We start from the raw sequence: 128,734 nt of genomic DNA on the forward strand, positions 1-128,734 counted from the left end.
ATAAGAAGAATTTCTTCGACGTCGTATTCTGGAATTTTCTTCTTCGACTTTTTTTTAATTGCATTATTAAAATGAGAGGCAGCACAATTAAACTGGGATTAAAATTAATCACGATGGAGAGAAATTGTTTCTCTCTCTCTCGAGAGAGAGAGAGGGACAATTGAGCTACACCGTTAAAGTTAAACGACGTTGCCGGAATTGCTCCTCAGATTGATCGGTAATCTAACCCTAATCACCGTCAAAGTCCATCAAGATTCGTCATCGATATAGGCCCTTCCCTCTTCGTCTCCCGGGGGGGAAAATCGGCCAGCGTATATATTCTCGCACAGCGAGATATCGATCGTACGATGTTCGAGTATCGCTTCTATCGCGGTTTAAGGTACTCCTACGCGCGGACGGTATAATTTCCTCCGTATGCACTATATATACAATATATTTTCATACCCATACCGGGGTTAACCAAGGTGCGTGGGGAACCTGACACGCGCCGCTGCAACCTGGGTTGTTGAAGAAACGAGAGAAAGAGGCAGGCGATTGTGCGCCAGGAAGCCCGCTCGTTCGCAATTAACTTGCTTGGGAAATGCTAATTCTGACCTATATAGCCACGTAAAAATGTCCGCGTGCAAGAGCATATGTGCAGTACAATAGTCATTCGAGAAACTCGTCCGCGCGCGTTTCTTTTAACCTGTTGGCCCCGCGAATCCGCCAGCCAGCTGCTCGGCGAATTTCGTTATCGGTCCCGGACATCCCCCGTTACGTCCCGATCGCGATGCAATCCGGAAGAATAATCCGCGGTTTCGGCGATTGCGTATAAAGAGCACACGTCGCCGACCGACACGGTGCGTGTTTCGATGGAAGGAAGTTGTATTTTAGGTATTTAACGATCCACCGCTATCTTCGAGTAACTTTTCAACACACAAAGCTGGAAGGACGTATGAAATCATTTTTTCCCTCGTCGCTTTTATAATTATGGATCGTCATTTTCGTATCTAATCGGAAAACGTGTCTGCATATCGAGTTTATTATTTCAGGAAAAAATTCTACACTTTAAAGATATCGTTAATAATAATAGAAGTATGTAAAAAATTGAAATATATTTATTATCGTTCGATCTGTTAATCGAAATGTAATTAACTTGTTGAGGCTTATAAATTTATGATGATTTATATACTGAGAGAATTTCTCTTAGAATTTACCCTGAAAATCATGGTAATCGTTGGGACAATATTGTATGGAAAGAATTTTATGAAAATTTCTCTGATTAATATTTATCACAATAAAAAATAATATCTATCACAATAAAATGTTTGATTAATTTTTATATAGTAATCATAAAAAATCAATACATTCCTAAATTATCTAAATGCATCTTCCAATACATTTACTTTGTTACGACTTTTCCTATACAAATTTTGATTAATAAGAATGACGAGCAATTTGTACATAATTTAAATAAAATTCAACATAAATTTATATAAATTTACATCTAAATTCACTTTAAAATAAATCTTTAATTAAAATTTTTATTTACCAAAACTTTTTCTTATTGTAACTCATTAAACCTTAATAATTCTACATTTTGATTTGAATTAAAATTAAATTATTTAATTTTCAAATTATTTATCTCTTAATATAAATTTACAACAACAATATATAAAACATATTTATTAAGTATTTCTACTTGTGGATTATCAAATTAATTAACAAATTCCTCTAATATTATAAATTACCGCCAAATTTTTTATTTTTAATGTTTTACATTTAATATTTAATTTTACATATCCTTTAATTTAAATAATAAGGTATCTAATCCTAATTTTTCCTTAACTTAATTAAAATTATTTAAAATTATCTTAAAATTTTTTAATCCAATCTATATTAATATTTCACCATAAATATAAACTCTTAATAATTTTATATTTTTTTTCTATAAAACTTAATAAATTAAATATAATTTATTTTTATTATCAGTCTAACCGCAATTGCTGGTACCTAAATTTATTAATAAATATCATATAATTTTCTATTATAATTTTCATTAAAATAATTATTCTAAATTCTATATAGTAAAATTAATCAAACATATTTTATATTTTATTGTGATATAATTTTTTAAATATTATTTTTTATTGTGATAAATATTAATCAGAGAAATTCTCATAAAATTCTTTCCATATACCATATTGTCCCACGATTACCATGATTTTCAGGGTAAATTCTCTCTGTGTATTTTTTTCTATCTGTAATATCTTTCATATGCAAAGAACGTGATTTACAATCACACACACTTAACATGAAACATGTAATAAATTTGAAAATAAATTACTTTTAACTATTGCTTAGGTTTCCAATATTTTGCTTCTAGAAGAAGATAGATAAATTAATTAAACGTCAAATAAAATTAAGAAACGTTTGTGTGAATAGCTGATTAATAGCTATATATATTATCGTATGTATAATTAAAGCTGATCTTTCCTATAAACACACACTTTTTCATAAAAATATATATTTCACATATATATGAAATATATATCTTTAATTATCTATTAATTATCTATTAATCTTCAATTATATATATCTCTAATTATCTATTTCGTATGAAGAAAAAAGGAGAGAACAGCGATATTCTAATTGATTCATATCCATGCATCTTTCCGCTCTTACGTCACTCTTGCTTTATGCAACGCGCTCTCAAGAGTTGCCTCGTGAGTTGCATTGAGTTTCGCTAAAGAGGGCAATCGTAACAGACGCACCTTGCGCAATGCAATGCAATGCAATGCAACGCGATGCAGTGCAAGAGAGGGACACGATAGTATCCATCAAGGTGTCAGGTCGGCCTAGATGTACGTATGTGTGTGTGGGTGTGGGTGGGTGGGTGGGTGATCGGGCTCAGCTGTTAGTATACACCTGCTCGGAATGCGCGAGAGCCGAGCACCTTTGTAAGACGCTGTCTACGGCGATCCCGTACTGCATTTGCATACGCGATTCGCGCCAGCACAATGTAATTGTTACCTCATAATACGTATTCCATCGTGCGCGTTTTTGCGGCGTCGCTTATATTTTGACGTCTTCCTCAAACGGGACGAGAGATGTTCTGATGTTGAGCTGTTCTGATGTTGACATAAGAAATCAAGAATTTGATAAAGTTTTCATTTGTATGAAGCTTGTAATTTTTTTTTATTTGCTTCAATATATAAAGAATCAATTATCATGTACATAAAATTATATAAATATTTTTTATAGCATAGAAAGTGCTCCAGAATGTTTGATTTTAATTTCAATGACTTATCTTCGATCAAACTTGAAGTTGATTTTTCTATCGGAAAAATTATATTTATATGTTATTTTGTAAATATATATTTTATTATTTTTTTTTTAATATTACTATGAAATACCCAAAGATGAAATAGTTTCTTATTTTACAACATTGTTTTGTTTACATTTGTAAATATTATAATCTTGTAAATTGTAAATGATATAAGGTACATTCAGTTTCACGCATGATGCGCAGGAAACAGCAGAAGATCTATAATATGCGTGACGTGAACTATAGATTTTCTGTCACTTCATGTGCATCATGCGTGAGAGAGAAACGGAATGTACTTATAATCGTACAAAAATCCGTGACCTTAATTAGAATTTTATTCGAAAGAAAAATATTAGATAAGAATTAGAGTTACAACTCTTACAATTACATTGCATTACAAGCCATTTCGTGTCACTCCGGCGCGTCTAATAAAATGTTATCAATACTTATCACTTATTATTTATTATAACGCAACCTTTAATATAATCTTCACTATAGTTAGATAATTCTTTCGTATAGTCAACAAAATAAAAAATTAAATTTTTTTAACATTTGTTATACATATATATATGTATAAAAATAAAATGCGTGTGTCAATAATAAGCAACGATTTGAACGATTGAAAATATTGTGTATTCGTCGACTATTTCTCATTAATTCGCAGCTCTTTTTCTTGCGACAAGATATTCCTGCTTCGTTAGCACCGAGTGAAAATATCGCGTGAGATTACAATTTGTCAGGTCGTTATTGGCCATAGCAGCGTTATTTTGGCACTGATATTGATATGTCATAAAAAACGTCTTGCAATGAACGCGAGAAAATGAGTTATCGTATTACCACTAGATTCATAAATCATCGCTATAAATTGCTCGCAATGGTGCAATTCAATAAACGTACTCCCGACTCAACTTTTCTTCATCAATTCTTCCTGAATCTGTTGCAAGGATTTGCCCTTGGTCTCGGGCATGCAGAAGAGTGTAAATGGTACGGCAATTATCATTATCAAAGAATATATGTACAACAGGTACTTCTCCGTAAGTAGATCAACTAGAGGCTGATAGGTCGACGTGGATATGAAAGCGCAGAGTCCAGCCATGCTACTGCTGAAACAGCCGGCCATGCACTTAACGTGTGACGGAAATATCTCGCCTAGTACTGCAATGGGTATTGACAGGATACCGATAAAAACAGCCATTTGGAAAAGAAACACCGAAAAGATAGGTAGCGCTTGCAAATCAGCGGAATCATAATCCGCATCGAGAAGCTGGAATTCCGTACCCAGGCAGATTAGAGAGATCGAGACAAACACGCTGGAAGTGATCATCAGGATTCGTCTGCCAAACTTGTCGATCAACAGCATGGAGAGCAGAGAACTAACAATCCCGACTGCGGTAACCATAATCACGACCGTCGCCGGTTCTATGATAGTTACGTTGGCGCTTCGCAGGATGGTTTCCATGTAGAACATCACATTATTCATACCACACATTTGACTGTACATAAAGAGCACAAGCACGAGCACTAACGCTTTGCAGATATGCGGAATTTTAAATTCTTTTAAAACGTCTATAAAGCTTAAGCTATTGTCCGCCTCGATAAATTTCTTTAGCCTCTGCAAATCTGATTCCACGGTGATACCAGAGTATCGACGCTCGGGCTTTCTCCTCTGCTTCAATCTTGACGAAATAATGCGGCGATTCCGGCAACCAGACGAAGATGATCATCAGTATGAAGCAAAGGCCGAGACATATGCTAGCAGAGATATCCATCGTTAAATTTGCACCCATGATGCATATTATTAGATTACCTATCGATAAGCCAGACATTGCTGCAAGAAAAAGTTTAAAAGTTTGTTAGTTTTTCACAATTGTCTGTTATTAATGCTAATATATATATTTTAATTCTTTAGATTTCTTTGCTTTTCCTTTTTATATGTAAATCTTGTTTGGCTTTATAAACCAGGAAGCAATATTATCAGTATTCGCTATTAAACATTGAAACGTATTATCTTGTATTGTGACATAATTGGAAAAGATTTTTTCATGCTAAAACTTTTACACAGATAGAATCGTCAGTTGTTCAATGAGATATCTCAATTTCTAGCATTTTTCGCACTTTTGCTAAGATATATATTATAATTATACATACATACATATATATATTATAATATGTAATTATATATGTAATTATATGTATATATAATTTTATATATATAATTACATAAAGCACGTTAAGCACGTACCGAGAACTATGAGGGCTCCGCGAATGCTAGGATCCGCGATCTCGCTTAAGTAAAGCGAAAAACAGCCGTATGTTTTTCCGAAACCAATGCCACCTAGAAACCTAGCTGCATTCCGCTCGATCAGCCACAATTATAAAGAGCCAGGAGAAAGCCATCGGTAAACTAGTCACGAGAATCGTTGTTTTAGTGCCAAGGTAATTGACGGCGACAGCACCGGAAATGGCGCCAATTAGTCTGCCTAGGTTCAACAATGAAATTATCCAGGAAGCTTCGGTCGTTGTTATGGGAATGTGGGATTTAAATGAAGTCAGATACGCGATATACGGCGAGCTCCAAGCCACCATTATTCCTACTTGCATCAGTAAAAGAGTGACTAAAAGTTGAAAAATTATTAGTCGCTGTTTATATTTTTTTTAGTTTTAAGTTTTAATACTAGGGCCTACTTTAATATATAAAGCACACATACCTCCGATACTAGCGATCCATTGAGGCCAAACCGTTTTCTTTATTACTTTTTTCTCTACCTCATGATCCATGATGATCTTTCCGCAGAATGTTTATGACTGACATGAGCCTTCGAACATCAGAATATCTGTTCTACTCGACAATCGCTATTTAGAAATCATTAATGCGTCACTTAGATAAGTGACGTATGTCTTTCTTAATGAGCTATTAATGTGTGATACGTGAAACATTTACGAAATTTGTGTAATTAATATCTTTTGTGTAATTATTATATAATTATTATTTTAATTAAACTAATTACTTATTTTAATTGTATATATATTTGTTATATTTAAATTGATAATATTTAATGAACTATTATTGCTTTTTAAAGAATTACGTGCTGTTTCAAATATGTAGAACAATTCTTGATAAAAATAATATTGCATTTACATACAGATTCTTGATAAAATCTATAAAATTGAAATTCAGCATTAGATTTTATTCTTATCGCTTTTTTTCTGCGATTTAGGTTGTTCAATTATGCGCTATACTTTATATTGTTATCATGAGAATCGTGCATTTTAATAATTCACATGAAGCGGATTAGTAATAGTGTGAAGAATTTTATTTGTTTATTACAGAAAATTTGTCTTTTAAGCAAATTAACATTTAATTAATAATTAAAAATGAAGAAATTCTAAAAATGTCTCAAATCTGTGTCAATATTGTGTCAATATTATTTCATTAAGAAATTACCATCGCGGAAGTTGTATATTTTGATAAGTTTGACAGACGCTACTGATAATAAATGTTATCTGTGTAATTTTTTATTACAGACAAATTTGATATTCATTGTGTGATTTACTAATATAACAATACATCTATTATATTTATTTTGTCTTACACAAATATTCTGCTGTTATGCACTACATATTTTAAATTTCAAAATTTTTAATATTTTTTATACAAAATAATGAAAATGGTCTTTATTATTTTAAAAGGGATAAAAATAGAGCTTAAAAGATTCATGTACGTTGTGATAAATGCACATATATATATTCCATGAATTAACGAGGTAATATAGAAGAGAGATAATAATGACTTTATTGATATCGAAATCAATTACGTACCAGTTGAATTAAAAATCATTACTACAGACGAAGGCGCGATCGACGTGACCGTCCCCTTTCTCACAATAATCTCCATATAAAATATGACGGTATTTAGTCCACCGAGCTGCATAAACATGAACAGTAGTATTATGATCGTAAAAGTACGGCGATTTTTCTTGCTCCAATCGTTCCCTTGTAGTCACTGCATGCGTTGACTTTACAAAATACTCTACAGCTTCCAACTCGCTTCTTATGTCAGATTTTCGACAATACCATTGAAGTGCTTTCTCCGCTCTGGAATTGCGATAGTAAGAAATTAAAAAAGTGATATTTTAATTTTTACATAGCTATTACAAAAATATTTATATCTAGAATATATCGAATATCCCAGTTAAACCATGACTATCTTTTAATAAATCCATTCTTTATATAGATACACCTATGTAAAGTAGGTAGCAGTATATATGTATTTTCTTTTTCGTACTCTATTTCTCGGGATATCTCTATTCTTTTTTTTTTTACTTTTTCAAAGCATGAGCTACGTCTGAGTATTTAACCAATATTGAGTAACTGCTGAACAGCTTACTTTTTTAAAAAATTCTCTGACTTCTTGATCGCTTCTTTTTCACTTTGGTTCATTATTTAAATTAACTGCTAATTTAAAGTAACTTTTAATGACCGATGAAAGATTAAAACAAGGCTATATTTTTTACATGAATAAATTTGTTCTATTGTTATATGTATAAAAAGAAAGATAATTGAAATGCGGATATTAATTGGAATACAAATATGTATACATATATTATATACCCGGAAATACCTAAATAATAGGAAATAATTATCTCTCGAAATAAATTATAATTGAGATAAAATAAAGCGGATTATATAAATCGCACGAATACATTTTTTTTAAATAACTTTTTTTTATGACATAGAAAATGCTCCAGATATTGGATTTTAATTTTAATGAGATATTTTCGTGCAAACTCAAAATCGATTTTTCTGTCAGGAAAATTAAGCTTAATATATACATATATATTTTTTCTGTTAATATTAAATAATCTGAAGTCAAAATAACATGAAATTTCTCGAAATAAATTAGAATTGAAATAAAACAAAGCGAAATGTATCAATCGCACGAATGCATTTTTTTAGAATACTAGAACAACACGTTTTATGTTAAAAAAAATGATATTTAAAAAAAAAATAATATAAAGTTTGTTTAAACTCGATTAATTTTTTTCACAGAAATTAGCTGGTTAAAGCGTTAATGTGCTAATTAAATTTTAAAATAATAATATGTTAAAAAATTAAAATAGTAATATGTTGTAAATAATATGTTATAATATCTTATTCTCGATTAATATTTTTTGACAGAAATCAGCTGATAACTGTCAAAAATATTAATCGAGTTTAAAGTATTATATATATATATATAACCTATTATTTAATACATATTATATTATTTTAATTTTTATAACATTATTTTAAAAATTAATTAGTAAATTAACGCTTTAATCAGCTGACGCTTTAATCATATATGTCATGTAGAGCTTCAATTAATTTTTTTTCAGTAGTAATATAAGACATTAATCAGACGTTGTGATTGCTCGGTAGATACACTGACAAATTATCCAAATTAATTATATAACAAATTAATTATTTTTTACAATAATCAAGCTTCAAATACACAAGACATCTCGAAAACATTTCTATGAATACGAGAGAGAAAATATTATTGCGGAGAAAGAGACATTCTCTCTCTCTCCCTCTCTCTCTCTCTCTCAATGTCTCTTAATCAGCTGATTTTTCTGTCAAAAAATATTAATAAAATTTGCTAATTAAATATTCTAGCTTACCTATTTATATTTATAATGTGTATGTTATAATTTGCTAATTAAATTTTAAAATAATAATATAGTAAAAGTTATAAAATAGTAATATGTTGTAAATAATATGTTACAATACCTTATTCTCGATTAATATTTTTTCTTTCTAAAGCTATATATCTTTTCAAACGAATCTCCTTCGAGTTTTAATTAATTATTAATATTAAGTCATGTACATAGTATCGCGCGCGCGTTATTAGAGTGAAGTTGCCGATGTTTGTAGCTTCGGCCATTACCGAAACGCCGCGAGTATCAGGCAGTTGGAGCTGCGTCCCGCTGTGATTAATTAGTAAGCATAATCGTTAGAAACAATTTCCAACCTTTGTATTGTAATATTTATCAATCGCATATCATAATTTCAACGTTAATATGTAGTCGTAATTGTCCGAAACGCATATTTCGCGAAAAATTCGATGCAAAATCTCTTGCCAAAACATAACCCAACTTAATCTGTTTTCGCGCGCGCGAATGTGTTGCGATCCGTGGATATATCTATCGTTAATTCTAGCTTACATATTTATATTGTGTATGTTATAATGCGAAATAATAAGATTATTCTAATATATGTATGTATTTTATTTGTTACAGGTAGCATTGCGATACACAGTGCGATTCACGCGTCGTGTCGGGAGTGCCGTGTAAAGTTTCGCGCGTCGGGAGTGCCGTGTAAAGTTTCGCGCGTCGGGAGTGCCGTGTAAAGTGTCGGGCAATCGTAATTATTCGTGTTTTCGCGAGTGTCGTGAGTGCTACCATAGACCAAGAGAGGAGGAGGAGGCCCGGGGAGGCATCGGGCGACATCGGGGCAACTGTGAGGTATGCAAAATAAAACATTTTTTCTAAACTGCATTGTTTATGAGATATTCGACACACACTATTCGACACAATTATGTATATACATAATTTGAATATTTTGTTTTCAGATCAATGTGCTGTGTACTACAACTCCGCTATTGCACGTATCGGTGAGTGAGAAATTGTTTATTTTATAATATTTCTGTAGCGGTAATGGGGGTATATATAATATGTTGAAAATATTAAAATAATAACATGTGTTTTAAATAATATGTTATAATATCTTATCTGCGATTAATATTTTTTGACAAAAATCAGCTCTGATAATTGTCAAAAATATTAATCGAATTAAAAATATTATAACATCCTTTTCTAAAAAAGGCACGTTAAGTCGATTCCTGCAAGTATATATACTGTATATTGTTGCATCTTTTCCGATGCTGATTAACTGTTTCGATTCGCATTATGCGTTATATTCGTAGCATCGAGAGACTGTCATCGCGAGGGTTAGTAGTTTAACAGTTTGTTCAAAATAAAATAAAATAAAATAATATGTTTTAAATAATATGTTATAATATACTTTAAACTCAATTAATATTTTTGATAGTTATCAGCTGATTTCTGTCAAAAATATTAATAAAGCGTTAATTTGCTTATTAAATTTTAAAATAATAATATGGTAAAAAATTAAAATAGTAATATGTTGTAAATATATTGTATGCGCGATTAATATTTTTTGACAGAAATCAGCTGATAACTGTCAAAAATATTAATCGAGTTTAAAGTTTTATAAAATATTATTTAAAACATTATATTATTGTATTTAATTTAATTTTGAACAAATTGTCAAACTGCTAACCGATGACAGTCTCTCGATGCTACGAATATAACGCACAACGCGAATCGAGGCAACCAATCAGCATCGCGGAGAAGAGGCAACAATACTTGTGAGATTTGACTTAACATGCCTTTTTTAGAAAGGGAAATAAAATAATAAAATAAATAAATTTATTTTTAAATATAAAAGCGACATTTTTGTTATTCGAACAACGGGGAATTGAATTCTCGGTGACGAGATTCACTGCGTTTATCGTTCTCTGCTTTTAACCATTCATATTTTATGTTTCAATTGCTGCGTACAAGGCTTATTTGTATTCACGCTAAGCGACGTCCACTTAATGCCCTCGTTTAACGTATTCGGCATTCAATTATTGAGTTTAAGCTTGTCCGGGCCAACATTTTTGTTTAATCTTCGGAAATGTTGAAAGTCGCCCTTTTTCGGAGTTACTTTACGATTATGACAGCGCGTATAAGACACGCGGCGCGCAGAGCCCGTAAGACTGTAACAACGCCGGGGATAAAAAACGATCGGGCATAAAGTAGGCAGAGAGAGACCGGGAGACAAGGAACGATTTCCAACTTCTTCCCGGGGCCTGCCTTGGCTCGCGTACGTGGAAACCCAGGCGATTAAAAAAATATGACGAGCATTCATTTCCACGATCATAAAATCATTAGCATAAGAATTCCTCTACCTGATATGCTCTCTCGGGACGGGACGAAACGGGCTCCGTTCGACGATGGTGCAGTGAGGAGGCGCCTCCGGACACTCGATTTTCGTCGTGTTTTTAGTCGCCGTTCCGGGGCTGATTTATAAACATATAATGTGACGAGGGTGTGGTCCCGCTACTACATAATGATAGGCCGTCGTTAATTACGTTTGGTTAAGTCATTTATGAGCGCCTCTCGAGGGGCCCTTCGAAGGGGGGAAGGGGGGATGCGCGAAAATTTCTGGGGCCCCGCGCCTGTCTATGTTGCAATAAATTAGCGAAAGGTTAGAATGTGTTCACTGTTTATCGAATTCTCCGGATAAAGGACGACCTTGCTTTTATTGTCCCCCTAATAAGTATATGATAATTCTTGCACGTCATTAGCCGCTCCCTAACTCGATCCCTTAATAATGCGGTATCAATCTTTTTTACAGTTTAGAGGTACCTTGTCCTTGGGACTTATATGTCGCGAAATTAGTTTGTCGAACCTTAGACCTCGAAGATCTAGGTGAGAATTTTTTTCTAGATATATCTTCAACAGTTAATTGATCAAATTATTATATCATTATCTAAGAAGGAATATGTGAGTTAAAAAATGACAATCTAGTCAAATTACACGAATGAGAAAAATTGCTCGAAATTTTATTTTAATCGATTCAATATCGCAAAAAAGCGAGGAACGTTTGATGACATTTCGCTGTATGAAAAAAGAAAAAGAAACTCGATTAATTACTAAACATTTCAACGCGACAGAGCGATTGTTCTCCCTCTCCCCTTGGCGTCCGTAGGAATTCCTTAGCGTCTCGTAGGTGCCTTTTTGTAACGAGAGAAATGATAAAATATCCTTGGCCCGCGCCTTTCTTTCGAGTCGTGTGGAGATCAAATACCGTGGCTAGACTCCCACAGTCTAAATGGTGAGGCGAGTTGAAATATCGCACCGGGCCTCCCTATATGTTAATCTCCGCATTAGCATAATACCGTGATTCTTCAAGGATCATTTGGAAATGCAAATAAATAATTTATAATAATAAGAGCGGACGTCCTGTTGTGGCAGCCACACATTGATACGTCAGTATGGTTTTTGTGCGTAGTTGTGTCGGACAGGTCGATCGAGACATCTAAAAGCTAGTCACTTGCTTTTCACTATCAATAAAGGTCACGGTTTTTTCTTTCTTCTTCGTTTCTCTACGCGTTGCAGTGATATATTAATAATATATATCGAAAAATTTAAAGCGTATCCTATAGCACATATATTTTTAACTGAATAATTTCATTCAACATTCTCCCCGCTTAAGAAATATATAAATTTTTATCGAATCACAAAATGATGTGATGAAAATTGAGGAAATAATGAAACCTAATTAAATAAATTAACAGTATACGATAATGTATTTTGCATCAGGAAAAATTAAGATTGAATATTTTGCCTCTTCTCTTCTCTCTAAAATTGAAATATATTTATAAAAATTATAAAATTGTAAAATATAATATTTTTTCGATATCATATAAAATTTTATTGACGTAAAGAAAAAAATATGGAGTACGAAAAATCAATTTGATATCGTTCCTCAAGGGAATTTCCTTACAATATATTTAAAATATATTAATATATTGCTAAAACACAAATTGTACCTAAGTATCGTGCGAATAAGTGACATAAAATGACATTGTAAGAAGCCTTGTGGAGTGATGTGTAGACGAGCAAAGACGAATAAACACGGAAAGTCGACAGACGAGCAATCGGTTCGATAGGCAGGGCCTCCTCGTCCGGATCGGCTTTACGATTCTGTATATGCCATGCCGTACACCGGCCCGTATCGTATCGCACCACTTTACGATCTCTAACCAGCCTCGAATTTACGCGGACGTTTATAACCGGGGCCATGTGAGAACGGGTCGTCCGTTTCTGTTTCCACTGGGACTCGCGCGCGAGTCGAAAAGCACGGCTCTTTACGGGATATAAATAAGGTACACACGCGCGCCCTGCCTTCTACACCCCCTCCTCCACCCTTCCCCTTTACCGTGCAGGTGTGTGACAGTGCTGTTGATATGTTACGTGTTAATATACCCAAAATGCGCCGAATTCAGCCAACTCTCCTGATTCTAGTTTCTTGAGAAAGGTACAGTGAGAGAATTTTCTTTTAGAATTTACCCTGAAAATCATGGTAATCGTGGGACAATATGGAAAGAATTTTATGAGAATTTCTCTGATTAATATTTATCACAAGAAAATATAAAACGTGTTTGATTAATATTTTACTAAACTGCATAATAAAATTAATCAAACATATTTTATATTTTATTGTAATATTATAGATATTATTTTTATTCTGATAAATATTAATTATATTACTGTAATATTGTGATAAAAAATATAATCAGAGAAATTCTCATAAAATTCTTTCCATACCATATTGTCCCACGATTACCATGATTTTCAGGGTAAATTCTAAGAGAAAATTCTCTCTGTGTATGATTTTCGATCAAGACTGAATAGCGTTTTTTTAAAAATATTTTATTAAAATTATTTTTATCATTATTCTGTTTATCATCATCGAACTGGCAGATCAGAGTCATTTATATTTGATTTATTCTACTTGTTTTTATCTTTTTATTATTTCTTGAATCGAAAAGATGATGAATTAAATTTGGAGCGTGAATCATAAGTTTTCTTTATTTACATAACGTGTTTCGTGAAGTTTTATGACAATTGGTTCAAAATTTATGTTGTGATTGCTAAAACTTAATACAGGCAAAATTTATGTTTTGTATTTTTAATTCTGGCCGAATTCAACCAACTCTCTTAATTTTAGTTCTTTGAGAAAGATATATGATTCTTGATCAAGACTGAACCTTTTCTTTTTAATTTTTTATTGAAATTATTGCGACTATTCATTCTGTTTATCATCATCGAACGGCCAGATCAGAATCGTTTATGTTTGATTTATTCCACTAGTTTTTATATTTTTATTTTTTTTGTATAGACCGAAAAGATGATAAAGTTTTGCAACATAAATTATAAGTTTCCTTTATGTTAAAGTTTGGTGACAATTGGTCCCAATTTTTGTCGTTGTGATTATTAAAACTTAACACAGGCAAAAGCACCCTTGAAAAATAAATTTCGTGCTTTACATAGGCATGATTTATGTTTTGCATTCTTAACTCTTACACCATATATATATATATATATGCTTAGCAAAGCATCTGCGTTTCTTGATGATGGATCTTTATATTCTTTATCCGTCTGTTATCTGGCGAGAATTATGCGATGAAAATCCGAGATACGAATCGAGGGCGAGAGAAACGATGGTAGGAGCTTGCAAGCGACACACTGAGATATAGAGAGAGAGAAAGAGGGAAGATGGAGAAGGTAAAACCGAAGGGACGAGGGAGTTACCTACCTACCTAGCGGTCGTAACAGTGGATGTAGTGTACGTGTGTAGATATACAATGTGTGTGTAAGGTGGAGATGGAGTAGAATCGAAGAGGAGCCGAGCAAGATGGTAGGTAACTGAGGGCGAGGGAGTGATACAGAGGGGGACGCGGTGACAAATGAGAGCGACTACAAATTGCGCTCTCCGGCTCTCGTTCTCATTCGATTCTCGTTTTGCCCTCTCTCCTCCTTCTCCTTCTTCTTCTTCTCCTTCTCTGCCCTTTCTCATTCACCAGATCGGAGCGGACGGTAAACGTTTGCTTGGTCCTCCTCTTCTTTCGCACCTTTCTCTATCTCTCTCTCTCTCGCGGAAACTTCTCTCCATTTATCCTCTTTCGCGATAATACTTCACGCTCGCGGATAACGAAAAGCATTCTCAGCGGGTTTTGCGCAACTTCAATTATCGGTGATGACGAGCGCGCGATATACGATGCGTATAGTAATATAAATTTCGCGTTTTATCGCCGAACGTCTCGTCAATATTTTTGTTCGATTCGTCAACTATCTTTTTAATTAGAATTTCTTTATGATATTAATTTTATTTCTATTTAAAAAATTTTATTTCAAAAATATTTTATTTCTTGAAGGGGATGAAAAGGGTACAGAATATCCTATACAGATACATAGAGAGAATTTTCTCTTAGAATTTACTCTGAAAATCATGGTAATCGTGGAACAATATGGTATGGAAAGAATTTTATGAGAATTTCTCTGATTAATATTTATCAATAAAAATAATAATATCCATCACAATAAAATATAAAATATAAGATTATTTTTGTGTCGCCAGTGAAGAATAAAATTAAGCAATTATTGTAAACGACCCAACTGGCTTAATTGATCTTTATTAATTCGATATCATAAGATCGACTGCATTGACTGTGACGCCACATACATTGGACAGACTAAAAGACATCTAAATACTCGAATAAAAGAACATATGATTATAAAATAAAATAACATAAAATTGCATATTAGTAACCAAAGCGTTATAAGCAAACATAGAAATGAATATTTACATGACTTTAAATGGACAACCTTTAATATTTTACACCGTGAAACACATACTAGGAAAAGAGAGATAGCTGAAATGTTTTATATAAAAAAATTTAACAACACGATTAACCTACATAAAGACACAGAGAATTTAAACCCTATTTATGATAGAATAATAAAGGATGTCTAACTTAGTTCGTTTTTTACCATCTATACGAAACGTTTAGTACAGAGAGAATTGTAACATGTTGAAAAAAGAAAAAATTTTAAGTAAGGTATGTTTGAATCATTTACTTTATAATAATTGTTGTTTTTAACTTGGTTTGCGCTTTTATAAAATGCTTTTATAAAATGATTCCTTCTATATAGTATTATCCTTTAATTTTAGACTTGATAAGGACCTGAACCAAAGGTCGAAACGTAGTCTGTATATTTATATATGATATCGAATTAATAAAGATCAATTAAGCCAGTTGGGTCGTTTACAATAATTGCTTAATAAAAATATAAAATGTTTAATTAATTTTACTATGCAGTTTGGTAAAATTAATCAAACTTGTTTTATATTACTATGCAGTTTAGTAAAATTAATCAAACACATTTTATATTTTATTGTGATAGATATTATTATTTTTATAGTGATAAACATTAATCAGAGAAATTCTCATAAAATTCTTTCCATACCATGTCCCACGATTACCATGATTTTCAGGATAAATTCTAAGAGAAAATTCTCTCCGTATACTATCGTATTCCTTGTCAAAGAATAAGCATCTTCTTTCTTTGGCAATATTTACAAGATATGTTATTTTTTAATATGTTAAACAGGTATCCTATATATAGGACAATTTTAATTCTTCGCAATATTTATCTCCCGAACGATTGACCTCCATTTTTGAAACACCCTGTATATTGCATTATTATCATATCATTCTATTCACACGTTCTCACTCATCGTTCAAACTTTTATTGCCGCATTAATCTGAACTCCTATCGACCTTTCGCGCTTCAATGTCTCCGAGATATATCGATCGTTTCTCTCACCCTCTTCTACCTTTCCTCTTTCTCTCGGTTAGAAGAAGAGCAAAAAGAGACATGAACCCGCGACGCCCCGTTACGGTCGGAATGCAGCAGTCGGCCGCGACCTATGTATTTACTCGGTAAGGACTTTGGTACGACGACGACGACGACGATGAGACTGGGATGTTATATCGTTGCAGGGGCCAAAGAGTAGAGAGAGGAGCGCTCGATGTGGTATTGCCGGTGAACATCTCGCGTCGTGCCTCGTTGCCGTTGTAATAACCCCCGTAGATCATACCGGCACACGTACACGCCTACGTAGGTATAGCTTATCCTGGATACACCGAGCCTCGTTATACGCCTCAACATTCGCTCGGATAAACGCTTCTCTCGAATCGACACGCGTCTAGGTACCGATAGGATTTTCGTAATAATGTTTGTAGAGGAATAGGTGACGTTATTATTATGGATGTATTTATTTTGTCCTTTTTTATGTTGTTTTCCACTTTCTTAATCAGTGAAATTAGGCTACATTTGGTCTAGCAAAGAGAAAAAAGTGGACGATAATGATAAGGTCTCGTATTATATTATGATCAACATAATGATGTCTTTCTTCGATCATTTTCTCAAATTATTCGCCTGCTATAGGAAAGATAAATTATTATAAATTATATAAATAATAAATAGAAATTTACTTAATAATTAATATCTATCTATAAATGATACATAAATATCCATTTGTTTTTTTCAAAAATTTCTATGAAACGCGTCAACATTTATGACGTTCAATGTACCCGACTTAACTGAGCATTGCTCATTATATGGATGAGCTAACTCCAGCAAATGCACGACATACATACTTCCACTACTTCATAAAGAAGTAGCCTTTAACCTCTTGACAGCGTCCGTCTCGCAAATATTTTCGCGCGAAATATCGAGGTTACTTGATTGCTATCAATTCTTTTCGCAAAAATATTTTTATCACGAGCACGTACGATAAAATAAATAAATCATACTCTCAGCAAAATATTAAGATATGCGAATATTAAGTGTCCTTCTACACGTTATTATCTCATTAAATATTATACATTTGACGGGAGGTTGATTAAGTAAGTAAAATCTAATATTACTATAATGAATAAATTATTACTATGACAGAAAACACCATTAAAACCAATTTTTTTTTTTTTTTCTAAAAATGATCTTAGAATCTATTTTTCATGTTTGACACCAGAGACGCCTGATTCTTCTCTATACGAATACCATTATTAATAATTAACAACAAGTCCATATATGTATAATCCCACTACTTCATAAAGAAGTAGCCTTTAACCTCTTGACAGCGTCCGTCTCGCAAATATTTTCGCGCGAAATATCGAGGTTACTTGATTGCTATCAATTCTTTTCGCAAAAATATTTTTATCACGAGCACGTACGATAAAATTAAATCATACTCTCAGCAAAATATTAAGATATGCGAATATTAAGTGTCCTTCTACACGTTATTATCTCATTAAATATTATACATTTGACGGGAGGTTGATTAAGTAAGTAAAATCTAATATTACTATAATGAATAAATTATTACTATGACAGAAAACACCATTAAAAACAATTTTTTTTTTTTTTTTCTAAAAAAGATCTTAGAGTCTATTTTTCATGTTTGACACCAGAGACACCTGATTCTTCTCTATACGAATACCATTATTAATAATTAACAAGAAGTCCATATATGTATACACGTACGATGTTTGAGAGATTATTAATAGAGACGACGCGTTAATAAATCATTATGCGTCGGTCGGACCGGATGACGCGATGAAAACTTGAGATTAATAACGAACTACTGTTAATTAATGATTATCAGATGTTGGTAATTATCCTTCTGGTCTTTGTACTAATTACTAGCGTCTAATTTACGTAAGAATCGTACAACTACAGATAATGCAGCTCTTTGTCTATTAAATGTCACAAGAATCAAATTAAACTCTATAAATTGTCGATATATAAACTCGATTTGAAATCTGTATACAATATATAAATTATCAAACTATTTATCTTTTAGATTTACAGTTTTTTAAAAATGTTTAGCAATACCTACATATACGATATATAATAATGGAAAGAAATTTTTATTCTATCGATCTACGGATTAGACTTTAACAAATTAAAGAATTAATCATCTTGTAAAATAAAATTTTTAATCTATCTGTTTATAAAATGATTTAAAACGCTTTGCACAAGATATTAATACAGTGATTTATCTTACGTAAAATTTATATTTTATGAAACCAGTCGGATACACAAGTATTCGAATTCCCCATAGAAATTCTTTTTTGACGAAAAATTGATCGTATACGTAATCGCTATCGGTATCGATCGATGGGATTCGTCATTAGAAATTCTAATTAATCGCCCGATTGAATCGTATTTATTCGATTGAATTATTCGTCGCTCGATGGTTTGGATTTAAATTTCGATTCGTCGTTAAACTTACCGTAAGCTCTCGCGGACTCGCGGAACGATCGTTAACGCGATGTTGAGCGTGATTTATCAACGGATTTGCGGAGGATTTACAACCCCCGGACAGGACCGGTAATAGGGAGCCAATCGGCTGAGCCTGTTAATCCTCTTACATCGTTTTACGCCGCTTCCGCGGAAGTGCGTCGGTGCGAGATGGTGTCCACGAGCTGCGCGATTCATTCCCGTTTAATCGATTTTCACGCTTTTAACTTAAGCGAGAGACGTATAACCGATAAAGATTTAATTTATAACACCAGAGTCGGCGCATCGTGAGTTTTTTGAGAACCTGAAAGCGACTCATAACACGATTACTGGGAAACGGTTTCGCATGTTTGCATAATAACGTATTCCTCGGATATAAAGTCGTTGGATTTGATTTATAATAAAAGATATTCGTATTTTTGTATACAATATATTCTTTCTTATTATTTAACAACTTGTAGAATCTATTATTTAATAATCGAAATTAATCAATTATTATATATGTAATCGGGATAAATTTTTTTTATTATTATATTAATACTTATTATATTAACATATATTAATATTTTCATAATTATATTATATTAATATTAATATTTATTATATTAAATTCTATTGCTATAAAATATGTATGAAAAAATTTTTAGAAGAAAGAATTGTATATTATTTTGTAGGCTCGCGAGAAGAAAGAAGCACAGGTTATTATTCGGCCATTAATTGATGGATATTAATCGATTAAAATTTTAGTTGACTAAAATAATCCTTTAATCAATAATAATCGAAATTCTATTGCTATAAAATATGTATGAAAAAATTTTTAGAAGAAAGAATTGTATATTATTTTGTAGGCTCGCGAGAAGAAAGAAGCACAGGTTATTATTCGGCCATTAATTGATGGATATTAATCGATTAAAATTTTAGTTGACTAAAATAATCCTTTAATCAATAATAATCGAAATTCTATTGCTATAAAATATGTATGAAACAATTTTTAGAAGAAAGAATTGTATATTATTTTGTAGGCTCGCGAGAAGAAAGAAGCACATCAGGTTATTATTCGACCATTAATTGATGGATATTAATTGAAATCAATAATCAAAATTCTATTGCTATAAATTATGCATGAAAAAATGTATAGAAGAAAGAATTATATATTATTTAGTGAACTCGCGAGAAGAAGGAGTACAGGTTATTATTCGGTCCTTAATTGATGAATATTAATCGATTAAAATTTTAGTTGACTAAAATAATCCTTTAATCAATAATAAAAATTTTAATGCTATAAAATATGCATGAAAACATTTTTAGAAGAAAGAATTATATATTATTTTGTGGGCTCGCGAGAAGAAAGGAGCACGGGTAATTATTCGGCCATTAATTCATAAATTTAATTGAAGCGCTTTCCGCGGTCGCATGCCCTGATACGCACGTGTGTCGCGGCACGCGACGCGCCTTTACATACGCACTCACGTGACACGCGTATATATGCGCATATATGTCGCAGGAATGCGTGTTTCTTTGTAAATCGGAATATATATATATATATATATATATATATATATGTATACATGGTGTCCCGAACATCGGCTCCGCGTCCTTTCGTGACCGTCGGACATTAATTACACGCGCCGTGCCTTTTTAATACGAATCTCGCCTTTGTGAAGGAGGGAAGGGGGAGAAGAAGGTGGTGGACGTCGGCGACTCGCGAGACAAAAGCGTGTGTTGTACCTGACGATGGAATTATTATTTTTCGCATTCATCCCTCCTGCTCTTCGTCGCCTCTTTTTTGACAGCGATATTTTTTATCCGCCACCATCGCGCTCGTCAATTGCCTTCGGAGAAAATGAGTCTTTCCTACCTCCACCCTCCCCCCGCTCAATCTTCCCTTACATCGGCATATCCGAAAATCATCGATCATATACGTAAATTCACGCGGATACACCTGGCCTCGACCTCCATCGGTATCATCTTATCTCTGGTGATCTTTCCCTGGTGTCCCCGTGTCATCTCAATTCTCGATCCGAAGAATTCCGGGGTCTCTCATCTCTCTCGGGTCTACCCCGTTCGGCTAATAAAATCATCCGCATCGAGACTGGAAATTATCTGACGAATTCATCTGCTTATCGAGCATTAAAACGCCGCGGTTGTCCCGATGCCGATGCTATCTCTTCTCTCCACTTCTTTTTTTTTATCCCTCTCTCTTTCTCTCTCTCTCTTTTTCTCTTTCTCGTGTAGGTAGATAGGTGCCTAGACATACCGTGGCGCCATGCGAACCGAACTCTTTCCCTTCCTTGCTCATCTTTTTTTTTTTTTTAATCCATTCAATACGCCCCACGAGATATTCCTTAAGTTCGGGGAGGCCAGTTTAATAAGAGCCTTGTATATATATCTACTATATAATGTATCTATAATTCACTGAAGAAACGATTGTTATAATCTTACCTAGGAATCTTGGAGCCGAGATTTCCGTCCGCCATTATTCGTATCGTATGGAGAGGGGTGGGAAGGGAGGAAGGCTGTTTGTATTAAAATATATCATATGAATGTACAAACTTTTATATTTATTATTGAAGGAATTTATTATACTTATATCGACTCTACATTTGTTTGATAATTTGGTAAAATCTCTGATGAATCGATATGCGAATAATTTTGACACATGAATGCTAATTATCAATTGTTATTTCTCAAAAAAGCTATCATAGAATTATCTAAAATATTTATTGTTACATTAGAAAAAAAGTAAAATGTAAAAAGTGTATAGGATTGTAGGATTTATTACATTCGAAATAAGTATAAGACTGCACACATTTGAACGTACTTGTTTGTGATGTATAATATATATTTCGGAGATCTTCTGCAAAACAAATATAATATAATATAATACAACCATTCGCGATAAAAGATATTTATTATTTTCTGCTATCGACATAATTAAGCATTTATACACGATGAAAATAATAATTATTATAATAATGTTACACACTGTCACTTATCTAGCCTTCTGAATATACAGACCTTTCTGAATATCACATATATAATAAAACTTATAAATATCTTATATGGAACGATACTCCATCAGTCCGCGCGTGTTCATTTATTTAATTTTATATATGTACAAGGTTTCATTGCATGCTCTCTCCCTTTCTCTCTCTCTCTCTCTCTCTCACATACATACACACACTTTTTTCTCCCTCTCTCTCTCTCTTTCTCTCTCTCTCACTCTCTCTTTTATAGCATGATATACATTTGATGTTTTGCATCTGAAAATAAAGCATGATTAATCAGTTTCTCTCTTTTACGAGCGTATTCTATCGCTAGATTCGAGTAATATGAGAAGCGCGTGAATGAAGAATCGTTGATTTATAAATGAACAAATGAGACTAATGACTTGCGCTATTACTTGGCGATTAATAAAATTGAGGCACGAGCGTGACGCGTATATTTCTATATATATTTCTATATTTGATCAATTATTTTGTTATCAGAAGGTTAAATTTTCAAAATGCCTTGCGTTTCTGTGAGTAATGCAAAACTGGTTTCCAAATAGCCTCTTCACGTGGTACATATTGGGTCACGTTAATGCCGACAGTATCTTAAATTCGATGGTTTATAACTCAAGAAATTCGTAATGAAGTTTAATTATACCATTCTGAAAATATATCTCGATATTAAATAAAATATGTAATAAATATAACAATATATATGCATTATATTTTAAAAAATTTAAGATAATTGCTACATGGTTTTCATAAAGTGACCCAAGATGAAAATAATATCACTATTTGATGCATCACTTGAAGCCTTACAATTTTTGTTGAAGCATTATTGTTGTTTCATATGTCTTTAAGAACGTATATACGTATAATATAAAAAATCTCCGAATCAAAAATAAATTTAAATTTTATCATATAAGATAACTATCCAAACTATGTTAAGAAGAATCAAATTTAACTTTTTTTTTTTTTTATTAAGAAAGAAAGCAACATGTGAATTTTATTTAAAAAATAAAATCGTCTTAAATCTCTCTGAAAAGCAATTTCATGTAGAACATAATTATATTGATTATAATATTATCTGTTTATTTGTTGTAAGTTGTATAGATCTGTTTATTTTGTTAGTTGTTTTTACAGTTTCCATATCCAGGTTTTTGTTCTATTCTATTTCTCTTTCTTTCTTTTTCTCTCTCTTCAAATTTAATTTTTTTTTTTTTTATTAAGAAAGAAAGCAACATGTGAATTTTATTTAAAAAATAAAATCGTCTTAAATCTCTGTCAAAAGCGATTTCATTATTATATTGATTATAATATTATCTGTTTATTTGTTGTAAGTTGTATAGATCTATTTATTTTGTTAGTTGTTTTTACAGTTTCCATATCCAGGTTTTTGTTCTATTCTATTTCTCTTTCTTTCTCTTCAATTTTAAATATAGAGAATTCTAAAAAAATGTCAACAAAAACGAATAGATTTATTTTATATATATATATATATATATATTTATGTATACATATATATATATTTATATCTTAAAGTAATATTTGAACAAAATTTTTTGAAGGTTTTTGGTCCCTTATCGACCTTATTGAATTATGACGTCAAAAGCGAAAAATCATGAGTTTCCTCGCGAAATATGTTGAAACAAATAAATTTGTTTTAATGTAACTATTCATGTTTGTGTAACATAGATTAAAATATAAATCACTAAAATTGTCTTTTTAATAATAATAATTAATAATAGTAATTAAAATTAATTTTAATGGTAATTAATACTAATAATTATTAGAATTGGTTTTTGGATTTGAAACCGCGTAGATTTCTTGTTTTATTTTAACATTTCGTAAACATTTCAGCTCACTTCATGAGGGAGGAACAACCGGATACTAGTATCAGGCTGAGCCTCTCTGATGAAGTGAGCTGAAATGTTCAAACTCGAAAACCAATTCTATATTCTAATATTCATTCTAATATTCACATCGCGAAAGGTCAAAAATTAAATACTAATAATTAATAAATAGCTGTAAATCTTTGATTGAACACACATGTACAGAGATGCTTCAAATATGTTTTATTTTGCATACTATTACATTGTGCACATTATATGCACATTATATTATTTTATTAAACATATACTTTTTAAATTTTTTTATAAGGCTGTATTGATGCATCATATATGACAAGCTCGAAGGAAGTGTATTCATTTTTGGGCTCAATTTAATAAAAAACGAAATATAGCTCAAATTAAAGTTTTTTGAATGGACAAAATTGCTTCAGGTTATTTTCTTACAACTTTGTTTAAAAGCTGCTACAAATTAAAATGCGTTTGTTAAAAATAAGTTTTATTCTTCCAATTTCATTACAAGAAATACTAGATGATTTTCTGAATCATATTCTGATAATATATCTTTTTTGATTCAAAATTATTTTTTATTTATAATTATTTTTAAATCAAAATAATGATTGTAATCGTAAAAAGTAGTGATAATAGCAAGAGACTAAGAATCCCTTATGAAAAAAATTAGAATGGTCTATAATGCAATATTTGTCTATTTACAACGTTTCTTAAATATTTTTCACAAATCTATAGTTTTAAACATTTTGTTATACTTATCATAAGCTTAAAATTGAATCGCGTTCAATTAACATAAAATTGAGCTCATTTTGAATCTTCCCTTCTTTTCTTTGTCGAATATTTGATCTTTTTCTCGAAAGACCATTCGACTTTGATGCTTCGATGATTGTCATTTAAATTTCGTTTCGTGAGATCGTACTCTTTTTGCAGCAAGGCATTTTGCTTCATATCATCGTCTCGCAGTGTGACAGATATGAGAGGAGAGGAGGAGCGAACTTTATAGAAAGACGCACAGAAAAAACAGTATAGTAGGTTCACACATAAATCTGATTGTGCCAATCAGATTTACTATTAAATCTGGTTGGCACAATCAGATTTATGTGTGATCTGGTGTGAACCTACCATACTGTTTTTTCAGTACATTATCGATCTTTACGAGTGAGGAAAAGATATCGAGTTTAAACCCTCTCGATTATCAGGCAAGCCCTCTTTCTCAAAACCGAGCTCACACCTGATATTCCTCCATTCGTCTAGAGATAAATTTTCTTTACTACTTTCTTGGAACGAACTCTCGACTCACCCTCGCATTCGCGCCTTATTCGCGAGCGCGATTCATCGTCACATAAACGCGGAATCATACATGCCACACAATACACACACACACACACATCGCACATGCACATCTCCCAACACTCACCAAGATCCATCTGGAATCTAAAATCTGTAAGCCTTCAGGGGCGAACAAAAATTTCGGCGCGCGTGGCCGAGCTCGTAGAGGGGGAAGAGACTAAAATCTAGGATCTCTTCCGATTATTGAATCTCTCAACAGTCCCAAAAGAACCACCTGAGCGCTTCACCGTCCTCTACCTCCTGATCAGCCTCCATCATTCTACATCTATTTTTTCACTATTTTATCATTGACTATTTTGACATTCGTCCACCTAGTTAATAGGCAGCCGCTTGAGGATGTATTAGCTGATTGAAATGATGAGGTCCAAGATGGTGCGGGGGTGGTGGGCCCGGTAAGGGTTGTGACCCGACCGTCGGTGGTTGACATACGTACCATTCCGCTATTTCGGGTACCCGACTCGACGGGCTCGACATGTGACTCACGGGCGGTGGTAGGTTGATCGCCGACGTCGTTGGAACAATAGGAAGTGGTTGAGGCGACTCCGTGTTCTCCGTCACGGAAACGCTACCGCTGCTGTTGCTCTCCTCGCCCTCGCTCTCATACAACCCCGCCTTGCTCTCGTTGATCGCACCGTGTATCTACGAGGAGAAAAACGATTAAAATCAGATAGAAATGAATCTTTCTTTATCAGCTGGACAAAGATTTTGAGTCATCAATCATTATCCAGCTGATAAAGATTTATTTTGCATTTATATATAATATATATAATTAATATATTATAATAATTTTACTATAATTATATTATATATATTATCTTGTAATTTTATTATATTAATTATATAACTATAATATATATAAATATAATTATATTATTATGATTATTTAATTAATATAATATAGTATATTATATTACTATAATTATATAGTTATAATAAAATTATCCAGCTGATAAAGATTTATTTTGCACATTTATATATAATATATATAATTAATATAATATATTATAATAATTTTACTATAATTATATTATATATATTATCTTATAATTTTATTATATTAATTATATAACTATAATATATATAAATATAATTATATTGTTATGGTTATCTCTAATTAATATAATATAGTATATTATATTATATTACTATAATTATATAGTAATATATTATATGTATATATAATATAATATAAAAAAATATATATATATTATAAATTATATAGTTATAATAAAATTATGATATACATATTATATAACTACATAGTATAACTATATAACTATACAGTATATAATGTGTGTGTATTTATTTATTTACTCATATACAATGCATTTCGCGAAAGTATGTATTTTGTAACTCTGAAGTCGATCGTCGAGATATCGAGCCAGAGAGATCACGAGATCAGCGAGGAGAGCAGCATCTCGGCTTGGCCGTAAAAGCCAAGACGAAAGCAACGGGGATCAAGGATACGCTTCCATCTCTCTTTTGGTCCTTCCTTCATAATTCAGTGAGCAAATCTCAACGACCGTCTTCCCCGAATCACGTCTGCGAAAACGTGGAGTAGCAAGAGCGCCCTCCGTCAGAGGCAACATATATCACGCATATATATCTCGAAAATTGGCCTATTTGCATGGATCTCTGCCTCTTTCTCTGTGTCTTTCCGCGCGTGCCCAGATAATTTCTTATTAACATTCCACGATTATTCGCGCGAGAAAAGATCATCGTTGCAATCTTAGGGACAGTTCACGATTTTGTTACCGCGTTATTTTTTATCCCATGACAGTCTTCAGCTTTTAAATCGTATATAAAAGAAAGCTCATCTCGATATATGCATATGGAATGTGATTAAAATCATCGCGATAAATCAATTTTCTGGAAAAGAATTTTATAACCAAAGCAATATTATGACACGGTATTTATTTGTATCAAATTATACAAAAGTAAATGCATTGCTATATTTATTTATTTACATCTGATTATGTACATATTTCTTCTTATCAATGTTAAATTTTGATATAGTATAATCTCAAAAGTATATATCTAAAGAAAAGAGATGTCATTACACAATCGTTACGTATCATAAAACGAGGCGTAAAAATCGAGGAAGCGTGAAGTGGAAATAAATATATGCATCATTATACACTTATTCCGACTGCGTTTCTTACGATCGCTATACTGATGAGAGTTGTATTAAATGAAGCGATAGACGGTCTCGGAAAAACGCTCACTAACCGGAAGGACGCATATTTTGGATCGCTGAGGACCCTTTTTGTTCGCAGTTGATTCGCACAAATAATGTAAATTTATCTTTGCAGAATGTTTTGTATAAAGTAGTGTTAAATTATTTATCTATTTTAAAATAATTTAATCTAATTATAGAGATTTATAATACAATTTTGAAGCTTATACTACAATCGATCTTAAATAGAAAACTCGTCTTAATAAAATATCTTGAATAAATTATTATAATAAATTATTATAATTATAATAAATTAGTGTAATTATATTATAATATATTATAATATAAATTATAATATTATATATAATTTTATAATAATATATATTATAATATATTATAATATAAATCATAATATAAATTATATTATAATAAAATTTTGAAGATATATTATGACGTTTTAAATTCGAATAAAATTTTAAAATATTATTTGCAAAATACAAGTAATTAAAATACGTAAATATCGAATTTTAAATAGCACATTCTCGTCGACCATGTGATTAAACATTTATATGTACATATATATGATTATATATCTATTAATGATTATGTACCTTCATATGTTTACGGAGCGAACTTGGATGAGTGTAGGACTTGTCGCAATTCTGTTGTCGACAAGTATAAGGTTTATCCGATGTGTGAACGTGACTATGTTTCTTCCGATCACTGCTGTTCGCAAACCTCCTATCACAGCCCTGGAATTCGCACTTAAAGGGCTTCTCGCCTAAAAAAAAGAACGCAACAATACAGATTCAAATAACGTTTCAATTAAATACATATATAGTATTTAAAGGGACGAGAGAGATCGCCGTCATAAATATAAAATATTAAAATCGAGACGAATAAATTATATTAAATTAATTTCCATGCATTATACATATATATCATTGATTTTATTTTTAATTAGAAATAGAAATTAATAAAAAAGTAATAAATTAATTCTCTAATATGCTCTTTTATAATCGGAATATTTTTAAGTAGCAATATTTTATTCTCCACTTCAAAGTCTGAGATATATGTACAGATGATAAATATATATACTCGATAAAATAATGAAAAATAATATCAAAGCTAATCAGCTGTATTACAAATGCGATGGATTGGAATAGAGAGGAGTCAATTCGCATCATGATTACGTATAGGTGTCGGTAATTAAAAGACAGTAATTGCGCAAGCGCGCGCGTTACAGAGAGCCCCATCTTGATTATAGTGTATCTTGATGAGTGGCTCGGCGCAACTCCTTTCGATGGCTTCTCTTGGCTTTGCTTAGGGCACGCGAAGAAGAGAAGAGAAGAGAGAGAGAGAGAGAGAATGAGAGAGATATCGAGAGATAAGGTCCCCTGCACACGAATGGCCGCCGTAGTCGGGGAGACCGCGCGCGCGGTGGCGTGACTCTTATTTATTTCCAACGGAAGTTGACTGGAATATATTTTACCGTGTCGGTCCGCACCCCCGCATTCTACTCCCTCTTCCGGAGCTTCCTCCTCCTGGCGCTCTCGAGAAGAGCGGAGACGCGCGAACAGGAAGCGCGAACTTGGCGGATTTTTTATGAGAAAAATGGCGACCGGACTCCTCTCCCTTCCTTTTTCTCTCTTGCGTTCTCGCCCTTGAAGGAGTCGCGACTAGAATTGGGAATATGTGTTACCGAAACGCATAAAACCGAGACATTATAAGGGGGATGATTCTGCGAGAATCGCATCTTTCTATATATCTCGGAGAGTTTGAGGTAGAGAATAAAATATATTCCTGCTTAAAAATATTCCGATTACAAAGAAACATTATTAGTATTGGAAGTTAATTAATTTATTAATTATTATTATTTTATTATTATTTATTATTAATTTCCAATACTAAAAATGATAAAAAATTAATTTATTAACTTTTTATAATTTTTTATTTCTATTTTTAATTTATTAGATTTTTTTTAATAGACAATGACTTATTACTAATAAAAATTCATTAACTTTTACGAAATTTGCGAACATAATTTATTGTCTGACAATCTTGTGTTCCCATAGAAGCTTATTAATTTTACACGCATAACGATATCGCGGGTTTCGTCTCATACGCGTGAAAAACATGCGATAAGATTACGATGGCAGGCGTGACACGTACATATCGTGTGATACAGATTATATTCAAATCGTTCGGCAGGCATCTGCGGCACACGGGCATTATAAGTATAGGTGTGTCTTAAATATTTATGAAGCCGTGCGGAGAGAGATGGCGGTTTTCACGCACGGTGTCACCTGTTATCTCAAACGACTCATTGTCAGCTGTAACTCTCGGTTTCTCACTCTTATTCGCTAAGGAAGGGAAACATCTCAATTCTTGAATTTTACGACATCTTGCTTATCTCGATTGCAAAATGCATTCGCACCACGAAACGCATCGAGATATATTTAACGATTTAACGCAAGATTTGCGACCATGTGAATATTTATAAGCTCTCATTTATATTTAACAAAAAAAAAAACATGAGAATATTTTTTGTAATATTTTTTAACGTTGAAAATTATTTCAAACTGCTCCATTAATTTTTACAACTCTATGATATAAAATAAACTATTTTAATGTATTGTATTACGTTATACGGTATATGTGTGTGATGTATTAAAAAATTTATTATACTCAAAGTTAAGTATATCGTTAGGACTTTTAATAATTTATCCAGAATAAACTCCATATTTAATTATGAATATTTTATTAATCATAATTTGCACACAATAAATTTCCTTTTAGGGCTAAAATTCCTAATGATATATTTACCTTTAATTATAACAAAACTTTAATCGAACATTGTGACATGACGAGACAATTTGACGGCGAGAATCGTATGTGTCAAAAAGAAACCAAGGAAAATAATCACCGTCCTTTTTTTGTATTTGAACATAAAAAAAATAATTTTTTATCAAACTCCATAATTTAATCGAATAATTTGCATACGCGACAATTTTACGATTCGCGGCGCGAATGACAGCGGGGTCGGGATATATTCGCGTGTCTCAATCTAGATCCCTGCATCACAAAAGAGAATTGGCTCGACTTTTTGTGGCCGGTCTCCACCCATCGATTCACACCTCCTCGAGGAGAGGAACCCTCTCTCGTGCCGATCGAAAAAGGGGGCACGTTCGCATCGTCGCGGCCAAATGCGTCTGGTTAGCCAACAGCTCGCGTGAAAAGGAGCCATCTCTAGGGAAGGGAGGCACGGAGGGCGAAAGAGGCACTCCTTTCCAAAACAGGACGATTAATAACTTTTCAAATCTGTCCCCGGCAGGGCCAGGGGTAGAGGGAGAGAGAGAGAGACCTTCGGTAGCGCGCGCGTTGGCAAATAAATAGCGGATAAATAAAAGCGCGCGCGTCTCTCTTACGTCGTTGCATTCTGTCGTGCGCGGGGTTGCGTGTGCAGATGGCAACAATATGCCGTGAAATATTGCCGGCGGTCAATGTGTGCTACCGCCGCGATACAGCAACGCACACAGCGTCGACGCGAGACCACGATCGGTTGAATATAGGGTGTCCCAGAAATCTTCCCAAAATCGGCTTCAATTTCAATTTTGACAGATGTCAAAATTAAAATCAAATTGAATTTAAAATTTAAAATTAATTTTAATATTTATTAATTAGGTTTAATATTTTATTTTATATTTTATATGTTATCTTATATTATATTTATATTTTATTCTATATGTTTTTATTTTTTCATTTATTAATTTTAATTTTTTCTAATTAAAAATTAAATTTTGATTAAGATGTCGAAGCATTAATACTTTACAAATTAATAAGCAGTTGAAAACAAAGGAAATCATTAAATCAAGTGAGTAAAACTCGAGTAAAATTTAAATAAATTTTGCACGTACATAATTTCAATTTGAGATTTTAATTTACACGTCTGTATTCTTCATAATTCTCTACGAAAAAGAGAGTCGGTCATAAAAATTCAGTTTTTTTAAGATAACTTGTATACAGAATACAACAAAAATGTGGGCTGGAATAGAATAATTCTATTTATCAAATGAACAAAAAAATTTATGTAAACATGTCCAAAAATGTGAAAAATCGTTTTCAATCATGTCTTAATATAATTAATAATTACAAAGCATACTATTTGTTTTCAACAATACAAAACAGCATAGAAAATAATTCCCACATCTCAAAATAATTTATTCTCGCGCAAAATGGGCAAGTTGTTTTCCAAAAATTGTTCGTAAGAGCCAATTAAAAAATAATTAAAAGGACATACGTTTAGATGAATTTTTTCGCTCATTTCGATGAATAAAAATAGAAGAACAGAGCTTCTGAAGTATCTGTAGTAAGGCCTACATTTTTGTTACACCCTGTACAAGCCTGTTGTACCCTGTACACGTATACTTGGAAGATAATCATCCCTATATGTGTGTCGCATCTACGTGCATAGTCACAATACGAACTTGCGAATAGCTCGAGACATGCACGTATATACATACGCGTGTGTAGGTACATACAGAGAGAGGTCCGATTGTGCGTCGGGTTCGCATCCCCGGACACGCATACCTGCGCCAGACTTGAAATTCATGGTGCACCAGGTTACACGCCGTGATATAGCACGGCCAAAGGGGAACTCTATCGAGGCAGTTCCCGAGGAGCGCAGTGTAGGCACAGACTGTGTTATGACTTTCAGAATGGGGAGGCACAATGGCCCAGATCCGCGCCGGATAAAATAGTTATTATAATCGTTTTGGCTACGCGCGGGGCTGAAATCGACGAGCGGATATACACGCGCGAGCCCGCGCGTGTAGGTACACTCGACATCCGCGGAAACGTGGATAGGATGTGCTAGATTTAGATGCTATATCTCTGACCGTATTTTATATCGAAATATTGGTAGTCGCACATAGAGAGAATTTTCTCTTAGAATTTACCCTGAAAGTCGTGGTAATCATGAGACAATATTTATATTTAATATTTATCATTTATCACAATAAAAAATAATAATATCTATTACAATAAAATATAAAATATGTTTGATTAATTTTACTATGCAGTTTATTAGTAAAATATTAATCAAACATGTTTTATATTTTATTGTGATAAATATTAATCAGCGAAATTCTCATAAAATTCTTTTTATACCATATTGTCCCATTATTAGGTAGGATTTTCAGAGTAAATTCTAAGAGAAAATTCTCTCATGTGTATAAAAGATACTTATGACTGAATCGTAAAACAACTGAAAGTTGAACGATATCTTTTGCATATCTAATTCTTCAAATATAATTTCTAACGATTTGATCGAGATTATTTCCATCTTATTATCATCACTATTTTTTTTACAACAGGATGTTTTGTTTCAAATTAGAAACCTTTGTGTGTGATGCAAGATTTCATAATTATTATAGCTAAAAATTAAAAAAATTACGGAATTATTTTATATATGTGAATGAAATCTGAATTGCATAATTTGAAATAATTTTATAAATCAGGTAAAATTTTTTAACATATATCATATATTAAATATCGTAATATTTTATTATCTAATATTTTTTTCTTTTTTTCTTTTTTAAGAAACATTTTTAAAAACATTTTCTTGCCTTTCCTAATTTTAAAATTATCAGATATTTTTCAAACATAGAGATTTCATAATTATAGCTAAAAATAAAAAAGTGAAATTATTTTAAAATCCAATAAGTTGAATTTATTGCATAATTTGGGATTATTAATTTTATAAATCAGACATTTTGTACATATATTATATTAAATATCTTTACTTTAATATATTTCTTTACGCGTCTCTTCTGTTAAGAAACATTTTTATAAAAGTTTTGCATTTTTCGAATTTTAAAATTGTCAGATATTTTTAAACCTAGGTGGTCTCCGGAAACTTCATAAATTTCGTGCGCCAAGAAACCTAAAATAGCAGAATATTTTTTTGCAGAAAAATTTTTTGACAAACGAGAACGAGGCGAGGCCAAATTTCCTTAAAAGTCAAACTCGTCCTCCGATCGGAAGTGGTTCATCAGCTCGAGAAAGGCAAAAAAGAGCGTCGCATGACCGAAGTATAGAATTTCGTCCTTTCTTCTCCGCATCTTCCAGGAAAACTCATAGAAAACCATCGGTTTTTCGGAAAAATCGGTCGAGTGATATATGGGCGTACGCCATTGTCCATGGGGCCCGAAACTCGCAGCCTCATCCTCTCTTTTTTCCCTGGTCGTCGTCTCTCTCTCTCTCTGTCCCTCTCTCTTCTCTGTATAGTGCAGTCTCTTCCCTATATATAATGAATGATTTTCGCGGCCATTGTATTCGTGGAGGGCAGTCTTGGGGCCCGCCGGACATTGTTGCGAGGCTCGGCGAATCGAGAAAACCGAATCCTTCTCACCTTTACCAAGCGACCTTTCGACCTTCCTTCTTCCATCCGCGTCCTATTTTTGGGAGCCCCTCAAGTGGATAATTTTCTTGTTATACGTTCGGCATTAGCGCAGAGAGATCCCCGGAGATCCTCTCCCTCTCTTTCCTGTCAAATATATGTATATATCGATTTCAACCATCGCGATCGAGCGACCAGATACGAAAGAGTCGCGACTATCGCGTCGACTCGATCTGTACCAGGATCAGGATCACCGGATAGGATATCTCTTCATGTTTCACAAGTTTCTCATTCGCGAAACGTTCCTTTCTCACTTCGGGATTCGAGATTGGTGATTTTTCCACGTCGAAGTGGAGGACAGAGTGATAAATGTCGCGATATGACATGGGGGCTAAATGTATATTCGAGAGGAATTGAAATCTCTTCTCCCGCACTATACATATATACATATACGAGAAGATGGTGATTTCATTTGCGGCGTGATATCGCGGGAGAATGAAAACAATCGCTGCGCTTTAATTATCGTTCGCGATGCCAGATGGGATGAGATATCGTCTCTCTCTCTCTTCCTCATATGTATAGCTCCGAGATATAAATTGCGAAGGCCAACGCGCGTTCGATATATCCTCCAATCGCTTGTCATTCCTCCGGGTCACTCGACAGCTCTCCCGACAGCGGGGAGATGTTTACGTAGCACCTGCATTTTGTGTACCCACAGATTCGTTCACGATACTACAATCACGACGGGACAGGATCCCGGATCTGTATTAGCGGGAACGTTTTCTCTTTCCGCACGAGCGCCTGTCCGCGAAAAGAGAAGACGAGGGAGAGGAAGAGAGAGAAAAGACGGAAGCTCTCTCGAGAAGATGACCTGCGAGCGTAACCGGAGTTTTTGCCAAGATGGTCGCGCGCGAGGAGCAAATAACCGGGGGAGGAGAGAGGGAGGGAGAGAGTAAGTCGGCCGAGGGAAAAAGAGCACGGACGAGGAAAAAAAGAACCGCAGATCCGTGGGTAAGCGTAACTACCGGTTGATGCGCCGATCATTCCGCCATGTTGGCTCTGAAAGGGAGAGCGCCATCGGCAGATGTTTCTTTGCTAAGGTAATTCGAGTGTTTGCTCCTTCCCTCTCTCTCTATTTTCTGTTTCGCTCGCACCAACCTCGGGGAAGCCCCACGGGCCTCCATGATATACCCACCTTTTGATGTCTATTGGAAAGCACGAGGCTGCTCTCTGCTGCCTCCAAAGATCGCGTCAGGATAAGATAACGGTTAACCCAAATAACGCCGTGATGGAACTAGAGGCGGATCTCGTTTTTTTTTTTCATCTCTCCGACAGAGAACTGTAAGAAATTACTGTATCATTCCGGATTTAATTAACGTATCGAATTCCGGGATCGGAATTGGGAACGATAATACCGCGGTGAAAATTGCATTATCCGCTTCCCTTCACCGCGTAGAGAGAAAAAAGAGAAGACACATTCAGCGAAACGTATCTTGACTATACCAAGAAAACGCAGTCATCCCTGATCCTGATCCACCCGAGCGTCTCTTTAACCGCCTCTCCTCTATCTCGACTTGTTGAAAATTCGGTAGCCCAGTGTCCCCGCACGTAGGCGCAGTTTAGGACCTGTATATATCCCTGCGCGTTATCTGAGTCCTCGGGACGCTACCGTTGCGGACCCTCTCTCACGGACAGGAAGACGCGTGTGCGCACGCGCATCCAGAAGGAGCGGGAGGCTGGTGTCGCGTCGGTTTTACACGACGTTTATACGTGTTTATGTAAACGCCGCCGCGCGCACGTGTTGCTGCTGTCGCTGACAACAGAGATTCCTTTCTCTCTTTCTTTCTCTGTCCACCAGCTTCATCTCCAGATTCTCTCTCTCTCTCTCTCTCTCTCGCCCGGCCTTCACGATCTGATCACCATCTCCGTCCCCCTTGTAGGCAGATCAAACTCGAAGATTTTTCAGAAACTGCCGGCATAAAAGATAGGGCGCCACGAGACCCGGTATGCCGTTGTGTCCGTCTAGAGTTACCAGGGTCGACCTGTCACTTCTACGGAATGAGGATTTCGGTCCCAATTCTCACAGCATCTCCTCTCTCTCGCGGCATTTTTTATAGGGCCGAGAGCTTCTGACGAGTTGTCGTTGCGATAGATTACGATTAGATAACGCGATACGGCTAATTATCTCGATACTCATATCAGAAGTCTCATTATGTCTTTGAAGTAATTAAAAAAAATAATAAAATGATAAGGTGACGATCTTTTTTTTTATTAGACACTATTCGTTGGATCGACATCAATTGGAATGTTCGATATCTACAGAGGGAGAATTTTCTCTTAGAATTTACCCTGAAAATCATGGTAATCGTGGGACAATGTGGAAAGAATTTTAAAAATATGTTTGTACCATACTTTTAGTAAAATTAATCAAACATATTTTATTGTGATAGATATTATTATTTTTTATTGTGATAAATATTAATCAGAGAAATCCTCATACCATATTGTCCCCCGATTATCATGATTTTCAGGGTAAATTCTAGAAGAAAATTCTCTCCATGTATAACGTGTCGCTTTCTGAAGCGAGATTTTTTTTCCCGCGGTCCTCACGGCCCTGAACGCGGAGAGATATTCGCATGCAAAGCAAGCGAGTGGTACTTATTCGCGGAAGGTGGCATTTTTTCGGAATGACTCACGTATGTGTGCGTGTGTGTATATAGTTGTCACGGTGCGGAGTATCTCTTTGCGCCCATCTCTAACCCGTAATTGTATATCTTGGCTATATACCGTAGGAAACGTGTTTCTGTGTTTTACGCGTCTCTGAAAATCGTTCAGTCGCCCGTGAAACTTCTACGAGCGGTTTAGAGATCTTGCGAAATATTTAGACTATTGTGTGTGTGTGTGTTTCTTTTCTCTCGAGTTATTTGCACTAATTAAATTACAAAAATATCGAATCAACCCTTATGTTAATTCATAATTTTTTATCGCAGTTACCGGACACATCAAATATTTTTTCTTGTTATTTATTGAGAGATTTCCAAATACAAAAGCCCTTTGTATTTTGTTTCCGGCGGAGAAAAGTTTCGACACATTTTTAACATCTGAAGTTGCTTCGGGAACCAAGAGAAATTTTACTCCACGAGCGTTTAATCTTTTTCTAGAAATGTTCTTCATAAAATTGATCGAATTGTAGTTTAATAATTGAAAAAAATTTGGCGAACATATGGATCTCTATACACGTGTTTTTTGTCAACTGAAAATGGCGGATGTCGGCTAGATTTGTGAGAGTCTATCTCTCTGAACAAGCCGGAACGGCAAACGTCGCCGTTCGAGGGTCCTTAAGAGGGATCAAAGATTCTCATCGAGGCGAAAGGTGTACACACGCGCGTATAGCCCTTATTCCTCTGCTCAAGGGCCACTGAGACTCTCGTCAACTTTTGCGCAGTGGCACTCTTCATGAAAAAAACAGCGTGCAAACAGACGTCGACCGCATGTTCCGGCACGGTTGCGAGATTTTCCTTGGAAAGGAAGACGAAAAGTAAAGCCCCGCGCCTCCTAGGCTTATAGAAACGGAATTCAGCAATGTATTGTTGCAGCTTTGTGCGCTGGTGCTAAACGACACTGGCAGAAGGCAAAAGAGAGAGAGAGAGAGAGTGATAGAAAGAGGGGGAAAGAGAAGGAGGAATATCGGAATATGGATGCGACAGAGGGCTGGCTTGTTAGAGGCCTATTGTGTCTGGAGCTTTTCCGCGTCGAATCCGCCGATGAACCTGAAGGCGCTTTTCCGCGGCCTTCTCGAACTGCCGAGAGATCGCTGGTTCATTTTTAGGAGGAAGCGAGAGAAGGAGAGAGAGAGAGAAAGAGATAGAGAGTGATCGGTCAAAGGGAAACATGGGATTAGCAGTTTTGGGTTTTGAGAGGCGGAACGAATTGTGTTTCGAGTAGCAGAACATATATATAGGGTGTATAAAATACTTGACTATAAACTTCTAGGACGTATTTTTCACATCAAAATACAGAAAAAGATTTATATAGTAAAAAAATGAGTTGTAGTAAAACAAAGTTTATGTTAATCTTATTATTAAATAATCATAGTAAGCACTAAACTCATAAGAAATGCCAAAATCTGGCTGTCTTCAATCAAATGTGCCATTTTGAATATTCCTTACTTATTATACAATATAATAACGTGAAGATAAATCTTGCTTTACTATAACTTAGCAATCATTCATTTTTTACTGTATTTTTTTTCCTCTATTTTGACATGAGAAATACGTCTTATAAAAGTTTATCCAAGTATTTCATAAACACCCTGTATGTATACGCGCTTCTTCTATATGTATATGTATATCTTCTTCTCGTTTCTTTCTCGTTTTCGATAGTATTTCGGCTAGACGTTTCCCCGGGCTATTATTCGCGATATTCGGTGGCCCTTTTGTCCTGCGCGTCTCTAATATATACCGCCTTTTCTTCTTTCGGGCACCTCTCTCTCGCCGCCCTCGAGGATCAATTTTTGCGTGCGGGAAAGATCTCGTGCCGTGTTACGTTGTCGTTTTGTATAACTTTCACTGTATCCGTTCATAGAGCGAGAAACAGCGAGTTTCGGGAGGAAGCAGCTTTCCACAGAAAAGTTTCAATTCGCTCTCCTCTCTCTCTTTCTTTCTCTTTTTCTTTCCACGCGTCTCATCCCCCTCTTTCGTCTTCTGGAGAAGAGTCCTGCCAAGTGTACCCTCTCGCAAACGTCGAGAAGGAAGTTCAGTGATTTACGTACAGACAGGGATTAAGTGGGGAAACCTCTCGCGCGACGGATACTTGAGAGAGAATATAAGGACGAGGGGGAAAAATGACGAGGAAACGGGGGAATATATACTAAGAATGAAAAAATACACACACACACACACACATTAACTGGTAACGGCGAGTAATCTCGGAGAAGTTTCATTAAACGTCGTGGAAATAAACTTCCTTCGATCGCGCGCGCGAAAGAATTCTTTTCCCATTTATCAAAACTATTTTTAATTGCTATTAATTGAATATAGAATGCGATAATATCGAGACGAAAGAACAAATAACTCTTGATATAAAAATAATTGTGAGTGCAAATATTATTCGAAATTATATAATATTATATATTATTATTTTTCAATGAATTAGATGTTTAGACTGAAACTTTTATTTTTGTTTTTTGCAGCGTTTTTTTTACATTAGAACAACACAAACGCGCGCGCCATTCTTCGGTTTTATGTTAAAAAAATGATATTTTTTCAAAAATAATATAAAGTTTGTTTAAATTCAATTAATATTTTTTCACAGAAATTAGCTGATTAAAGCATTCATTTGATAATTAAATTTAAAAATAATAATATGTTAAACAATTAAAGTAGTAATATGTGATAAATAATATGTTATAATATCTTATTCTCGATTAATATTTTTTGACAGAAATCAGCTGATAACTATCAGAAATATTAATCGAATTTAAAGTATTATAACATATTATTTAAAACTTATTATTTTAATTTCTATAACATATTATTATTTTAATAATTAATTAGCAAATTAACGCTTTAATCAGCTGATTTCTGTCAAAAAATATTAATAAAATGAAAATTTGCTAATTAAATACTCTAGCTTACATATTTATATTGTGTATGTTATAATGCAAGATAATAAGATTATTCTAATATATGTATGTATTTTATTTGTTACAGGTAGCATGCGATACACAGTGCGATTCACGCGTCGTGTCGGGAGTGCCGTGTAAAGTTTCGCGCGTCGGGAGTGCCGTGTAAAGTGTCGAACAATCGTAATTATTCGTGTTTTCGCGAATGTCGTGAGTGCTACGAAGGACCAAGAGAGGAGGAGGAGGCCAGGAGAGGCATCGGGCAACAGCGGGGCAACTGTAAGGTATGCAAAATAAAAACATTTTTTATAAACTGTATTGTTTGTGAGATATTCGACACACACATATGCATATGTATATACATAATTTGAATATTTTGTTTTCAGATCAATGTGCTGTGTACTACAACTCCGCTGTGCGCGTATCGGTGAGTGAGAAATTGTTTAATGTATATGTATAACATTTCTATAATCGGTAATGGGGATGTATATGTAGAAAATATTAAAATAGAGTAATGTTTTAAATAATATAATATTTTATCCGCGATTAATATTTTTTGACAAAAATCAGCTGATGATTGTCAAAAATATTACTCGAATTTAAAATATTATAACATCCCTTTCTAAAAAAGGCATGTTAATTGTAAGTCGGTTCTCGCAAAAGTATTGTTGCATCTTTTCCGCGATGCTGATTGACTGTTTCGATTTGTATTGTGCGTTAAATTTGTAGCATATCGAGAGGCTGTCATCGCGAGGGTTAATAGTTTCAGTTTGTTCAAAATAAAATAAAATAAAATAATATGTTTTAAATAATATGTTATAATACTTTAAACGCGATTAATATTTTTGATAGTTATCAGCTGATTTCTGTCAAAAAATATTAATCGCGGATAAGGTATATTATAACATATTATTTAAAACTAATATTATTATTTTATTTTATTTTATTTTGAACAAACTGTCAAACTGCTAATTCTCGCGATGACAGTCTCTCGATGCTACGAATATAACGCACAACACGAATCTTGACAGCTAATGAGCATCGCGAAAAAGCGACAACAATAAACTTCGATATATGCGAGTATCGACTTTATATATCTTTTTTAGAAAAGGAAAGTTACACGAGTCTTCAAATATTGTAGGTATCGAATAAAATATTTGTTTCATATTTTGATGTGAAACTGCGTTGCAAACTGAATGCAAATTACAGATATTTAAATTAGGCACTCGATATATCGTGCTGAATCTTGATCTAGCGTGAATTTTTTTTATTAGCACAAAAAGAGGTTCGCATTAAAGAATTCTTTTCCCACTTATCAAAATTTATTTTTAATTGCTACTAATTGAATGTAGAATGTAATATCCAGACAAGAGAACATATAACTCTGGATAGAAAAATAATTATAAGCGGATATATTGTTCGAATATTATTTTTCAATGAATTAATATTGTATGTATTGAATATAAAATATTCGTTTCATATTTTGATATTTAAATTAGACACTCGATTGATCGCGTTGAAGATTGATCTAGTGAATTTTTGTTTTATTAGCTCAAAAAGGAGTTCGCGTTAAAGAATATTATTAGTTTGTCTTTGTAGAATCACTGGCGAATCACGATCACGATTTATCGCGTGATAATCGGGGCATAAAGCCCGAGGGGGCGGCTTACGGCAGAAACAATGTTACACGAGTATACGAGGAATGCCGAGTTAAACGCACTTTAGTCACGGTTAATTTGGTTAGCCGACGTTTAGTCATTAATAGACGCTGGCGCGGGATCGATCGGTATTTATTGACGGTGGATGATTCGACGGTTTCTCGCGTCGATACATACTGTGTATCATCGATGGATCTTTCATCTCCGGCTCGGAAGATCTCTCTCGGCGGGGCACTCACTCCAGGCTGTTTTCGTGTGTGGGCCAGTTTTAGGCTTATTAATGAACAACTCTCTCTCTCTCTCTTTCTTTTTCATTTAGCGATTAGACGCGAGGCGTGGCGAGAAGATCGCTAAATCAGATCGCGGGCGAGTCGCAGGTACATTATGCTTTTTGGCCATCGGACAAACCCACGAGAACACGTTATCGTTCTCATGGATGTGACATTTCGACACAGAGGTGTCTCGTGTACTTTATTTGGTGACGAGTTTAGCCCGCCTTGGACGATTTACAATTTAATAGAATTTGATTTCTAATTTTGTGCTCTCTATATGAAAAAAGTATAATATGCTAAAATGAATATTTAAAAAAATCAGAATACACAGTTTATAAAATAATAAACAAAATTATAAATTCTTTTGCAAATTATATAGATCGTCTAAAAGAATAATAATTATATAACAGTTATATAATTATGTAATAATTAATATAACGGGCAAGGGGGTAAATTTTATATTGAATTATAAATAAAATTCTAAATTCTATTGTGAATTATAGACCATCTAAAAAAAACAGACTTAGAGGGTACATTTGTATGTAAATTTCTCAAAATGATGTAGAATGCATCGATGAAATCGTGCCTTTTTTTAAAACCATATCTATATTACTGATGGTTATCACGAAATAGACCGAGTTTTCGATTTCGCAAACCGCCTCCTTTTCTGCCAAATTATTTTATCGAGATACGATCGCGTAACGACACAACAGTTATATCGCGCCCGAGAGAAAAATGGATTTTGGGAGGCCGCGTTCGAAGCGTGTTTCGACGTTAATACGATTGCGGTGCGCCGCGCGAATTTATTTGCGAATCGTGACGCTCCGGGGGTGAGAAACGCGCACGAGGAACAGGATAGAGTGCGGGGGTGGGGAAGGCCCGTGCGAGAGGGTGGTCAAGCGGTCGGGGGACACGCGGGTAGTTGAAGGTGGAACGACCGGGGCAGCAAAAAAGAGAGAGAGAGGAGGAAAAGAGAGAGGGAAGGGGAGGAAGGGACCGAGAACATAATGTTTCCCACAGCGCGCGGAGTTGTATATTTTACGATATGGCGAGCAATTTGACATCTCGCGCGAGGCATAATTCACGCCCGTGCGTCCTCCGCGCGCCCCACTTGCGTCCCCCGCACCCTCCTCGACCCCTTTTCCCATCGCTGTCGCGAAGATCGTGTGTGCGGGCGTGCGCACGCATGAGGAATCGCCCCATGCGCGCGTGTGCACACGCACGCACTGCGCGGGACAGGTACGCGTGCGTCCGAGCGCATCGAAACCATTAGAGTGGTAGAGGACTCTTCGTAAATATAACGCGGACAGCGAGAGACAGAGAGAGAAAGAGAGACTTGGCTCTTTTCGTATAGAGATGAAAAGCAGAAAAAGAAATGAGAAGAGAGGAGAGAAACCCTTTTTTTTTAATGGCATTTAATATTTGATTTTTTCCCTTATTTTATGAGTATTTTATTCCGCCCCCTTTCCCCCGAAAAAAGAAAAGAGAAAACAAAGTTTAGCTTATTTTATTATTTTACTTTTATTTTTTTATTTTTTATTTTTCTTATTTTCTTATTATTTTATTTCACTTCCCTCCCTCTTTCCCGCAAAAAAGAGCAAACAAAGTTTAGGCAAATTTATTATTTTATTATCTTATATTTTATTATTTTTTTATTATTTTATTTTTTATTTTACTATTTTATTTATTTTATGCAATTAGATCTTTATGCATTTACGCGCATGTGAAAATATTGGACATTTTTTATTTTTCTTATTTTCTTATTATTTTATTTCACTTCTCTCCCTCTTTCCCTCAAAAAAGAGCAAACAATTTATTATTTTATTATCTTATATTTTATTATTTTATTTTATTATGTTTTATTTTACTATTTTATTTATTTTATGCAATTAGATCTTTATGCATTTACGCGCATGTGAAAATATTGGACAAACTATAATAATAAATATTTGACAAGTAATAATAAAAATTCAAAGTAATTAGAGAAAAATTTAAAAACAAGTTTGTGGCACCTCATGTACATATAATAATGATTGATTTTATATTTGACAACCTTCGTATCTCTCTCTCTTTCTATCTATCTCTCGCGTATAGGTGTTTCGTAAGTTTTTTCCATCTTTCTCTAATTATATTGCACTTATATATACTTTTCTTTCGCACGATTTTCTCGCACAAATTTCTGTGTGTATTTTATACATATAATTCTTATTGACATGCCGTACGTCGTCGTAGGCCTCTTTTTATACCGTTGATACGCCGTTAGCGTGCGTATACGTCGTTTCACGGTGCAATTTTATTTATCGAGACTTTTCACACTCGCGAGATAATTTTGCTATATTCGCGTAAGAACTTGGATAACACTTTTTTCGCGCGATAGCAATGATTAATAGAGACCGCGTGGAATCTTTTATGCACTGTAGATACGAGTGTTTTTCTACATGTGTGTATTCTCTATTGTCGTCTGTATAAAAATCGTAATATACATAATAGAAAAATGTCGCAATATTCAATATTAACGTCCATTTCTTTAACATCCGAATGCAAAACGCAGAAATAAATGATCTTTCCTTCTTCTGTTGATGAGACTTACTTATTCGAAGGAACATTATCGTAAATTGTGCCTCTTTTTTATATCTATCTACGCAAACGTCTCATTATATTTAACATTGTCACTTTGACATACATTTTATTTATTTTGATTAATTAAAATAGCTTCGTTCCAGACAAGATTATAATTCTACGAGCATATATGTGGGATCAGGCATTATCAAAAACTTATTACCTTCATTTAATTACAATATAACGTTCTTCTTGCGTACGAAACTCTATACGTTTATTAAGTGGCAATTGAATACGCTGCGTAGAATTAAACAATTTTCGTATCCGCTTGTGTGGATAATTATCGCGATTCTCAAACAAAATATGACTTGTTATCTACATATTTATTATTCAACGGGACACTGTCGTTGAGATGATTTTTGTACAGCAAATCGCTGAGCGATTTATGGTGATTAAGCAATTGTGCGTTCAATCAAATATTATACGTATATATGCCTGCGACAAATGTATGATTATAGCACGATTGTGGAACGTAAATTTCATTACGTCGGATTTATCTACGTCGTAAAAATTTTTCACCATTTTCTTGTACTGGTATTTTCGCGCTCACGATGTTAATTTCATCTTTTCGCCAAAGAGAGATTAAACCTTATGCACGGAGACAACTTTTGATAGGGATAATTTTACGCTCGTCGAAGCTCGAGACACTCGAGCTTCTTATGAGAAAATTATAGCGTTTTTTATGGACCCTCTCGTAATAATTTCCCGGGCAGGGCATTTCACACATATACACACGCGAGGTATACGAAATTAAATTACAATACAGAATGTGGCCGGTGTGTCCCGACGTCAAAATGGCCCGAGACACGTATCCGTATGATTTTTGACATAGCCCTGTAGGTCAATTTCTGACGTGAGTCCGTAGGACAGAAGGTTCGCCCGATCTTGTCCGTAGATTAAAGGAGAAATTTGTAGTGTTCATCATCGGCCATATAAAAGGAAAATAGATTTTATAGTCTATTTTTTATAGAGCATCAAAGAAGATGCCAAGGAGTTTTAGCCATTAAAATTCCAATTTGTTAGATTTAAAATACATCGATTAATTTTCGAATAATATTTATATTAAAAATGTTTTTTTTTTAAATATACTATATACTTTTGTCGCTTCATTGCGTCTTTTAATATTAATGGAAAATATAATCGAGGTGAGATAATATAGATCGAAACATAGAACTCGTTTTTTTCAGCAAACTTAGAATTGAATACATAACAACACGTAATGGACTAAATAAATAGAATACAATTTAAAAGAATATATATAAACTTAATAAAGAATTGAATGTACATATTAAAAATTAAAGATGTAAAGATATTAGGATAGATTCTACACACATTAACGCATCTATGTTATGAACCGAACCTTCCATCTTGAAGGGAGAAAGGGTTGTTCGATCAGTTCGATTACTTATTATTAATCGACATAAATTTGAAGAATAAATTATTTTATATGGACTTTTTATATATAGATTTATATATATATATTTTTTTTTATTTAAATTATTTTTATTTAAATTAAATCGTTACGAGAAAACGATCTTTACGATAGTTGGCGAGGCAAAATCGAACGATTTTCCATTACGAGCTCGTTTATTCGCGATCGTGCGCGCGTGCGACTTTAACGAAACGCTAACGGAACAAATTCGAGCAACAATAGGAAGTCGATCTCCAGTCGCATGCGAAGTCTCACGGTCAGGAACCGGAGGCACAAGGTGGACACGCGGTCACCCGAGGGTATACGACGCGAACGCGTCCCTACATCTGCCCGCACTAACGACCTATGTAAATGTTCTATCTGTTATCCTTGTCTCTTATCGTCCTTCCTCCTCCTTCATCTCCTCCGACTTCTTCTTCTTCTTCTCTGCCTTTTGCCCGACGACGATTCCACCGTGGACGAAAAGGTAGAGAGACACACAAAGTGAAAGTGTGGAAGAGAGAATCCGAGAGTGCAAAGGAGAGAGAAAGAGAGACAGAGGGAGGCTGCAGGAGAAAAGAGGATATTCGAAAAGAGGAGAAGAAGAGGGCCCGGCATTCCAGAGCCCGGTCTCGACCCGCGACCCTCGCCCCCTAAATCATCCACCGCAGCTAGGCCGCAATTCCGTTTTGTTTTCTCCGCTCCTCTCTCTGGAGAGTTCCTCCTTTTTTCCTCCCTCGCGCGCGCGCGCGCGCGTTTCTCCCTTTCTTTCTTTCTTTCTTCTTTTATTTATTTTTTTTTTATTTATCTCCCCACCCTTTTTCGACCTTTTCTACCAGACCACGGAGACAACCGACCGATCCTCCGCCCCCTCGTTCTCCTTTCTCGTCTTCTTTTCTCCTTCTTCGTCCGCCAATGTTCCATCGGCGCGCTCTGACGAGAGAAAGAGAGAGAGAGAGAACTGTGGGAAAAACGTAGAGACCCGCGCGCGACCCGTTACAAGGGTGACGGGCTACGATAATGAGCTCCTCGTAAGGATTCGACTTGATCTCTGACTCGGTCGACACGTCGTTCGCGAGAGATTGCGTTACGTCATCATCGAATTTTCCGTAGTTTGACGTTTGACGTTTGACTTTACTGGAGCAAATCGATCAACACACTGTTACTAAAGAAAAAAATTACGCCGATAGTTATTGCAAATATGGCGGTTTTTTAATATCTTAATCTTTCATTGTCAGCTGACAAGGGACATTAATTCAGATTCGATTTTTTTTCTTATATCCTGAAATATGTTATTAAGCACACAAGATTTACATTAAGATTTGAATATATATGTACGTATGTGTATCTGTTTTTTAAAGAGATAAACCAGTTTTTCGAAGCTTCGTGGATAAAATTTTGTTTCGATAATATCTTTGAAATTATTTATTATTATGGGTACGCGTAGAATGGCTAATCAATAATAACGAAAATATATTATCGTATTTCTGGGTACATAAAACTCGTCGAAAATAAATCGTACGGATGACTGCAACTGCAATTTGCAATGTTGTATCAAAATAAATTTCAGATATATTTTTTTTATATATAATAAAACCGATCCGCTCTATTTGATTGGCAACAATCGACGAGTCATCGATGCAAATGTCATTTTAGATCACTGTACATTACACTCAATATTATATTAAACATTCACTGTATTTGAAACATTCAAACTTTGTCTAATAATAATATTAACCGCACAAATTTTCGAAACTAAAATTGCAGATGGATGAATATTTTTTTCGCGCATTCCACCCAAAAATTCAGCAGTAAAAAATTGTTTAAAAATCCCGAAAATTTTTCCATTCGATTTAGCCAATCGTACGACACTGTAAAAAAATGTAATGTATTACACAAAAATATGTAAAATTACATGAATAATAAGTGTAACAATTTTTATTATTCATCGTGTAATTTTACACTTATTATTTATGTAATACATTACATTTTTTTTACAATGACAGACTTATGTGTATCTCTTCCTAGAAGGCTCTCCCCGGATCCTTCGCAAGGACGAAGACGAATTTCACGATCGCTTTGCGCGTGCGCACATGCCTCGACACCGACGTCGGCATTTAAAAAACCGCACCCCGAAAGTATAATGTTACGGACACTCGATATTTTCTCGATGATCGTCATTGTACGACGGCATCTTTAACGTACGATCGGGAGGGGGAAGCAGCACCCTGGTATTATTCGGCAGCTACCGGTCTCGGACGACCGCGAAACTCGGAACGATTTACCCCATCTTCGGTTACCCGTTCGCGTATATTGATGCGCAACAAGAAGCGTAAGCTGCCACCCTTTCCTTTCCCTTCCCCTTTCCGTGTAAAGCGACTCGTCGTTAAATAAAAAAAATCATGGAATTGCAAGTAGACACTGCTAGACGTGGCCGCTGCGCCTGGGACATAAAGTCGGGAATTAAATCCGAGAGATTTCCTTGAGATAATTAGAGATACGCGAGATATATATATTTCTTACTCGCTTCTGCCTACGAATTCTTTAGTCTTTAGTCAAATGAAAAAGAAAGCTCATTTGTTTAAAAAATAAAAAATTATTTTTTTTCCCCAACAATTTTTCTAACTATAAAAATTGTGAAGAAAATTGACGCGTTCAATTTAATTATATATAATTATATATATATGTAATACGTAATTTAAGGATATACTTTCTTCAAAATTAATTAATTTTCTCTTTCTTTCATACACTGTAATTCTCGAATATGAAAACTGTGGTCTTAGCAAAAATTTCTGTGACAAACGGAAGTTAAAGTTGATTATATGTACACAAAATTTACTAAAAAAAACAAATCTTTATCAATTAACGCGCGATATATATGCTGAATATCTCACACACACAATCTTTCAAAATCCTTTTAAATCAGAGGCATTTTAAATCGCACGACTGAACGCGTGTAGATCCGATAATATTAAGTTCCGGAAAATGGAGCATGTAATCAGCTGATAAATATGTACGCGCATGTCTTTCTCACACCGAGCTTTCGATTAAAATCCGATTCCGCTTAAACGTGTCTGTGTGTGGAAAAATATCACGTGAGGGCAGCAGAAACGCGTAATTTTTTTTTCGAGAATCAACCCGCGTGGACGTCTGGCTACAAACAGAATAACATACAGTCGCTTAACCGGCGTTTAATATGCCTCTCGAACTATTTTATACAACAGCTCGCCGGGTTCACCCTGACTCGCTCTGAGCCACCTACCAACCTATATCCGAGGGAAAGAATGAGAGAGGAAAAAAAAGCGTTTATTCCGAAACAGAAGAGCGAAGTTATTTTCTTGTCGAACAGCTCATCTTCGGCTCTCTGGAAGATAACCAGAAATGTTTGATTTCTTTTAGCGCGTCTCCCTCTGCCCTCATCCTCTTCCATCCTCTCTTCGCGCACGCGGGATATTATCATCTCGCGTCTTGCACCTACGCATTTACGTCAGTTCTCCCGGAGAGAGAAGGAGAGAGAGAGAGAGAGAGAGAGAGAGAGAGAGAGAGAGAGAGAGGATCTCGAAGGAACGCACGATCGTAATTTGCGAGAAAATCGAGGGTTACGGGTTCCCGCCACGCGATCGAATTCGCACAATCGAAGGCTCGCGGTAATTTCGTTTCTATAATTATCCGTAACGTATGTCCGCCGTTTGCATACATAAAAGGGCCGTATATCGTCGAATGGTCAGCCGCAGCTGGTGTCTAGCGAGAGAACATCTTTTTGTACGCCTTAATGCCGCGAGTCTTAGACGTCTCATCGTAATATTTCTATGAGAGGCGACGTATATAATACATGTATATATGTATATAAAATGGCATCCCAACATTTTCGCGCGAAATTCAGGGAAATTTTTCGCTAATTAATATCTAATCGCTCGGCGCCGCGGAATGCGCGTTATTTTATCGAAAACAAATTACTCGGATGATTCATGGCTCGACTCGATAATCGCATCGTTGTACGATTTACCAGGGATTTGTAAACGAGGGACGGCAATGTTGTCGATGCAAATAAGGTCGCGAGGTTGACAAGCGTTAATATCCCCAGACGCGGCTGATGTGTGTTTCGTCGCAACAAGACATTCTATTATAGGTATGCATATATGTATGTCTGGTAGCTACGCGACGTCGCATCGGTTAGCAATTATCGCTGCGCGTTTCCCCAAAAGAAATCCGTCGTAAAACGGCAACGGTTTTAATGAGAAACCTGTTTGTCACGTCTGAATTCCTCAAAGAGACGACGTATTAATTGTCAATTTACATGCAAAGGGATTAATCCCGAGGAATCCGTTCAATTCGATGATGTCAACGCGCCGTATGTAATGACAAGGAAATAATTTTCTTTCGTCGAACTCGAGAAAAGAAGGCGAAAAGGAAGAATAATTGAAAAAATCATTTGCAAGTTGAGAATTACGAGATGTGTTAAAAATAAGGAACGTCTAACTTGTTAATTCGGATACGCGCGATGTTAATGGTAGATGCAACTAGAAGAGAGTGAACGTTCGTGAAAAAGGGCTGGTAAGCATGGCACCTCATTATTTTTTCAGCTGAACGATCAAGAGAGACCAGCTATTACAGGCGTCCATCGTCAAAGAGTACACCCGCATTTTAGAGAGGCAATTATCTCGTCTTGTTTTCCAAGAAGCCACTCACGTGTCGTTCGACTCTTAATAGGGCTGCCTGCCATAGATTAGATAATCTCTGCACTACTCGGATACGTTAGCAAAATTCACCAGATATGGCTAAAACACGGACAATATATCGTTCAGACGATAAAGAATCCGTGTCAAAAACTGTCAGAATATCTACTCATTTTTGTCTCTCTATGCGGAAAAGAAAAAAAGTAGAACCCTTATGTAATCGTGATTTCATCCCTTAATTTTTTTAATATAGATAAATAATATAAAATAATTAATAAAAAATAAATAATATCTAAAAATATAGGGATGCTAGAGAATATTGCAGATATCAAATATTGACAATACTAATTTCTATTATCAGTGAACCGTGTTGCGGTTTCATCCTTAATCGTTCTCGGTTTTCATCGTTCAAGTTTCGATTCAGTTGTTCCGATCTTTATTGGCTACCTGTCAACGTCGACGCTATTAATTATATCAACGCTCGCTTCCGGCAAACCAGAGACAGGCTTTGGGTTTATAAAGGCGCAATCGTGCGTGTGTGTGTGTGTGTATGCGTGTGTATCATCTCTTAACATTTAATATTCTAATTATTAGAATGTGAGTAATGTAACTATTTAGCAAACTGAGAGAGTTGATGTTTTACTTTCTTCTCGAAATATTAATTTTTTGAAAAATTGTTTAATATGTAAAATAATGACATCGACTTTAAAATTTACTGTTTAATATTTACATTATATTTTATTCGGTTAAATAATTGAAAAACGGGACATAATAACAAATACACAAAAATAATAAATTAAAAGTCGGGTAAAATAATAAAAAGAGTGCAAAAATCTTGTCTTTTGATGATAATATCATCAAAAATACATATGCAAAATTTTTAAGCTGCAAATATGATTAATTTGAGTTACACATACATGTGTAATTCAAGTTTTATGCATCGCATGTAAATCATTGAGAAGCGTTAATCGCTATTTGTCCACTATTTGTAGACTTCTGAGCTTTATCGCGTTTTGCATGAAAAATGAGTTATTCAATTTTTATAGACCGTTGCGAACGAAATTGACGGGTTAAGGGCGCACTTTCGACACCGTCGCTCTGCACCACGTAACCGAGATCGTTAGAGCTTTCGTAGGTGAGAGAACGCCGGGGGCCACGGCTAAAAGATGGCCTGACGACCGGACGCCCGCCACTTTTGCAACAAATCTTTCTGTCTAAATCAGTTTCGAGTGAGAGATAAGTGTTTCGGCATCGGACCCTCATAACTTGAAAAGATGAGAGAGAGAAGACACTCGTAAATCAGGCCTACTAATTCAATACCCTGAATTATTTTCCTTGCGATAAAACCGAGAAAATATCATCTAGATTCTAGTCGATTTAATTGTCATTTCATATATCCTTTTCATATTTATTTTCACTGCTAAAAGTGTATAAATTATCTTTGCAGGCTTAGATATAGTTGAGAAAAATATTGCGCAGAAGAATATTATATTATAATTAGACATATTTTTTTATTTTTTTTGACAACAAAAAATTATCTTTTTTATTAATTATTTTTTAGAAAATAATTTTCTTGAAAACGAAGCTTGATACGAAAAAATTTTATTTTTTATTTTTTATTTACTGTGTGTGTGTTTTATGAAAATATAAGAATATATCTTATAAACATAAAAAATATTGCATTTATTTTTATGTACGTTTCTGCTGATTATTCGTAAATAATATTTTATGTTTGGAGATATGTTTGTATAGCATGATATCTCTCCGGATTTTACATTAGGTATTGTTTTGAACACAATATCTCATACATTAGTCAAGAATATTATGAAAGTTTTTGTCGTTAGAGGTAGATTTATCGGTGTAAACAAGGTTGCGAACATATTCGAGAAATCCGCAGGAAATTTACGAAATAAATTTACAAATAAATATGATTTCTCCTGAGAGAGAAACGTCTATAAAAGCTTCGCGAATTATAAAAATAAAAATTAACAAATGTATAAGTATATACGAAATTAATGACATAAGGCAGATTAGATTATATTGCAGTTACAGAACTGCAATTTTTAATTTTCATAACACTTTAATTTTTATCTGGCCATCTATAATTTTATAAAATATGATAAATTGTAAGTTAATTCAATTTATAATTTTTATTCGATACAAATGTTTTCATCGATTAATTCTTTGTATTGCGTAGGCAGGTAACATCGATATATCGCGATTTGTCCAATTACTGTTCGATCAATTTTTCAATAATATAACGGGAATATGAAGTCTCTTTCGCCTTTCCTGTCGCCTTGTATTTTTTACACTGTCAAAGATGAGCGAGAGCACGCCGTGTCGGACGATCGATGAAGGTGTGGGCGATCAAGTAACAAAGCGTGCGGTATAAACAGAAACGAGGGGTGGTTTTTTATTGGCGGCTGCTTTTCGAGGTGCAGGCGCGAAGAGAGGACTGTCTCGGGTCCTTATCGACCCACGGGGTTGTCCGTGGACTTTTCCATGCTGTTTACCATGTCGCCGATTCATTTTTCAGCGCGTCGAGATAGCACATTCGAACATTATCCTCTTTTGTTTATCGCTGTCTTTCTTTTCAAACACGAAGTTTGTAATTAATAATAAGGGAAAATTATTGGAGAAAATCTTGGCTATTAAAAAATTTTCGTTAACAAAATAAATTAAAAATACGAAAACATGACTTCTAATTGAAACATAAATATTATTTTGTGTCTTAAGCCTTAATTTCTAGATTCAAAACACGCTCGTCAAGAACGTTCGATAATAATTTTGTGTTTGTATAAATTTATGGACGTAAATAATATTGCAGGTATATTCGTGAAATTTATTCGAAGGAATAAATAATTACGTCTTTCTCGTGACAAAGAGAGAAAACGTGATCAATATAATATGCACTAAATGCTGTCGACTTTTTACTCGGAGCGCTGCACATTTCGTTTAATCTCGATAAAATATAAATCAATGGACGCCAAAGAAGATTAATTTAAAGATTAATTTTTTGTGTTTTGTTGGCGAGATGGTGTCAGAGATAGATACGCGACGCATGTACGGATCTATCGATCTTCGTCGGACATTCTCGAAATCGCAGATTCGTATTATCTGTCAACCGCAGATCCGCCATTCCGCAGGTCCGATTTCACGATGTTTTATCTCCTTAAATCGAGTTCCTCGATCTGATCGAGAAGATGCGCGCGCGCGCACCATCGATCTTCCCGACAGAAAAAAATTCCGATAAGTCGTCGATACGATAATCTCGCGTCCGCATCTGTAACCCTGTCTGACCTCGATGCAACGTTGCTGTCATCGTTCCTAGAAAAGTATTTCTCTCCTCGGCTTTTGTTACGCAAAACGCATAAATTTCGCGCCTGGCCTTCTTCCTCGCCTAAATAGGTTTACGGTCTATTAAACTCTTTGGCACCGAATGGTACAGAAATCGACTCATCACCCCTTCTTCCTGATACTTTACACGTTTATCTCTTTATTATAATTTAGAATGTCATTTTATTATTCTTATATTATAGTATTTTAATTAAATCATATTATTATATTATTATTTCATTAATCCATTATAATAAATTTTCCAGCGCTAATAATATGCTGTTGTTTCAAAGTTTTGACAGAACAGAGACTTACATCTCGAGATATATATTGGCATAAAAATTTTTACTAAAATTTCCGTGCAATTTCCTACGATCGGATCTGCAATTTTAAATCTTTCCGACGTCATACATTTCTACCTCAAATTTGTAAAGGAATTCCAATCCGATCGGATTTGTTCTCCAAGTCAAGTCATTTCAAATTATTGTTAGAAATTGAGCGTGCAAATATAGACACACACCCGGTATACAGCCGACGCTGCCGATCGCCGTCGATTTCCAAGCCGGTGGCTCTCCAGTTGAGCAAATATCGTCTCGCGCTTCGGGCAACGCTCCTCGTGTGGCCTCGTACTTCTCTTCTCATAATTTCTCATGGCCTTTCTACCTATACCGGCTCCACCTATCTCTCTCTCTCTCTCTCTTTTTCTCTTTCTCTTGCTCTCGCTTCTCTTTTGCTCTCCTTCCTCGTCGTCGAGACGCATCTTTCGTACCGCTCGACATCCCACGAAGCGGGTACGAGAGCGAAGCACCAGTTCTGTACTTTTCCATAGCCATCTCTTTCTCCCTTTCTCTCTCTTGCCAGCACGTTTTACGCCTTCTTCGTATCCCGACGGTGCAAGAGTACGAAATGTGCCAGCCTCCGCCGAGAGAGAGTAATTGCTTTTACGCGACTCACGATCGCGAGCCCTCCGGATCGGTCGTGGAAACGGTAACTCTCTACCACGGCCATTTCGGGAGACAGCGTGACTTCCGGCCAAATGGTAGCGATATCGCCGGTATATTGTTCTGAGATGTATATAGAATACACGAAATATAATTCGACATTTTTTTTACAAATGTGTCTTTTTACACAAATAACGAATAATTCGTCATTTCATGATGTGTCGTCCTAGTCCATCGTGTGTTTGTATATAAAAATCCGATCGTTTCGACAATTAATCCTTCTCTTTAATACAGATTTCAATATACAATTTTTTTATACTATTTCAACGATGCTCGAAGACTCTGTTGCATTTGCATTCTTTTAAAAAAAAAGATGAAACGTTCCAATAATTTTTCGACGAAAGCGTGTTTTCCGTATCCCGTTTATCATTTCGGCAGCGGCAATTAAAGGATCAACGAAACCGGTACGCGTAACCTTTTTTTCCATACGCAAGTTTGCTCGCGCAGCTTGCGAGCGAATAGCCATTTGCTCGCTCGTGTGTCATCGTAGTATTCTAGCCCGTCTTCCCCCGACACGGTATATTTCGCCCCCTACTTAACGCTCTTATTCCACGACACCCCTCATCGTGACGACTCATCCCAATATCATCCCCCTATTCTCCGGCGTCTAACCCTCCGAAAATACTGACCAATGGCGTCCAGGTCGAGGGGATCCCATTGTCGATCCGACCAATCGTCGTTGCACGTTCCACGCACACGCGAGAGATCGGTTTCTGCGCGAGTAACAGACTATTCTTCGCGCGCTTCCTTTTTTTCCGCTCTCCCTCTCCTCCCCCTTCCTCCCCTTGCCCTGGCGAAAAAGGGGCGAGAAGGAGTAAGCTGCTTTAAAATGCATATCGATTTATGCCTAATGACTGACCGGGTCGCATCTGCGGATTAATAGTAGAACGGATCCTCTCTCCGGGAGAAGAGGGAACAATTCGCGCGCGCGCGCGCAGTATTTGTATTCGCGGGCGACAAACAGATTATCAGACCATTTATTTACCGATTACTTGCCCTTTATGTCGCTCTCTCTCTCTGCAATAATTTTTAGTTCTCCTTCTCGAGTCGCCCGTATTCAGGCACGACAGTTATACGATATAGCGTTTTCGATACCGCGATTCGAAATCATTTCTATGCTAATGGACGCTGCGCTTCATCGATCATCGTTAAATGCAACGTCACCGAGTCCCGTACTTGGCTATTTTGTGCTCGGGATCCTTACGGTGCTAAAGCACGATATTATCACGTTATGATAATACAATCGTGATGTGCTGTTACTATTAAAATATAAATTGTATCTGTATATTTTATTATATGCGAGAGAAAAATATATTTATAGAATAAATTGTAGCTGATTATTATTGGAGAATCGCGCGGAAAGCAAGTCAATAGTAATTAATAATTTTAAGATAGAATTAAAATGCGCTTTTGATCCTTATGTTTCAAAATTACTAATGCAATCGCAAGAATATTTTTCGTTTATACATAATTAATGTACAATTATATCAATTACATTTTTAATAATTTTATATTGATATAATTAATATTCTAAAACCATCTAATTAAAGTAAGGAAAGAACGCAGCATTAAAAGATCTCGGTTTTTTAAAAACAAGCTTTTCATATAACATTGCATGATTTGTTCTATAATTTTAATACTTCAAATAACGCCGATTCTCGAGAACCGCGGAAAGCAAGTCAAAAGTAATTAATTATTTAAAAATAAAATTGAAAAGCGCCATTAATTCTGAATTACTAATGCAATCGCAAGTATAATTATCAAACATATATTATAAAATTATTAAAAATATAATTGATAGTGATAGAATTAATACTCTAACAAAATGTATATATAATTAAAATGAACATAGAGAAGGAACTCGGCATTAAAATATCTTAGCTTTTTAAAAACAATCTTTTTTGCATATATCATTACATGATTTATTCTATAATTTTATATATATTTTTAGTAATTCAAAGAGCGCCGATTCTCGAGATAACGGCGAATAGAATCGTACATCATTCAAATTTGCTTCGGTCGTGAGGAAAACAATGGCAGAACGTGTGGAATGGAATACATACCGAGGAAAATATTTACCGTGCCACTTGCGAGGGGGGACGAAGTAGCGCTGCCAAATCGTATTTATTGATGGCAAAGTGAAAGAACCATGAGTGGAATAGGACAGGAGAGAGAGAGCGAGAAAAGGAGTGTAAATAAAGAGAGGCGCGATGTACATACATACGCGCAACGAGAGCAACGCGCGAAGTAAAAAACAATGCGTGAATCCGTGCGTGCTGGATCGAGGATCGTTTCTCGAAAACGCCAATTTATTTTTCGACGAGGGTCGCCGCCGCACGAGGGAGGCAGAAATGAGCTTTTATTCATCGAGCGCGCGACGCCCGACGTTTGGGCGCCTTTGATCATTTTTTAAACGGAGTTTATTCGCGTTCCTCGCGACGTTAAGAGACGTCCGATATTGCGTTTACAACTTCGCGTTTGAGGAAAAAAAAAAAAATACGCTTTTGCGCCGATAATATCGCTAATAAAAATATAAAGAGAGAAGGAGATTTTACGATCGAATCTCTCGAATCGCGATAGCGATCAATATTTATAAATATCCGAGCGAGTTTGAAACGCGGGCTCGAGCTCTCTCCGTAGGGGACACAATAGTTGTTACAACAACATATATATCTCGACGCACGATTTAGGGTGGCACAGCGTCGATCTGGGCGAGTCCCAAACTGTCATCCGAGAGGTGAAAGAGAGAGAGAGAGGAAAGGAGAGGGAAAGGGGAAGCTCACACACTCCACAATGGCGTCGGAAGGGTGGCGTTTGTTATAAATGAAAACGAAATTTAATCACACGTGATATACTGCTGCTCCCCCCTCTCCCTTTCGATCTTGGGGTGGAGAACGAGGACGATGAAGTGCGCGAATCCGCATCGTGCGACCGAAAATACGGGCACCTGCGGATGTCCGTGTTACACCCCGTGTGTATATATATACGCGATTTCATTATTAAAAGTCATTAAAAGCGGGTGGGTGAGCGCGAAATAATATACACATTACCGCACGTGGATTCTAGATTGCGTGAAGGGAATAATACATTTTTTCCACGAGAATCAATCTAAGAGAGTTATTATATTTTGATAATAATAAGGTATTTTTTTTCTCGATACACGCTTTGAATTTTTTATGTAAAATTATATATACGAAAAAAATTGATAAGACATGAAAAGTAAAAATAGATCAATCTAAGAGAGTTATTATATATTGCTGATAAAAACATGTATTCTTTTTCTCGATACACGCTTTGAATTTTTCTTTGAAAAGTGTCCCTCTCTTTCTCTCTGAGTATTTAATATAAAATTATATATACGAAACAATATTGATAAGAAATGAAAAATAAGAATAGATTAATTATTTATTATATTTTAATTTTCGTAATTAGGTGAATTTTTAATTGCGCCAACGTTGAATTGATGAAATTTCCATGCTTCTTTATGAAATACTAAATTTTATCTGCATAATAGGCAACTAATGTTAAAGAAAAATAATTATTATATATTAATTTATTATTTTCAATGAAATATCCCTCGTTTATTGCACTTTGAAAACAACATTATATCCTTTTTAAGCTAATAATATATATTATACTATCCTCTCCTATATATACAATATTTTAATTTATGTCCTACGCTGATCGCAATCTATCGTAAAATATTTATAAGAAGAGGGGAAAAGCACACAGACGACTCCCATAAAAAACAAACTACAAATCAGCAACCTTAGAGAGAAAGAAATCTGTTAACAACAGCGGATTCACAGCTAACGTCTAGCCGTCGCATCGGGATGCCTGTCCGACGAATAAATATGCAAATACCAGATCCGTCGGGCATAAAACGATACGATATGCGGCCCGGTAATTTCTTAATTGCGCCCCGAAAAAAATTCTTGTCATCGTAAACAGCCGGTTGATTATATTGAAGCGACTCGAGGCGCCGGCGACGTCTCGCGGATGACACAAACGAACGAGAAGGAAGAAAAGAAACAGCCCCGGAATAAACATTGACACAGAGGACGACGAAGAGTAAACTCACCGACGTCTCGCACTGTTTTATTTACACGCGACTGTATATTGTATATGTTTGCGTGATCTTGACTTATTTCTTGGTTGACTTGTAATATAGAAAATCATCAACCTATGGCCTACCTACACCTCTTCGCAATCTTCGCGACGGATAGCACAAGTGGCGTTCCCGAATTAATCATTCTCTCACGCTCGGCCGAGTTCCGGCGAGAGATTTCATGGATGACTCACGAGTAGGAGAGCTAGTTTACGCGCGGGATATAATTTATACGATTCGGCGGTTTGCGGTAGATCTTTCGAAAACGGAGGTTTAATACCGAGGCTCCCTCTCTTTCTCGAGATGAATCGATTCGTGGAAAGGGCACATTCGAGTCTGATTCAGATGAGAGTAACCCGGGCGTCTCTCCAGATCGTGAACGTCACGTTGATGGGGATCTAAAGAAGATACTTGAGAACGGAATTCGAGAAAACGCGCAGTTTTTTGTCTTACGTCTTTCTGATATTTTCTCTCCTGCGTGGATAAAATTTATACAGATCTAATTTTCGGTTTCATAATTTGTGATGTCGGCATAACTCAAGAAATGATATAGTATAGAGATTTAACTTTAAAACAATTTTATGTATATATATATAATGTATATTATATTTATACATTATATATATATATATATATATATATATAATAAATTCTGTCATGTTTCCTGCATGATATAACGCCTGATCTTTCATATACGAAAATCTCCTCGTAATGAAATTAATTTGATCAATTAATGCACTAGTTGTCGATCGATATAAGATCAACTAAAGGTTTCTTGCGAAAGGAGAAGGCAATTTGACTAAACGATACGAAAAGTAGTAGCCGGTAATGTCGTAAATACTCACCGGTGTGCGTCCTCTTGTGTATCTTGAGATTCTCCGATCTGGCAAAGACCTTGCCGCAGCCGAGATGCAAACAGGGAAAGGGTTTTTCCCCGGTGTGCACTCTTATATGATTGACGAGCTTATACTTGGCCTTGAAGGCTTTGCCGTCGCGCGAACAACCCTGCCAGAAGCACGCGTGCGTTGTGCTTTCGGCTCCGCCCACGTGTTCCATCTGTAGATGCGACACGATGTCGGTGAGGTTGTTGAAGTGCTTGCCGCAGAGCTTTCTCCCGGAACCCACGTCCGGATCCATCCACAGGCACGAAATTTCCTGATGCGCACCACTGTTGACCGAGGGGATCGGTCCGTCAATGTTCCTCACGTATCTGAAGAAAGAGCCAGGAGGATGGGTCGTAGCCATTGCCGGATGCTGCGGATGCTGTATCGAAGATGGCGGCAAGTGCGACGGGGTGAGGTACTGATGATGATGATGATGATGAGGCGGTATCCTGGTATCCTGGGAATAGGGCGCCCCGGGGTAGTGCGTGGCTGCCAGCGGATGCTGGCCGGGATGATGCGAGAATTGCTGCATCGTCGCGGCCGTGCCGTCGTGATGCAGCGACGTGAAGAGGCTCAACCCGTTCTCGGGCGTGGTGGGACTCGCCGCGTTGAACTCGTGCTCCCGTCGCAGAAGGAAGTCGCGCGTCCCGTAAGTCGGATGATGGCCCATGTGGTGCCCCATGTGCGAGGGAGCTATGTGGGGGGCCGTGTGAGGATGATGCGGCGGATAGCCCTGATGATGGAAGTGGTGATGTTGCTGAGACGGCGCCTCGACCCCCGGGGGCGGCTGAACACTGACGATGTCGCCCGTTCCACCGGTCGCTCCACCGCCCCCGGGTGACAGCTTGATATTCAGATTTGTAATGTGATGCAACTGGGACGACACGCCGTCTATGTAATTCATCATGTCGGACTTTCAACGTTGATCAACCTCGGAAATTAGCGCCGGGAGGTGACAGGATGGAACATGTCGCGTCGCGTTAGATAAAATATATCCTTCTTCCTAGGAGGAATGGGTCAGATATTTCTCGACGTTATAATAGTATACAATTGTACAACGATTGCAGTATCGTATGTGACGTAGATGCACTTTATTCCAGATTCATTTCACTTGCGAGTTATACCGTGCCGTTCTAAGCTTTCGTGAAAGCATCTAGCGTCTAACAATTCCATATTGATACACCATTGCGTCCCATTGCGATCGACGCGCAATTTCACACGTAATGATGTATACAACGATGTGAACTATATGTCGATAGATCCCCCCGCTCGAGACTTACTTGTTATCACGCGATTGCGCGCGAATACATTTCGGACGAGTTTTGACAGCTAGTAGTACGGTATCTCCGATCGATCATCCTCAGGGGTCACTCGAGCACTTTGCAACTGTGCGCCACAACGTGCGCTTACACAACACACTTCTTTTCTCCCCGGGCGTCCCGGGCACCTAGTTCAGCGACGGTAAAACACCCGTTGTGTGCTACTTGCTGCGTTCGCAGCGGGACTGGAAACTTGGGACTCCCGCCGAGGTAACGCGGTCGTGGCCCATCATCCCCTACTTCCTCTCTCGTTGGGCGTGCTGGTCTCTTTTTTATCTCTTCCTGCGCCTCGGCCAACCCGGTGCCTCTCTACCCCACCGCGATTAACGCCGCCTTACATCCCTTCCAAAACGCCATTTCCTGAACAGAGTCTGTACCCACTGTTGATCGTTTCCCCACCGGTACCAACGTCCCATTGGTGAAAGCCGTGTTGGTGATCACCAGATAGAGAGACTCCGATCGACCTATCGCGAGCGAGCGGGCGTCGCGCTTGCCAACGCGCATGTTCCGGTTCTTGGTTCACGCCCAAATATTGGAGGGAAGGTGCGAATGATAAGGTTCCGCGATTTTATTACACGAAGAAGTGTTTCCCCGTCTCTTGACGCATAAACATCTCGTTTGGAATGTAACCACTGATATTTTATGCGCCAATTTCTCCAAGTTGTTCTTTATTTTGTAATCGTTAAGTTTAGTTTTTAGTATCGTGCGATAGCTAGTGATAGATACGCGATAATTAGCGTAAAATATCAAGACCGACACCGCGAGCAAATGAAATTGGGTAAACATTGAATAACTTGTTATCTATTATGGTTCACTGTCTCATATTATTATTCATCAAAATCGAACAATATATATTACTATGTTTTTGAAAGAATTTTGAAAGTTTGACAAATAAACGCCAAATTAAGCATTAAAAATTGTACAAAGTTTCTGCTATTATTACGGAAAAAATTGTAAATCGAGCCATCGAAAATAATCTACGGAATATGTTTAAATTCATTATTCGAACTTAAAGATTTTTTTCCTAGTCGCTGAATACAAATTTCATATCGAACTAATTTCAAAATAAAGATTAAAATTTATCAAATTTAACAAATTTTCGGATTTTTATAATTCTTCTTCAAGAACTTGTTGTTAAAATTAACGAACATGATATGATGAATATAATATATAACGCGGCCAGAGAATAGAAAACATTTAGTTTAACAAAAAGAAAAATGAGAAATAATCGCGCGTTCTTAGTTTTTTTATGTTAAATATAAATCCGGTTTTTAAAATTGTATTATGTCGCAATTTTATGGAATTTCCAATTAAAATTGCAAAGAAGATTATATTTTAATGTACTTTTTACGATATATAACCTGTTGGAAAAGTTTTTTTTATTCAAGATCAAGTTTAATATTATTAAAATTTATAGTCTTCAAAAGTAATTTATGTAAAAATTAAAGCTAATAAGATTTTCGTAATTAACATCTGTCATATCGCTGAAAAGTTTATATTACATTATTAAGGCTTATGGATTCTTAAAGATTGTTTATGTACATATGAGGGTTTAAAACTTGCTGGATATAAACAATCTGACATCAGAACAATTCAAGAAAGCTGATATTTAAAACACTTAAACATTCATCGTTAAATCTACTATTGAATTACGAGATCGTACATTTATATCTTTTTCAATTTGCAAGTTGAAGAAAATAATTCTACAATATTCTTAATGAAAAAGAAACGCAAAATATAATTTATCAGTTATTTCTCAAACATAGAGATATATCAATGTATGTCTCTAAAAAAATCAAAAATATACAAATAAAATGTGTACATGAAAAATCGTTGCAAAATATAATTTTTTGACTTCAACTTTTCATAAGAAAAAATAAGTAATAAAGTAACTAACACACACAAATGCAAATGAACGTTAGACTATCCACATTCTTCTTCTTCTTTACATATAATTTTTTTTTTGTATCTACAGGTAAACTAGGTTCAAAGGTATATTAATCTAAGGGTAGGCATCTAAGGGTAGGCATCTAAGGGTAGGCATCTCATTGTCAGACATAGACCTATTTGTTCTGCAGATACAAATTTTGCAGAAACGCATTAGTGAATTCTATTTTAATTTTTAAAATATCTAAGAGCATTGTTAGGTCGAGGCATTATACAAATTTTTAAGTTTCTTTGGAAAAACGATCCGACTATATAAATCTTTTTTCGACAAATCCCGGATTTATCATGCATCAATAGCAGGTAGTAGAGTAAAAAAATCACGTTTCCCGTATAATTATTGTTAAAGAAAACATATATCTATTAACTTCCTCTGCTATTCTCTTATTTTATCTGCATTAGAATAGATTATTTGTAGGTTTGACGTTTATTAAATTTAAAACTTTTTTTTTTCAAACAAAAGATTTCGGTGGATTCAATATATTGGTAATCAACTAGTTATTCTCTACTATTTTTATATATCTACATATATATCAATTTATATGACATTTCTAGATAAACCGAGAGAAATCCCTTGTAAATTCTATTTTATACATTTACGACCCTCTAGTTGTCGGAAACAGGTGGTTGCGGTCCACAAGGTGTTTTAGAAAAGAAGCTAGCAGATAGCACACGATATATCTTCTCTTCCCAGCATCTTAATAGATATTTTAACTTAATTACTGCGCTATTTGCGACAGAAGAAGCATATCAGGTTCACTAACACTTTAAAATAGCTGTGTTAGAGCGCACGCTAATTGCTAGTAAAAAGAGTGTCATGTAAACTACACTTAGGCATATCTGAAGTTTACGATACTGACGTTCCCTCCTGCTATAATATGGATATTTCGAATTTTATTAAAAGTAAGACCTAATTAATTTGATTGAGGAAAAATGCGCATATATAATATACATTTTCTGTTAATATATTATTTTCTCTTAAACATATATATTTATAGATATACATAATTAAATCTATTTTACATGTATATATATGTATTTTTTTATTAATAAGTTATAAGCTATATTTAATTTTATATTATTATACGAAAATATTAGAATTAATGTCTAAAATGAGATAAAAGCCGAGTATTATTTTTTATTTATTTATCTTTTTTTATAGTTAGAGAAGTTTCGAATAAATAATTAAGAATTATTTTACATTAGAATAATAATTAATTAATAATAAATAATTTATTAACTAAGGAAATAGAGAGAGAGAGAGAAAGAAAACATATTCATAACTTTTTAAAGTTTTAAATTTTTATATCAATCTTGATATACAAAGTCGAGATCATTTTTACTCTTTCGTTCAACAATTCCACGTTCAACAACAGCTCGATTTTGTTTTATATAAGGCGAGTATGCGGATCTATAATTTTTCCCAGATTTTCGCACTTTGATATCTACACGCTATATTTACTAGCTATTTACAGCGATCTTTGTTTAACACTATTTCTGCATCGTGCTGTTGAATATATTAACAGAGCTTAATCATCCGCATAAATAATGCAAATACATCGAGCGCTTTAACGGGCTGCCTCATTGTCGCGGCAAAAAATGAAGTCCCATTATGTCCGTAATGGGCACGGTGGCTGACTATTTGATATTAATAACTACCATAAAGGCGGACTCGCGTGGCTCTTTCGTGTACTTAGAAGGCACCGACTGAATGATGTTTTCCGTCCACCTTCTGTTGCTTACTAACAGCGCGAGAAGACAAATCTATGCATATAACGCTTGAGCGAGTTTATGAACTTGCACTCTGGGCGCACTCGAAAGATATATTTTTTCTCATCCATATATTATGATAATTTTAAGGATTTATAGTTTAATTAGAAAAATTTCTGGGTCTACTTGGAATCTAGTCAGATTTGCTAAAAGAATCGTGGATTCAGGTAACTGACATTTATAAAGATTTAGATCAGAAATATATAATGTTTAATTATTATTATTATATTATTATAAAATATTTTGTGCAAATAAAAATTTACATTTAATTTATGGCTAAATCGATATGTTTTGTTGAAACTTTGAATTGATCAAATAGAGTCAAGAAATCAATTTTTTTAATATTCTAAATTTTCTCTATAGAAATAGAATTAAATTTTTAAATAATAAAAACAGATCATACATTTTTCATACAATTTACAAATTATTTACTAATTTCTAAATGGTATTGTAATACGATATATTATTATGCTCTAGAAAATTTTTATGCAAAAATGTATGCAATTATGTGTGTATATATATTTTCTGTATTTTTCATATTTTATCGTTAAATATAGATAAAATTATGTCTGCACATTCGAGTGTTATAAATATATGTGTGTGTGTGTGTGTAAATTTCTTTCGGTTTCTTTTATTATTTTTGCGAGTGTCTTATATTTGCAGTATTTTGTTTTATATTTTGCCATACACAGTAATATCGATATTTTTTAAAAATTTGCAAACGACATCTAGTATAGGATTTCATCTGATCGCAATGTTTTCAATGATCTCGAGCGCAGTTATGCATCTGTGTGCATATATTCGGTTTGAGATTCGCCAACACAAGACGGATATTGTCTCAGCGGACTCATCAGTCACGACCGGTGCAGTCATTATATTTAATTAATCATTAGGCTCGATTTATTGCGTGGTCACGGCCAATGGCACAAGAAGGTACGAGGATATTGCCCGCCTAGCTTTCTGACTGGGGTATTCATTTTCTTCGTTTTTTTTTTTTTTTTTTTTTCTTTTTATCTGCGTGTATGAATGACGTGAAAAAAGCACGGAATTAATATCAAAATGATATTACAGATGTAAAAACCCTTAGATAAGCTCAATTCTCATTCCAAGATTAATTTGCTAATTTTAATATATAATATAACAATTTTATATTTTTTACTTAATCAGACATATACTTTGAAGCTTTTCTGAGTTATTAGAAAATGCCTGACAATATTTTTCAGAATTTTTTATAAACAAGGGTTGGTTTATTTTTAATATCTACAATATTAAATTTGAATATCGTCATCAAGTTTAAATCAATCACGAAATCTCACAAAATGTGAAGATTATTAGAATACTTTATAATAGAATGCATATGCTATTTCATATTTCTCTCTGAGAAATTTTTATATTTTATAATAATATAAATATTTTTACTCAAAAGACAGATTACTCCGAAAGAAACATTGGCATTTAATAATGTTTATTTTCTCTTCTTGTTTCTCTTTGTGTTTTCAAGCGTGTTTGGAGCGATTGATCAAGGATTCAGGAGTACTATTTTTTTCAATATGTAGGAACACGAAAAGGTGGAACTCTACGCGAAAACCGACATAATTGGGTATGTCGACAGAGTTTACGGTCTTTTAAAGTTCCGTTAGGATCCGTAAAGCACCAAAGACAGCCGTCGCGACGCGTCCAACACGCAAAAGTTTGTAGATTCCGCGGTAAGATTGGAGAAATAGAAATAGATTATGCCGTTAGAGCGAAGGAGGAGGAAGAAGCGGCGATCTAAATCCGAGATCTTGTCTCGGAGTGTCATTAGTGAAATGACAAACTTTGTCGGCACATTGGTGGGATCTTCCCTCTTGTTGCCCGTCGCCGACGCACGCGATCCGATGAGGAATCTAATAAATCGTTATTCGCTGAACGAGCACATTCCACGAACGTGTAAAGTTGTACAGGTAAAAAGGCATCGGCTTTAATTAAACCTCACTTTATTATTAATAATTAACTCTCTATTTTTACGAGCGAAAACTACAAAATAGAATAATTTCACATAACATTTAATCTGAGAAAAGCAAATTTCTGTACATATTTGATATAATTAAATTTTAATTTTTAGTATAGTTGTGTAATTCTTAATTAATCCTCAATTAATTAATATCAATAATAGTTATAATTAATGTATAGTGATTTGTAATTTATGTATAATATTTTTTATTTTATTGATGCCTTGAAGCACGTTTTCACGATTTGTCTCCAGTGATATTTGTTGAACGCATGCATAATCTATGCGACTAATTTCAGAGTTAGCTTGTAAGTGGTCACGTCAGAGTTCCCTGATTGTCCCGAATAGGTAAGCTCGAAGCGAGGGATCAAAGCGAAATTCGGCATCGTAAGATGACAGAGTGGTAGGCGGCTGCGGTGACTATATGAGATAAGATTTCTACGAGCGATGTATGGTCAGATAAGAGCTGATAGGTATCTTTAAGAAGGATCGCCGACAAAAATACGGCAGAGGCCCTTCGAAAGTCAGGGGAAAGGGCTCGTATACGTAAAATATGAAAAATCCTCGAAATATGATAATGAAATTAACAAATTTTATTTATTTTCCTCGGGTACGTTTTGGATACCTCCGTTCACTCTGGGATTTTAAATGTTGAATAGCATATGTATATGAGCTGATCCAGCAATCTGTGCCAGAATCCCTTCAGAGTCATATGTATGTACATGTACATTATCTTTTTTTTTTTTTCAAACACAATAAAGAAATTAATTTATACTTTCGTAGACAATTTCTGAAAACTTCTTGTGAAGATATCAGAAAAAATAATTTTAAAATTTTATACGTGAAAGGGATAGATTTTTTTTTTTAGAAATACTATATTTCTCTGCGGATTGGCAGGATTTTTAAAAATTATTTTTAAGAATATTTTTCGATTTACGCACAAACTTTTTATCAGCATAATGGAGAACGAAGGGAGAATGATATCATATCCAATCCTTGGTACCGAAAGAAAGTCGCGGCTGCCGAGAGCAATGTTTCTCGCCGAGCGAAAGGGATTCTGGCATCTAAAACAAACTCTTACCCCCTAGTCGCCTTTATCCGCCGTATTTTTCGCTGACAACCTCCTTCTAGCGGCTTGATTTACGACATCGTTGCGAGGAAGCGAGAAGGAGAGGAATAAAAAAAAAAGAGGAGGAACCGAGCCAAAGAGAGAGAAGAACTATTTTTGGGAAGCATTAATATTTATAGTTTTGCACACGTTTGTACGCGCTCGGTCGCGACGGGCATAATTTTACGACGGGATTTACAGTTTTGCCTGTTGTCACTTTACGGCATATTAGTCAGCCGAAAATCAAAATGCCGCCGTTTTGTCACAACGCGTACGCTGCCTCTTTTAAAGGTGTGTCAAGGTTAAAGATTGCGGTTAGTATAACTAAAAAAATCGAGAGGGATATTGATCGAATCATCGTACGGTATCTAATATTTCGTTGAATATTTTTTTCAAAGAAATTAATTCTGCCAGATAAATAAGGAAACACGAAAAATAAAATAATTACAGAATCCAAAAACAAAAAGAAATTTTAATAACTTAAATTTTAAATTTAAATATAATATAACACAGTCTACCTTTAATAATTTTCAACTCTGCCTCAATTGAAATTTAATATACAGTTTAAGTTTTAAAATATCGAATATATATGTATATTGAAAATTAGAAATGACATGAAAAATAATTTACTCTATAGTTTTCACGTTCAGAAAAAATAATTTTGTCGGAGAGAATAAAAATTGTCGTTTATTAATGATAGTTTGTTGGAGTGAAATTCGATTAGATGAAAATCCATCTGCAGTCTCACAATGTAATATATGTAATAACGAAGTGAGAAAAAATAAATTGAAAGATAAACGACACTATCTTAATCGATAGAAATATGCACGACAGTGCGTTGTAATAACATCATTCAATAAGTGTCTCGAGAAAAACTCGCCTCTTTATTTTTACACATCGATATCTGTCGGACCCTCGCGGGAAGAAAAACGATTCGTTAGCCGACTTACCCCCATGAACACGAACTTACCCCTAAAAAAAATGATCGTACGCCCCCCCGTTGAGCGACGGATGCAACTTCCCTGGCTCGGGGACACAACGGTAGAATGTGTGGGTGCGAACACAATATATATATACGTCCTTTCTTCTATATATATATTTTTTGGAAATATTATATCATTAGGCGTTATTGAAAAGCGTTCTATTGTACACCCATATTGCCGTGTTAAACGAATGTTTCTCATTTTCCGTTACAAGATACTAGAGCCGACAACAACTTGATGCACAGATGTTAATATCAATTACACGAATTTTCAGAGTTATTTATTTCATTTTTTAAATCAACTTGATAGCGATTATTGCACAAAAATTTCAATATATATATATATATATATATATATATGGATCATCTTTTGTCCGGGAAAATTGTAGGCGTATCTAAAGAATCCTCGAAAGTTTTCCGAGATTCAATCCGGAGGATAGATTTCGAAAGTCATCGGACCCTGCCACGCCCCTTGTTTTCATCACATATCGGTCATGCAGATCCATTTTCTGCTTTCTGATTATCTGAATATAATCCGAATTGCAACGCACTTAACCGTGAATGCATTACAAAATTTTTTAAAATATAAAAAAAATAAATTACGCCGATAAAAAATAATTTATGCGGATTATACTACAATACTTTGTTTTGAAAAATTGTAGGCATGTCTCTAGAAAAAGATTTCATAATTTTTCTGAGTTTAAGTTAGGGCATGGATCCTGTTAAATTACAGGACCGTGCCATGCCTATTCATTTTCAACAAAGGTGACTAAAGAAATTCCATCTTAAGCTCAACATAAGATTTTCGAAATGAGAAACTCTGAAATCCAACCCTTAGTATACCTGAAGAAAGATATGTCAGGTATCTTTTTTTTTTTCTTCAAGTTTATCTCGGCACGTGAATGTGCTTGCTTTATCTCGATCTTGTCGCATCGTTGACGGTTCAGTTGCTGTTTAATTGAGAGGTCTTGTCCAAAAGCGATTGCAATTGGCTCTACTGCCGATCTTACGTGTAATATCAGATGATGCAACAAAAGCATACAAGTGCACTTCTCTGAATCCACTTTCTCAATTCATAGTACGTTTCTTGAATGATGTATAATGATACTTTATTACTCTCCATTTCGATCGGTAAATCGATGGCACTTTATTAATGTTCGTTCTATATATAGATCGCAATAACTTTTTGTAGCCGATGTTCGTAATTTCTTTAAGAAGATATTATCCACCAACTCCTAAATTAATAGTTTATTTTATACATATATATAAAGAGAGAACATTTATACTTGTGACTATTACTTCTTTACGGAAAAAGTTTGCTATTATTTGAAAATAACAAAAATTAATTAGAAAATTATTAATTATTGTAATAATAATTATGTAATAAAAATAATAGTTATAATAAATTTAATTTATATAAATGAAAAATATATATAAAAAAAAATATATATATATATTAAATAAAATGTATAATAAATAAAAATAATAATAAAAATAATAAATAGAAAATACATATTTAAATTATAATAATACAAACAAGTTAATGCAGCAAAATTGAGACCTTTCGAAGGGATTTTCTTCTAAATTCTCCTTTGGAGAGAATAAAAACGCCTTAATTGTAATTAACTGTAAATTTGTTGTAAATACGTAACACTATTAAATCACGCAGTATATCAAATCATGAGATATATCGAAATATATTTAATCAAACAAGAAAAAAACAGAGATCCGAGCCATTCGTTACACATCGAGGAATAATCGAGTCTCGCGGACGGAAACGAGCGCTAATTTTCTTAGGAAGAATCTCGTTCTGATTCGAGTCTCGGGGCCACCGGAAAGAACGCTAATGAGAGAACAGAGGAGGAAGGGCGAACGGTGAATCGGAGATGAAAATGAATTGAGCGAATGAACTCAAAGTGCTCCCGAGTGGCGGGAAGTGAGCAACTTCGACGAGAGAGCAGTGAAGCTTTAGCCCCTCCGTCCGCGCGTTTTGTCCTACGTTTTGGTATAACTAACGTAATCAAGCTAATGTGGCTAACTAACACTAAGCCGCGTCTGATATAGACGCGATACTTAATATTGTCCAAACATTAATTCGATAAAAATATTATTATTATTATTATTTGTGTTCAAAATTTAGTGTATCGTTAAAATCAAATCAATCTTTCAAGAGAAATTTGTTGTAAAAATTATGGGATTAATAAATAAGATGTTGCGATATTCTATAAAATAGAAAATTTATAATTAATTAATTTACTTTAATTGGTTGTTATATTACATTCGAATGTTATAATATAATATCTTGTTTATCTTAAATTTGACAACACATTTCTTTTGAGATCCGGAAATTTTAATAATATTTTAATTTTGAGTGAATTAAAACTTGTGCTAAATTTTATATAGCATTCAAATAACTTGCATGTTTATATCGCACCTTTTTACTATTTTAATCTCAAATTTTCTCAAAATAGATAGAGATAATGAGATAGAACATTTTTCAAGTTAAAATTGTATTCGACATAAAAAAATATATAAAACAAATAAATAGAAATGATTATTATTTCACTGTTAGATTTTTGTTATACATTTTACATAAATAAAATTCACACACATCAGTATATTTTTAATATTTTCAAACTATAGAGCAACGTTTTGACAGATTTGAAATAATTCGCCGGATGTAATAATTAAATATTACATAATATAACTTTTGATAACGGTATGTAATATAATTAAATATTACGTAATATAATTTTTGATACTTTGACACTCCAAAAATTGTATTCAGCCTTTATATTAAATGTATATTGTGTAAGTGTATATAACAAATATAAAAATTTAATTATTATTTAGTAACATAATTTATTGTATTTATAAATAAATTATATATTAATTTTTTCGAAACTATCATAGATTCATCTCGATTCTATTTGCGATCTCCCTAATCGTGCTATTAATCAGTAGTATGATTAACGTTAATTGCGGTTGTTGCACACGTAATATCCTCTCGCTTTGTTTATCATTCCCTTGAATCCCAATGAATTGCAATCCTTCGTGAACCTATCGACGTTCCACGCGTCACGTGGAAAAAAAAATGCATCACGATCGGCACGCTACAATAAGTATCGATTCGAGTTACCTGTCTACACCGACCAGAGAGAAAGAACGAGAAAGAGAGAAAGAAGACCTCGGTTATCGTGTGGGTGATGACTAATAGATTTCGAGACCTGGCCCATCCATCTCGCTCTCTCGAAACCCCCTCGATACAAATCGATCTCGCTGCGGTCTCGTGTGCGCGCCCGCGAGGATATCGTCTATCGACGATAGATTCCTAAAGCGGTTCGTGCCGCTTTTTTTCCACGGTGCATTTATAACATTGGCCACGGCCCTGAACCGCCCAAGTGTCCGTCCGTACGCCAAAGAGAGAGACCAAAGCGGTTTGTCATTATAGACGTTCCTTGAACGTTCAACTGTCAGGAGACGTACTAGAGAGGAGGCCACGTCGTCGTCGATGTACTCCTTCGACGGAATCAATAAGTTGTTTCTATCGTCTCGTGTATAAATCATTTACGCGTCGAGATGCAGGACTTTCCAAAGACGCCTACAGGTCTTCACGGCCTACGTAAATTTAATTATATAAGATAGATAAGAGATGTGCATTAGAAACGCAACTCTGGACTTGCAGATATTTGCTTTTTTGTGAATAAAATTTCAAACTTATACCTCTCGTAAAAAATAGTTATATAGGAAGATCGAAATTCTTCAGATAATATTTTGTTAAAAATTCGTGTATGTGTATAAAGTAAAATATTTTTTATTCAATATTAAATGATTTTAATAAATAGAGCAATAAACATATAAAATTATAAATATTCGATTCAAATAATAAAAGTATAATCTTATTTTTAGGATTAGTGTGCAAATATCAAAATATAGTTTTGCAGAGTGACGTGTAATTTTTTTTGCATTTTATGCATACATTTAATACATAAAAAATTCATAGATAAGTATAATATCACTGAAGTTTTCTTCGTCATTGCCGCTGACAAAATTCGCTCATTCAAATTCTCGCGAGGCAAACAGAAAAAGAGAGAAATAGTGCGGCGCCTCGATTGAAAGAAAAATAAAAATACCGTCAATTTACGGGCCATCCATTCCCCGCGGAATAATTGTCATCGACGATGTTTCGTGGCGCCACTCGGAGCCAATTAGCCGGAGCAATTAAAGAATTACCGTCGTGCCCACATCTGCGGGTATCCTCCTGGATTCTGCGGCCGGCCTGGTTCAAGGCAGGCCGTTTCGCAACCCCAACGAAGGCTCGCCAAGGATAACGATCTGCCCTATCTTCGTGAGACACACATTCGAATCGCCTTTATACGTATGTTATATTTTTACGGAATATTTGAAGCTTTCAAATTTCGTCCGATCAATCTATATAGTTATCTTATTGTCAGTGTTGTATAAACTGTTTTGCTGTAAAAATTTAGCGTCAGTAAAAAAATCGCACTTTTCGTAGGAATACCTATATGTTAATATATGAATATATATATTTAAATATATATAATACATAAATTATATAATAATATAAATTATATATAAATAATAAAATAATAATAATAATAATAATAAAGTATATAATAATATAATATAAGAATAAAATATATATAAATATATAAATTATAAAATATAATATAAATATATAAATTAAAATATATAAATATATATTTAATAATAAATATATATTAACTTTGATGTTAAAACGATGCAAATTTCTTTTTTATTCTTTTAAAAATATTAAAGTATAATATCGTTGTTATAAAGTTCGAGAATGCAGCGAGGCAATTGGTTAGGCGTTCTGTTTTTTATCGACAAAATCTACAGTGAGATAATGTCTCGTCTGTATAAGGCCGATGTGATATGATTCCCGATTATCCCACACACACACACACGCACGCGAAATAAAACCGCGAATAAAAAAAATCATTCGCTATGTCGCCGCCGGCGACAGAGAATGTCGCGCAGCAGCCACGAGCTGCAGCCGTCGTTGCTGCGGCGACAAGCTATGGAGACGTCTAAGACATTATGCACGGGACGAACTCGTAAAGGGATGATTTTACGAATGTTTGCGATTCCCCTTCGTGCGTCCCGACGTCAGTTTCCATCGTTTCGGGATGCATTTAGACGAGAACGACATTGCCCGCAGCGGATAGGCGAAGAAAGAAGAAGAAAATGTATTATATTCTTAATAAGTGTAACGTTAATATATTTCAACCGAGGATATATTATCCTTTGCCAATTGATTTACTTTTATCATTTGTAGCACTATATAATTCCTTGCATTTGTAAAATATTATTACTTTTAAAAAGAGGGAGTTTTATAACAAATATAATCTATGTTTTGTATTTTTTGAAATTAAAATTAAAGTTTTCTCTTATTTATAATATATAAAAAAAAACGCAAATGTTTATAATTTATAGATTGTTTACATAAAATGTTTACATAAAATGTTTGTAAAATATTATTTTTATATAATTTTTTATGAAATTTTAAACTGTTAAAAATTTGAGATAAAGACAGAGTATTTATGAAAGAGATATATAGTTATGATGCTATTTTATTTTACAGACATATGGTTACAGATAAAACCTTTGTTCGAGTAGAAGAATATGCTCGAAAATTAAGAATATATTCGAATATGCTAAAAATTTATGCATTTTTTTCATAATAAAATATTAACGAATTCACAAAAACTTTTACTAAAATAATCATTGATATGATGCATCAAAAGCACTTGATAATTGGAGAGATAAACAATATGCTAAACAATAATAAACTGTTAAACTCGTACCAGATTATGCATTGTAAATTGAACTTGCACTATTGCACTTGCGCATAAAAAATTATAATTTTGAATAAGAAAGATGGAATAAAAATAAAATCGGTTAATTAATAAAAAGTTAAAATAAAAATAAATATATTATTTATTAAATAATTAAATAATTATAATACAGTTCCAATTTTCAATGCCTAGTCTGATACTTCTAAAAAGAGAAACGGAAAAATTTAAGAAAAAAGTTTTTTTTTAATGTGATGACTCGGAATTACCGAGATCTAAATAGTAAATCAGTCCAAGAAGTGTTTATGGGCGCGTAAAATAAGACCACAAAAAAATCGAAATCTCGAAAGAAAAAAAGAAACACGTTTTACTACAACCGTCTTCGCGATCCATGAAATGGCCATTTTAACGGATTTCTCGACGTTTCTCGTGACAGGGAAGAAAAAATGGAGTAAAAAAATTATGGCATAGCAAAGGAAATACATGCACGTATATCGTAAAAAATATTCATTAATTGAGAAAGAGAGATGCGCGCGCTTTTTACGTTCGAATAATTTTGCGTTAATTACCAAAATCACCGGTACATCGCGATATTATTTAGTCGTAAGCATCGATTATATTTACGCGAATGATTCTGTTTACAAACTCACGGTTTATTCGTATCGCGAAAAAGTGCAAGATATCGACATTTATTTGAACAACCTGCAGAAAAATCGGTTCTCATAAAATTTTTAATAAAAAATATTTAAGTATAGAATAAATCATATCAATTATCTTCAAGTTATCCGGTTATTAGCCTTTAAATTATTAGCCGATTTTTCGTTTATCGATTGTACGAGTTTAAATTAACATTTCTTATCAAAATTTAATATAAAAACGATTGAATGTACAGCTCAATTTCTTGATCGTTACATTCAATTACATGCAATTGTGCATGTTCAATTTTTTTACCCTAACATTTATAAAAATAATCATTTAAGATATCACTGTGAAAATATTTCGTAGAAAAATCTCAATATTTTATAAGTAAGGATAACATAATTTTATCTTTAAGAAATTTCTAAAAAATATATGTCATAATATTTAAGAAAATTGAAATTTGCCAATCTTGTAAGAAAATAATTTCGACTATCGTTGGAGCAGCAAATACTTTTTCTTTATAACATTGATTAACAATATTTTCGTGATTTTTTAAATAAAATATCAGAGAGACCCGTTTACCTAGTTTTAGGTGGTCATCAGTTAAAAAAACTTGTCGGAAAGGGATATCCCGAATTAGGATTTGGTAAAAGCGTAAAGGAATCTGAGGCAAACACAAATTTGTTAAAGCTACGGGATGTCTATTATAGCCGCCAAGCGAATAAAATGAGACAAATTTGAAAAAAGCTGCCGGTTTTTGCAGAGCCGGTTGATCTTTGATTGTAATTAAATGTGTTGCGTTCGCCGTCATTTCATTATTACACTGAAAAATCAATATACACACAATAATACAAAACACAACAATAGTCTTTATAAATTTTGGAGACTGAAAGGAATACCAACAAAGAACCGCCACAGCTAGAGCTACTTTGAGTAAAAATGAAAGATTTATACGACAAATAAATATCAGCCGGTTCAAAAGTTAGAATGATATTACGCAAACGTTTGATGTTCTTTTAAAAATGAATACCTTGACGTAACTTTCTTGCTACAAACGTCACGACTAATTGATACAAATGTGTATAGCGTTATTAGGGCAATATATAGGGCGATTTATAGGGGACCATCCGCTTGTTTTTGAATAAAAAAAATTTCCGACAAAGGATGCGCATTTGCATGAGCGTCTTGTGTGGCCGAGTATCTGCAGTAATTAAAAAGCAAATAAAAACGAAATAATAATTCCGAGATTTTAATGAGAGCATTTTCTATAACCGTGAATAGTTACAAATCTATGAATTCTCGCGCCTAAAAAAATTATAATAAATGTATCTTTATTTTACAAAATTATATATATATTTTATTTGAAAGCAGTAAAAAATTTTTTTATAAAATTTATAAAAATAATTTTACAGAAAATGACTATGGCAAGTCTGTTGCGAGCGATATGCTACCGATTTATGATTTTTACGTTATTTTATTATTATTCATTTTTATATTAATTTGATTAGCTTTTCTTGTTGACGACATTTACAGATGTTATTATTCAATTTCTTCTCGATTATATTATCTAATTTCTATTTTTATATTTTATTAATATTATAATATATATTTATTAATCAACTTTTTTGCGATAAAATCGTACTTATTTCTCTATATCTATATCTATATATAAAAAAAGATCTTCATTAAGAAGATGAGCACTATTGAATATAAAATTTTAATTCTTCAATTATAAATTAACCGTAGTTATATTTTTCATCCGCGACAAGTGCACACATTAGTCATGTTAAATCATACCGATCTCTTTTTCCTTTTCTTCTTATATATAATTCCTGATACGTTAGCGCGAATGCTTTGCGAGAACCACTTAATAATAATAACCCCTATAAAGATCGGCATCGGTTCCGGAGGCGAACAAGTGAATGACATTAGCGTGATGTTATCGATATGGCGCGCCATAGAAAATCACTTTTGCTCGAACGAGAGACCATACAACATTCGACAAAGCGAGTACACCCCACTGCGGTTACATGAAAACTATTTCAGTCTCTCATATATCGGATATAGCACTCTCTCGTTCTAGATAAAATCTATCACGCGCTTATACTTTATCCATCCATGCTGCCATCGAGTTACGTCGATGAAAGCAGAGCTTGATACCTTACATTGTAAATTATTGTTTCTATATATATTTAAAAAAAAATTTTTTTTTTATAGAAATTTTTCTTTCAACGCGCAAATGTTTCTCACAATAATTTCAGATCAATGAGAAGCTGTCGCTTATTAATTATTTTTCTTTATGATAGATGGTCTTTTTTGTCAAATTATTTTTCAATGTAATATATCAAGTTTTTTTATTCTGGAAAAAATTAAATATTTATTATATAATATTTGTTAAATATTAAATATTAATAATATTTATTAAGTTTTAAATAATATATATTAAATAATATATATTAATAAATATGTTGCACTTGTATGAGATCTATTTTACTTATGCATCTTTTCGTGTCATTCTTTTTTCAAATAGTGACTTTGATAACAATTTATCACGATAAAGATAAAAGGCATAAATAAATGTATAGATATGTAGCTAGTATGCTGTTTTATATAGGATCTATCTGAATGTTGAAACTACCTGTGGTATATCTTGGATACCGTTAGATAACGTCGACAGTACCGTTTCGTTTTAAATAAAAAAAAAAATTTTGAAGAAAAATATTTATTTTTAAATTTTAAAAGAAGAATTTCATTAAGTATTCTCGAGTATTCTGTATAGATACTAACAATTTATACCTGATTTATAAACGTCGTTTGACGTTTATTGGCAATAACTGACGTCTGTTCTTCGTTATTTACAACTAAACGAAATTACATGACTAACTATTGTTAAAAATATGTCTCATTTTAAGACAACGCACAAACAAGGTTCATATGCTTCTCTTTTTCCTTTTTCCTTCCTCCTCCCTCTCTCTCTCTCTCTCTCTCTCTCTCTCTCTCGCACATACGGTAATAAATTTGGGATAGGGAAATTAGATTACTTTTAAACCAATGGTGACAAATGTTAGAAAGTACAATTTTTTACAATTTTTCCGTGTCTGACAAGATAACAATACTCTTGACCTTAATTTAACGATAAATGTGAATTAATGGTGACATTGAGTTACTAGAAAGCTTGTTGTTGTCCTTTGTCCTTATACAGACAGCATTGTACTTCAAGCTTGTGAAAAAATACCTTATAAAAAAGAGTTGGTATTTTATTTCTGAAAAAAGGACATTACAAAAAATTTATTACGTACCCATTTAGTTACACCCTCTTATTGTTAGTATGTTTTTTTTACAAATCAAAGGGGTATAAAGAATGAGAATACATATATATATATATATATATATATATATATATATGTGCAACGGAAAAATATAAATCCTTTAACTTATCGTTTTCACTTTTATAATCTTGCAAGATGTAAAGATCTTACGATCAAGCAATTTTTATATTTCCAAAAAATATTGACAAAAAATTACTCTATTTGTTTAAATTTGCAACATCTTATTTGCCTGCGTCGTAGAAATGTCAGATTGACACAAATAAAATCATTTTGCGCGAAATAAAATATAAATGAAGATTTATCTTTTATTAAACTAAGGATATTTCCGACAATTTTTCTTAAATTTTTAAAAGCAATATTTTTTATCGTACAATTTTTATTATAATTAAATTTTTAAAAGCAGTATTCTTTATCGTACAATTTGTATTATTAAGAAGAATTACTTCGTTCAAGATTATTCGTAAGATTATACAAATTATTCGCATATATTAAGAATGAAGATCATATTTTTTTATTACGTAACCAGAAAAACACTCTATAATGTTCGAGACGACACATAAAACGAACTGTATCATAAAGATAAGATGAGCACCAACGAGATGCGGGTGACAAACAATAATAATTGTCCCGACAATTACTTTAGATCGATCGAATTATTGCGCTTTGCGAAGAAATAAAGATTGATTATCGTTTATAGAATGTCTTCCATTCAATCTATGATACTCGCTGTATCGGAAATGAGAGAAAGAAAGAGAAAGAGTGAGAGATAAAGATAGAAACTGTCTCTTCAATTATAATCAATTGCTGAAGAGCTATTCATAACATCAACAGCGATCGGTTTCACTATATATATATATATATATATATATATATATATATAATATATCCCGATGAATTATTTATTTTATCAAAATATAAGTACGTATTCGCGAAGCAATATAAATCTTCGAGAAATCATCGGTCCTGACCAAGTGCCTTCGCTTCGACGGCAGAATCCGAAAAAATAAACGCGCTTCCGAGACGAGATCTTTCAGGTAAACGTGTAACGTAACGATCTTCTGTCTTTCTTCATCTCGGAATATAAACTGCTTCTAGGAAGCCGGGAGTCGTATATCTTGCTGAACGACAATACCGCAACGAAGTCACTCACCTGACTGGACCTCTATCTCGATATAGACGAAATCTGCCCCAGGAAGGGAAGATCGGATTAACTTTTTTTTTTTCCCCCGTTTTTTTCCAGGTGGTTTCACGATCACCCGAGGAAGGTGCGCACGATCTTTTTTTTTTTTTCTTTCTTTCTGAAACTCTCTCTCTCTCTCGTTCTAGGATACGTGATCTAATATATATTATAATTAATGAATATTATTCGTAAAATTATTTATAAATTTCTGGTTGAAAAATTCAAAGGGGAAATTATCTTCATTTTTCTTATATTTAATATTAAAAAAACTTTTTTTATAATGTATGTATAACTTTTTAATAATTTTTTAAAAATAAGTTTTTAATTGTTTTGCATTCTCACATAATTAGATATTTTGCAATAATTAAATATTATTCGTAAAATTATTTATAAATTTCTGGTTGAAAAATTCAAAGGGGAAATTATCTTCATTTTTCTTATATTTAATATTTAAAAAATTTTTTTATAATGTATGTAAAATTTTTTAATAACGTGTCATTTTAACTGCTTTTATTATGTGATACGCAATTTATTATTTATAATTTTTTAAAAATAAGTTTTTAATTGTTTTGCAAGATTGTTATATAGGAATAAAATTGCATTCTCACATAATTAGATATTTTGCAATAATTTAGACTCGGCGTCGCTCATTTTCTTGCATCGATAAGCGCGCAATTTATTTTAGAGAGAAGTAGACAGATGATTTCTCTCACTCTGACATCACCTAATCGTTACCCGGAGAGAGAGATACAATCGCGCGCTGCGAGTCATTAAATGGCAAATCTCGAGAGAAAAATAGAAACCTCTCGGATACACAACGTACATATTCCTCCTCGATAAACTGCAGCGATAGTCTTTAGCGTCATTACTCAACAAGTACCAACAAGTACCAATGGCGCGAAATTTCTCCATCTCCTTTCGCCGATGCGCGAGAGAATGAACGTCTTGGGAATGACTTGGCGACTGAACTTCCCCGGGGCATTTTATCTGGTAGTAAGTATCTTGTCGTCCGGCATTAGCGTACCGGCCAGTCATTCAGGGGGTGACAGATTCTTATCTAGGAGACACGCCGTCTCACGTCCCGGAGGCTGACGGTTTCTCGGTCGCACCTCCCTTTCGGGATCCATGAATCGCGACGCGTCCCCGCTGGAGATCCCTCATCCGAGATACCTCGTGCTCTTTTTCTCGTGCATTCATAGCTATAGTATACGGGAGGATCCCTTTGGCAGGTAGACCAACGCGACTTTTTATCGAGAGAGAGAGAGAGAGAGAGTCCGTCAGATATCCGACACGCGCGCGCGACTGCAACGTTTTAAACGTCAAACTCGCTACTTTGTATTCGCAGATATTTCGAATCGAAAACGCGCTTCGAGGATGTAAAAAAAAAAGAAAGAGGCAGAAGAGAGCTTACCTTCTGTAAGCTAATGAGTTTTATTTCGAGATTCCATTTGACAGGTCTGTCACTACATGTTAATTCGAGAAGTATCGCACAACATCGTTCTTAGGAGATGGGTGCTATAATCTTTTCGCGTGCCAGTGTCATCTTCTCGAAGGATATCTCGGCGATCTGATATCCCCCGACTGTCGCTTCGAATGGAACATTGTATTGATCAATAGAAACACAGTTTACCTTTAATATTTTTTCATAGCAGATATGATCGAGCAATTATGTGTGGAGAAAAAAATCGTCTTCTCTCTCCCTCTTTTTGAGTGGAAATTTTTTTCCTATTTTCAATCTCAATTTTTTTCTCACGTTGTAAAGAATTTCGACAGGCTAATTTATATTATAGAATTTTAATAAGTTATTTATTAATTTATTTAATAATTTGTAATTTAATAATGAATTACTAGATTAATAATTAATTAAAACAAATTTTTATGTTATAGAAATTTAATTATTTATTTATTTATTTTATAATTTATTAATTTAATAATTAATAAGTTAAATTTAATTTTTATTGTAGAAATTGAGCTCCTACTTTGTATGTATCTTAAATAGAAAATACTTTCTTAATCTAAATCAGTGAAAAATGTCAACGATTAAAGCTGACAAGATTTCACTAAAGAGTGAGTTTTTCACTGATTTTCAGTGGAAACACGCTTTGCTCCTCTGTCTTATGTTTCACTGATTATGGCAATAAGATTTTACTGAAAAATCAACTATTTATCACTAATTGTAAGTAATTCTTCTTAGTTTGCAATGCAATATTTAGAACCATTTATTTATCGATAATATAGCATAGACTATTTAAGAAAATAAATGAAGTTTTTTATTTAGAGATTGAAAGAAAAGAATTTTCGACAAATTTATAAATAAAATAGTGTCAACAGAGATTAATTTGATTGCTATAAAAAATCAAAGTAGAGAGATGTTAGATTGAAAATTGAGATTGCAATAAAAATAGGTAACAAAAATTCGACTTGGAAAAAAGATAAAAGATACACTCTTAAATTTTTTCCAGATGATATTATTAATAATGATTATTAAAAACAAATATTAACTTTTCTTTTATACGTGAAATATCTAAAAGTGTTTATGATTTACATTTCGGATAATAAATTTTGTTCTCGCCGCTTTTGCGCATAAAATGAAGGAAATTAAGCCGATACTAAATGCTCGTTTAAGCTGCTCGACTAATGAATCGTTGCAAAATGTTCGTAACAATACGGATCGTCGTCGCGAATTCGATCGACAATGATTCGCGCGAATCAAGGGTATACGGGGGAAAGGAGAACGAGAATACGATCGCCGCGATCTTAATGACTGCCGAGCCAATCGTACACCGAGAGTCGGCAGCCGGCCGTTTGAATGGAATAATTAGATGATTATCTTTTATTTATCCGCGGCTTTGATCAGCCGCCCTCGCGGGCATAAAAGGACGCCATTTGCAATTATCCGAGAGACGAAGGAAGATCGCCCACGGAAGAATGATACCTCTATTATAATCAAACCTTCCATTACGAGCCACCCTCTCTATCCAGCGTGGCCTCGACGTTACACAGCAAGGGAAATATATAAGTATATACACATGTATAAGATACACTTTTCTCTCTATTTCTCTATATACCTTTTCCTACAGCACTGCAGTGCGCGATATTTCGAAAAATCGATAGACGAAGATTGTTTGTACTAAGCGAAAAGGATGAAATTGTCCGTCCGCACAAAAGGACATAAATAATTGACAATAATTTCGAAAAAATTGATCTTAAACTCGCAAACATTGACAAATACATGTTCGTTCATACTCTCTTAAATCTGATTACATCCTAATAATACCAGTTGAAAATTACATAAGCGAGACCATGAAAGATGACAGGGGGAAGGGGAGGGATCAGCCCAGCTGACGTTAAGGCCTCGTGATCTCGATTCATTGATCTCGCGGTGTATATGAGTAAAGATCTGGCCTTTTGCTGCCAAACATCTAAATCACGAGACGACCGGCTGCATCCGATTCTATTGATCGAATCACGGAAAGCGCCGCGCGGGGGTCCATTATGCGGCTGTTAGAACGAGAAATTGAGCAGCTTTTGGTATAATTTTCTGGAATCTTTAGTGTGGTCCAAACACACGAGCCGGGGGCGCACGTATATTCGAGGAGGAGAACTCGTGTTGAGTAGGTGGGCCGTTCGATGTCGCCTTCGATGTCAGACTACGTTATGGGTAGCTTACGGAATCCACGAAACGATAATGGCGTTGCTCTGTCAGGGGAAGAGAAAAGTCAAGAAAGATGGAGCAAAACTCGGGTACCTAAGACCTCGAAAACACGCCGTTGTCGTATATTCTTTCGTAAATGGAGGCGCGAAAATTTCGCATTGTGTCGAATGTAGAATGGAGAGTTTGCCCACGAGCAAAGACGTCGTCGTCGCCGTCGACTGGGGATGGGGAAATTCGGAGCAGCCCTTCGGGCTCTGAAAAAGCGAAACCACCCAAGCCGCTTAGGCAACAATGATCGGCACGAAATTATTGACCATTGAATCAAGGCTGCAGAATGACTTTTAATGGTCCGTGCGAGATGAAAAGCGACTTTCATCGTCTTGTTGTGCGTACCTGAGTCTCGAGCCTCGAGTTATAGAGACTCGTCGTAGATATTTCCATGTTTCTTCTCACCGGAAAGAGATATAGAATTCCAATATCCGGTTAGAATAGAATTTCTCGGTGCGAATCGATATAATTAAATAAAATTTCGACATACTCTGTTAAACTGATCTCATTTAATATTCCCATTATGTGTAATATCGATATATGAGCAAATTTGAAGAAGTTTTTCAATCTTTTCTTACGTAACATTCTTTTTCTTTGTGTTTTATTTCTTTGTATTTTTCAAAAGACTGAGAAAGGGAAATTTCGACCGTTATAAATTAATCGGACACATGAGACAGGAGAATATTAAAATTTCCAAAGATCTTGTAGGCTTTGCGGACAAACTTGAAAACCATTAAAACGAAAAAGAAACATCTTTGGAAAAAGAAGAACAAAGACACATTCGTGTTTTTCATCTATAAGACAATGAGCTGATGGGTTCATAAATCATGAAAATTGCAAATAAAAGTATTATTCGCTGTAAAATGTTTATAGCTTTTGATTAACGATTTTCGATTCTATGCAGTTACGCAATAGGATAGTTTGATTGCTGCCATTTGTCCCTTTGCAAAAATTGTCCTTTTGCAGAAAATTCCTCGAGATATTTTTCGTGAGAATAGTAGCTGTCACTGCATTGTCACGTATTTTTGTGAAAAAAGGACGGCAAAGAAACCGAACATAAATAAAATCATTTGTTATAAGATGAAAATACAATTGAACGGAAACAATCATTTATAGATTTGTCAAAGTCAAAAAATCTGAGGCAAATTTTTTGATAAAAATATGCATGTAATACATTCGCAAGCGTATTCTTTTCTTACCTAATTACAGAAATATCGTATTTTTTTGCAAACAAAATGAAAAAGAAAAGATAAAACTTAATTAAAGCAAGCGCATCTTTGTATCTGTCAGAAATGTTAATGTCAACAGTTTAAAGTCGCGCGAAAATGATAAATGACAGCAAGTTTCCCCATAGATGATTTCTATGCAGTTGAAAAAAAATAACCATGAAGATCGCCTTGTATTATCTTACGATCATTAGAATGTCATGGATCTTTTCCAGCTACACCTTTTCTTTTTTAGGCAATCGCTGCTTTTCGGCGATTTCATGTCCTCACGCAAAAGAAGGAAGATTCTCGACGGCTGTCGCTACCGAAAAATTTCAGAAATATTGCTGATAGAATTCGAGCGGGAGACATTTAATGTATTTCGAAATCGAAGCAGCACCTAACCCACCCAGAGCTACTATTGTAGAATTTATGTAGGCTCGGTAAAAAAATCATCGGGTTCGCAATGGACAAACATCGGGGAGCAAGCAGAGCACCTTTACCGCAACCATCATCAGCATCAATACCACCGGCACCGGTCTTTGCACCAGCTAAATCATTAGACGCTTGAAAGCACGAGCCCCCCCGTGGCTAGCATTAGTTCATCTGTCTCTGGTTCGCTTCACAGCCGTTCTCCTTCTCGAATGCGTCCTTCTTTCTGCTCCGTCTCTTTCCTCTCCCTCTCGCACAGCCATTTCTATCTCTCTTTCTCTCTCTCGCTTGGACCTCTCGATTCTTCATTGCCCACCCGTTTCCTCCCCCTTTGGTTCTTCATCTCGTTCTTCATCATTTTTTTTTCTTCTTTTTCTGTACGTTCGCTGTATCTCGCGCTCTTTTTCTCTTACGTTTCCCTCTCTCTCTGAGAGACGTATACCACGTTAGCCCTTTTCCTCTTCTCGTCTCCGTTATCACGTCTTTTTCTTCTTCTCCCCGTGGCTGTCCCTCTTACGCTCTTCCATTCTCATACGAGGTTCGGAGGGTTTCGGCCGCTTAATATATGAATCTCACGCATCGAACCCCACGGCACACCGCGGGATACAGCGAAGGACATGTGTTTCTCTGCTCTCTCTCTTTCTTGGTCTCCTCTACCCCCATCTTCTTCGTCCTCTTTTTCTCTATCCGACTCTGTTCTTCTTTCTCCGACTCCGTCCTGCGCCGCATTTCCGTCGCCGTTCGTTCTTTTCTTGGTCAAGTCGCGGTGTTCTTATTTTATGGGCACCGTTCGGAAAATCGAATGCGGTGCTGAGCACCGGAAGCGATTGTTCATTGTGAACACGATCAACACTTTACGAAACGGTGCAGTATTTTCCGTGAAGGTACCAAAATTGGATTATAACTGTTAAAAATTACTGAACTCTAATAATGCAATAAATTATCGAATTTGAAGTAAAATATATTATATATTTTTTAATTTTTTTAATAGAAATATATAAATATAGAAAGCAAATATTATTTATTATATTTATTTATAATCCTTGAATATTGAGATTTTCGACAAATTTGTCAGTTTAGTAGAAGTAGATTAATTTTGATATTTTTTGTCTACAATTTTACAGCAAGATTTGAATTGTTTGCCGATAAATGTTTAAGATTGATGCAAAACGAATCATATCTGGAGCAACGAGCACGATTGGCGTATGATTTTGCGCCTAAAAGTGATTGGAATATAATTTCGAACAATAATGCTCGGAATAATTTTACACGGTTGGGAGTAATTAAAGTAATTAAAGAAACATCTGGCTGGCACGAGGCAAAGCATCTCTTTTTCATGGTTGTCAGAGAACAATAAAATCAATGGAAAAACGCGCTCTTTATCTTGAAAGAAATAGAAAATTCATTTCAGTCGATTTATCTTCACGCTTCTTTCAGGATACATTTACGCTCGTGTGCGAGACCTTATGTGGAGCATTTTGCACATTTCACGCTTGCAATCTGGAACGAAGAACCATTCCATATAAAAAGCTAAAAATTTTGATTAATCATTTATCTTTTGTCGCAAATTATGAGCTCTAGTTTTATTTGTGTAAAAATAAATTATGTTTATATCTCTGTAAAAATTGAAGGTAACCATAAGATAAAGATTGCTCTGTATTGAATTGGTGAGAAAAATAATCGCATTATTTTAATATCGGTTTTTATGAAAATCGCGAATATTTACGTACGCAATGTTGATTAACGATAGTTTTAGTTTTGTTAGTTTTTAATGAATATTTATAGCTAGGAGCGCGTCGCTAACAGCTGCGGACACGAGATGCATCCCAGATCTTGCGCGTGTACCGTTTATATCGTGACACGTGTAATCCCGCTTCTCCGCGTTATTAAAGTAAACATCGCATTAGGCAGGGAAATGTCAAGCCTGTTGTACGTGCATCTATAACAAATGCGAGGCGATATGAAATAATAAGCCTATTAGTCACGGGATCGGGGAGGGGGTCCAGGCTTAACCCAAGTTAGGCCAACGATAGACCAAGTTTCTCTCTTTCTCTCTGTAATTCTTTCTTGCTATTCCTTTTCTTTCTCTCGGATGTATCATTCTGCTAGTATCTCGTCCGCGTATCGTGCGTTCGTGTTTCATCCGAGTCCCGAACAGTATTCACGCGAGGATTTATGGCGCGTCCACTCATTCATAAAAATATTATTCAAATTTGGACTGTCTAGACGGCGCGATGAAGAACCGGACCGCTGTCTCTCATGGAGATGCCTGGAGGCTTATCGTTCGTACTTATTTCGTTCATTGATAGTTTGAAATCTTGCTTAGTCTCGTTACTCTTAATTTTCGATAGAACCCCCTTGAAAAGAATTTTATTAGAAACAGATTTAGCCGAGCAGGACTATTTAAAACAATAATATCTAGTCTTTTATTATATAAAATCAAAAAAGATTTCAATCACATACAATAAAAAAAATTTGTCACATAATTATTATTATTAAAGAAATGCTTATAAAAATATAGACTTTATGGAAAAATATATATTATATATAAATAATATAAATTTTATTTGTAAATAAATATATATAGTGTTTAAAATATTAGTAGATCAATATATAATGTCAGTCCTTAAATAACGTTATTCTTATCCTTATCGATCTTTGATACAATGCAGATCTTCAAATTATCGTAAACTTTACGGTCACTAAAATTTTTTTTTTACAAAAAAGATATTTAAATTTTTATCTTTTGAATCTTACTTACTTGATGAAAAATGCAAGGATTATTACTGAGATATTAAATTTGATTAAAGCAAGGATTGTTACTCGATATTAAATTTGATTAAATTATATAGCTATTTATTCCGACAAGCAATATCTGTGTGGATATTATTCTTAATATTTTTGAAGATATCTCTCTTTGCACTTAATATATTATATAAGTATATGGAAATAATACGTTGCTGAACTTTCTCGCTTGCAAAAATCGTGCTTCTGCATAAGACATTTCTCGCGCCCTTTCGACCTACGGTGTCTCGTCGTATCGCCCACGCTTAACATCTTGATTCGCGAGTGTTACTCGCCATAAATAATACCCCGCCTACCTTCCTCGGAATTTTATCGCCAACCAGCGATATTACGTGGGGCGAAAATTTAATGGCTAGGCAAGATGTACATCCTCCGAAAATAATAGAGAAAATCGAGAACTCACGAATATCTCCCAAAATCTCAATTCGTTGCGAGGATCTTGAAACAATCCTAAATAAGTAACGCGTGTACTCCGAAATTTCTTTATTTATATTTATTATTTAATATATTTTTTAATATTTATATTAGTTATTCTTTTTTCATCTTCCTCGCAGCCACGAAATTAATTTAATAATTTAAGATAATTTATTATTCGAAATTTACAAAATACAAGTATTATTTCGAGTCGTTTGTTTATAAGGAAATTGCATCTTTTTTCTGCCGCGTGGGATATGAGGCGTAATTAATTTTTTAAAAGAAAAAAGAAAAGTCAAGCGCGAGCAAGAAGTCGAACGGAGGCGGAAACACAAGTAGCAAGGAAAGAGAGGGAGTTAGCGAGCGGGGATCATGGTGAGCGGGCGTGTGCGTCTCCTCTGCAAAAGCTCCACAGGTCACTAAACTAAACCAATGAGACCGTGCTGAGATTAAATAATTCATGCTGGGAGCGTAATCCGCAAATTTGTTTAGGATTACGAGCGCATGCCGCGTTTACGCCGCGTGCGGTCAAACAATGGCTATCTTTCAACAGAGTCACGGTTTTCCATATCCTTTTCTGATATCTCCATTTAAAATGTCTGTTTAAAGAAGATTTGTCATGCGAGATAAATGTTAAATAGATGATCTCACGACAAATGCGTCTTCGTTTTATGCTACTGGGTGGTAAACTGTTGCACAGCGATACCTCGAAGACGAGTCTTTTATGAAACAAAATTTTGACCATATTTTTTTTCTTTTTAATTTAATCAGTTATTAGAAATAATAGTATTTAATGTGCGTGTGCTGTCCAAAAAATTTCGTCCATCTTGTGAGTGTCTAATACTTTTTATATCGAGAGAGTTAAAATTATTATATGATATTATCGTATTAATACGTTTATGTCACGTGATATTCTTAAGTCAGTTTAATATATAGAGTATTTAAAAATACGGGGTAAAACTTAAAGAATGGATTCTTCATACATAGAGAAGAAAAATAAATTATGTCAACATGGGTCTCGAAATGCTTCCTTTCCGAAATAGAAGACTCGCGCAAAAAAGTTACCAGATCTTGACAAAATTTTCAGTCTACACTCGCACAAAAGCAATGGGATGTAGCCAAAAGATTCTCGGACAGGAAGCATTTCCGGACCCTAGTTGACATAATTTATCTTTCTCCTCTATGTATGAGGAATCCATTCTTTAAGTTTTACTTCGCATTTTTTAAACAGACATGACGTATTTTTCTTCTTTAAATATGAGGAATTTATTCTTAAAGTTATTTTGAAACACCCTGTATATATAATTTAATATATACTTAATATATATTTAATACATTTAATATATATATTTTTTAAATCATAATACTCTAGGGATTAATTGCGTATCGAGGCGTAAATTATTGCACAGCGATACATTGAAGCCGAGTCTTTCATGATGTAAAATTTCAACTATCCTTCTTTATATTTAATATTTATTAAAAATAATAGTATTTATATTAATAGTGCATGTGCTGTCAAAAAAAATTTCGTCGAGTTTAAAATTTGATATATATTACAGATTTCTAAATATATATTTTTTTAAATCATGATGCTCTATCCAAGAATTGGTGGCCATTAAGACAACATTGGATTTGTCGATTCGACGATTCGCGGTGATGCTTCGGAAACGGGGCGGCGGGCGCGAAAGGGCAACACAAGCGGAAACACGGGGGGTAAGTCGGGGACGACATACGGAGGGCACCATGTCCCACATACTCTGCGTGTTCGTTGCTTAACGTCGGGTGCGGCCAACATCGGTCCTTTGGTAATGAATAAAGGCGAGATGGGGGGTCTCCGGGCCCTTTTACTTTATCCCGGTGACTCTGAAGGAAGGGGGGGGGGGGCCGAAAGCCAAAGCGTCCTATAACGGGAACGAAAACGCAAGTGCTAAATGCGTAATGATCGCTAAACGAAACCACCCTGGGTTTCTAAAGCTGAAATACATACATATATTCCTCCACTCCGATGAATATCGTGGCCGTTAGGACGGTAACTTTTCGACGTTTTCTCTGATTACTTGTCATTCGTATAAAAAGGGGAATTTGTAAAATATATCAAAAACACACAGAAATAGATTTTTTTTTTCCCCAAGTAAAATAAGTAAACAAATATAGTCAATGAATTGTGATATAATGGCATCGATTATGTCCACAAACTATTCTAGAGTCACACACAATCTATTAAAAAATATCATTTTTTTCGCGAATTTCCAGAATCGGCTCCATCCGAGCGATTCATTTGACAGCTAGATCTGAGCCGATTTAAGAGTCGAGCTCTCTCGACGAGAACTCCGGCTTGGAACAAACCAGGTGGCCGCGTTGTTTGTGCCCGACTAAAAGGGAAAAAGAAAAAAAAATGGGTGCAGACGCCAAAATCATCGAGTCGGCTGTTAAAATTATAGAGCGAAAGCAGGCGTCGCGATGCCTCCCAGTGCGAGGCGGCATTCAGTCGCGGGGAACCCCCGCGAAGAACCGCGACAATGCGAGAGACAGAGAGAGACTTGCGTTCTCCACTATACTACCCCCCTATCTTAATCCCAGTCGCGGGGGGTCTTCGTTCGTACGCTACTGGTCATTCGTTTGACGCGAACGTTTGTATACGATCGCGCGAATTGCGATCTAGCGTGTACTCGCCTAATCATGCGGCAGCGAACCCTGTTGATCTCTCTTCGAGTGTTGCAGAGTCGGTTAGACCCATCCAAGATTGATATATATTCTCTCTCTCCTTTCTCTTTCCCTCTTCTTTTATTTATATTATTTAGATTATAGATTATTTTTATTTATATTTATATTTATTTATATTTATTTATATTTATTCTATTTATTATTATATATTATTATATATTATTATATTAGATTAGACCATATATTATATATATTAGATTGTTTATATCAGATATCATGGGGGAAAAAACGATTTGAAACAGTTAAAAATTTTGATAGCTCAGTAAAGCCATATACAGAGTCAATTTTCTGTGTTATAGAGTAAGCAGTTATAAATGTTAAAGCTGCATAAAATTAATGATTGTAACTAACTAATAAATGTTTCCAAGTAATATATTTTAAATAAAATTATAAGTGTTATTAAAAAGCAAAGTTTACAACATATTTATTAATGAAGATTAAAAAGAAATTATCATAAAATTTAATTACCATGAAAAGTAATTTAAATAAGAAGATTGAATAAATAGATGTCTACAACTGTTTAATATAACTACAGCATTATTTTGTATTAAAATTATTGAATTGCGTTTTTCAAACTTACATTTATTTTCTATGCCAAGTAATTTGCATTAATAAGATGATAATAAAATTGAATTTGTTCTGCGAGCATGCTGACAATTTTTTTCAGATATAACTTCTTTCCTACACTAATAAATCTGCTTAATTATAAATACTAAATTTATGTAACAAACTATAACTTTGCTGATTCAATAATTTTTTCCGTGATAAAACCATAGTTTCTTTTCTCTCGAAAAATATTTAATCCTTAAATCATTAGTCGATATCAATGCGTGATGATTAGATTTATTAAACGGCACTTATTTAGGGATTTATTAAATTTTTCTTCTCTGTCGACCAGCAATTAGATCGAGTATTTACGATGATAAAGTGTATGAAAAGAAATTCAGCTTACATTAATTTAAAATCGTAAAAAAATAATAATAGCGAAAATAATATTACAAAATTACGTATCGCTTTCGTAGAAACGTTCCTTCGTCAATTTTGACTAACGGATTCGCTTTCACCCCTTTCTCCGGAATCGTTAACGAAAATGCAGAGAACATGCTCAATGTCGATGCGATGAACGTGGCACGTTTGCTCGTGGAAGCCCCCCGCGAACAACCGCGACAATGAACGCCCGTTCGCGGGGGGTCTAACGTCTACGTGCTGCTGCCGGGTACGTTGCTCGACACACTTCTCACTTCTCGTGTATATTAATGTCACTGGACCACCGTGAGCAGAGGAAATGGCAGATTATCTCGATACGAGATGTTTAACACATTTGTATCACGTGTTTTAGGATCAATCTATCTCTTGCAGCGTATGCGTTTTCAGGGTGAATTCAGGGTCCTTGAAAACCTGATATTCTCAGGAAATTTTTTTTGTTTAACCTTGAAAAATCAGGAAATTCTCATGGAATTTAATTGGTTCAGGGAATTTTTTTAAAAATTGCTCTTTTGATAATTTTACTCTTATTTAGCTCTTACTTAAGCAACTTGAGAATTTTTTAATAGGTAATGTTTAAATAAATTAGTGCTCCTTATTTATTTAATAAATAATTAAATAAATAATTAATTTAAATAAATTAATATCCCTTAAGACGTTTATAACAAATTATTTTTTGTTTTCTATTTTACTTTATATTATATTCTTGCATTTATATTTAGATATTATGATATATTTGTTATTGTCCAAATTAATTTTACAATTAATAAATTAATATTAAATGCTAGAGAAACTGCACTCTTGATAACTTTCCAATCGTATCAATAGAAAACATTTAAAAAAGCGTATACAATAAAAAAAAAGACTTTTAGAAAGCTACATCTACAAATTTTCTCATTTTATCTGAAATTTTAAACGAAAATACCGGGAAGATTAGGGAATTTTTTTACAAAGTTTGAGTAGACACCCTGGTTTTGTAATAAGTCACACGGGGAGATTCCGATAACATTGACGACACTATATAATTTTGCGCTAAAGTTTCCGATGCACAATAAATCTTGATCCTAAATTTCGAATTTGAATCACAATATTCAAGGATTAGTAATATTTGAGAATGATTACAGGAATGAGTACGATAATTTTACACAAAGAGATTGATCAGTATAATAGAAAATTTACACTTCCTTAAAGGTTTCTGGTCTTCACCGTTCTGAAGTTCACGAAAGAATTATGAGCAGCAGGTCTGAAGAAGACAAATCGACTTATGTTTCCAAGTTCAGTCATTTACAACGCTTTTGTACTCCTAGGTCCATAAATCGAAAATCATTAGGGTTCATTCATTAGAGCCCTATAATTTTCTTCAAACTGTTCTAGTGTCTTGTTATAAGGGAATTACTATAAATATTCGTTAAATCGTTGTGGCCAAAGTCGGAATCCTACCAGTTACGTATGATCATCAATTAAATATATGAATTGTCGAGTAAATATTTATCCTTCCTATATATAGACCACCAATTAGTATCAAAATGCCACAAGACGATACTTGCTGATAATAATAATTGCTCATAATTAAATAAAATAATTAAATAATAATCTTACAAAGATCAGTTTAGAGAAATTTAAAAAATCAGCTGATACGATACAATAAATCGAAGATAAATCGCAAGTCTAAATGTATATCAATCAAACACTAAAAAAAGTGTTAATCACCCTTAACGCACATATGCATATATAATATATACACATATTTAAATATGACGTATATAAATATATGCATAATATATATATAATGTATATATTTAATTATATATAAATAATTAAACATATTTAAATATGACGTATTTAAATATATATATATATATATATATATATATATATATAATATAAAAAGTAATAACGAAGAAGAAAAAAAGAATAAGAGGAGAGAGATAATGGAAGAGACAGTACTCGACGCCTCGACGCGTTTTATTATTAGGCCACTATTGAGGCTGCCAATCGACGTGGAAATTAATACGAACGGGACTCTCTCTCTCGTTGGTCGAGTCCCGACTTTAGTCTGTCCGCTCTTTGCGTCGCGCGCGAGCTCAAAAGCGCGGAAACGCGCGCCTTTATCTCGGAGGACTCGCGCTCCTGTCGAGTGGGTACTCCGTTCTCCGGTCGAGAGTATTCCACTCGACTTCCAAGAGCGCGCACGAGGCCAGATGTTTCCGAGTACTCAGGATACTCTTTTGCGCGTGCGTGCAGCACGCGCTAAGTTCGCGCTTCCTGAAAGCTGTTTCGACTCGCGACAACAACGAGACCTCATTGTCGCCCTTCAGAAAAGGGGCGCAGGGTAAATAGCGAGCTTTCGCTACATTTCCGCGCCTTCCCTTAAGAGAGAGACTTGAATTATTATTTTGTTCGATTTTTTTTCATCCGATTGTTATCTCAATGAGATAAAATCGCTGTCGTCATTTTTTGGGGGAAATGGAAGGATGGATAAACGAATTTTCACATCATATCCTCATCTTTTATCCGTTTTAGATTTATCTATAATGTAATCGGTTATACAGCCATTGCGAGATCATCACACGTGATATCGTCGAATCGATTTGTGCGGGGTACAATCGAACGAAGATGAAGAAAGACAGAGATGATTTTTTTCTCACGGTATCTAATACGTGTATGAATTCATCGAGAGAGAGAGAGAGAGATAGCTCGCGGTCCATTTCCGGCGCGGTGGGTCCGGCAGATCGAAACACGATGACTTAAAGCGTCTTCGAGTGAAACTCATCTGTTCATTCGTCGGACAACAATGTCGGGATACAATGATACACACTCTTCCATGAGCGACTTCTTCTTTTTGTCCGGCTCTCTTTTGCCGGCCGCGAGTTGCCGCGCCGAACAGAATCGAATCAATGTACGATGATACGCGTGTATGTATGTACAAACGTGCCGAAATATATAGATTACAGGTGTGACACTATTTCTCTTTAAATTTTCAAGATTGCGATTAATTTGTATTTTTTTAAACGGATTAATCTAAAGCCTTGTTTGCATCCTATTTTTACATCCTTAATATTTATTAATATATATCTATTAAAGTAATATATTATTTTTGTATAGAAATATAATTTTAAAAAATTTTATACAAAATATGTGAGTTTACTATTGAAAAAATTTATGAATATTTATAATATTCAAGAAAGAAAAAATATATATCTTCTTATTTTACAAAATGATAAATTTTCATTTTTCTCGACAAGGGATAAGACCGAGATAAAACGTATAGGAGGATAACGGGCACGGTAATATCACGTTTGGAAAATAAAATGTTCAAACAATTTATTATTTACAGCATCGTACATCTTTCGGTTACTGTCCCAGAAGCGACAACATACTTCTACGAGCAGATAAGAATTTATTGTTACACCCCCGATCCTCGTAGCTACATATTTTCCATCTCGGAACTTGGGACGCAATAAAGCAAGCCATAAATTCCTCTATGGATTACTCCTTTTTATCGATGTTCTCTTCGCTACAAAACGCAACCGAGAACATCGAAATTGTGGGGGTCCTTTTTTGGAAGAGACGCGTAAATTACTTTCATCCGTCGCGTATCGATTGTTAACCGGGTAACAGATATACCGGATATTTATCAAAAATAATATAGAGAACGCGTGTTAATATATATTATCTTTCCTTATCTCCTTTGTGCATGATATATGATATATAACGAGCAAGTCAACAGCTTTTTTTCTCTAATAATGTCTTTCTGAGATGTACAACAAAATTTATGAATGGAGAAGAGAAGCAAATTAAAAGGTTATCTCATTCTCTCTCTGTTTCATAAATAAATTTACATTCTCTATCTGGTTAGAACAGACTGAACAGATATTTTTTTAATAAACACGAATTACACGGTTACAAAAAATAATTTGCGGACGCGAACTATTTTGAAATTATTTGTGAAATTTAGAAAAAAGCCACGTTATCTCAATCATACCTATTTATTATAAATTATTAAAAATAAGAAGGTCCTAGTAAAACGTCAATATGAACAAATAATTTATGTATATGTATAATATTGTATAATATAAAAAATACATATATAATATAATATAAATTTAAATTTATTAATTTAATTTGTTTATTTCTAATTTATTTAAATCTAAAAAAATAAATTCAAATAAATAAATAACATCTACAATTATTTAGAAAATTTTGTTATTCATGTCTTTACTCTCTGCGAACGGCTCTTAATAGCCTATTTTACTGTTCATATTTATTATGACTTTATCACGATTCTGTCGCGCGACGATTTTGTCGCCTACTGAAAAACTGTCATTCTCGCGCACGGTGTCTCTCGGTTGTTCGTCGATGTCTCGATGAGTCCGCGTTTAAAAAGTCCGGTCCTCTCACGCGTTGCCAAGTCACTCGCCACCCGTAGAGTTTGTTGTCATTGTCGGTGCCCGCAATCACGCAATGATCACGCGTACGCGCGATCCTCACCTGATCGATCCTTTTCGAAGAATCTGTCGAGCGGAATATATCAAAGGCTTATCAATACGTCCGCGATTGGTTCGTGACGATGACGATGATGATCAAATCGACGCGTTTTCCACGTGACCTCTTGTCCGAAATTGTATTAGACAGCTTTAACAAGGGTTATTTTATAAGGGGTTAATATAAGGATGTTATAATAAATCTTTAAATACGCTTTTTAATATTGATCTTCTAATTCTCTCGAATTTTCCACCCGTGGCTTTTTGTCCGATATTAGACAGATTTAACAAGGGTTATTTTATAAGGGGTTAATAAGAGATAATAAGAGGTTAATAAGGGGTTAATAAGGGGTTAATAAAGGATATTATAATAAACCTTTAAATACGTATTTTTAATATTGACCTTCTAATTCTCTCGAATTTTTTTATTCATGACCTCTTGTCCGAAATCGTGTTAGACAGCTTTAACAAGAGCTATTTTATAAGGGATTAATATAAGAATACAAGGTTACCAAAGGGCTAAGTAAGAGTCATGCGTTGTAGTTCTTACGCTAATATATTATATTCAATTACAACAAAACGAAAAGTTTTTTTGTATTTTTTTATTTTTTATTCCATTCGTACGTTTCGGTCTTCGGGTTTAGATCATCTTCAGCATGTGTTTGATACCATTAGCAAATAATAACTGATACCGGATTCCCAGAAGGAACGCTGTCCTATTGATTGTTCCTGCCTCGAGACACACGGGCCTAGTTCGACGAAAAAAGTCTAGTTTCTTTCTCGACGACTACCGAAAAAGAGATATGGACAGCGTTCCTTCTGGGAATCCGGTATCAGTTATTATTTGCTAACGGTATCAAACACATGCTGAAGATGGTCTAAATCCGAAGACCGAAACGTACGAATGGAATAAAAAATAAAAAAATACAAAAAAACTTTTCGTTTAGAATTGAATATAATATATTAGCGTAAAAACTACAACGCATGACTCTTACTTAGCCCTTTGGTAACCTTGTATTTATTATCAGAGTCTCATACCGTTAATATTAATATAAAAATATTATAATGAATCTTTAGATTTTAATATTGATCTTCTAATTCTCTCGAATATTCTAAAAATTTCTTCTTTTTTCTTGGAAATCTTTTGAGACGGAGAATTTTAATTATATCAGTGAACACATTCAATAGACAATATATTTCAATAACTTACACGAATGAACAATAAAATAAAAGAAAAGACCTTCCAATATCAGATGGTCATTTGTGAATATATTTTTTATGAAAGTAAGCAGATATAAAGAATCCTTTTTTTATCAAATTGACCATTGACTGAATGAGAAATCGTATATATCTTCTTCAAATAGCATCTCATAAAAGTTTCATCAACAATAAATGACCACCCGGAAAATTATTTTACAAGGAGACCCGTTCGTGTATGGACATCATGTATGTAAGAAAAAAAGACCACACCTCTCGTCGTGAACGCATCATTTATAACCGAGGACTATACTCCGCGAATTATAATTATTTCTTTAATAAAACGACACATGACGGCAAGTGCTGACTTAATTATTTGAGAACGAGAGCTGAAAGCCAAATGAGAGAATGCAAAAATAGAATCGTGACTCGCGTAATAATCTCTCTCTCTCCCTGAACGGTGTCTTTAGTGTTTCTTCATCTCGTTCTTCAGCGTTGCACGGATGAAGGAGCAAGGAGACTGTAAAAGTCGATTGTCGAGTTCCCGCCCAGCGAGTTTCTCGGCCAATCGGAAGCGCATGCTGGCTCCCGGTCGGCTTCCTTTTTTTTTTTTTATTCTTTAACAGTTATATCAGAGTAGTTTTCTCCCGTCTCAACGCCATCTTAGCCGGCCGGACATTATTGTCCGGTCTCATTGAATTATTTCTCTCCATGACGCGGATTGACGAGAATCCTCATTCGCGTCCCTTTTTTTCTCCCGATAATTAATTCGAGCCTTTGCCTTCCAGCCCGCGCTCTTCCTTTATTATTCGATAATTGAAGAGTTTTTTTATTCTCTGAATTTTGCATATAACGCAGCTCAGGACATTTCTCTCGATTTCGATTCTACAATACGTGCAAATTGGGCGATATTGGTTTAATGAAAAAGAAACACAGTAATTAAAAAAAGTCATCGTGTTTAATTAATGAATTATCGCACTGCCGTTTAATCGATGCCGACTTTTTAACTAAATGATCCTTAATTATATCGATTAACGCGCGCTCGAGTTTCCGCCACACATCACGTATTTAATTAAAGCGTCCGGTAAAATTAAACGATTATTGCGAGTAAAAATAATAACCTAACCCTAACCGCATAAAATCTGAAATTTATACAACACGATGTTTACGTTCCTCATGGTTGTTAATTTGATCTCAAAAGTTCTCGATCTCGACACGAAAATTTTACGATCCAAGTTGACGTATCTATATTTATCCAATTATATGTTTCCCGTTTAATTTTATTGTAAAAAACGTCAAAGGTTTATGATGGAAATAAGATTATCGAAAGAAGAGAAAATAATTTTAATTGAGAGAGATATATATATTTATTCTATTACAGTAATTAATGAGATTTAATCTCAATATTTGTGAAATGCTTGGTGCTTTTTGATTATTTTCTAAGTAAGAGTGAGTAGATGATTTTAAATCACTAAGCTTGATTTTATATTATTTTATGAATCTAAATATGCCATTATTTTACATCCCCTATTTCGTTATCTTTTATAAGACATTAAATTTCTCAATTGATAAATATTATACATAAATATATAATATATTACATATATAAAATGTTATATATATTATATATTTAAAATTTTATATAGGTATATATAATTTATCTTAAAATTAGTCCCCATGAGATTCTCTGGAGAATTTTTTCGGACATTTTGTGAAAAATAAAAATTAATTGTAAGCGCATACATATACATATTTATTCTTTAAATAAGGAGATCGAAGTCTATTAAAGCACGCGCACCTCGAACTCGTGTATGTACAACGGACTTACATAGCCCCCCTCTGTTCCCCCGCCGAGGGCAACGGGACCCTCGTAAAGCGCACTTACATCGTGAGAAAGATCTCGGTGCTCGCGGCCTGTAATTTGCACTTCCGTTCTCATACGAGATCGTACAATGTGCCCCGAAGACGACGGCTACGGGACGCAGAGAAGAGAAAAGGCGGGCCGGAAGCCCGCAAGAAACGAAAAGGGGGGCAGGGGCCCCCCAGCAAACTGCCGTCGCTCTCATCAGGTGTTCCGAATTTCGACTTTCCGGGGTCCCCCCCGCGACATCATTGAGGGGGTAACCCGATGCCTCGTGACGCAGGTGCCCCGCGTTTGTTCCGCGTCGGAACAATCGCGCGCCCGCAACAAAGAAAGTCCGTCGAAAACGTCGCGAAATGGGGTCGCGAGGCGACTTTTAGCGAAGTGAAGTGAAAGAGGGAGAGAAATGCCCGGATCTTCCATTCTCTCGACGACATCGCGTCGTCGCAGGAGAATCGGAACGATTTCTTGCACCTCGCCGAGAGAGCGAATGCCTCGACGACTGTGTTTTGGTCTCTCCAACGTACTCTTCGTCGCACGTGCTTCGTCATATTGTGCCCTCTTTTGTACCGGATCACTTATTGAGGGGCACGGCATATATGTGTGTGTATATGTCAGGCGAATTTCTCCGGCTAACGAGGCGACTTTGGAATTATTAAAAGACTGAGAGACGTGTATGGAATTTTCATAAACTTAAGGATAAAACAATTTCTTAATGGATACATTGTTGAAAAAAAGTAATCGATGCAGATAATTTTTAAATAATTTTTTTTTTATATAATTGTAATAAAATACAAACTATTAAATATTTTTAAAAATAAAATCTCGTTATAAAAATAAAGAGATCGGTTTTCGATAAACTTTCATTTATAATATTAAAGTTAAATATTGTAGAATAGAAACTAGTATGAATTTGTCAGTGCAAATATCTTAATTTTCTTTTTTAATTATAACACTATCATTTAAATTTCTTGCCAACAAAATATGTTATTGTTGATAAATATCTTTAATAAAGAAATAATATAATATAAATTTTATCCAGGGAAATGAATAAGTAAGGTTTTCTTTGTGCGCAATTTGCGATACCAAATAAAAGCGAAAGATTCTCTCGCCGTCTACATTCACCGACTTTATCTGTGTGTATATGCGTTACCCCCCGACGTAGTATTTAGATTTTTCTAACAACGGAGACCAACGGATCCTTTGACGGATTCGTTCCTCGTGCGCTTCTGGTACTCAAAGAATTCGTTCCCCGGCTTTTGCGCGCGCGCCATTTCTCGCATACCGTTGGCCGGCTGTCTCTAAAGGGAGAGAAGGTGGGTATATTAAATTCCATGATATACTTGTCAAAACGTGTGTGTGTGTGTGTGTGTGTGTGTGTGTGTATGTTGGTGCTGCTTCAGGGAGCCACCGTGTTGAAAACCCTTCGGAGACACATATTACGAGACACTCGTCGCCCTCCTTCCTTCTCGCCCAGTCTACTCTTTTCATTCTCGACTTTGCCAGGATACAAAATCTACTACGAGGCCTAATAACGCATATTAGCTTTGTCATTTATGATTTCAAAGCAATGGGATTTTGACAGACCTGCGAGAAACGCCGAGCACACTCGGTTTAATTAATTGCTGTGACGTTATAATATAAGAAAAGACAATGAATCGGCAAGCTTAATACAAGTGTAGAAGTGCGAGCAAGCATGTCTTGAGCCTTTGTATTCAAATTTCGAATCTAGAATCTGGAGTAACTTTTATTATAATCATCGTATTTTAATTTGCTATGATATAGAAACAGAGATGACAAGCAATATTTTATATATTTATTATTTTTAAAAATCTGTATGGATTAAATTAATTCAAATACTACTTTTTACAGAAATTATTTTCTAGATTAATGACTATTATAGTTATTATGTTTGGCGTTCATTTTTTTATTAATCCAGAGTTTATATAATTTCATATATTATAATTTCATAAATTATAATAGAGTTTATAGATATTTATATAATTTCCTATATATTTACTGAAATTCTGTGCCATAATGTTTATATAATAAATTATGTTATATCGAAAATTTGAGCAATAGAATCGAAAAGACGAAGTAATATATATTTCTGACCACGATGACGAGAATGAAAATTGATTTGTAGAATGCGTCTCGTAAGCAACCAAATGGATCCCATGGGAGACCATCCCTTTCGTAAAGCCCTTCGTGATTCTCACGTTTTGTGCTTCGCGAAAAATCACCGATTTACTTGATAGATTTGTGTGTTCCGCAGGGAATAATGAAAAATTGTCCGACGCGATAGAAACTTGTCGTCAGCCATGTTGCGGTCCAGTTTGTGAACATCCGACAAACGAAGGATTAATTTTCACAAATCTTGGTTGGTTTCAAGTGCGTTAAAGAATGCACGCAGCTTCGCTCTCGTTTGGAGAATCAACAGGTTGCAGACCGCTCTAAAGCCGCTATTTTAGATGATTTATGAATTCACTCGGGAACGAATGCAATGCAATTTCTTTTCTTTATACTGCTATTTTTTACCCCGCACATCGCGACAAGACGTTAATGTACCAATCGAAGAAAAATTTCTGGCTCTAGGAATAAATCGTCGTTGAAACATAAAAAATTTCAAATAGCAAGTCTTTTATAAATATTTTTAATATCTATACAGGATGGTTGTCGTAACGATTTTTAAGGCACTTATAATAATCTAAACAAAAAGTCATTAATAAAATTTTATCAATTTCTAATCGGCAACAAATTGCAATAATAAAAATTGGCCGAACATTGTTTTGATTATTTTAATCACAATTTGATCGTTTTTATTATTTTGTCTATTTTGACCATTTGATTATTTTGTTTTAATCGTTTTAACCATTTAACCAAACATTAAATTTAAAATAATTTGTTGAATGTGTAATACAATTTACAATAACATTGTACTTATTAAATTTATTTTGCTGTCCTCTACGTTACTATTTAAAAAACACGACGATTTTATTTCAAAAATTTAAGGTGATCTTGCTTTTAAACTGATAAATTTCTATTTATGACTTTTTTGTCAGATTATCATAAGTATCTTAAAAATCGTGACAACCGACATGAGATCCATCTTGGGTATAAAGAACCAAATAATATATTATATTGTTTGTGTAAACAACGCAAGCAGAGAGATTAAACCCTACGCATTTATATAATAGCGTAAGAAAAATATTATTACTTCGGAGCATCTCTTTAGAAAACACAAATGTGTGGGAATTTATACAATTAGGTGTATGTTATACATATATAAATTATGAGATATATGGACCGCAAGCACATATGTCCAACACAAACCACCTTGCACGGGTGTTCGAAGCGATGGTCCCGAAAACGTCCCGAGCATATAAGCGCAGAGGTGAGGGACTCACGAAAGGGCGAGTGAAAGGCCTGAGGAAACAGTAAAAGTAAAAATCGGTAAGATATGTGAGTAATAAAAGCGGACAATGGAGGGGCAAATTAATATTAAGGGTGGACTTCCTCGGGCGCGGAGCGAGAGACTCGGGACCCGTATCCTGGACACGAGAGAAAGAGAGAGAGAGAGAGGTCCCACTCTCTCTCTCGATCGAAGGTAGGTGGCAGAGAGAAACCAGGATCGAGTAGAGACAGTAATTTATCAACCGAAGATAGGAATCTCCACGGTCGCGTGTGCGGAATCGACAAAATATTGTCCGTTCTCTCGAACTTCTCTATCCTCTCTCGATCCAACGATCGGCACGGTTTCTTCCGTAGGAGGAGATTTAATCCTACATCGTTCAATTTTGCAACAGGAGGCTGATGTCGTAATGTCGATCTCTCGAAATCGCGTTTCTCTTTCGAGAAAAGAAGGTACGCGCCAGGCTTCGTCGAGGAAGCCCGAGCGGGGGACAACTGTTTTGCCGGAGACGACGCGCCGGCCAAAAATACCAGACATACCAGCGGACGCGCGCCCAGACGCCCGCTTCTCGTAGAAAAATAATGGGAGATGGGAGGAACTAAAAAAAAAAGAAACAAGATTGTCCGTTCAAAAAGTCGGAGCTCAATGAACGCTGCGATGCGCGCCTCGGCTCACTCATTCGCGGTATCGCGATATTGCCTAAATTGCACTGTTTTAAAAAAAAAATCATATTAGTTTGAATGCAAAAGATTATTTTTAACGCCGTTTGGAACAAATCATAAAAATAGATATTTTCTTTTCTTTTTTAATTTTTTAATAGTCCCTAATTGCAAGTATAAAAAAGAAAGAAATTAGAGAATAAATTGTATAAGACAGTTTAATATTAGAAACGTTAGCCACATACTTAAAAATCTATTTAATCACTTGCATAAATTACACATTACTCATTAGAGAAGAATGATGCCTAAATTTTACCGCTTTAAAAAAAATTATATTAGTTTTTAACTTGAAAGATTTTATTTTCAACATTATTTGAAACAACATTTTTAAGCCTGTTATAAAAATGGATATCGATCCTTCTTTTTCTATTTTTTTTATAATTTTTAAGTATTAAAAAGAAAGAAATTACAGAATATAGAATATAGAAATATATATGGCAATTTAATATTAGAAAGACAAGCCACATACTTTGCTTTTTTTACTTTTTTTTATCTTTCACAATTCATGCTTATTGTTTTCCATACACATTTTATCATATTATCCTTGTCTATGGATTTCCACAAACTACAAAATTATTTTTTTATTAATCTCGATAACAACATAAAAATATTAAAAAGTGTAATTTTCTAAAGACTTTTGATTTGAGAGGCAATTTTTTTCTTTTATTTATATTTTTCTTTTTTATATATTTATATATTATTTATATGTATATTATATATCATTTATATATTTGCCTTTCGTTTTTAATATTAAAAAAAAAAATAAAACTGAAAAAAATCGAGATTGGACAGATGTATTCGTGTAATGTGATGAAATTAATCGGCAGATCGCACACTTTTTATGAATGCTCTGAATTCACATCGACCGCGCTTCTGTAATGCCCTTTACGAAGTGAGCCTGGTGCGCGAGGACAATGTAACAACCCGCTGGTAATAAGCGGCAATTTGGTAGGCAAATCTCTCCGAGTATCCCGCACGAGTGTTCTTTGTAAACCCGTGTAAGATACTTCTGTGCGTACTAAATATTTATTAGCTTCTCTTTCCATGGTCGTCCAAACAGAACTTGCGAACAGTAAATTACTAATACGTTATTTCGCGAAAGTTTATGCGTTATTAAATACAATTATTTTTATAAACGACTAATTTACATATATTTAAACAATCAAAAATGCCAGTAAATATAATTATATTTATAAAAATATAATTATATTATTAATTATAATTTAATAACATATATAATTATAATATAATAATATTGAAGATTATATTAATAATATAAAGAATTTATATTATGGTAAATATAATTAATATTCTTGGAAATATATGGATTGCGTTGTTCTCACATGTTTCTGACACTTGACATATTGAGTTTATCTCTTTCGCATATAATTATATTTATAAAAAAATAATTATATTAATTATAATATAATAACATATATAATTATAATATAATAACATATATAATTATAATATAATAATATTGAAGATTTTATATTATGGTAAATATAATTAATATTCTTGAAATATATGGATTGCGTTGTTCTCACGTGTTTCTGACACTTGACATATTGAGTTTATCTCTTTCGCATATAATTATATTTATAAAAAAATAATTATATTAATTATAATATAATAACATATATAATTATAATATAATAACATATATAATTATAATATAATAATATTGAAGATTTTATATTATGGTAAATATAATTAATATTCTTGAAATATATGGATTGCGTTGTTCTCACGTGTTTCTGACACTTGACATATTGAGTTTATCTCTCTCGCAACTGGAGGATCTCACAAATCTCGCGGAATCTCTTCTAATTCGCTTCTTGCTAAAGCACGACGAGCGATTTGTTTCCAGAACGAAGAAACACACCTAGACGAGAGAGACTCGCGAAACGAGTCCGCGCACGATTGCAAAGTTCTAATTTATTTACTTGGGTCGCGAACACAAATTACACGCGTCAACACATACGTTTGGGATACTTGGGCGGGACCTCCTCCTGGTTGAAGAAAAGACCGGGGCGAGTCAGAGTCACGTACACACGTACACGCAGAAGAGGAACGACGTGAATAGTGACGTCCGGAGGAAGGGAAGGGGAGGACGATGGAGTCGTTTCGATCGCATAAATCTCGCGTATTCGGCTGCGTGACGGGTTCTAACGATATATTCTGATATAATTAAAACAATAAATAAGATGGCGTCCCACCGCGAGCACCAGGGGTCGATTTCTAGTTCGGTACCTTATCACCCCTCCTCCCCTTTTCTCCTCGCGTGCCTTCGGAAATTACGTTCGCGACTCGCTGCTGCTGCTGCGGTTGCTTGGCCTCCTTCTAAAAGGGTAACCAGACACGAGTGAATGTATATCACGACGTGAACTTTTTCGGATCCTCCATACGGTCATCTCCCTTGATATGACGTAATTGCGGTCGCGCCAAAGCGGCGCCGACTTTAACGAGAAGCGGAGTAATTATATCGGCTTTTAAAATACGCAGAATTGATGTAAAAGGGAGATTTTCTTCTAGCGAAAGTATGTGTGAAAGTATCGTATGCGATGAGAGTCCGAGGGACGTTTTCGATAATTCACTGGTAATTTACGAACGTCAGTTTCTGGCCTGTGAGAAGCGTGACCTAGGGCGTGGCGAGGCTTAATTACTGCTTAAACGGGAGTCCTCTCCGCCTCTGCCGGAGTATAACCTATCATAATCCTATCCCGGGTGCCCCTCGGCCCATCGGGACGTTATATAGTTACCGGGGCCCTAGCTTCTCTCCGCGAAGGAGCAGGTCAGCCACTGGTAAATTACACGTTTGTTTTTCAGAGTTTCGACCCCGCCGACCCTATAATTTATCACCTCCCTCCGAATCCTTACGTGGACGGACACTTACTCATCTCCCGACATCGCTTATTCGCGACCTTAAAGATACGCGTTCAAGGATATTGGACAGACGTGATGCAGAGAGATACGCATGTTTACCTCAACTGTTTGTATGTCAACACATTTCCGCAAATTTTCTCAAATAAAAGATGCCGAGGCTCGTTAGCCGTGAAATTGCTACATAATTTTTTGCCCCCCCCCCCCCCAACGTAATTCTTTCCCTCGTTTGAAATACAATTTTGTTCAACCTTGTCTCGCTTCATTTTGTTTGATTTTTCCGATTTCTTGTTTGTCAATCAGATCAATCGCTAGTAACTTTTTATTTTAGAAATAACATATTTTCTAAATAATAAAAAAACATATTTGAAAATAAAAGGTTGTCACATCTTCTTTATGTTTCATATAATAATATCATTTTATCTAGTTTTTCCAACTTAGGAATAATATATTATTATTTAGAGGATAATATATTTGGGGTAAGCTGCTCTCGAAAACGGGCGTTGAATAATTCATAATCATCGTACACTTTTTTATGGTGTCGATAATTTTGTTTCCAAAATAGATAATTCTTTCTAGCGAATTTATTATCGTCATGCGGGCTTCTTCTTCCCCTATGATTGAGACGCAGCCTTTAAGGGGTACGGGGTGCGTGAGCTCGAGTAAAGTGGTCAGGCTAATTGAGTGGTAATCGAGTACAACCCCTTTCCCCAGTAAATTCGATCATCGCGGATAACAGACTTATCTATAGTTGCCTGTGCATTAAGGCGTATTGTGTATTCATTACTCTGATCGTTAACGTCGAAACAATGATTATTCGAGATACAAGATCCTTCGTTCTCTTCCCGATTCATTAAGTAACATAAAATTATTAACATGCGTGTGTATATATTATACAATATACGCAACGAATATCTGTATTCAATTTTACATAGATATTTTGCGGTTAGTTAGTAAAATTTTATGATTGACAATTAAAATGCAAAAGTTAAAGACATAAGAAGTACAATATATTTTAATTCGACAGTAGGATTAAATTAATCGCAATTAAGAAACAATTTGCATTTTCAAGATTGCTGAAATATAATAAAGAAAATAAAAAAATAAAGAAAAGAAATTTTTTTAATCCGAAGAAAATTTTAGATAAATCCTGAGGCTTTTATATTGACTTATAATACGAAGATTTATATTTTAGTCAAATCCTTCGATTTTTCCAACAACAAAGTTAGCTATGTTAATTGAACAGAATTATAAAAAAAATGAAAAGCACATATAATCTCTCTTAGGCACAGTAACGATCGCGCTAGGCGAGGAAACTTTAATTATACAATAATTAAAAACGTTAAGTTTTCATTTTTTTCTCCCTCGCTTTTCATTCTCCCCGTTTCTTTTTCCTTGATTTCTTGCCCGTGTAATGTACAACGAACGATAAATTAATAAAGTCCGCTCGGTTATCCAGCGCCGCGTTGTTAATTTCATGATGTACGTTCGCGCTGAGTTTGCGGAGCGCGATAATAACTTTGTAATTAAACAAGAAAATACGATAACGTTAACTCGACAAACATCTTTTTCTGAAACTCTTTCGCTCCAACACGTTGAAATTATATCTTTTCGCAAGAGACTATAAATCATCGATGAAATATAGTATTCTTCTCTTTGCAATTTTTTTAATTTATTCTTAGCAGAAACAGCTACCGTGCACAACTTTCTTTGATTGTGCAGCTATTACAAGTGGAAAAAATCTGTAGTAAATATATATATACAGATCGAGATTTTTTTTTCAAGAACGAAAAATAGATAAATATTGTACAGAGCATTAATTTTTTTTCTGAAATATATAATGTTAAAGAAATCGATTGTCGGTGTTTATATGAAAGGAAAGTAGAAAGGGTTAAAAGATAAAGAGAAAAAAGAAATTTAATTTTATATTAGCAGGTCATAAAAATAAATTTTATTTTTTTATTGTTACTTTGGTCATTGTTCAAGTGTAATGTTTCTTTCACTGAAAGAGCTTTCACCTGAGATTATTTATAATCCAAAGAGATGTTCGTATATGTCATGGAAATGTTAAGATTGTAAAACAATTTTTCTAAACAAAATATTTTCCGTTAAACCTTTGTCGGAATTTTTTATTCGACGCATTCTTAATAAGAGCACCATTATTAGTATCTTATATTAGCATATAAAGAACTCGTGCAACTTTCACTGACGTGACTTTGCATATATTTGCCTCCAAAACTTATCTTCTTACTTTTCTCTTTATATTTTTATTTTTCTCGACTGTGTTTACGATTCATGATTTGTGGGTCATGTCAATTTACACGTTAGATAAAGCATAGGTGCTGTATACGGAGCAAATACATATGTTATAAGATAACAATGTATTTAATGAAAGTTTGATATGTTTGGGCGAATAATATCGAAGATCTCTCGCCGGCGAGATATTAGAAGGGAATTTTGAACACGCGGGGAATGAGAAACGAGCCGGTGCACGTGGATGCAACGAAGAGAGGGCTAACGCCCCTTCGCACACACGCGATCTTTAAGCTCAGCTTAAGACGGGATCACGCGCAGCGGGTGCTTAAATGTTGATATAATCGCGGCACCGATCCCGATGTCCCGGTAGCCGCGTCGCCGATACATACATATATATATATATATATATATATATATATATATATATGTATGGATAGTCCCATTCGTATATGGAGTCCCCCATTAAGCTCGATAAAAATATTATAATTCTCGCGCACAAAAGATCAGCGGAGAGATTGACTCGGGATTTTCGTCCAAAGAGGCGAATTGATCGAGGATGATACGGGGAGGTAAAGATGATCGGCGTCTTTCGAGCTTACCGTATTTACTCGACATCACTCGGGAAAATAGTATAATGCGAGATAATTCCGGAAACGAGCGAGCTTGTCGAGAATATGACTTGTCGAAATGTTGGTCGAGAAAATTGCAACGCCATAAGTTCGTTAAGAGAGGTCGACGTATGTCGGCCACGATTATAAATTCAAGTATAAAACTTATAATCGTGTTTGTGTTAATTAGAGCCGCAGCATGCGCCGGACTCATTTAAGACACGGAGTTTACGCCGGTTTTCCCCTCTCTTCTCTTCGAATTTTCTCTCTCTCTCTCTATCTCTTTTTCGCGCCCGCCTTCTGTTAATTTCACGTAAGGCATTAGTGCGTTAATAAACCGTTATTTATTGACGCGCTTCCGCGATTATTTACTTCCTGCTGCATTTTCCCCGCCTGCTTTTCTATCTCTTAAATTAGACGACGCTTCTCTTGTAGGCGAATCCACGTGGAGTGGATTTGGACGAAAAGTTTTATAGATATTAAATATAAGAATTTCTCATGTCTACAAGTATCTATATCCGAATGGTGAATTTTGGATCTTTCTTTCAAAAATATATATTTTTGCTCAAAAGTTTTTGGGGTTTTTAATTATTAAAAGTATTAAAGACTTTTTAATTATTAGAATTATTAAAGAATTTAAAAAGAAACGATTATTTTTTTATGAAAAGTTATTAATAATTATAATTGAAATGCTGTGCATATGTGCTTTGAAACTGTAGCTCTATTGTGAACTAAATGTATAATAACATGCTCTGTAATATATTATAAATGAAAATCATAATAATGTTTAATCTTTAAAGACTTTTCCTTTAAAGGAAAGGCTCTTTTTGCTCAATCTTAAATATTTCTAAAAAAATTAATCAGACATTTTTCTTATAAATAAATGCAACGCGAAGCAATACAACATTTATTTCGTCTCATTAAAACATTTTGTTCAGAATATAAGTTTCACGTAATAAATAGTGTATATCATATCGTAAAATATATAGAAACTCTTTAAAAATTGACGCGAATGACACAAGTCTTTACGTCAAACTATCCCACATGTCTAATTTTAGTAACTTAGCCGGAAAGTACAGTTTTTTTTTTGTAAAGGACGATTCGATTATACTTATATATCGTAGAAATTTTTACGCTTCGACCTCGCTTAAGGACTTGTTTATTCCATGTATCATGTCGTTTCTCGCGATTTATCTCATTCGAGGACAGAGATTTTACGCGGATAAATTTCAAATCCGATCTCGCGCATCGTTTCGCTTCGTGCGAAGCTTAGCTGGTGAAAGGAACCCCTTTGCTGCTCTCAGGGTACCATGTGCGATATCGCGTACGATATACAAGGAGGCAAAACGGTGTGTAATCATCCGAGGATTAGAGCGACGACATTTTCGTCGAGTGACGTTGCATGATAGTGGCTCGGAGCTACATATCTGTTCAATTCTTTTCAGCCTTGCTCTAAGAAACCTTCTCGAGCGTTTAGTTGCAATACATGGTTACGATGACAGATATAAGTTTAAGAAGCTTAAAGAGCGAGAGCGGATTTATAAGGTTAAATTAGGTTGAAAGACACAAGCGAAATTGCCGAGCAGATAACTTTTGACAGCAAAAATTTCTTAAATACTTTAAATACTTTTTTAAATATTCTATAACGATCTGTTAGATGACAATATATATTTTTCTATATATTATGTGCAAAATAATTTAGTTAAATAAATAAATACATATAATATTAATTACATACATATTTATAATATATACTTTAGTTTCAAAAAATTGTACACTTACCGTAAATTTATAGAATAAATATACATATATCTGATAATTTTCACAAATCCAATATCTTCGTAATTAAAATAGAAAACTCACCAGTATAAATTTTTATTATTTTCAAATATAATTTTTATTATTTCTTTAATATGATTCCAAATTAAATAACAGCTTCTAATATCAGGTAGTTTATAGAAATAATTAATAAATAAAATTTTACTATTGCATTATTTAGTATTATTGCAAATTTATATGCAAACTTTTATATACACATAATAATTGTCAAAAAATACTTAAAATTGTTTGATACGTTTCTAATAGTATTTGTCGTCTTCTAGATACATTTTGTACACGTATCTAATAATTTATACAAATTTAATATCTTTGTAATTAAAATAGAAAACTCACCGGTATAAATTTTTATTATTTTCAAATATAATTTTTATTATTTCTTTAATATGATTCCAAATTAAATAACAGCTTCTAATATCGGGTAGTTTACAGAAATAATTAATAAATAAAATTTTACTATTGCATTATTTAGTATTATTGCAAATTTATATGCAAACTTTTATATACACATATTAATAATTGTCAAAAAAACACTTAAAATTGTTTGATACGTTTCTAATAGTATTTGTCGTCTTCTAGATACATTTTGTACACGTATCTAATAATTTATACAAACCCAATATCTTTGTAATTAAAATAGAAAACTCACCGGTATAAATTTTTATTATTTTCAAATATAATTTTTATTATTTCTTTAATATGATTCCAAATTAAATAACAGCTTCTAATATCGGGTAGTTTACAGAAATAATTAATAAATAAAATTTTACTCTTGCATTATTTAGTATTATTGCAAATTTATATGCAAACTTTTATATACACATATTAATAATTGTCAAAAAAATACTTAAAATTGTTTGATACGTTCCTAATAGTATTTGTCTTCTAGATACATTTTGTACATGTATCTAATAATTTATACAAACCCAATATCTTTGTAATTAAAATAGAAAACTCACCAGTATAAATTTTTGTTATTTTCAAATATAATTTTTATTATTTCTTTAATATGATTCCAAATTAAATAACAGCTTCTAATATCAGGTAGTTTATAGAAATAATTAATAAATAAAATTTTACTATTGCATTATTTAGTATTATTGCAAATTTATATGCAAACTTTTATATACACATAATAATTGTCAAAAAATACTTAAAATTGTTTGATACGTTCCTAATAGTATTTGTCTTCTAGATACATTTTGTACCTAATAATTGTATATTGTATGTATCTAATAATTTATACAAACCCAATAGCTTCGTAATTAAAATAGAAAACTCACCAGTATAAATTTTTGTTATTTTCAAATATAATTTTTATTATTTCTTTAATATGATTCCAAATTAAATAACAGCTTCTAATATCAGGTAGTTTATAGAAATAATTAATAAATAAAATTTTACTATTGCATTATTTAGTATTATTGCAAATTTATATGCTAACTTTTATATACACATATTAATAATTGTCAAAAAAATACTTAAAATTGTTTGATACGTTCCTAATAGTATTTGTCTTCTAGATACATTTTGTACATGTATCTAATAATTTATACAAACCCAATATCTTCGTAATTAAAATAGAAAACTCACCGGTACGATGTGCAGCAGCGGAATTACACAGCGATGATCTGTGAAATATACAAATATATATCTATTTAATCCAAATTAAAGCAAGTCTCCAAACTATTAATATCTCGGATAAATAATTATATATTTCACGTATTGAAACTCTCCATTTATTGAGATTCTTTATAAATAATAATGAATAAATAATAAATAATTATTATTAACCTCAAAGTTGCTCCGCCGATGCTCGGTCCTGCTCCTTCTCTCTTCTTTCATCGTTGCTGCTCTCGTCCTGGCACTCGCGCACTCACTCGCGAATATAGCATCGATTACAATTACGCGAGAACAATTACACTTCGCGCTAATCACACCCGAGTACAATTAATAAACGCGCGACTCTTTGCACGGCACTCTCGATACTTTAACGGCAGGCGACGCGCGCTTCAACAGGCGGGAAAAAAAACGCGGGAAAAGCGCGCGCGAAACTCAACGCTCACGACTTCTCGTGCTCTCTCTAGAAACTAACCCAGCATGCGCGCGCGAACGGCAGAGATTCGAACAAATCGTCGACACTTACTACAAATCTATAGAATAAATTAATGTAGGGTGAGTCATTAACTGTGACATTATACTTGATAAATGTTAAATGTTTTTAAATAAAAAGTTACTTTTATTTTATGTAACAATGATTATGTACCGATAGTTGATAAACCAATTCATTTTACAAGCTTCTCTATCAATAACGGATAATAATTAAAGAGAATATAAATGCTTTCTTGCGTTGATAATGTTTGGAATATAAATTATAGTGAGAATTTATTTATTCATTTAATTCGAATCACACATATCAAGCTGGCATGCTAATTAAAGGAATTTGAAATACAAATACAATTGATAATAGGTACGAGACGATTAATATTTAACTTAATTAAAGTGTATTAGGCGACGACTTTGCTTCGAAGCAAATACGTATTTCGCGCGCTTATAATACGACACGTCGTATCGAACTTGCTTACGTCATTCCGGAGTCAGTCGGCAACGAAACATTGCGAGCGCGAGACGGATCGACTCTGCACTTAAACAGTGAATAAGTCAGAATCGGAATCATATTTTAGTATAACGAGTGATTATAGTGAGTAACAACACAATTACTTAATTCGACTGAAAGATTAAACGCATCGCGGCGACACAATTGTTTTTGTCGAGAAAAAAGTATTTCGTGCGCTTTGTTTGCTCGAGTGATAGGAATTTATGTAAAAATCTTTGTCTCATATATATATATATATATATATATATATATATATATGTGTGTGTGTATATTAACAATAATTATTACGTATTGACAACATATTTTAAACACTTTCGACCTTGTAGGGTATAAATACGGCGTTTATGTGATCGTTGACGGTTTGTTCGAACCTCTGCCTTAATGCGCGCACAGGTTAGTTTCTAGAGACAGTGTGAAGGTAGCAACGAGCTTCGCGCGTTCTTTTCCCGCTATTTTGACGCGCGCGTCGCCTGCCTTAAAGTGTCGGGAGTGCCGTGCAAAGTATCGCGCGCTTATTATTAATTGTACTCGAGTGTGATTAGCAGAAAGTGTAATTAATTGTTTCCGCGTAATCGATGTTATATTCGCGAGTGCCAGGAAGAGAGCAACAACGATGAAATAAGAGAGGAGGAGCAGGCCCGGGGCGGCTCGGGCATCGGCGAAGCAACTTTGAGGTTAATAATAATTACTTATTATTTATTTATTATTATTTATAAAGAATCTCAATAAATTGAAAGTTTCAATACGTGAAATAATTATTTCTCCGAGATATTAATTGTTTGGAGACTTGCTTAATAAAATTTGGATTAAATAGATATATATTTGTATATTTTACAGATCATCGCTGTGTAATTCCGCTGCTGCACATCGTACCGGTGAGTTTTCTATTTTAATTACAAAGATATTGGGTTTGTATAAATTATTAGATACATGTATAAAATGTATCTAGAAGACGACAGATACTATTAGAAACGTATCAAACAATTTTAAGTATTTTTTTGACAATTATTAATAAGTGTATATAAAAGTTTGCATATAAATTTGCAGTAATACTAAATAATGCAATAGTAAAATTTTATTTATTATTAATTTCTGTAAATTACCCGATATTAGAAGCCGTTATTTAATTTGGAATTATATTAAAGAAATAATAAAAATTATATTTGAAAATAATTAAAATTTATACTGGTGAGTTTTCTATTTTAATTACGAAGATATATTAAATTTGTATAAATTATTAGATACATGTACAAAATGTATCTAGAAGACGACAGATACTATTAGAAACGTATCAAACAATTTTAAGTATTTTTTTGACAATTATTAATATGTGTATATAAAAGTTTGCATATAAATTTGCAGTAATACTAAATAATGCAATAGTGAAATTTTATTTATTATTAATTTCTGTAAATTACCCGATATTAGAAGCCGTTATTTAATTTGGAATCATATTAAAGAAATAATAAAAATTATATTTGAAAATAATAAAAATTTATACCGGTGAGTTTTCTATTTTAATTACGAAGATATTGAATTTGTAAAAATTATTAGATATATGTACAAAATGTATCTAGAAGACGACAGATACTATTAGAAACGTATCAAACAATTTTAAGTATTTTTTTGACAATTATTAATATGTGTATATAAAAGTTTGCATATAAATTTGCAATAATACTAAGTAATGCAATAGTAAATTTTTATTTATTATTAATTTCTGTAAATTACCCGATATTAGAAGCCGTTATTTAATTTGGAATCATATTAAAGAAATAATAAAGATTATATTTGAAAATAATAAAAATTTATGTTAAAAATATATATAGAAACATAGAAATATTATTATATACTTACAAATCCATTGTATCTTAAAATGAATAGATTGAAATAAATTGGGTTAAATATTTAATGCTGAAATATACGTGATATGCGTCAATGTGCACATAATATATGCACACATAGAAATAATTCATAAATTCGACATTATTTTTATTTATTGATCAGTTTGGTTATTATCATATATCATATATCATGTAGAAAATATTTTTAGCTTGAATATAATTGGTATAAAGTAATAAAACAATAATTAATAAATTTTAATGAAATAAATAATTAATAAATTTTTAATAAAAAATTTTTTTGATTGATATAATTTTTGCTAGAAAAAGAATTTTTTTTACGTGTACATAAAAATTAGAAGAGAAATACAGATATTAATATATTAAATTTTTTATCAATCAAAACTGATATTATCTGTTCACTATATGTGAATTATTATCAATTGTTGTACGATGTAATGATATTAACATCGCTGCAATGAATTTGTACATGGTAAGTAATAAGATACTATTGTTAATACATAATTTATTTGTCAACACGAATTTTCCATAAATATATCATATATCAATATTTATCGCATATATTTTTTGGCTGCATATATCTTCTTACAAGAAACTGTTTGTGTGTGTGTGTGTGTGTGTGTGTGTATGTGTGTTGTGTACATACGCACATATACATATATACACATGTATATATACATATATATATATATATACATATACATTAATTTTTTTATAGATCTTTTAATATAATTGTTTTGTACTAATCTGCATCTATAAACTCTCTCACAATATGATTCTCGTGCCACGTATTTTCTTTTATTTTTGCAGATTGTACTTATAGAGAATACATTCAATAATTTAAAAAATTAAAAATCCAAGATCTAACGTTCTGGCAAATACCATGGGGTGTCCTTTTAATCCCTTTAATCTTTGTAAACTTCTTAACGACAATGTATGCAAACAAAGATATGATAAATATCTACAATATATCATCTGCAATATATGCACGTGTAACAGATAAAAGAAATATTTTTTACGTGTATAAAACAGAGAATCACTTATTTTTATTTTATACACATTTTTTTTTTTACGCATAATGTAAATAATTGTATCATTTTTGCGGAGAAAAAATTTTTTAATGTTATAAAATTAAATTTCAACATATGTTCTTTTTTGAAAACATACAAAAGCAAAATTATATTGTGAGTTCGAACGGATGCGATTATCAGCTGTGCGGTTGACAGTCAGTCATCCGATAGTTAATTAGGTGAAAACAATAAATATCTTAAGAAATTATTTAGCCTCTTTTGTAGATATGTCCAGATATGTTTTTAAGTATTCATATTATTGTTAATAGAATCTTTATTTTGTACTTTTTTCTTATATTCATCCTAGTAGTTTCGAAAATATTCTGTTTATAGTCAATCTGCAAAAATATATTGACAAACAGGTATATGTATTTATGCAGTTGCACAATTGTAGTGACGTAGTAAAAATTATTAATTCAATCTGATAAAGCCAAAAAATTTTCAAATACAATTAATTGTATAATGACAATGAGAAAATAAATTTGAGATGCAATCTCAAAGATTAATATTATTTATACAATTGTTACAATTATTTTAACGAATTTAAAGTAAAATCGTACAACAAATATATTTCAATGATCTATTTTCTAATTTAATAAAATTTAAATAAAATAGATTCTGATACAAATCAATATGTATCAGACGCCGTGATATATTCCAATTATGAAATAAGACTTATGTATATATGATTCTTCTATATAAATCTCCGTAATCTTCTTTTAACTATAAAATATAAATTATTAGTATTATTATTATTATTAATTATTATTAAATATTATTTATAGGCATTTATATAATAATTAATTAATAATGATATTAATAATAAATAATTAAAAATAAATAAAAAACACACCAAATATTAATATATTATTGTGAAAATAACATCACACAAAGTTATATACTAAATAAAAATTTTATAAAAATATATAATCAGTGCTATCATGCATTTTCGGTAAAATTCTAATAATGTGTCAATTTGTATAATTCTTCGTGCACTGCTAAAAGTATATTCCCGTAAGTCACATGGCATTTGTCTCGCAAGAGTGTATATATATATATATAGTCTCATATGTCTTGTTAAATATCCCGCTACGTGACAGACTATGACTCTCGACCAGCAAGAGTAAATTCAATTAATGTCATTTTCTTTCTTTAATCTACTGCTTTTGCCAGATTTTTACGGATAGAGTTAACAGCAATATGCATATACGTACGCAACAATATTTTATAATGTCCGCGCTAGAGACGAGACAGTCACGTCTGATTACACTAATGAATAGGAAAGGCAGTGCAAACGTTGATTCTACCGTATTATCTCGAAGTCAGCTTGGCAATCGATATTTTCTAATGTTTCGCATTTATCTGAGGAAACAAGGAGACTACTGTTTATTTTATTACTTTATACGAGATACGATAAACGTAACGTTTGAAGTCGTACGTCAGTTCGTATGTACTTTCTTCTAGAATAACTATAAAATTTTATTTTACGTTATCAGAATTCATGGAAGGATCTCATCTAAAAATGGCAATATAATCTCTATTTGTTTTTTTTTTTTTTTTTTTTTTGTTTGTTTTCTTCGAGATCTCTCATAATCTCAATAGATGCGTAATATGATGCGTCGAATGACTATCTTGTAACCAGCACATTATCTCGTAATTATTTACGTCTAAATTACTGATGAATCCCAAAAGTGACTTCGAGACAATATCATTATCTCTTATAGTACATTAGCTAATTAGATTGATACCGCGCGTAGTAAAGCATCAGTTGAACAGTGATAGCAGCTGAATATGCTCTCGAAGACAAATTTTAATCGCACCTTACATACAAAAGAAAGTTTTGCGAATCATGACAATGTCGAGGAATAATATAGCGTATAAAGTTTCAAAGTAACAAAGTGCTTGCTAAAATTAATGTTGAGGACTGTAGTATAGGAAGAATGAAATCCACAGGTCTCTAAATTCGCGATACAAATATATAAATACTTGCAAACGTAGCTTAATACAGAGATATGGGTGTGATTTGATTAATGTATTGCGCGCACGTCTAAACGATTGACAGCGATGATGACTGTCTTTATCCCATTTAACATTAATTATCTAACGATACAACACTGCCTATAAGTATCTAATGTATCAATCACAGCGATACACAACGTATGTACCTACATTTATAGCCAACGTCGGGTATATTATCAACATAGAAACATCAGCTTAATCACTTTATGCTACACGTAACATACGGTAGCACTAATTACGCTAATAAAGCGGACAAAAGATCTTGCGCATTCTACATCCTTCGTCCTGGGATAACTCTATACAGACAGTAAAAACATCGCCCAAAGTATTCGTACCAGAATATCTTTACTTTTTATTAATATTTTTTTCTTTACTTCTAATAGAGTAAAGCCTTTTGTAACAATATCTTATTTTTCTGTACGAAATTATCCCAAAAACACCTGGACGCAGAATATAGGCAAATGCCGCTTCATCCACTATATTAATCTGTAAATGTGAGCATGTCTTTTACGCGTACGTGTATGTGTTTTTTTTTTTTTTTGCGCGTAACTGCGACGAATATAAGTCTACATAAATGTACATATCGTTGATACCACTGATTGTACGATTAGGATTTGTGCCGAGCACAAACAAGCAATCACATTCAAGATTCTCGCGTTATATTCGCCATCGTCTTCTTCGAATACTTACACTAAAAGCAAGCCGAAGTCTCAAAATATATTTGAGCTTGCAAAATTATTGAATATATCTTTTCTCAAATTTATACCTCGTATCCGGTCTTATTACTCTCTTCCACTCTTCTTCTCTCGCTTGTACATTATTAAAAAAAAGGAAACTATTCTGCCTCGCTAAAAAATGTTTAGCTTGAAAATCTTAGAATTTGATAAAATATTGTTGTAGAGAGAGAGAGAGAGAAAGAGAGAGAATTTCAAAAATAGTTTTAAAGAGCTCTAATTTCTTGCTCTTTAAGAATTTTGAAAATATAATTTGCTTACAAGATTGCACCAAGTGAATAAATAAGATGCTTTGTTTCTAAAAAAATGTAATGGAGTTGAAAAATCATTTTTTCTGAAATTTATTATAACCATAAAAAAATTTTAAGTTTTACCTGTTAAATGTATTTCTTAAAATTTCTCTGTGATGCTGTTTTCATAAAATTATGCAATCTTAAAAATTATCTTTCTTTTTTTTAATTAATATCAAGTATCGGCGACATCATTAACGCAATTTCTATTATATAACTTCTAGAAAAATAGGGCTCCAATTAAATTTAAAATAATTACATCTTTGGCTACTAATATTCTTTTACGTAAACATTACAAGTACGTTTAATGTACGGATTTAAACTGACTATTCATCAAATTAATATTATATATTCAGAAGTATAAATATTCTCTATTGAAAAATTTGTTTTATCACTGCCGTTAAGGAATCTAAAAAGTACAAAGTATTCTATATTATAAATTTTATTAGAGCTTTTTAATATCGACCTACACTGTTCATTAAACATATATTTATTTATAGCAAGTTTGTATTATATTTCGATATTTTACGAATTTTAACAGAAATTTTACAAATTTTTACAATTAATAAGACAGTTTAATGAAATTTTATTTAAATTAGATAAAAATAATTTATAAAATATATATAACTAATTAAAAAAATTAATGCACAAATATCTTGTTTTACATTTCGTACATGTGTCTGGTCGATATTAAAATCTTTTTGTATAATAGTATATCAATCTTCAAGCTCAGTAACGATTGTATAGTTGCATTATTTTCTCTTAAGATAATTTATGTCTAAATTCTTTCACTCTGAATATAAAGATCTATTTATTAAATTGAAGAACGCAAAAAGTCGGACTTTGCATTCCAATCGAGTATCATTTTTTCTCGATATTGTTCGATATAAAATAGTATCATGAATAGTAGATTAATTAATACGCAATTCTCGTATACATCCATAATATTTGTGTGCATATACCGACTTTTGACGTTTTTATTGGAAACAATTTTCTCTAAAGCCGACGAGAATTGAGGAGGTCGAAAACAAAGATAAGCAACGAATGCATCTGGATGCATCTGTCACAAATAAGATTTCGCAATTAAATCTATCAAACTTCTTACTTCGATGCTGACAATGAGAAAGTAGTACAATTTTCTCATTAGCAATTGATATGCGTTTTGCTTCCGATTCTCCCAATATCGAATCTAATTACACATACAAACGCACTCACAATAAGTGCAAACATTATTCCGTAACACGCAATATTTGTGCAACATCTTGCGACGATTCATATTTATGTATACATATACATTCACATGCGACGTGTAATATCTTACGCTACCTTACTATCCGACATTGACTTCACAGGAGTAGTTATACATTTTTGTAGTATCTTTTAGAATGAATACTTCTTCGCGCGAGAGGGAGAGACATCATTTTTGTATTTTGTGCGCAGCATTTTTTCACATCTTCGATGCAAGTGAATACTTGCCAAGGCTTCGAAAACTTACGAAGTCACTATTCACGAGCGTAGGTGGAGATTTCTCTACTAAAAACTAATATATTCTTGGGTGAATGAGTGTAACGCTAAAGTAAATAAGATTATCGGCGCAAATTACTGGAGAGAATTATAACTACATAGCGCACAAAGCGAAATATACTTTCATCGAGTTACATAACTTTACGCGAGCGGCCTACGAGAGTCTAACAAATCTTACATATATATAAATTTACATATAACAATTTACATATAAATTAACACAACGCTACAACTGCTCTTTAAATTGACCACGAATATTAATTTGCATAAGTCCTCTAACATAGAATCTTCATCTGTTTAAAACGATCATTAAATCTAGTAACTAATATTATAACGCTCCTTTAGAAATTATATCTTAGCCTTAGGGTATACATTGATCTTGGAAATATTTTCTGTGACCATTTATATTAGAAAGTTTTTTTTCACTCGCTAATGTCACCGTTTTTGTATACATATATATGCAAAAATAAATATAGTATAAGTTATATCTTTTTCATGCTAATCATGTAATATTCTTTATCTAGATCGCATTATATGCGACAGTAAGGAAAAAAGTTGACAAAAACTGAAATAATAGACAGAATTTTTTTCGACACTTGAATTGCTCGAGTTCTCGTTGAAAATCGATTGAAACAATTCGACACATTAAAACTCGAACCTTTTTTCTTCGAACAATTCTATCATTGCTATTGCCCTTACGTAGAATATAAATTTGTTTATATAGTAATCTTAAATTGTTTGATACAAAGTAAAATGCCAAACGTTCTTTCTTGTTATTAATATACATTTATACAAATATATTTACGCATTATTGCGTACTTCTTCTAAAACTTAAAAATTGATTCTATGCAACATTTATTTACGACGATATCTTTTTTAATTGTCCTAAAATATCTTGTTATTTGGAAAATATTCCGAATAAGATAAACTTACATCTTTTCAATTTTAATTAAAATATAAATAATAAAATTAAATTCCTTATATTTTTAATTTCTCGTACATTATATGTTACTATAATACTTATCTCTCTGTAACTATAAAATCTTACACTAATTTTTTCGGTATATTACACATAATATTAGCTATAGTTTCACTTTATATATTATCCATGTGTATATATGTTTTCATTAATACATATATGTATATATATTTAATATACATATATCTAATATTAATCATTGACTTTACACTTCATCACAATATTTTATTTACGCACCTGCGATCAAAAATATTTGTGTTTTATCTCAATAAATTATTAAAAAATATTAATAACGTAATGAAATGTTTGAAAAATATAAATATAGAGTTTCATGAAAAATAAAATATAAATCATATTTTTATGAAAATTTGATAATAATATTATATAAAATAAATTTAATCTTATATATAAAATTAAAATTTATACAAAAATTTATAAAAACTAAATGTATATAAGATGCAGATAAAAAAATAATAACTGTTACTTGTAATATGGATATAATATATAAATGGAAAAAATACATACTTTTTTTATAATTGGCAGTAATTACTGTTTTTTAACTCAACACGAAAATGTGATAAAAAAATTATAAATTACTCATATCTATGATGATTACAAGAATATCGTAATAATAGATAAATAATAATTGTTAATAATTGTATAATAATTATGATAATTTGTATAATAATAATTATGTTATGTATAATAATGCATACTATTTAACATAAAATGTAACAAATAATTAAATAAGGTACTGCCACTTCTGATTGTCTCTATCTTATCTTTCTTCAAATACATATGAAAATAACGTATAATATATACATACGGAATATATTCCGTAAAAAAATATTTTGTAACGCAAAATAAAACGTATATAAATATTAGCTCTTTTTCTTGCACCCCCGAATAATAAATAATAATCTCCGCGAATGTGCAGTATATACCTTTACCTCTTACAGTAATATTATGAGGACAATTTTAATAGACTATACATCCCCGAATTACAATTATATATTCTAATTATTTAACTAATCACTTTCGTATTCTAAATTTACAAATAATTCCTTATTTTATTTCTTAATAAATAATTTATTGTCCATCATGGAACATTTCCTAATTCTATTTATTGTCTGCTCACACAGTATTGTCGGTTATTTAAATATATTATCCATTTTTACAACTAAACTGTTGTCTGGATACTAAGGAAGACCATTATTGTCCAACGTTTTTTTTTTCTTATTGTCTGTATAAGTTCTTGTCTTAGAAAATCATTTTGAGATGTTTGAAGTACCACAATATTTTTTTGTAAATAATAAAAAAGGCTTTCTTTATGTAATGCATTTGCAAAAAATAAATTTACTATAAGGATGTATGTTTTCTTTTATCTAAAGTAAACTGCTCTCTATCAAATATCACTTATAAGTATTATAAATAATGGACAGAACATTACTATCTCATTAAAATACAACAAAAAATATGTTGCTTTTTTCCTGTTCTTAAATGATAAGAAATAAGTTCAAAACAGCTTTAATTGTTTAAATTTATAAATCTTGACGAAATTTTAAAGCTGAATTCTTGAGCTTTAAAATACTTTATTTGAAATTTGCTCTACTATTACTTTTTGCATAATTATATTTTGTATCTCGTAATTTTTTGGCCATCTATTTAAAGTGGCTCTTTAATCTTGTTGTGGAACATATTTAACGAAAAATTAGAGCATAAATTTTGCATCCCAAGAGTAACAAGCGATCAAATAATTAAATATAGCTCATAGATAAACCAAGCTGGATACTAATTATTGTCATCTCGGCCAACAATACTGCTATTCGTCTCGCCGCTTAGAAAAAGTCTAAGTCAGTTAGAGAGTAAGGCTCCTATAGAGATTCCGTAAACGATACACATCTTGTATAAAGTATACTCATTGAAAAACGATTTCCCTAGAGTGTGCAGATCAAAAAGGTGCTGGTGCAGAGTATTGTCCCTAGAATTCAGTCAACATGTTTCTTACGTCTATCGAGTACGAAGGCCCTACGTACAGAGGCGGATCTCGGCCTGTGAGGCTTTTATTTAGACGCAACTTTATTTCGAATTTCTTCCATCCATCCATGATATTCCTAATGCGCCTAATGAAAAATCCGCCACCGTCTACTAACACTAATCTACAAGCCTCTATGCTTTAAATTGTGACATTACGTATAATGACTTTTATAAGTACAACTTACTTAGTGCTCGATACGCTCGATGCAAACGTATCGAATACTTCGTATTGAATTAGAATATGACAGGCTGAGCAATGCTGTCGATTATGCAACGTCCTTTTACTTGCAATTATTTTTTTTCTTTATCAGCAGTATAATCAATTGAAAATCTATTTATTGTAATGTATAAAAAAAATTCAGTTTAAATTTTTTTTTTTAATCAACTTCATGAATATATTATACAAAATTCACGGTATCTGAGACTTCTTTCTGTGTATATATACACAGGAAGTTTCAGATACTGTGCATTTTTTTCGAATATTAAAAAAAATGTCTTTTATATACATGCTAACGATGAGTAAAAAATATTCAACGTTCTCAAGAAATATCGAAACTCATTGTAGTAAATGTGAGAAATTTATCCCGTTTTTCCGTTTGGCTCAGCCTAACATCAGAGAGTTCTGGCATACCGTACCTTTCGATACGATAAACGCTGGAAAGTCCGAAATAAACGAAATTACACGAACACAAATAAGCATTTAGACTGCAACGCTATTTCTCACCGAATACGTAGTAGCGTTTACAGTAAGTTACGCGCTAATATAGTACTTTATCATGGCAGTTCATCTCTGATTCGTATATTACGTTAACACATCCTTGAGATGTCCACCTCGTGTTTACATGTGGATTAAATATCGAATAAAACGATTTGTTTAGCGTTTATCGTGTCCAAAGGAAGGCACAGTATGCAAGACGTCTCTGTTACGTCTATATTTACACATGCGTCTGTAAACTTTAGATGCGTGGCTCGTGTTTCCGATAAACACGATTATTATATAATATAGATAGAACTAACTAGACATACGTTGCAATGCATTATTTTTTTTTTTTTTTTTTTACATCGATAAGCACATAGACGGTTCTTGTCGTAGGATATATTGTCGTATGCTGTAATATTTCATTTAAAATATTTATCTGACGGTACACACTGATCGCATTTCATGCAATAATCGTGTACGATTTTTCTTTTTTAGCGGGTGTGCGCTTAACTCGTTCGTTTACAAAAATACAGTTTGTCGATTATATATATTGCGCATTTTTTTTCAATACGTTTTTTTTCTTTACCTTAACAATACTCGTTAAATTAATTTCTGATATTATTAAGATATCTCTGTGTATGTGTATCACAAGCTTTTGAAAAATCTTTTTCTCACTTTTCTTTCTACGCAGAAATATAAGAATACATGAACGAAAATCTATTCAAATATAGATCTATTTCAAAATAATGTCTACAATTCTCTCCTATTTCCATGAGAATTGTTCATAAATCACAGATCTTCTCTATGATTGCCGAATTTACCTCCGCGTTTCAGAAAATAAGAGAGCTTTATAAAATATTTAATGATAAATTCAGCTGCTTAATATACTTTTTGTCCGTGTGATTATAAACGTAAGATTTTAAAATTTTGTGTTATAAAATAGGCATCTCATGTGAATCCTAAAATATGTATAATCTATTATTACTTACATCGCTTATTCCGCTCTCAAAAAACGACTCATATCGTTACCATTAAACGTTAATTATCAATGAACACCGTTAAACGCACACCCTTTAAATCAAGAATTTCGACCACTTGGTGGCTCATATACAGCTGTCCTAAAATCGGCAGCGATACAAAATATTTTTTGTCGCATCATATGCGGTGATTTTTATTTTGTGCACAAAGCCTCGAGTTTTTTGGGTTTTCTTATTTCAATACCAAAAGTACACACATCGGCATGGTTGATCCTCTCTTTTGTGTCTAGTAATTTTCTAGAAAATGGCTTATTTTATTTGAACTTATGTACGCAAACGTCCACGGTGTCCGTATACAGCTCCATTTAAGTAAAGTAGTGTATCCTATATGTTTCCGATTATCTGGTTCTCCTTTTTTCTTTGAATGGCTTATCAAATAATTCTTCTTACGAAAAGTCGCGAAGGGATGAAACTTTGTGTTTGTAGTCGAACGAGCTATGACTGACAATGAGAGAGTTGCGATAGAGCAAATATCCAATATTCGGGCATGCGAATTGTAATTCATAGCATGATATGAGAAGGACTTTTCCTGCCACGGTTGCCCGCTCGACTTAATTGAATCAATCTTATTGTTATCACACGAGGAAAGATTGATCACACTCCATCGACATTTATCGTCCAAAGCTTGGCAAACATTGACGATTGCCTGCCCTCGTCGTGATTCTTATCCTGCCATCCGTGATTATTCAATTGACGAGATTGATGATCTTTGTTTAATACTCACAGCTCTCTCTTCTCTTCTCAGATATGTAGAAAATACTATCTTCCGTGAATGATGTTTAAGACGATATAGATCATATATATTTACTTTGGATTTTCCCCCCTCGTCAGATGATACGAAAGTCCAATCTGTGCATCTTCTTCTTTTCACTTCCATTTTAGTTATTTCAGTTATTTTGATATTGTCCAGTTATATTCGTTTTGTTGAACTCGAACGATTGCGCCTTTTCGTTACACTTATCGATCTCGGAATACTTTAAAATTTCTTCTTGGATCCACGGTACGTATTTGGGCACGTAAGCGTAGACTCCGGGCAGTTTTGGATGAGCGCATTTTATGCCCCAGCTGACGATACCGCCGACAAACCATCTCTCTTTATCGTTGTTATCCCGACACAATAAAGGCCCTCCGGAATCGCCCTTGAAGGAGAAAAGTAATTTGTGATTTCGCATTATCTTTTATTTACAAGAAATAATTATGGAAAATAACTTAACATTTTTTTGTTTAGAACTGTCCCACGAGAGACTAATAGAACTAGATAATTTGACAATATTTCGCAAATTCTCGTAGAAGATATCCCGATAATTAATATCAAGTAATTATACTCGAGCAATAACATTTGCAAAAAATTCTCGATTTTTTTTCTCAATGTAGATAAAAATTTTCGTTGTTTGGGGGAACACACGCGCAAGATAAATATTAAAAAAAACTTACCTGACACGCGTCCTTTCCTCCCTCCATATAACCAGCGCAAATCATTCCGTCAGTGACGTTCAATTCTTTGTGCGTTAACCACATGTTGCAGAGGCTTCGATTTATAACAGGAACTTCGACCTCGTTTACGGCCGGCTCATATTCAGACCCTGAGAAAAAGCAGTAGAATAACAATCGGGCTCGTTTTCGAAAAAGGAGTAACACCATATTTATGCTCTCTATAATTACTTAAAAAGTTTAAACCATATTTATTGTTTGTAAAATTTATTTTAGATACGCATATTTCACATTCAAAGCGAATTTAATTCAAAACTATGGAATTATCCCTCGTTTTGAAAATTTCAATTATAAATAGATAGAAAGTGCAGTCTCTAATAAATATTCGTGAGTGTTTATCTTTCGTTAGTTAAGCAAACTAGTTTTTTGAAACCTCGAAAAAGATAATACGTCGATTTTCGCAATATTTTTTTTTCTAATAATAAAATACTTACAATCGGTGTCGTTTTTCTTGCCCCAACCGATGACGGTACAAACTGTACCAGGTGTAAGATTGGTGGTAGGAGTTGGTAGGCACACAGGCCTCACGTGATCGTGATAATCAACTCGCTTTTCCAGCTACGACACAGAACACAGAGTACATGGCATGAAAAGATATATCGAGCTTAAAAAATTGGCATTTGAATCCGAATAAGAAATAATAATAATTTCGCGTGATAAATATAGCATCAAGTGTACAAACTTCAATATTTTGATCACATCGAAAATACCTAATAAATGTGTGCACTTACTTGAAACAACGCGACATCGTTGTCGTGGGCGACATTCAAGTTGTAATTCGGATGGGCTATCACGCGTCTCACTTTAAATTTCTGGCCTACATAAGAGTGAGAGAGTCTTCTAGCAAGACCGAGCTGTATCGTCCAACCAGACACCTCCGACTGGCTAAAACTGTTCACGTGAGGAAGAATAAATTCTTTCTTTTTTCCCGGTCAGTCATTATATTAACATGTGATAGAACAAATTCGCTTAAAATTGTATTTTTCGCGCATAAATATTAATTTGATTAATCGTAAATTATAGATAAATATTGATATTTCATATCTACATATAACTATGTTTCGTTTAAAATGGATTACGTACTTGCCGACGCAATGAGA

The 128,734-nt window shown here is 33.7% G+C and overlaps 2 protein-coding genes, 1 long non-coding RNA gene and 1 pseudogene across 8 annotated transcripts in view; 1 reads left to right on the forward strand and 3 right to left on the reverse strand.

Moving 5' to 3' along the window:
• Positions 1 to 3,927: 3,927 nt before the first annotated feature.
• LOC145941613 (facilitated trehalose transporter Tret1-like) lies at positions 3,928 to 6,088 on the reverse strand (annotated as a pseudogene). Its single transcript, XR_014426189.1, has 3 exons — positions 6,016 to 6,088; positions 5,550 to 5,922; positions 3,928 to 5,135 (listed from the first exon to the last, which is right to left on the reverse strand). The product of XR_014426189.1 is annotated as a facilitated trehalose transporter Tret1-like (transcript).
• Positions 6,089 to 9,688: 3,600 nt separating this feature from the next.
• Positions 9,689 to 114,767, forward strand: LOC145941563 (uncharacterized). The gene is made up of 5 exons (XR_014426184.1): positions 9,689 to 9,810; positions 9,918 to 9,959; positions 39,777 to 39,972; positions 40,075 to 40,115; positions 114,729 to 114,767. It is a non-coding gene; the product is annotated as an uncharacterized LOC145941563 (long non-coding RNA).
• Positions 22,144 to 61,144, reverse strand: LOC145941561 (uncharacterized). The gene is made up of 3 exons (XM_083047707.1): positions 59,615 to 61,144; positions 28,277 to 28,446; positions 22,144 to 26,128 (listed from the first exon to the last, which is right to left on the reverse strand). Exons 1-3 carry the CDS (start codon positions 60,558 to 60,560, stop codon positions 25,805 to 25,807), a joined length of 1,440 nt encoding a protein of 479 aa, XP_082903833.1. The 5' UTR covers positions 60,561 to 61,144; the 3' UTR covers positions 22,144 to 25,804.
• Positions 114,768 to 122,841: 8,074 nt separating the features above from the next.
• The window catches only part of LOC145941559 (uncharacterized), a 59,004-nt gene continuing 53,111 nt past the window's right edge, over positions 122,842 to 128,734 (reverse strand). For 2 of the 5 annotated variants that reach the window (XM_083047706.1, XM_083047704.1), the window contains exons 16-20: positions 128,718 to 128,734; positions 128,366 to 128,519; positions 128,069 to 128,192; positions 127,578 to 127,726; positions 122,842 to 127,282 (exon numbers count right to left, since the gene is read on the reverse strand). The exon at positions 128,718 to 128,734 is cut by the window's right edge and continues 170 nt beyond it. In XM_083047706.1, the coding sequence (XP_082903832.1) occupies positions 127,031 to 127,282; positions 127,578 to 127,726; positions 128,069 to 128,192; positions 128,366 to 128,519; positions 128,718 to 128,734 (696 nt within the window). In that variant the 3' untranslated portion in view covers positions 122,842 to 127,030. Of the gene's footprint in view, positions 127,283 to 127,577; positions 127,727 to 128,068; positions 128,193 to 128,365; positions 128,526 to 128,717 lie in introns of those variants that run through there. The other 3 variants (XM_083047705.1, XM_083047703.1, XR_014426182.1) reach the window with 2 other exon arrangements.

This window comes from Prenolepis imparis, unplaced genomic scaffold, assembly GCF_030444845.1.
Source record: "Prenolepis imparis isolate NDT839.2.m4 unplaced genomic scaffold, iyPreImpa1.0 SCAF_10, whole genome shotgun sequence".
Classification (NCBI taxonomy): Eukaryota; Metazoa; Arthropoda; class Insecta; order Hymenoptera; family Formicidae; genus Prenolepis; species Prenolepis imparis.

Excerpts from the sequence above, each read along its gene's own strand:
- LOC145941561 (XM_083047707.1), bottom strand. The coding sequence starts at position 60,560 with ATGATGAATTACATAGACGGCGTGTCGTCCCAGTTGCATCACATTACA. Across the intron at positions 28,447-59,614 it reads ACACAAGAGGACGCACACCG|GCGAGAAGCCCTTTAAGTGC; the intron begins GTGAGTATTTAC and ends TCTTTTTTTTAG. Across the intron at positions 26,129-28,276 it reads CGCTCCGTAAACATATGAAG|ATACACGGTGCGATCAACGA; the intron begins GTACATAATCAT and ends TTCTCCTCGTAG.